Source organism: Corvus hawaiiensis, chromosome 1 (assembly GCF_020740725.1).
Source record: "Corvus hawaiiensis isolate bCorHaw1 chromosome 1, bCorHaw1.pri.cur, whole genome shotgun sequence".
NCBI lineage: Eukaryota > Metazoa > Chordata > Aves > Passeriformes > Corvidae > Corvus > Corvus hawaiiensis.
The window spans coordinates 80,014,853-80,136,748 of record NC_063213.1 but is presented as its reverse complement, the minus strand read 5'-3'; the positions used below and the strand labels follow the sequence as shown (position 1 = coordinate 80,136,748).

The following is a 121,896-nucleotide window of genomic DNA, read 5'->3' as shown; positions in this document are numbered from 1 at the left end:
GTACCTATTTATTTATCGTCTAGGCTGTCAGACCCCATTGTCAGATTACTAAATTTTAGCAGAACACGAATGTTATAATTTATCTTCTTATATGTTGAAAAGAACTGAAGAGCAATTTGACTGAAGGCCTACCATGTTTTCTGTCATTGGGCTTGTGAAAGGTTTGAAGTTATTATGTCAATCTCCCTGCAATGAGCATGGCTTACTACCTTTTGGATTAAGATTTCATGAATGTCAAGCTCCTTGCAGCACGTTTTTTCCATTGGAAGGAATTCAGGGTTCTAAAATGTCACCACCCATCTACAAATAGATCATACAGGGCCTGCATTGACTTGCTGCATTTCATCTTTATTTCATTATTTCATACGAAATCATACTGTCTAAAGTTAAATTTATCACTTCTTTGTTATCAAGGACAGTCCTTGAACATATTTCATGTATAAAAATCCAACACCACTTTTCCAAGAGCAAATATTTCCAAAGAAACATGGAATTTTCCCAGAGTTAACAGTGACTCAAGAGGTCTGAAACTTTGACTGACATAAATAAGCGGAGCAGCAATAAATGAGGTTATGTGATCTACATCAGCTGAAGATGTTTTACTACACAGCCCTGAGAAGTGTGCTGAAGACCTTACCCATTTTAAGACCTTACTAACGGATCGTGCAATTTATTACTCATGCACTTTTTTAGCCTTTCCTTTATGGGTTTACTTGAAAGCTGTAGCATCTGTGGGCTACAAGCAGAAGACCAAAAGACTGAAGCACTTCTCTGTTATCTGCTTTGTGAATGATTATAAGCCAGACCAAAACACTTTTCAAGAAAAGTGCATTAAAATCATGAGGGTTTTCCAATATGAAAACAACGACGTTCTCCACTAAGACTGTTTCCAGAAACTAAACATAAGTTACAGAATAGGCTGGTTCTCAAACATTTTGGAATAACAACAGTTCAAGATTCTTGTGGTGAAAGCATAACCTTTGAAACTTATTTCACAAACAAACGGCAAGCTCTGTCCTTCTTCACACAAACACAAGATTTGATTGCCTCTGTAAAAACTGTCCCTAAAGCATTTCCTTTGGCTGGTGTGGAATGCTGACTATTCATTAAATCAGGCACAGAAAGAAAATTTTTTTGGCTCTTATGAACTTTTGAAGCTTTGGGGGTTAGCATCTGCTTATCTCGTGAACAGAATTTCCTGTTAGTATCCTTCCAGCCCATTTGTTCACTAGAAGTGCAACAAGTGTCAACAAAAATAACACTCTATGTTCCAATTTTTAAATACAATTGAGAAATCTCAGATATTTTACACTTCTCAAATAGACTCATGTACTATTAATGGAAATACTATTATGACCTTGCTCAGATCTTGTTTAGTTCTGGTGGCTATTAATGATGTTGAGGGACTGACTATGAACACCATGTTCCTGTAACATAAAATGCACTTCCAATAGTAGTGCCAGCAATCATTTTAGGAAAGACTGAATAATTTTAACTGTTAAAAAATTGCCCATTTCTTGCTCCAACAGTCTGATTTTAATTAAATCTGCTGTTTCTGTAGAACTGAAGGGTAAATTAAACATTCTACTCCTTCAAAAGTTCATTCAAATTGTAAATAGTTGAAATGAGTCTTTCCCCTCTGATCAAAACTGGCCCTAAGGGGATTCTGCTTGATTTTTGGATTGGTAAATGTGCAGAAGCATGAAGCTTTCTGATAATTCCACTTCTAGAAATGCCTGCTGCATAGAATGGTACTGATCTACTCTCTCCAAGGGTACTTGTCACCAACATTAAATCAGCTGGGTAGATCTCCAGTATCTAATGGAGCAGAACACCCTAGTGCACCAAAGTGTGCTCCCTTGTTCCCAGGGAGGCAGTCTGAAAGCTATGCCTGATTTTTCAAAGCAGAGACCAGACACATGACAAATAATTAATTTTGCTTAAGACACTACTGGAGAGGGTTCACACACTGCAGAAAGCCAAGAGTCTAGGAAGACCACCCACTATCCTGGACTTAGAACTACATTGCCTTGTACTCCTTTGACAGCAGTGGGTGATATTTGTAGCACACAAGTTTGTGGTGCTCTGTGATCCCTTCTAAAAGGCAGGAGCCAATTGGGAAGCTATGAGAATTATGCACTATGGAGCTTCACAGCATTTGGAGGAAGTGATCCTCCTCCTGGCCTTGCTAGATTTAAAGTATCAAGAGAAACATCTTTGTGCAAGGCAACAAGGAACTCTGTGAGCAATTGAAGTTACTGTAACAAGTGGAAGATTGTTTTCCAGATCCCTGTGGCTGATGTCCAGCGTCTACCACACACACACACATGTTGTGCTGCATGTGCACACAGCAACTGCAAAGCACGTGTGCAGTAAAATCAGACCATCCAACATCTGCACAGCACATCTGGTCTAGTTTATGAGATGCTGACTTGCTATGTACATGTGCCTTAAGAGAAACGTTTTTAAATGTGCCTTTAATAACTTTTTGCCTCCTGACTCAATTCTCTGTCTAAAGAAGTGTCCAAACTTTTTCCTAAACCCAAGGCATTCAGGATGCTTTCTGATGTTCTTGAGGTGCAAGTTGACATTAAAACCTTTCCCTAAAGTGGAGCAAAACTGGAGTCCCTCCAGAAATGAACATATGCAAGCTTTTCATGTGAGATCTCTGTTGTCACTGTTGGATAACACTGCCCGATAGGTTCAAAGCTGTGAAGGGGAGGGGGTAAAGAAGTTTAGATTTTTCATTTTGTTTGCAAACATTTTATTTACCATACCTTCTTTCGTATAGAACATCAACAGTGGCACTGTCAACACTGTCCGCTAACCTGGAGTCCAGAAAGCTCTTTGTCTTGTCAGCAAATAGCAAAGGCAGAAAACATGAACTCTTCACAACTGGCATTCGCCCTAAGATTGAGACAACAAATCCAAAGTAATCTGAAACGCCTTTTCATTGACATTAGTGATTCTTAATGCTTCAGGGGGTATCTCCTTATTCACACATGTATTTGTACCTTTCCTATTAGGATGCTGCATTCCTATGTCCATTGATAAGGAAATTTGTTTGGCATCACAAATTCAAGAGGCGTATACAAGCCACATACAGTCTTACTTACAGCTTATTACATGGACTGCAAGTATAATTCTCCTTATTTGTAGCTGAAACACAGTTAAAAATAGCTGCTTTATAAATAATCAGGCATATAAAAAAATCCACATGGGTACTTGAAGGTGGCTCTGGATTCTCACTCAAAAGTTCTACAGACCAAACCTGTACAGTGTTTCCCATGTGAAGGGGGACAGACAGCCCCTAAGGATGCTTTCCTTTTATTGAGTACATGGCAATGTTTTGGGTTACAAAGAATTGTTTCACTGTGTTCATTAGCATTTCAAAAGCATTTAGCTTGGCTGGAGCTCTATAAAAGATTGCTGTGAACTGTATCACTGTATGTATATAGGCACTACTGAATACAATAGGAAATAGGATATATTTACATTTTTATGAGAGTTTCCTGAGTTAAAGGAATGTGCTGACTACTTTGAAGTTGAGAGCAATGTTCTCTTTCTTCTCTTCCTCAGCCTGAATGTTCTTCTGTGCAGCATAACTGTAGTATCACAGTGTAAGCAAAGTCATTGTTATTTTAACCATTCTTGCATTTTCAGGGGTGCAAATGCAGGTGTGGGTAGAAAACTGAATCTGGGTGCTGGGGCTTGTCTGGTGACTCATTTCACACCTTGTCTGAGCTTGTGAGACATGTCACAGGGAAGAACTGTGTTGTTCCCTTTTGGATCACAACTTCATCTACCCCAGATTGCAGAAGGGTAAGAGGGACAGGTCCTAGACCTCTATTCACTCCAAAATACAGAACATGTAACCCAGCAGGTTTTTCATAACTTGTGAAAGTAAACAATAAGCTAGGTAGAAACACACTTCAAGGCTAGACAACCTGAATGGAGATCCTATATTCTCCATTTGTATAGCATAAATCACTGCCGAACAGTAGTAACTGAAGGCCATGATCAGGCAGGAGTAAAGTCATACCTTGTTGGAAGGATGAGCAGGGGAAAAGAGGGGACAAGCAAGGAAGAAGAGAAGGGAGGCTTATTTAGAGTCAAACTGTCCAGTGTTTCAGCATAAAGCCGGAGGACACGCTCACTGAGCATGACCCTATGTCAGGAGCCCAGGAGGAGGGTACGCTGAGTCCGTAAGAACTACCTGACCAAGAGACATAGCAGATGAATCTTTCTAAAATGACTAGTAAAGTTTTCTTGGTTTTATGCTGTCATCCTCATGTTTTCCGACCCTCTAGATGCCAGCAACATGGCAACATTCCAGGAAAACCCTAAATTCCATTGGTGATAATTTCACAACACAGAAACGTTAGAGGCTCAACCACAGGTTGAGCTGTACCAGACCTATTGCTCACAGACTGTTTAGAGCTAGTGGAAAATGCAGTCATGGTTGGCAGCTTGGGCTGCAGTAGCCACAGGATGACTGAGCTCAGGATCTGAAGGAGAGCTGGGAAGGAAAGCAGCAGGGTTAGGATTTTGTATTTCAGGAGAGAAGACTGGGGCTTATTTTTAGGGAATTGCTAGGCAGAGTGCCCTGGGAAGCAGCCATGAAGAGGAAAGATGCCCAGGAAAGCTGGCTAATTTTTAAAGAAAACTTCTTGAGAGCTCAGGAACAAACCATCCTGTTGGACAGGAAGACTGGGACTTCTGGCAGAAGGCCTGTTTGGCTAAGTCAGGAGTTTCTCAATGAACTAAAACACACAAAAAAGGAGTGCACAAGAAGCAGGAACAAAGAAAGGCAATGAAATAAGTGTGTAATAATATTGCTGAGCAATGCATTAGGACAAATGTCATAGAGACAAAATCAGGATGGTCAAAACAGAAGGTATGTCTGGAGCCATGGGCAGAAAGGGTAACATGAAATGTTACAGGAACATTACCTGGAAAAGGAAGCTCAGAGAAAAGGTACATGAGTAGATAAATGAGGAGATGGTCTAGTGACAAACATGAAAATGACTGAAGTACTGAAGTAATAAAATTCTTTTTGCTTGACAGACAAAACCTGTTCCCAGAGCCCTGTGTGTACTCCATATATTTGGAAAGACGTGGTGAGTAGGGAGGCACAATGCATTAGAAGAAATATTCAGTTCGTGGAAAGAGGTGGATGCTGACAGAGACAGATGATGTGATTGTGGTGCCTCTGTCCATGGAAAATAATGACCATCAGGAGAGGTAGCTGAGGACTGTGTCCTCTGGACATTTCCAAACCCAAGGACAAGAAGGTAATGAGGGCTAGTCAACAGTTCCAAAGAGCAAATCATCCTTTGCTAGCATATTACCTTCAATGACAAAATGACTGACTATGAAGGCAGGGGGAGAGTGATGGGTACAATATATCTGACTTTAGTAAAGCATTCGACATCACCTCCTACAAGTGTCACCTAGCAGCTCAAGAAGTTTGGACTTGAGTAGAAATTTGGGCTCAAAGGATAGAAATCAATGGCTTGAGGTCTGAATGCTAACTAATGCAGTTCTTCAGAGGGTAACATGAGAACCCATATTATCCAGCGTTTCATCCACAGTCTTGATGATGCACACACCCCACACAAATTTGTGGATGATGCTAAATTAGGGGGGCAGCTACTGGCACCTCAAATGGCAGAACTTTACAGTTCTTCACAGGTTCACAGTGAGCTGAGAAAATGGGACTCAGTAACTACAAGTACACCTGGGGCAGAATAACACAATGTATCAGTACTAGCAGGGAACTGCCTGGAAGTACAGCAGCTTCACTGGAAAAACCTGGGATTACAGGCATTACTTGGTGTGACAGTGGATGCCAGGCTGAACATGTGACAACAACATATTGCCCTTGTGTGCTCCCATCATGAATAAAGCAAATGGCTAAGGATTAGCTTAGGGGAGCATGGCTAGCAGATCAAGGAGGGTTATTCCTTGCTTTAAGCTGCTGCTTGGGAGGGCACAGTTGGACACACTTCAAGAGGGAGATGGTCTTGCAGAAAGTTACCAAGGTGGCCAAGGACACAGAACACATAAGCTGTGAAGTAAAACTTAAGGAGCTGGGCTTGTTTAGTCTTGTAAGGAAGAGACAACAGGGAGATGGAACAGTCTATGACTACACAAAGTGAAGTTATGAAGATGACAAAGTCAGAGTTCTTTTTAGAGCAGCAAGCACAAAGCAGACAAGAGTAAGGGACACATTTTGTGACTTGGGAGGTTCAAAGAAGATTTTAGGAAAACATTATTCACCAAGATTGTAATGCAGCACTGGAAGAAGCTATGAGAGATGCTGTAAAGTCTTGAACTTTAGAGATGAAGCCATGACAGGCCTAATGAATGATTGCACTGATTTAAGCAGAAAACTGAATTATATAACTCCTCAAAACAGCTCTTGTAATATGCTGTGATGTGTCTGTAGTCTTGAAATCTGGCATTTCAAGGAGTTTATTTTGCTCCTGTGCTGTGTATCGGGGAATGATATACAATTCAGATCATCAGGGAAAACTTCTTGGTAAGGAAGTAATTTCAGTTTATGGCTTTCCCCCCACCTTTATCTCAAAGCAGGTATTTTTTAGAGTTGTTTGTTTGTTGAGAGAAGAGGATATATTATATTCAGGCACTTTATTTTGAAAGGTCTCAGTAATCAACAAAATTGGATTGCACATAAATCGAGAAACTGATAATTAAGCAATCAAATGGAAACCAACCTGTAGTCAAACTGCTGTAATTTTTGTTTACAATATTACAAAATTAACTTTAGCATACTGTGGTAAAAATGGTCTGGTTCAGCCTTTGTATCATAACAGTGCAGGAGCTTGCAGTATATTCTTCCCATGAATCCTTACTGGCCAACTACATTGTGGTGAGCGCAACATTCCTGCTATTTACTGAGTAACCAAAGTAAATCTTGTTCTGTCTTCAGCAGAAGGCTGAAAGTGGAGGCCAACCTTCAACATCTCTCATTCATTGCATGGTACTGGGAATGAGCTGTACCAGCTTCAAGTGCCTTTGCATTTTGAACTGAAAGGAACTTTACGAATGTCAGTGGTTACAGGGAACAGGAGGAGAAGACAGCCTTCCTTCAAGCTTCCTATTTCTTTGCCTGGTTGGGGCATCTTGCGGCTCTTGTGACTAAACTGCTTCATGGCTGTAAAATAAATTGCTGGCTACAGGCTTGTTCCTCCATAAGAAAGGCCTACTCTCTAACTGATAATTTTTGCAAATAATTTCAAAATGTCCAAAATACTATAGAAGAAGCTAGCAAGTATTTGCTTCTATAGATAGAAGAAAGCAATGGACACAGCAACATGGGAAAGCTTGTATTTTGTCCTCTAATACTGAATTTCATCTGTGCTCAGAGGCTTGATTAGTCAGGCCAGAATATACTTTTTCTTAAAAACAGGATTTTAAGAAAATACTATGCAAAGAAAGAAGGCAAGAGGATTTGCTTTAAGTTATGTGACCAACTACAGCAAAAAAAGAAACAGACATTGAGTAGAAGAGGCAGAACAAGAAAACCAGATGTAGATTGTAGACTGAAGAAGATTGGAGCTTCAGACCATGCACATGCCTACGCATTCCTTACAGATCACTGCAAATTCACCATGAAATCCTCAAAAGTAAGCCTGTTACATCTGTTCCAGAAAACCAGTATTCTCTCAGAATATGACTGGCCCAAAACGCCTTGGTCAGCTTTTCTTTCTACGTGTTAACAGTAATCATTTTTATTCTTAGTATTGGCGGCTTTCATACCAAAAATTGCGTGTAGGTTGGCTTCTTCCTGAACTATCTGATAACCCCTCCAATACCCTTCTTCTCTTCTGCAAGGAGGAAATCATCTGCTCTAGGTGCAGTTCTGGCAACAGTATTTCCTCCCTGGTGCATACTTTCAGTCATCTGGCTATGTTGGGACAAGCAGCAGGAGGTGACTGAGCCAACATCACCGCCTTTAGCTACCAATACAACAGAGGGATACAGCCCCCTAAATCTGGCCTTGCTGCCTCTTAGATTCTTTTATTCCCACTACAGGCGTATCACCCATTGTCACAGTGACCACTGCTGTCCACTGCCCAGGCTAGCTCCAGCGGTGTGCGGCAGGAGTGGGGAGCAGCTGGAGGCATGGAGCTTTAAGGCTGCTCCTCTGAAGCCTCTGCTCTACCCAGGGGAGCACCGGCTCCAGGCACTGGGGCAGTCAGCAGCCCTCGAGGAAGGGAAAGATAAAAAGCAGCGGGGAGGCTTGCCACGGGAGGTAACCCAAACTTATTGGAGAGTATCCACAGACAACAAGACCCAAGCAGCCCTGGGCAACACCTTATAAGAGGAGGCATTACCATGGGGATGGCTTAACAGGGAACCAATAGGGATCTTTAGGGGAGGGATATGGACAGGGATAGACATTCACATGGGCCAATAGCCTCGAGGGGTGGAGGGAAAGGGATCACATGCCCCAATGGGGCATCGAGGTTTAGGGGATTTCCAAGAGGGGAGGTATCCGAGGGGGCAGGGTCTCGGGGGATTGACGGGGACCATATAAGGGTAATTAGGGAGGGCTCAGGTGATGGACACTGAACTTTTGGGACCAACAGGAGGGGTTTGGGTGATTGATAGGGAAAGAGCCAGAACAAGGGGAGGGGATAATCATATTGGGAGTACCTGAGGAGCAGCTTGGGTCTCGGGCAAACCAAGTGGGAATAGAAGTGGGGAAGGTAGGGATGAACCATTGGGGTACAAAGAATACACGAAGAACATATAAAAACACAATAAAAACATCGCATCACCACAACCCATGTTTAGTCTTTTATGAGCCTCACACCGTAGACCAGCCTAGCCAGCATCACAGCCTTCCTGCTCGACTGGCCTTGGTTAGGACCTGCAGCATGCGGGTGTGTATGACCAGGGAAAACGGCCCCACGCTGCAACAGGACAGACTGCGCAGATGGAAGACTGAAAAGCAAGATTACTGGGACCTGATTTTCAATCAATTTTGACTTGATTTTACTTACATTATGAGTTCATGTAGCTCCCTTACATTCCCTTTGCATTGGTGAAAAATGGTATAAACCCCTGCCTCTGCCAAGGAGCCAAAGTGCTGGTTTGTAAGGGAAGGAAGGGGAGAGGGTGGAGAGGGAGAGTACAAAGAAGAGCTAAAACATCTCTTAATCTCTAAATAATTCATTGTTCGCTGGCCACTGTTTTGTTCTCTCATTTCCTAGTTCACTTTCTCAGTTCAAACAAATAGCTGCCTGAAAGACTTCCTGCTAATGCAGTGGCTACCATATTTGGAGCAAAATCCCTTTAAGTGATTTGACCAGTAACCTTTTCTTATTAACAGCTCAGCCTCAGGCTTAGGGAGCTCATGGAACCCAGAACACATTTACTAAACTGGCACTTACCTCCAGGTGTGGGACTAGCCTTGTTATCCTGACTGATGAATTAAAACACACTAGTTTGCTTGAGACCAAAGAGCAGATGGGGTCAATACAAGCCAGCATCTGTGAACTTGACTGACCAGAAGTAAAACCATATTAATCTTCAGAAAAATCCTGTGTTGAGGAAGTCTAGACTGGAAGGTCACAACACGGACTGCTGGTCACAGCTCTTCTGGAAGGCACTTGGGACTTCTGTCATCTTGGAAATGATGGTGTTCCAGGAACAACACTTGGAAAATACTTGCAGAAAGTTAAAACTTTCCATTCCAACAGGTGGCTTGTTGTCTGAGTTTTGTGTCAGACCTACCAGCAGTGAGGCCTCTTCTAGAGATTTTGATGAGAAAAGATGATGCCCTCCTTGTTCCATTGGAAAGTTATCAGCTTTTTAACTCACTAAATAGAAGCTGGAGATGCTGTTTGCATGGTCTGAATGGTTGTTACTGAACTTAACTGATCTTCAGTGAAGGACAGAATGGCAGTGTGGTGGCAACAGCAGCCGTGCCTGTCACCAAGGCTGTTACCAGGCCCTAAACAAAAGGAGCTGCTGGGGAAGCAAAAGCAGCATCTGCTTCTACTACATGAAGTTGTCCAGTTACACTGGTCAATGAAGTGTGGCTGATGAAGCAGGCAATGTCTGATATTGCTGTGCTCAGTACAGTCAGTTATCAGCTTCTGCATCTCCACAGATCCCACTGGCCTTTATCTTTTTCCTTCAGAAGTTTTTCAGTAAAGCTTGAACCATTTTGTGTGTGTAAGTAAGCGTTAGATTTATGTGCTGTGACAACCTTGATCCTACCATATGTCAGGAATCCCCATATGTTCTTTCATTTGTAGCATCCACAAGATTCACCCAATAAAGGCAAAAGGTACAGCCTGGCTACAGACCCTCTGTCATTCAGCTACAAACAGCTGGTAGTGCACAGCACAAGGCTTATTTAAAGCTCAAGTACTTTCACCCATCCTCTCTTATAACTAAACTTGGCACGTAAAAATGTGAAAATAAAAATATCAGTGTAGTGTAGCATTTCAAAGAAGCATTCAGGAAGCAGACAGCCTGTCTTGCTCCAACGTGGAGACTCCTGTGGCTGAATGTATGGCCCATGCTGCAAGAATCTACCCATCTCTGGCATGAAAAGACAAATCCTCTAGCTGTGAGGTGCATAACTTACCATGGGGCTGCTCACACTTGCTTTGGTAGTCTGAAGCACTGAGTCTTTTGTGTGACCATCTACTGCTGACATTTTGATTTCAGATAAATCTCCAGAACTGGCTCTTGATTGGAAGCAGCGGAGTGTTTTTGCACATAGGAGTGTTCTCAACAGCTCTACAGACATGTTGTTAGTTGAGGAATAATGGGTTTGAGGCATAAGTACAATCTGACTCTTTTTCTGGGGGAGCCACTTCAATCTCAGCATTTACAAGTATTTTTAGCTTTAGTCTCCTCAACTGTAGTTGTTTAATTTGACTCTTCACAGGTCATTTGCAGCTTGCTCTCAGTACAAACAGTGCAGTAAAGAAACAGTTTTAAATCTAGTGCCTCCAAGATGAAGGAATAAAGGGGACTGAGAAAGGTGGCTGTATAGGTACAGGACTAGGGCTCATGTCATTCATGCAGATTTAAACTCTTTTCCAAGCCCACTTCAATCACCATAGATCCTCAGAACACCTCATTTCAGTCAGTTCCTGGTCTAGAGATACCCTGCATTGTGAGAGGGTGGGAAAGGACAGGCAAGGTATACAAAAGTATGTTTATAAACAGTAGAAAGACAGTAGAAAGAAAACCAAATGATCCTGTAAATTTATCTCCTACAATGAGTCCCCAGGCTTTCCCACAGCCAGCTTCCAGGATGGGAGTAGTGCCAACAGTGGCAACAACAGCTAGGTCTCAGGAATATTTGCCCCTGTCATAAAAATTTGTCCACCTTGTCCTTTCTCTGCTTTGACTCTGGAGTAACACTGGCACTGTTAGGAGAGTTTTAAGACTGTGTTTGCGAAAGTACAGATGTAGGTGAGCCTCAAGTGGTCCCATGTGACCCAGCTTGAATCCAAAAGCTGAGCTGTAGTACCAATATCACAAGTGCCTTCACCAAGGAGCAGTGTGCCAGGTAAACCAAATGGCTTAAGCTGGAGCTACCCCAAGGAACTGCACATTGTGCTGTCTTTACACAGCCCCCGTGACAAACTGAATATTGCAGAGCAGCAAGCACAGGGCTAATCCACAAGGGAGGAGGAGCCAGGAGCTGAGGGAGGGGCAAGATAAGGAGATAAACCAGATCCAGGGTCCATCCGGAAATTTCAGTCAGAAGATTGGGTCAGAGACAGGGATGGGATCGAGGACAAGGGTGGTGTAGCTGGGACAGGGACTGTTGGCTTGGGCTGAGGTGGAATGGGGTACTGGGTCATGGGCAGGGGTGGGGGAAGTCCCAGGGGAGACTTAGCAGGGGCAGTCAGGGCTAACAGTGCCCTCAGGGTTGTGAACCTCAGGGGTTCACAACCAGAAGCTCTCTCTCAAGGTAGGAATCCAAAAACTTGTGTTTCAGACAGAATAATTTTTTAGTACAATAAGTAAAGTATATAAGCATCCTTCATTGCAGAGATCAGAACACCAAGCACTGGAGCAAAGAATTATGTTTTTCTTCTCTGAGGGCTAGACACTCTTCTTTGCACTCGCTTCTGCGGCCTTTTAGGAGGTACATCCTAGGTAGCTTGCAATAGTCACATCAGTTTGACCATCCAGTCAGGTGTGCATTTGATCCTGCATTACTGACATTCTTGTAGCTGAATGAGAACAGAATAAAATACTGCAAGAGAAGCCAATTCTGCTCACTATCAAGATGTTGATATGGTCGCTCCAGCTGTTAAGTGAAAGACATTTTTGTGGCCATAAAAGCCGAACAGTGAATACCTTATTCAGCTGTTGCTTCAGTGGAACTTGCCAGTGAAAATGGAGCAAAGAGTCCGAGATCTAACCTATAGATGGTCATGGAGAAGCCTGGCATGCATAAATCATAAGGGAAGCTTATGGTAGTTGAGCACATTTTCTTCTTTTGTACATAAGTAACTCTAACAGTATAGGGTAACTGGTGTAAGAGACAGAAATAACCCAGATAATTGTACTGTCAGAACAGCAAATATATCCATCTTTGGAAAAACTTGCATGCAGACTTCAGGGGAGTAGAGAAGCTTTTTAAAATCGATGGCTAGTGCAGGACCTCCTGGGAGGCACATATGCTTTGTGTTATAGATTGAGCTGAAGCCAGGAACGTTGGGGTAAGGCAGGGTTCACAACCCACATATCCCTACCTGGCTATAGGCATGAAGCACCACTTCTTCTGCTATAAAAAGAACCAGTCTAGTAAAACTAGACTCAGATATTCCTAGTATCATATGACTTTGGGTTGTCCAGATTTAAACTGTTATCAGAGGCTTGCATCTGTCTTCATGTCAGGACTTAAATTTGGATTGAGGTGTTCCAGTAGTGACTTATCGAAGTTGTTATTTTGGGATTTGATCAAAGCTCTTTATTTTATGCGCTTTGCCTGCAAATGAAATAATACCTTATGTCTGCCTATGCCATTGCAGCCAATTTTTGAAATTTATGTAGCTGTTATTTATATAGGTGAGGAGAATTATACCCACTGCAAATAGAAAGTTCCAGATATGTCTTACACTGGCATCTTGCATTTGCCCCAGAATAAATGAATCTATAACCAAGAGATCAACAAGGAATTAAACTGTAACTACAGTTTAGATATTCTTTGTAAAATTTACTTTATATGAACAATAATCTTACGAAATGCTTGAAATTTGCATAGCATGGTGAAAGAAAAAAAACCCCATTATTACGAAAGTGCTTATGGGGTAAACGGGCTTGGGAAAATCTCTACATACGGGAAACTGCGGTTATTCTCTCGCCTGGATACCGGGAAAACCAGGTTTTGCCAATAAACTGAACAAAACGCTCCCTCTTGTGGTGTAAACTCGGGAATAGGGGAGCACAGGGCAGCAGCTGGAGGCCGTGGGGGCCGGGCTGTTCCTGCAGCTGCAGCCGTAGCTGGCAGGTTTGGGAAGCCCTGAGCTGTGAGGAGCCTGGATTTGCTTCTATTCTGTTGTGATGGTAAGTGCGAGTAAGGCGGTCTTTCATTTGCAAGGCTGAAAGAGGGGCACAGGTGAGGGTTTTAACTTGATCTTTTATTCTTGTTTGCTGGTCATCTCTCTCTTCCTATGGAATAAAATGGAAAGCCCCCCTGCTACCCCGGCATAGGTACTCCTTACTGATCCTAGGGTTTTCTGAGGAAAAAGTTCAAACAGCAATCGGACACAAAAATGGAATTGTGGGTGACAGGGATTACAGGCAGAGTGGTGGAAGGAGAGGGGAGTTGGCCTTGTGAGTACTTTGGACTTGTGTTGTGGAAATGCTGGGCTACGAGTCGTGGCTTGTGGCTCTTGTCAGACCTAATATGATCAGAAAGCAAAGACTTATTAATCAGAAGAACTAACAGTAAAAATTAAAGATGAGCAAAGTGTATGTAGGATTGGATTAGTTTCCTCCTGGAGAAGATGGAAATATGACAGTGAGTGACACCTGGAAGACAGATAGGGCTGAACAAGGCTGGGCCTGAAATGTTGAAGCTGGAAGGAAGAACGCTGAGATACGGTAAGTGGCAAGAGGTGACAGGAAGAGCTGGCTAAGAAGATGAAGGTAGCTTGTGCATTTGTCAAAGCACAGTAGCAGTGTGGATTTCAGAAAAGCAGCTGTTAATTGTACAAAAGGGCCTACACCTGCCTGTGTTTCCACAACAGACCCGGTTGTTCATCTTTTTGCAGGTGTCCATGTTCTGCACTTTTTCTTCTTCCAGATACCGTTTTCTCATTTCAGAAGAAAAAGGTGAGGATACCTTACACACCCTTAGTTAAGACAAAGATATTCAAAGGCTGCTTAGAATACCCATTTGACTAAAAGTATCACTTTTATTAAATAAGGCATTCAGGTATGTATCATACCTTGTTGCAGCTGAGTAACTGAAGTGAGCATTTGACAAATTTTGAACTTGGCTGTTCTGAGATACATAATTTAGCATGTAGGTGTATTTAAAAGAATAAACTGTGGTTACCATCTCAGCCCTCTAGCTGCTGAAAACAGTAAAAGGATCAAAACCCCTCACAAAGTGATAGTAGCAATGACTATTTCTGTGCCGTTTTTGGTTGTACAGGCTTTTCCAAGCAAATGACTCAGAACACACTCAGGAATTTTATTTCTGAGATATATTGTGAACCCTCTGTAACTTGTAATTCAGCTACACCTGCTCGATTTCATGCAGGTAAGCATTCATTGCCTAAGCCCACATTTAAACACAAGGTTAAATAACAGCCTCTTTCTTTCCCTCTAATATTGCTTCACACTAATTCTGTAGTGGTTGAGCAATCTTACAAGACAATCTCGACAGTCTGAATGTCATGGCCACATGGGCATTGATTGTCCCTGCCCAGCCTAACCTGGGGCTCCCCCTGAGCCCTACCCATGGTCCAGGGCTGATTTCAGCCCAGCCCAGGCCCTCAGTCCCTCACTGAGCCATTCTGCGGATGTGCTGCTGTGTTCTGCCCGCCTCTGTCTTACTCCGTGGCTAAATTTTGGACCCACCTTGCCTCTCACTTCTCTCCAGCCCTGCCTCACAAGTACTCCTGGCTCAGAAATAAAACTGAGGAGAGGGGTTTTCTCCCTTGACCTTGCAGCAGGCCACCGCCGGGCAGGCGCCGGCGTTACTGCTCCCGCTACAGGGATGCTCCCGGGAAAGGGGGCGGGCGGACCCCTGCTCCCCCGGGCTACGCGGAGGCAGCGCGGGGGCGGGACGCGCCTCGCCCTCGTGGGGAGCAGCTATCCTCTTCTCCGACGGCCGAGGACGTGTCAGGGCGTGCCCCCCTCCCTTTCCTCTTTTTCCTCGATTACCCAATGTGACGCTGACTGCTGCCTGCCTCACCCGTGCGATGCAGCCGCCCCTCCAAGCCTGTTATCGTGAGCGCAGAGATATCGCGGCTGGGGGAGCGGGGGGAAGGGGTCCCTCCTGCCCTCCCTCCCTCCCCTCCCCCAGCTGCGGCAGGGCGCAGCCAGCCCCGCACCGCGCCTCAGGAGGGTGGGATGCTGCATCGGGGCAGGTGTGGCATGGAGAGCTCTGCGCCCCGGCGGCTGCAGAGCGAGGGTTAAACCACCGGGAAAACGAGGAGATACTAAGGAGAACTAGGAAAATAAAACTCTGTAAAATAAAAATATGAGGAAAAGACTGGCTTGCGAACGCTTTCACGAAAATACAGGGCATTATTCCTGCCCGGTGAACCCGTGCTCCTCCTTCCCTCCCTCCCTTCCTTCATGCCCGGGGCTTTTGTGTGACCGCGGGGGGACAACGGGGGCTCCCGCCTCGCTGTCCTGTCGTCCCCGAGCCTCTCCTGTGGCGTCTCGGACCAGCTCCCCGCCCCGGCAGCGGCTGGGTGGATGCTCGGCACAACTACAGGTTGCAGGGTGCGGTGTGTGAAACACAAACTCAAATGCATTTTATTGCCCGATAGTTTTCCTTCATGGGAAATGTCCGGGAAGCGTGACTCCTCTCACCGCACATCACACCGCACATCACGGCCCTCAGAAGAACACCCTGGCCGCCGCGCCTTCCCTCTCCACATGCCCTGCTCTCTTTTCGCTCCCATATACATCGAAAATGCAAACCGGACTTAACCTTATCACGAGCCTACTATGCGTCTCTCACTCGGTCCTTGTTCCCAGATAAATAGGAAATAGCTTCCATTGTTCTCGCTGAAAGATGGTGCTGCTGGCTTTGAAGCCCAGGCGTAGCCGGATCGCGCCCCTGAGCCAGAGGTTCCCCCAAGACGTGCCGCCACCGCGGTCCGCTCCCAGCGGCTCTGCTCACCGGCCTGCCCGGGCTGCAGGGCCCCGGGGCCGGTCACCCGGCGGAACCAGAGCCCGGCCCGGGCCAGCCCCGCCGCCCCTGCCCGGCCGCCTCTCGGGAGCAGAGGGCGCCCCAGCCCCGCGCATCGCCCGCCGCAGCCGGGCTCTTGCAGCGTGGAGCGGGCGCGGAGCGACGAGCAGGGCGCACCCGGCCCGCGCCGCAGCCAGCTTTTAAAAAGAGGGCGGTGGGAAAGTGCGGGCAGCACCCTCGGTTGTGCTGTGGCGGCCCCAGGGATGCTTTGGAACAGGGGGAGGGCTGGAGGGATACCAGTCCTGAAGCCCCAGCGACGTTCAGGCCAGCTCTTCACCTGCAGGAGCGCCCGGGGGAGATCCATTCTCCTGAGAAATGTGTTGCTTTCCTCTATTTTGCTGCCTTTGTGTTTAACGGGCAGACCCTCTCCTTAAGCGTGCCAACAGCATCCACGCCCGGGATTTTTTAGGCTCTTCCGCCCGTGCCGCCCCTCTCCGCCGTGCAAGCGTCTTTCCCGCTCCCCGAGAGGGCTGCAGGTGTAGGCAGGCTTGCCCGCTCCCTCCGCCGCGCAGCATCCCAGCTCCGCCGGGGACGGACCCTCCGCCCCATGGTGCACAGCCGCACCCGCCGCGGTTCGGGCGCGGAGGGTGGCGGAGAGCCCCGCGCCTCGGCGTGCGGCCCCGCGCCGTGCCCGCTCTCCTCGGGGCAGGGAGGTTGGCCGCTCCCTTCCCTTTTTTTGAGGGGTGGGGGAGTGAGGGGGTAATGCTGCAAGGTGCGTTCGCGGACCCGCGATCCAGCCCCCCCGCCGCCTGCACGGCTGATATTTAAACCTGGGGTCCGTGCGCCCCCTAAGCGCGAGCGCCGCGCAGCGCATCCCCCTCCCCGCGAGCCCGGAAAATAAATAAATAAGTGCGTGTGGCTTTTGAACTGCCCACAGACTGTCACAGGGAAGGGGGGAGGGAGGGAAAGAGGGAGGGGGAGAGAGTGAGAAATGCAGAGGCAGCAGCCGCGGTAGCGGCGGCAGTGCTCCAGCAGGCACTAGGCACTTCAGTCCCGGCGAGCGAGCGGGCGAGAGCCACCGCGCTCCGAGCGAGGCGAGGGGGCTCTGGGCTACCTGGGACTCTCTTTGTGACACCCCAGCACACAAACACACCGTCAGGGACAGAGGAAAAACATATAAAGGTAAGACGCGGTGTGTCTCATTTATGCCATTAACACAGCCGCCCGCGAGAGCTTTGCCATTTCTATAATTTTCCCTCTTTCCGTTGTGTCTCGATTGTGGGGAGAGGAGATGTGCGTGTGAATCGGTAACAGTCGAGAGAGAGGAGCAGCCCGGGAGGCGCCTGCCCGGGCACATTTTAGGGATATCACTGCGAGGAGCTCTATTCCTCGAGAGGGGACCACCTGGGAGCGGGATCGAGGCACACAACAGACCGAAGGCGATTTAAATGCCCGGGAAGGCTCTCTGGGGGAAGGGTGGGGGTAGCGGTGGGTGTGGTGGGAATAACAGCGGTTTATGCACAATTTCTTTTCGGTGCTTTTAGCCTGTTTCCAAAGAGAGTCTGCTTAAATAACAATAATAATTTTTTAAAAAAGAAAAAAAAAAGAACAAAAAAGAAAAAAAAAAAAGGAAGATGCCCCAAGCTCTCCATGAAAGGAAGCGCTGGGAGAAGAGCACGCACGGCGCCAGGAAGATGGCAGGGCGGCTGGGCGGGGGGCTCGTCGGGGCGGGGGGGGCGTCGGGGCGGGCGAGGCGCGGGGAAGCGGCGCGTGCCCATTGTGGCCGGCGAGAACGCGATTGTCCCCGGCGCGGGAGCGGCGCTGCCTCCGCGGTCACGCGTGCGCGTGGACGCGCCGGCGGGTTTGAAGCGCCGCTCCCGGCGGGGCAGCACACGCCGGGGCTCGGGGGGCTCGCCTGCCCGAGCAGGGGCTACGGACCCGCCGGCAAACACGAGAGGGACCGCCGCTGCCGCCCGCCGCGCTACGCCCCGATACGCCTATGCTATGAATATTCACCGACTGCCGCCCCCCGCTTCTCACAGGTCCCCATCAACCCTCCGGCTTTCCGTTTTCCCCCCACCAAAGCAAGCTACACCTCCCCTCGACCTTTCTTTTTCTTTCCCCTCTCGACCCGCCGTGTCGCCTCTCCCCCACGCACACGCGTGTCTTTCAAACGCGGCTCCCGCAGGGCGCTTTCCCCGCGCCTCAGCTGGGCGTGGCGGCTCACGCGGGAGAAGGGGGGGCGGACACACGCACACCCCCGGGACACCCCCGCCCTCCTGCCACGCCGGGTGGGCGCCGTGCGGGGGGATGCGGAGCAGAGGGGGGGATGCGAGACTGCGGGAGGATGCGGAGTGGAGGGAGGATGCAGAGCAAAGGGGGGATGCGGGGTGACGGGGGGTTGCGGAGTGGAGTGGGATGCGGAGCAAAGGGCGGATGCGGAGCGGAGGGGGATGCGGAGCGGAGGGGGATGAGGAGTGGAGGGGGATGCGGAGCAAAGGGCGGATGCGGAGCGGAGGGGGATGCGGAGCGGAGGGGGATGCAGGGAGCTCCGCCGCCCTGCCCGCGCCTTTGTCTGTGCCCGGCGCATGCGCGGAGGCGGCGGCGGGGTTGGGGCCGGCGGCGGAACAAAGGCTCCGCGCTGCGCTGCGACCCCCGGGCGCTTCCCCCCGCCCGCCCTCCGCCAGCCCCGGCTGCTTCATCGGGGTGACCCAGCAGTACCCCGGCACCCTTCCTGCCCCGCGCTGCGCCCGGCTTAGCTTTGGCGCCTGCTACTGTGCGCGATGGCGGAGCGGACCCGGTGCCCCCCCGCCCGCGCCCCCCCCTCACCTCACCGGGACAATATTTGGCATTTAGGAAGGGGAAAAGGCCGGCCCTGCTGCCCGCCCCCTCCCCGCCCGCAGCGGGTTTCGGTCGGCGGCAGGCGAGCGGCCGCGGATGCCCCCAGAGCTCCCCCGGCCCCGCTCCTCTGAGCGGCCTTGGGGGGGCAGGAGACGGGGGGCAGGGGGTCCGTCTGCAGCAGCGCGGGGTCGTTCGTGGGCCCCTTTGAGCAAAGAGGGCGAAGCGGGTGCGGCGTACGTGCCGCAGTAGGAGCCCCGCGGAGCAGCCACGCCGCAGGGACGTGCTCCCTGCCGGGCTCCGTCTGGGAGAAACACGCGTGCTCTGCCTGCCCGGGCGGGCGGTATCCTGGAGCATCTCCCTCTGTCGAGGGGAAACAATCTATCAAGAGGAAGATTGTGTGCGTGCGTGTTAGTGCGACATCTTGAAATCTCTTTTGTTCGAATTGTTGCGTCTCGATGCTGGCATTGGTGCCGGTTCCTTCTTCGCTACTTTTCTTTCCCGACTCTTGTCCAAAATTCGGATATCTATTTCTCTTTAGAGGGAGCATGCTTAAGCCTGTTTGAAATGGATAATTTTGTAAACTAATGGCAGTTTCTGAAGAGAAGACAACTGGTGTGTTTGTCAGGCTGGAGTTAAAGCTGACAAAAGAATATTGCCAGTGGGCTCCTAAACAGGCGATGGCAGTGGATTTTGTTGCTTCCCCTCGAGGGTGATGAACATTCACTAGAAAACATACACCCCAAGGCCCCTTGCATAGCAATTACTTGGTATTTCCAGTGTTTCCAATTAAGGTCTCTTCTGAAGAAGCCATCAGAACCCTAAAGTCTGTCTAAATGTCCCCTCTCTGCTTGCCAGATGCTTGCCAGGCACCACCTAGACTGGTGGCCAGGCTTCAAACACTGAGGGTTTTTTCCCTGTGTAGATGTTCCCCATTAAGAAGGGAGAATGTGGGGTGGGAGTGCCATACTGAGGGAGGATGCGGCATCTGCTGCTACTGCCCTCTCCAGGGGAGATACCTTGTCCCGCACAACCCTTTTGTATTCAGGGTGTTTCTGAGAATTTTGGGCAACCTTTAGGGGTGAGGGAAAAAGAAGAAGCAAGGACATGGCCAGAGATTTTTGCACTTGCTGTCTACTCATTGTCTCACAGAACTTCACGTGAGGGAGAAGCTTTGTTTTGTGATCTCCCTTGCTACTGGATTGTATGCAGTGAGTATTTTCTTTTTGTCTGGCTGTTTCAGTTTAGCCAGGGAGCACCAACTCTGATCTGTGGGCAGAATAAACGCAAAACGTTGGGAAATCCATGGTGGCTCTGTCTGTTCTTGTATATTTCATGTATGAAATAGCTGATTGTGTAATACAGGGAAATTGTATGTAGCTGCCAAAATGCAATCATGCAGCAGTTTCTTCTGTTGATTTGAATCTCTGAGTATATCATATCCAGTTAAAATTAACATTGAAAGGGTAAAACTGGTAAAATCACTGTTCAAGTTATTGCTTGAAGCAATGATCAGGTGAATTTTTTTTCTCTCCCCCCGCTACCGCTTCCATGCTTCTTTGCATTTGAAATGCAACGCCCTCTGAAGCAACATGGTGATACAAGGTTGATTTATTTCAGAAAGTGGCATACCTTTGGAGCATACCCTTACCCTGAGACTACAGCGTATGCAACCTCCATAATTTCTGAACCATATCTAGATCTGTTTCTAGTCCTTAAGTATTTGTGGTTTGATCTTTCAAAATTAAGTCTGTGGAATAAATTGTATTTTCCAAGTGAAGCTTCTTCTGTTCCTGCTGTGTTCCATGTGTGCCCCATGCAGTGAACCATGAAGTCCTTCAGCAGAACCTCCTGTGTACACAACGGCTTCTGTCTGAACAATGCTAAATTCTTACCTTGTGCCGGCACCCACCCATGGCCCGATGGCATGCACTGAGGGACAAAAGCGGGTTGCAGGGTAGAAACAGGCCTGCCCATGAAATCTTGGGAGAATTCTGTGGCTACATTTTCAGACACTCAGCTACCATTGAGCTAGTAATTATTTGGAGATCTGCCATGGACAGCTGATCTTGCACTTATTTTGAAAACAAGAATTTTGGAGGTTTTTTGTTTGTTTGTTTTTGTTTTTTTGTTTTTTTTTGGTGTGATCTGTATGAAGAGTATTCTGCAGTCATTTGTACAGATTTGCGCACAAATCCCAGGTCTTGATTTAGGTGAGTAGGTGTAAGCATAGTGTCCATGGGTGCAATGTAAATTTAATGGTTCAAATTGGAGTTCTTCAAGTAAGAAAAGTGGATACTCTTCAAATATCTAATGAAGAGTATAATAATCAACTAACATTCAAGGCCTTACCTTCATTCATGCAAGGGTAGTAAAGGCAGGCCATTTTGAGGTATACTACAGAAGTATGGAGACCGATTTTTAACTAAAGAAAGATACTTAGGAATGACTTGGGTTGCTGCTTCTGTGCCAATCAGGAATGAAGAGAATGAGGTAACAACTAGAGAAATCAAAGAAATTCCTGAAAGCGTTATAGACTTGATAATAGAAACCATATGCAGCATAATGGGGGTTTCATGCATTAGTAGGAAATGCTTTCAAGATTAAAAAAATATGCAGGGGGAAGAAGGGGGGAAACCTCATGCAGAATGGAAAGGACTTTGAAGTCTTCCTTACAATATCTTGTGTCTCACAGTTCTCTTCCCTAAAAGCGTGAAGCTTCTTACTTCAAGATGGAGAAATGTGGTTAATATAAAAATGTATCTATTGGTTATTTGGTATGAAAATTCATAAGTTTAAAATAAAAATAGATTGAGAGCAATGTGATTCCTCAAACATGAAAGATTCCTGACTTGCCAGAATATGAAAATAAATCCTTTGACTTTCTTCTGCACACCAGTAAATGTAAAGAGATACTGATTTGTAACACATGTGGAATGGTCAGGTTTTGCCTGGGAGCAAGATGTGTAGTAATTCCCTCTTAAGTACGGTTAATGAAATTTAACTCTGAGGAAACAGTTTTATTAATAAAAACCTTCTGTCTCAGGATATATATCATACACTGATCTCTTTTGATGTGTTTGCTATTGTCTTCTGCAGAATAAGAATGAAGTAGTCTGTATAGTTGCCTGACTTGTTGGGTGTAGACTGCCAAGTACCCCACCAGTGCAGTACTGTTGGGAAAGCCACATGCTTTTTAGTCACATGTTGCATAGTTTAGATTTTAGCCTGGTAAGTGGTGCCACATATGATTATGATCTGCTGATCCAGGGATTTTATTTTTTAACCTTTAGGAATTTGAACTTCTTTTCAAAAGATTTTATTTCATGTGCACTGCCCTAGCAGTTGTTCAGAGCAGCATGACCTGGTACTTCATGTGAACTGTAGGAATGATGGCAGGAGCTTCATTTTGATTAGAGACTTACTGTCCTTACAGAGGATACAACACCGAATCTGTAAAAAGACTGGGCCTTAGCCACCTACCTACCTTTTGCTACTTGATGGATAATGTCATGGTGGTGATTGTAATACTACTGATGCCTTGGCAGTGTTGGATGTGAATGCAGTGTTGAAGCATAACCTTTTCCTACAGGCAAAAACCTAGTAGTTATAATGACAAAGTTTCTCAAGGATTAATTTTAATGACAGAAATCTATGCCATCATGACTTTGCATGACAAATGCAAGCTAGATCTGTACAAGTAGTAAAATCAGGGGGCTGCTGGCTATCTCCTGTTTCAGTAGTCTTTAAATACTCAGTGGGATGTAGAACATATAACCCCTGCAGAAGGACAGAGCCTGGTTATAGTTTTTGAACTTATTTTCTGCTGTTACTGTTTTCCTTGTGTGATTGGTCGGTGATGGAGGGACTCGTATTCAAAATTAGGTCTTGACGTGATTAACTATTTTAGGATGAAGTAGATGGTCACATAGCGGGATCCTGTAGATGTGCATCTGCTAGAGAAATTTAAGATGATTGCTGAACTATGGAGAAGAAATAGAGCAAAGTTAGAAAAAACAGAGAATGGACCAACAATGATAGAACTGATGCAGGTTTCTCTCATCTTCCTACCTTAGAAAAACACATGCAAAACGTGCACAAATCGGGATGCAGAAAACAGTGAAAACCCAACTGCAAACATAAGCAACATGGAAGAGTTACACCATGAGAAATGCTTTGGTACGTGTTTGTCCGAGATAGACTGGAGCCAGAGAATTGCTACATCAGCTTCCTGTAATCATCCTTCCTCAAGGCAGTGAAGCGCGTCATTAGCGGAGAACAAAAACAAAAACAAAAACAGGCTAGAGGTGGTATAAAACTAAGAGTCTGGAAAAGGACAGGGTGAAACCTGTCACTACTAGATGAGGTGTTCAGATTATTTCTGCATTTCCCTTTCACACGCTAAGTTTCCAGTAACGCAAAGTTGCTGTATTTTGGCCAGTGCTGGTAAGTGCATGATTGACTTCTGCTGCTAATTGTGCTGAGCTGGTGAGAGGAGGCAAATTCAGTGAGGTCTGGCGTGGTGAAAACAGTTCTTCTGGGTTTCTTGCTGTCACCAGAAAAACTGAGGCAAATGGGGAGATGTGCTACCTGCTGTAACAAACGTGTTTCCTTACCAGATGTGCTGAGGGAGTGGGGCTCATTTTCCTCCAGCAGCATCACTCAGCCCTGCATGTAAACCCTGCACCAGTGAATATATAGTCCGCACTGGGAATAGCTGGTGTCACTGAAGAGAGGGTGAAAGATGTGTGTTGGCTATTGCTTTTCTTTTCAGATCTACAAGCCATGTGAAGCAAGGGAGACAGAAGTTCTCCAGAGCATAAAATTCAAAATCAGGCTAGATTTTCCAGGCTCTTCCATTCCACGCTTTGCTTGAGATGTAGGAGAGTACTGTTGGTTTTTAACTTTATTTCACTTGGAGCTTTCACTAGGAGCATGTGAGACGTCTGTAGGGTACCTGAGTGCTCAGAATAGCCCCTAGGCCTGTAATTCAAATGCTTAAATTAGCAGAATAAAGCAAATGTGGAAATATGGAAACCCTTTCCGTGTTTGCAGTCCACACCTGCTCTATGTAACTCCAGCAATCACAGCTAAGAGCTTTCTATGTAAGATGTAGGATGTGAGAGTTCAAGGAGAGTGACAAGTTGTCCTGGAAAATATTTTTTTTCTGAAGGATCTGGTATTACTCACAGGAAAGAATTTTAGTAAGAGGGATTTATCCATTCTCTGCTCCTGTATGCTGTTCCCTTTTCTCATTTCCTACCCTCTGAGATCTTCATCTGGAAAAAAGCCATCCTACGGTGAAGAGGTATCAGCAGAAACCTTTTAAGCTGCTTGTAGCCATCTGATGTTCCACCAGTATTGTGCATTTCAATGATTTATTCAGTGCTAGTTTCCCTAGTGTTATCTAGAGGAACATTTGGCTTTCTGCATAGTGGCCCATGCTTTCCATCCAGTCGTCTTGAACGGATGACATTACCTTAATGAATAATACTTTTAGAGCCAAGCAAAGTCAGAGCTGCCATGTGCGCTGAAATATGATAGTTCACCGGAGTGCACTCTTTTCCTGTTCGTGTAACAGTGAGTAGAAGCCTCAACAGAGCTCGAGAAAACTAGTATTACAGTATTTTTTTATAAGCACTAAAATGACTATCAGGTCACTGAAAGTTCAGCTGTCATCCTCTTCTGTGGATGAGTCAGTGACTGACAGATTCATGAAGAAATTATTGGTGCTGCTAGCAATAGGAATATGGCACTCCTTATGGTGTCTCATTCCTGACTGAACAACACACTGTAGTGACAATCCAGTAGGGCACAATGTATTGAAAGTGGCCTTCAGTGCTGAGGTACCTCCTGTTACCAAGGGTTCAAACTGGACTGCAAATCACCTACAGGTGTTCCTGCAAACATCTCTTGGAACGTCACTGGTACCAAGACATTATGGAGAAGAGCAAACATATCAGTTAATAGATGATAAGTGCTTGAAGCAGGGTGAATATTGTGTCTTTAAATACTTGCCTTGTCTGTTCTGAGATATATGGAGAATGGTGTTGAGGGAAATGAGCTGGCGTTTCATGCTCTCCCACAGCCATTGACCCTGTGAGGAACATCCGAGTGCTTCATCTAAAACACAGAGGTGATAGAGAATGAAGGAAATTCTGCACTGACAGATTTGTGGTTCAGGAAAAAAAGTCTGTCCAGGAGTTTTCTGTGGAACAATGACAGTAAATTTACAGGCTGAGAATAGAAATATTTATCTCAGCAGCTTTTATTTCCTTTCTACTTAAAAAAAAAGTTCTTTGGCACATTTTCTCCTGGCTGAAGAAACTATTTCAAATGCTTCTTGTTAGAAACTGTATTCTAACCTGTTGGGATATACCATATTTTCTTGGTCCATATTTGTACATGTGTCCCATTAAAAAAAATTTGTTGTTTTCAAACTAATTTTTCATCTAGCTTTGGCTCTATACCCTTCCTTGCCATGTTCCTGTAGCTTACTTATCTGTATTTAAATTAAATTATCATGGTAGCTATGTTGCCATTTCTCTTACTTGACCTTTCTAGAAGTCCATATTTTCAGCCATGAACTAACATAGCCTATGTCAGGGAACACCTTGATAATCACACAGTAACATGCAATGTGTGCATTAGCAGACATGCAGAACACAGGAAGATCTATGGCATCAGCTTGATTGCATGCTGGCATTCATATACTGAGTACAGAACCACTTCTTGTAAAACTTTAAACTCTATAACTAATGCTACTAGACCCCAATGGTTTGCATGCATATGGCTCCCAAATCTAGATGTTCACTGAAGTGAGATCATATCAACATGAGAACTTGGTCTTAAACAAAGTTTCGTGCAAATCCTGTAACAATATGGAAAGCTTGGAGCTCTGCTAGCTGAAAGCATTCAACAGTTTTAAACTTCTTACCAGTTGAAGAAATATTAATGTGATTTCATCTGCTGACTGAAAGCGGAGAGAATTTTTCCTTTTTACACATTGTTTTAGTTTTAAGCAAAAGTGGCTCTTGACTAAATGAAAAAAATCCACCAGCAAACCCAAACCTTCTGTGATAGCTTGAATTGTCAGTCTTATTTTCAAGAAGAACTAGATTTGTTTGATTCCTGTAGAAAATTAAATTGCTGCAAGCTCATAATTAAACTGCATTAGTGAGTTGAAAAACCATCCAGATCACAGTTTTAGGGGAAACATTTGCTATTATAAAAGACAAAGCTTGTCTGTCAAGCTGTGGCTGTGCTGGGTTGCATATTGCATAAAGGCCAGTAGCTGTCATAGTCATACTGGCCTGAGTTTCTTTTACAGAGAACCCTTCTTTGGATCCACTTCTAACTGCTCTAGATTTTAATTGTGTCTAACTAAAGCATAACATCCATAAATGATGGAGATGACAACATGATGGCTGTGGACATGGAGTATGATGCCGTCAAGGTGAGGACCGTGTTCAGGCCAAGTGAGTTCATGATGACAGATATATATGCCTTTTATTCTGAAGGACAAGTTTGTAGCTACAGAGTGAAGACACCAAATAGCCTTTGGTTGCTGTAGAGGGTCCCCAGGTAGGGGACGAGGGAATTGAAGAGTATTGATTTAGATCCTCTGCTGTACATTGTGCTCCCAAAAAAACCCTCAAAGGACATTATTTTCATTGGAATTACAGCTAGTCATCTCAGGTAATTGACTCCTTACACAGAGAAAACTTACAGTGCTGATAGAACCAAAATAATAGATAAATATAAGGTTGTTCACAGCCTGACCTCCCCCCACAAGCCCTTTCAAGTTCTGAATACTAATGTTGGTTCCATGAACGCAGAAGTTTTGTGCATTGGAATGGAAAACCACGGTCCTCCCTAGTCCCGAACTTCCTTTTCAACACCCTTAGAATTTGACTGTGGGTCTGCTGCCTGGTCCTCAGCATTTTAGGGGTTTTTTTTTTAAGCTTCAGGTTCCTGGCTTGAATCTCTTGCCTGTCTCACCCTGCTGTCTCTGGAAACCTCACCTCTGAGCAGTCTTAGGGATTCCTCCTGGGAAGGAGCTCCTCTGGTCTTCTTAAAGCAAACAAATAAAATCAGACTGTCCAAGAGAGCTTTCTGGGCTGTCTTGCAAAACCAGTGGCTTTGGTGAGTTTGCATCTGCGGTTGGAAGTGTCAGTCCATCCTCTGCTGCACTAGTGATGTTCCTTGACTCCCTTCTCTGGAAAGAAGACCAAATAGCTAATTTAATTATTACAAATGCCCTGTTTTATCTTAATTAACCTAGCCATATGATCCTGGTTCCCCGATCTAATTAGCTAGGGAGATAGTTAAATATAACTTCATGTAGCTAGGCACATTTAGCTATTTGTGGTTAAATCTGCTCACAGTTCCTAAGAGACTGTATTTCAAAGTTACAGAGTCACAGCCAGGAATACCTTCATATGAAATAAAAAATACAGAGAGTTCGTCTTAACTAACACAGTGGAATATTTTTTTATGCTAGCAATACACCTTGCAGCTTACAATCACATTAAAGCCTTTCATGGAAACAAGGAGTCATCTTTCTGTGTTCTGTCACTAAGGACTAGCAAGTAACTGAGTTGTACACAAGCAATGGGGTTTCCACTGTTGTTCAGGTGGATAACTTTGGACTGTATGAGGAAAATAGTTGCTCTTTGCTCTGTAACAGATGACAGGTGGTCAGTAAGCTGAGTTAAAATAATTTAAATAATTTTTAATGAATAAATCATAGTAAAAATTCTTTGTCTGTGGAATAATTTCTAATAAAGACAGTATGTGGTAGTTGTTGGGAATATGTGGTCAGAATTACCATAAAGAAGATCTTGTTGACGAGAAAGGGAAAACAAGGATAACAGAGGTCCATTCCATAGTTAAGTGTTTAGAACAAGAATAGAATAAATTGCCTTTTAACTATGCTAAAGTGGACATCGAAGAATTCCCTTTTATGTATTGTGCTTTGAACAGTTGAAGATACTACTTGCATGGGTCATATGCCACATAAAAGAGAGCCACCATTCAAGTGGATGCACATGTAAACAGTAAGAGTGATCAAACAGGACCTATGAAAGGGAGAAATGAACACATTGGTTTTGTGCAGTGTAAAGAAGCAAATGATTATTTTAAAACTAGGTAAGAAATAACCATTGGGAGATTACTTAAATGTGACTCATTTTGCCTTGGGGCAAGAAGAGGAAATATCTCAACTTCTCTTGAGGTATCTTTCAGTCTTGTGGTTTGTGTGATCAGGGACATGGGGAACATTTGGAGTGAGCTAGTTCTTGAGTGCAGAGAAGTAAGTTTAGTTGAAACAAAATCCTTCCTGATTTATTGTGTACTGATTTATTGGCAGTGTGTCTGAGCTCTGTTAATATTGAGATCCAAAGATGAACCCACTGCTAAGATGCTTTATGGACATGGTGTATGCTAGAAATAAATACACAAATAAGGCTTTTCTAGACCTGGCAAGAGGCTATTCAATTTATTGATGCTGAATAGCATAGGTTGTTAAATGGAGATTTCTCATAGTAATTTTGATGGAATTCTTTAAATGGGCTGTAAGTTTGAAGCTATTCTTCACATTGGGGCTGATGTGCAAGAAGGGGAGTAAAGCTTACAAAAATGATTGAGGCTTTTCAGTTCCTAAGTTTTATTTCAAGACAGTGATAAGTAATCCTGTGTGTATGTTTGAAAATTTTACTCTTCAAGCCAGAATGAAATTTTGTGACTGCATCTGAGAACAGTTTTGTACTTCTGATTGATACGACACTAGGATATCTTTTGTTACTTAATCTATAGGCTGCAAAAACATTTGCTGGGTTGTTCCACAGATGAGCGGAGAAGGCTATACTCATGTTTTTAACACATGGTGGCTGAAACTTAATGGTATAATAACAATAGCTTGGAAGGTGATATAAATTAGGCTAATTTCTAAAGAAATCCTTGGTGTATTCATAAATGGTTTTGAATAAACATAATGTTTAGCTCAACAAATGTCTTTGTGCAATCTATCTTTTGTGTGCAGGTGGGCCATTGAAATTCCTGGTTCAATACCAGGGGCTATCCATGCTACTTTGGACTATGCGCTTGAAATCAATCAATCAATCAATCAATGTTTTCCTACCTGAGGGCAACCTAAGAGGTATTTAGTTTCCATATGTGCTTACTGGAAATAGTGTTGTGCTTTCAAGAAGCACTTGCAGATTTTGCCTGTGTTTTTCTGTTTTAATGTACCAGATTCTTGGCTAGTTGCCCATATCTTGGTATTATTAGAGGTGAGGGAATGCTCACCTTCATTTAGCAGCTAATTGTTAGATTATTCAGAAACGTATGGATGTCAAGTTGTGCACAGCAGTGTGTTGGCATTTTTTAAAGTGATCCTTTCCAAGAGGGAGGCATGTTTATCAGCAGAAATAGAGTGGTGGGCTTGATTCTGGTTTTATTCATGTTGATCAGTGAGTATCAGGTTTGAATTTACTTGAGTTGCACTAATAAAGTCAGAGCTGTGAGCCACTAGAATTTCACTGTAATTTGAATGGTTGAGTGGGCAGCAATGATTGGGATTGCTGTTCAGGTATATATATATATAAATATATAAAACTCTGCTTGTGGTTGCAATCATAATACAAAAGCCTTTACCAGAACATTAAATCCCAGTGTTCTGTCATCTGTATGCTTTTCTTCCTGTGTTTCTCCTTGCTTCTTTGAGAAACCAGTGGTAGGTTAATTTGAATAGTATCGATGTTGAAGGCGAGTTTTTTACTGCCTGAAGAGGAAGAAGCATTATCTCTTTAGTCTGTGTAAGGTAAGTGTGTGCAGCAGTGCAGTTTTCACATTGAGAAGATAGGTCAGAAAACGATATGCCTTAGGTTAGGATTATTTTGGTTGAAAACAAAATCCCTGTCATTAAATCTTGTTAATATTAATAAGCTCATATAAACTGGAGCAAAGTAGTGCAAAATGGGATTTTTTACTTTTCACTTCCTGGGCCTGTACATGAGAAAGAGCACACCTAGTAATTATGGCAGTGAAGAAAAGGATGTGCCCTAGATACTCTGGGTTCTGCAAGTGTGTACTACCATGCAGTAGCATGTACTAGGGTAGGTAGGGAGTGTGTAGTAGTGTATGCACACAGGCAGGGCCCTCTTCTCTGCAGGAGATCTTTGCGTGGGATCTATTAAATGAGGGCTGTGGGTTAGAGTAGTTGTGGGGGTTTCACTGCTTGTCCTGGGTTTGAGTCAGCAGCCTGCTCAGAGCTGCCTCCAGCTGTGTTTTGGTGGTCAATCTGGTTTTGGTAAAAACTTTTCACAAGTAATTCAACCAAGCCTCTTTCATCAGGTGCCATATGGAGCCCTGCAGTGCAAGCAACAAGTAAGCAAGATGAAGGGCTAAAAATGACGTGTTGTAACTTCATTTACAGGCTGATAAATCTTAGAAAATAGTTTTCGTCTTTAAGTATTATGTGCATGCCGATGCTTAAACTCAGAGCTGGTCTGATTTGTCAGAGAAATATCTCACAGGTATCAGTCAGACATGGCTGACATAATTAGTCACTTTTACAGAAACCTTTTCTACCGAACAGACGGGCCGAGAAAAATAAACATGAATTTTAAAATCAACACTCAAGTTTCTATTTCAAGATTAGAGTATGTTTTTGAGACTACTATCTGCAACATCCTCTCCTATAAGGACAAGATGAGAGAGTTGGAGTTGTTCAGCCTGGAGAAGAGAAGGCTATGGGGACACCTTAGAGCACATTCCAGTACCTGAAGTGGCCTACAAGAAAGCAGGAGAGGGGGCTTTTTACAAGGGCTTGTAGGGATAGGACAAGGGGGAATGGCTTTAAACTAAAAGGGTTGATTTAGATTGGATATTAGGAAGAAATTCGTTGCTGTGAGGGTGGTGAGGCACTAGAACAGGTTGCCCAGAAAAGCAGTGGATGCCCCAGACCTGTAAATGTTTGAGGCCAGGTTGGTTGAGGCTTTGAGCAACTTTGTCTAGTGGAAGGTGTCCTTGCCCATGGCTGGGGCTTTGGAACTAGATCATCTTTAAGGTCTCTTCCAACTCAAACCATTCCATGATAGTAAAAACATTTCCATTTTCTACTTTAAGGTAAGCCACTTAATAAACAGTACAATTCATAAGAGTTTCTAGGTTTAAGACCTAAACCATGCAATATTTCACAAAGCCTATGGACTAATTAGTGTTAATTAAAGAAAAACATATATAACATGGACAGTCAGGATGCAAACCTTTGCTCTGGCTGACTTCAACTGGGGTGTTAGTCTTGTCTCCTGTAAAACATATTTATAGGAGACAAGACCATTTTCTTGTTTTGGTTGGGTCAGGCTCAGCCTCTACTGATGGAGCTGGATACTCCATGCTATACAAACTACCAACTGGCAAGAGAATGTCTCTGCTCTGAGCCCTCACCGAGGTGTTGAAAGCTCAGGCTCAAGTCTAAAATGGGCAGGGAAGAATTGGAACATGCTCTTTTATAGAAAAAGTGACCCTCTTTAAGCAAAGGGCAGATAATTTTTTGCCTGTTCACCAGTGAAAGCTTATATAAAAATGCCATAAATACCAGTCTTTTGGGGGACTGTACAGGTTTTTACCATGTAGTTCTAGTATAAAGAAAATTTCTTTGTTTGAATTCATAGTTAAATATGTACTCCTTATGCTGTTTTGCAGTATTTTATTTGTAGGAGTTACTGGGAAGATGTTCAAGTCCCCAAGTGCCAATTAACTGCCTGGCGTGAATTTTACCCACAGAGCTGGTCCCACTACTTTACATTAGAGACAAAAAACATAGTGTGAACATTTAAAATTTACATGACAATGTGTGTGTTTTCTTTCCTCATTTGAGAACTTATCCCATCTATGGCATCAGATACTTCGACCTCAAGGGTGCAGGTAGGACAGCTGAGCTGAATCAGCAGCTCCATAGGGTGGGCTGGCTTCATGCTTTCCCCTGCTTGTTTTGTTTTTCTTCTGGCTGGGCTCCTTTCCTCACAGCTCAGTGAACTGAATCACCTCACACAAGGCTCAGCTAAGAGCCAGACCAGCTGCAAGGGAAGAGGAGCTGGCAGTGGCTGTCCCACTTGACAGCAAGCTATTTCATTTGGCTTAGCTCTATCACCTATACACACCTTCATTCCAAGATTTTAAAGATTTTTAATGCTTTTCATCTAAGCATGTTTTTCATCTAAACCCACGTTTGTAAGATGATTCATCTTATGACTAGAATATGGAAACTTCACATTATGAAATTTAAAAAATAATTGCACTTTAAATCCAATTGTGAGGTCTTCCAATAAAATGCATTGGTTTTAAAATACAGTAAGTGAATTACTTCTGTCACGAAAGGCTAAACATGCCCAAAGACCACTGGATGTCTAGCAAGGGAATTCCAGTGTGGGAGATCAGAACTGAGTTAACTCAGACTGTGACCTTTAATGACCGTCTGCATCTCTTACATCCACATCTATTTTATGTAAATGAAGACTGACTCAAATCTTAAGCTTTCCTTTTTTCTTTTTTTTTTTTTTGTCTTTTAAAGTAATTTCCTGTTAAAGCAAGCTATAACCCTTATGGTTTATCATGCAATCCTTTTGTTTACATGGAGTGAAGATCAATGTGTAAAACTCAGGTGTGAGTAAATTGGTCTGGTGAGTAAAGGGATACCTCTGACCATCGGGCTCTTCAGTGTCTTGTCCAGGAGCCAGACCTTTAAGGGATATTGTGATCCTGGAACTGCAACAGAGTTGCAGAAGGCTCACTAAACTCTTATTTTATGTTGCCTTTTGATTTGAGTAATTAAAATAGTGAGTAGGTTGCTATTATATACCTATTATGTTGAACTGGAAACTTGGGTTCATACTTTCAAGTTTCTTAGTGTTTGCTTAATGCTGGTTAGAGGAAGTTTGTGGGGATTTCCATCAGTTTTAATCAAGGGGCCTATATTTTAATTACTAATACATATTTATGATCTCTTCAAAGGAGTTGTGGGATTTTTGTTTCTTTTTTTTTTTTTTAATAAAAGAGTCACTTATAGTTTGCTTCAAAAGATAAAGATAAAGCTTGATGGTTTCATCTGTAATTCTTGATTCCCACTACAAAACAGATAGTTCAGACTACAGGCTGTACTCCTTGATAGAATTAGTTCAGTAAAGCAGTAATCAAAATGTGTTGCACATAACAAATTGCTACACCAGTGCTGTTTAAGAAATCCTTTTTATCGTAAACAGGAACTTCGCACTTTTTCTGAAATGTCTTATCCTGTGGAAAGCTGCTCAGCATAATTTATGATTTCTCACTTAGCGTATTTATGAAACAGCTGTAAATCTGCACTTCATTTTGTACAGGGGTTTTGTATTTATGTCTACTGTGTCAGCCATTTGGCTGCAGGAAAACAGTACCACTTGCTCAAGGGAGGGGAAGTTAGCACTCTTAGCCAAAAATGAGACAGTTTCTCAGGACAGAAAGGTAAGTGTGCTATTCTTCTGTAAAGCTGTGTTTTATGAGGTGAGCCCAGCAATCATATTGTCTTTTCATGCAGTAACTCACTGGACACTTCCTGCCTACCGAAACTCCCAGAGAAATCTTTTTTACCATGTCCTGAGGCAATGCAGTAAAAAGAAAGGCCTATTGATGGGATTTTTGAGAAACCAATTGCAAGTAAATTTATTTTCTGATTTTATCTGGAAATGGATAATAGTTGAACCAGCCTCATCCATCAGATCTACAGCTTTCTGCTTGTTTATATTGGAGCCATAAAAGTGGGAGTCTGTCCATCATGCATTCGGTAGCTTTAGAAGTGCAGGAGTTGGCTCTGTTTACAGCAGCGCCATAGCCACATTCATGAGGAAGCTCTGTGGGAGCTAATTTTATCCTTCTGTGAATTTTAACCACCTCCTGTAGAATTTCACATGCATTTTGCCCTATTCCTTCCACTAGTGTGAACACAATATGTTATACTGCTCTGTGCCCCATGGTTCTGCCTTCCAACTGCATGTTTCAGTACCAATTTCAGTATTGCTTTGCCTGGAATAAGTTCCATTCTTTTCATTTGAATTAAATTGAATAAAAGCAACATATTAAAAAATCAGTGGTAATCATATCAGTTTTATCTTTCATTATAAAACTTTTTTTGCACACGCAGCTCTTCAGAAATGCTTGTAAAATCTAACAGGCCCTCTTCAGTCTTAGGAAGCTGAGTAATTACCAAATGGTGACATGGGAGATGACAGTAATGATGGAGATTCTGATGCCTTATGTTTGCACACTTCTACAAATGAAAGGCACTGCAGGGACTGAATTAATCCTACAAGTGTTAATGGATCCAGTGTCATTCCTTTAGCACTGATAGTCAGCATAAATGCAGGTTAAAGCAAACCAGTGTTCCCTCTGCTAAAGGGAGCAGGACACTGACCCCTGTTTTCTAGTGGTTTTGCTTCTGTAAAGCAAACTCACATTGAGTGAAAGAATGAAGCTTCTATAAAATGTGATGTAACTTAGATATCAAGGGTATGGCTAGCATATCATCCCTGATATAAATACTGAAATCTGTCAAGGACAACAGACTGAAAAAAAGCAGTTTTTGACTTGAAGTTGTGTTCTCACAAAGCTTTCTGACCTGACCACCCCTGGGTGATGCCACGTGGCTTCAAAGCTTCCCAGCATTGGGGGTGTGAGGAACTGTGCCTGAGAGCTTACTCACTGGTCCTGCTGGGCAAGCTGCACAACTGTGCTGCTGCATCAAAACCTGCTTCCTTCTCCTTCTGCCTGTGAATGTTTTTGCACATCTAAACTGCTGGTGCTGCTGGGATGTCTCTGTGATGCAACAGTAATTTTGAGTTAGCTCAAGGTACAGGCTAGAGCTGCATGGCAGCACAGAGCCCAGCAATCTGCAGAAACCGTGCAAGCAGGACTGCAAACAGTTAGTTACAAAAAGTTAGTTCACGCTGTGCTTTGGGTAGCCACATGACTACCACCACCTGGTGTAGCTGGTGTTAAAACCAGGCAGCATGATTAGCACGGTCTTGTATGAGCCTGTGCCTGATGAGGCCTTGGAGCACTCCAACTCCTTACCTGCATTAGCATGTCTGATTGAAAAGCTGTTTGTTAAAAAGACTTCAGTGGCTATAAAAGCTGAGAGGAAGAAAGGTGGCTCCTTGCAAAGAACTGCTTGAGACAGGGAAGAAACCATATGAATTTTGATCTGAAACTCAAGTGCTAATAATACAAAATCACTGCAAAAATCTAATCTGAATATTAACAGCTCCCTCTGCTCTTTTGCAAGGACAAACATTTCTTTCTAAATCTCAACAAAGCAAGTTTCTAATGTGGGTCAAATGGAAATCCTGTTTATTAAAAATCTGCTAAAGACAACTAGGTTTTTAATTTCAATGGAGGAAGCTTCTCTGTGACCCTTAAAGGCATGCCAGTGGACTCTTCCAGCACATGCCTCAGTAAACAACAAATGAATCACTGAGGTGCTCTAACAAGGATTGATGTGTCCACCCAATTAGAGGGATATAAAGAGTGCTCCCTTGAAATTCTGGGTTCATTTGGGTTGCTCTACTATTTCTGCAGTCTAGCGCTGAAGCATTGCTTCAGGGGTATTGTTGGCCTCAACAACTGGCTTGTGTGCATTGTCCTAGCTAACAAGTACAATTTTTGTACAGATATTTCTCCTATGAAGTACTCCAGCAGTGAAATAATAAAATAATGTTGAATGTCAAAGACAAATCACTCACTAACGTCTGTTTAAGCTAAGAGCAAGATCTTCTCCAAATTTAGCACTGCTGCAAGCGTGATTGATAAGACTCATTAATCACCTGTTTTCAGGGGCTTGCCATTTCTTAACTTTACGTGTTTGATTTTCTTTTGCCTAAATTATGCCCAGTTTTGGGAGGTGAGATGGTGCAGTGCATGTTATATGGTGTGAGTAATGCAACTGGTCAGATGGAGCAATGTGTGGAAAATTCATTAAGTATTTTGAGGCTGTTTCCTCTTTCTCTTGGAACAATGTTTCTATTTTCCATTCCAATTGTACATGTAACTTGTACTGCTTCAGAAATAATTTCCTCACATCATCTTAAAAGAAAATTAAAAATTAAACATTTTTTTGCTCTACAGAGTATTTCTGTTTCAGACAAATAGCCCAATTTTTTGCACAGAACAACACGTAAAGTAGCCTAAAGAAGGATATCATGCAGAATAAAGCAAAGATCAGAGTATGTTTTGTTTTTCATCTGGCTGCTACCTCAGCGATCGTGGAGCACTTCAAGACTGCACTGGGTGTCTCGCAGGTACTATCTAAGGATTCCCTCTGACAGTGTGGTGGCAATTTACAATTCCCTTACCATGCTTCCAGGAAAACTGTGTCATGTTATTACCTCTTAAGATAGCTACATATTTACACCTGAAATTTTGTTTCCTAGACCGCAAATGAAACCCCAACTTTTGTTGAATTACCTAGGCTAAGCAATAAATCATTAGAAACCATCTGATTCAGATATTCAGCTAACAGTTATAGAAGTTATAGAAGATGCTTTAACTCCGACCTTTTTGTTGCTTCTTTTTATCCCTTCAGTGTGACTTGGGCCTTGGTAGGGGATTGTAACTTAGTTGTAGTTAACATCTATTTGGATTCAGTTACAGTTACATGCCTGGGTCAGAGGGTATTTGAAACCTTGACTCATCATCTGTGAAGGTCCTTGCACCAAAGGCTTAGCAGTGCTCTGAAACACATCATTGTTGCATAAAAGATTTTGCTCTGTTCTGTAGGTTTTACAAATATTGAAAGTATAGTGTTGCAGTTCTTGCCAAGTATCTTAAGAAGCAAACTTAAATGCCTAAATTAGAAGCCTTGGCATCTACCATTGGTGGTGAAAGTCACGTTCGTCAGTGCTCCTAATTACCCACTGAAGATAATTAGCTGACTGTTCCTGGACATGTTTATCATAACTCAGATATGACAGCAATGAAAATGATGTGAGGATTTCTTTGAAGCAAAGTAAAAATGAGAAGTGTGAGTTAGAAACAAGTTCTCTAAGTTACTGCCTTTCCTCTTTGTATGGCCAGATACCATACTAAATACCAGGTGTTCAGTGAAGCTGGGCATATTTCAAAAAGCTGTAGATAATGAAAATTGATTTAAGCCAACTTTACTGGAGCCAGAAACTTCAAATCTGGGTTTGTGCTGTCTTTTAAGCCCAGAACCTTCCTAGATTATCTTTTGCCAATTCCTGATTTTTCATACACAACAAAACTTTATTTTATTAATAGATTGTCTGTGTTGGGAATTGTTTGATCTCTTATTTCCACTATTTATGTAATCAAGTCACTGACCCACTGTGAAAATTCAGTAGCAGGCAGTTGTGATACAGAGTGTATGTGCCTTATGTCATTGGCCTTTGTGTCCATAAACCTAAAAGCTGCTGCCTGGCCATTCCTCTGCTTGAAAAATCTGCCTGTTTGCCAAGTCCTTGAGGGCATAAAAGAATGGAAATGTTTTCTTAAAACTGAGACGTGTATGTGTATTTGTGTGTGTGTGTGTGGCTTTCCCATTAGAGTGAAAAAAAGCAAAAAAACAGTACAGTGAAAATATTCTGGAATTACTTCAAAAAATATCCCGCTATGGCAGTGAGTGATAGCTTTGTATTTAAAATAACCTTAATAGAATTAAATACTGGAGTGAATGGAAAAACAGATGAACTCTGTGCTTGTATTTAATCCATTGCTGTCTGCCAATATATGTGTTTTTTTGAAGTACTGGAGATTGTTTCACCTATGTTCCTCTTGGGCAACTGCTTTGGGACTGGACCAGTATAATAGACAATTCTTCATTAGCTCAGATAATGGGAAAGAAAAAAACCACAGATGAGAAAGGCTTGGTAGAGAGAAGTTCAATAGTACAAAACTCCATGGTTTTAACTCCTGTTCAGTACCAGACCCAGTCTAGCTGTTTCCAGGACCTCCCGAATGTTTGCAAGGCAGCAAGCAGTCACAAGCACTTATTCTTGTTCTCTATGGAGTTTGGAACACAGACAAAAATTTGTTTGTGTGACTCAAGAACTGCCTTGCTACTTTGAACAGTTTACTCCCTCTTTTATCTTCTTTCCCCTTGAGCCTCTTCAGCCCCCAGTTTCCAAACTAAAACAAGGTAGGTAAGACTGCTCTCACCCAGGGGCTCTCAGGCTGGAACTTCATCTCTTCTCATCTGTAACAGGGTGATTTTCCTGTCTGGGGCTTCTGTGTGTCTGCTCTGTGGTCATCGCCCTTTCAATTTGTCACAATTGTCCTATTCCTTATCACAGCAACAGCTTCTTTCAAATACATTGATTTATTGTGCTGAAGCCTCTCTGGTGAGCTGTTGGCACAGGAATCTCTACCATTAGGAATCCCTCTTGTGCCATTTCCTCAACCTTCTCCCAAATCCTGCATGTCTTTGGATCTTAGGGCTTTTCTTGCAGTCAGTTCCCATCCAAGTTCTTCTTGTCTCCCCACATGCTGCAAGGTAGTCCCAGAGCCCTGACTGACCATGGCCTTCCCTCTGTGCTCATCTGTTCTTCATCCCCTCTCCCTGTGTTCACTCCTGCCTGGACGCAGATGAGGTGAGAGACTGCCTGCTGCTGCCAAGGCTCCTGGGAAATATACTTCCAATAGACACTGCAAAGCTTGCCAAAGCCTTGCACCAGGGCACAGGATAGTTTATCCTGGCAGGCTGTATGGTCACCAGCCTGCCAGCTGGCAGTGATTCTTTGTGTATTTGCAGCATCTCAAAAAATAATGGTCCATCCTTACTTATGGTTTATTTTAAATCCTCTCTTACATGTCTTAAATTTTATGGCATCAGCTTTTCCATTGTGGGTTATAGGAATGGGTGGAGCCCAGGAGGCGCACTCTTAATGCCCAAGTGCAGCACATCCGTGAGGAAGGAGCTGCTTTAGCTCCTTGACCACATCTTCAGTCACACTGAGCTGAAATCCTCTCATGGGTTAAGAAATTCTGTGATAGTTTACACCCCCACAACCTCCCCCAACAAGTGGGAGGTGCAAATGTATACCTCAAAGCAGAAGTCTATCTCTGGATTACTTCCTTTGCTGGAGAAAATAATTAATTTTAGCTGGCAACTGCATTCGTTTGGATACAGAGAAAATATCCTGTGTGCTTGGTATGTTGGAAGTAGCGAATAACTGAGGCATATAAAATGGAAAGAACTTGTGTAACAGAGTTTCACAGACCTGTGGGGAGACCTGAATTTGCTCAGCCCTGCTCTGCTGCATGAAGCTCTCCAGTTTTTACCTTGCAAATACTGATTAAGCATAGAAAGTATATCACACCAGCCATCTCATGACAGCTTCTAGATCTGTTATGAACTTTTCCCACTGTCATTTCTTAGGATGTTTTTCACTCTCTATTGAACAATTTCAGCTATCACTTTTGCATCTTGCCTTTTGGAATACTTTCTTATACATGACTGACTTCACCCATATCAGCAAATCCTAATTCTTTTCCTTTCCATTCCTGGAACACCTCATGGCTACCACTGTCAACACTGAGTAATAATGAGTTTTCCTGCTGTCACTTCAGACCACTCACTGTAAACAGTTTCTATTTGCATCTATTTGACTCTTTAAAGACTTTCTATTCTAATCTGTTGGTGCACACAAAAAGAAGAATATATGAAATGGAGATGTCTGAATAAAGTTCTTTTTTTGTCATGACAACATGGCTGATTCCTTTAAAATAATGTTGATTAAATATTGTCCACATCAGTGTTGTACTTCTGAAATCTTACTTTTCTTTATTGAAGACACATGAAGGCTGAATCACTTAAAATTGCAAACTCTTTCAGAGCTACTGGGATGGTCTCTAGGATGCCCTTCCAAACTGCCTCTCTCACTTGTAGATTCCTCAATAATACTGATTAATTCTCTTGTTAGTTTTACTGGATGGGTGCAGATCACCTGCTGTTTATACTTGAATCTTCATTTCCATTTATGTAAACTTCACTTTTGGCACACTGATCAGAGGGTGACAGTTGCTTGCTTGAGAAGCTATGAAAATATTTATCGAATAATGCTGTGGCACTGAAGAGTTTGTGTGCAAAACACCTTTCTCCTACCACAGGTGGGCTAGAATAAGTTACTGCATTTCTTAAAATAAATTCAGGATGGAAGTCATAGGTTTGACTGGTCTGTGAGGTGTTCCTTCCTTTTTCATTCAGATCATTGTGCTGAGTCTCTGTTGCTGCAATAAAAGTCCACTGCACTCTTGTGAGAAAACCCTGCTTAATGCTGAACACACCAGAATGAGTAATTCAGATAGGTGGGACACTTTCAAACTATGCCAGGAATCAGTGTGTAAAATATAAGGAATAAATGTAAGGAATAAATTTAATGAAGAACAGAAGAAATGTAATCCTGGATCAGGTATTTTTATTGTGTACAGTGGAATAAACACCACAACTGCTTTTAATAATAAGACTGGTGCCTCTATGAGAGAGTGCCACTTTAAGTTCTCTTAATTTGGAGGATTTGTTTTTCTAAATTTATTTTATATTACACAAAACTAATATCTTGGTAGTGTTGAGTTTTGAGGAACTGACAGTTTACAATTTATTCCTTATTGTTAGTCTCCATACTGACATTCTGGCATTGAAATCCAGTTTAGTGAAGTTATTTCCATCTCTCCTTCAGAAAGAAGTGGCACTCCTTTCTTTTAGCATGTCCAGGGCAATCCCGCAGCAAATCATTTTGCAGCTTTGCACTTCACTTTTACAGGGTTTGTCACTATATTGAAAAGGTTATATTCATTTGGAGTTCCTGCCTATCCCTTTGCAGTGGCTGGTGTGCAGGAAGGAAACAGCTTTCTCTGGAACCGTGGCTTGCATTCTGTCATATAGGGATTCTTTGTGTCAAATTCTTTTTAATGCAATGAAGCAAGCCAAGTCCAGATAAGGTAGACCCAGTTTTTTATACTGTGCAGTTGTTGGTTTCATACAATAGACACAGCTTGAAGAAGTCCTGGTTGTCCAGATCATTCATCCTTAGAGAATCTGTTGTTAAAATTGAGGTGAAAACCTGTTTGTGTTTTAGGTCTGGAAGGAGCAGAATGCCCTCTGAATCCTCTTTTCTCCTTGCTTAGGCTTGTACCAGACATGTTTCACATTACCCTGGTATGCAGGTAGAATCTCAAATGTTGAAAGAAAATGTTGATGATCTCCTACTCTTCCCTTTTGGCCTCAGAACTGTTACTTTCAGGGTGGTGGCAAACATTTCTGTGCCTTAGGAAGCCTTTTCTGGTTCTGATTGAAATTCCAATCATGCCTAAGTGCCTGCTTGTATGCAGATCCTGTATGGAGCAGCCTGTTTCCAGTTCTGCTGTTAATTAGTTCAGAGCCTACAATCATCCTAAATTTGTAGATATTGAGAACTCTGTCAGTGCAACCTGATAGCTGGCCTTAGATGTTTAAATGAGTTTTGCTGCAGTACTTCAAAGGTATTACAGCACTAGGGTTAGTGATGACCTGGTGACCTACAAGGTTCTCATTTTGTTAGATTGCTCAAAGGTCATAGAGTTTGTTAGGGGGGAAAAGAAAAAAAAAAAAAGAAAAAGGAAAAAAAAAATATTTGTAAATTCACTTTACAGAATGTAATACACATGGAATATCAACCGGTTTGGCTACCTGTGAAGTGATTTAAAACCCTATAAATTCTTTGCTCTGAGTTTTTCTGTCTCTCCTTGCATTGCATGAACCCAATCAACTCTACTTTTCTTTTCTTTTCTTCCAGCTAGATGGTATCTATATTCAGCTGTATATAAGAAAACTTGTGAACTTGCAGTAGTTTCACTTCCTGCATCATTTCTGCCGTCCCGGGCCGGTGTGTGGTATGCCGGCGTCTGTTGTGAAAATTTCCTCTTTCAGAAGCTGTGCCCCGGGCTGTGGGAAAGATATGTTGTAATGGTGGGGAGGAGGGAAAAAGCACACCAGCCTCATCTACAAAATGGTCATTTCTAAGAACCTGCATGGTCATCTTCACCCCTGAAAATGCTGAAATTTGGGCTGTGTTTGTATTATTTTTTTCACTTATCTTTTTATGGAAAACTGTTGACTAATAACACCTGCTGAAGGAATAACTTTGCATACATGCTACCTGTGCTGTACTTTTTCAGACAAAAAAAAAAAGTTATTCTGACATTAACAGAGTGTCTCTGCAAGGCTTAACAATTCTGACCTGACAGAAAGACAGGGTATGGAATAAAATGCTCTGCAGTATTTACCTGAGCCTTCCTTCTGTCCACACAAACCAAAATTAGTAACGTCAGTGCAGATGTTGGGTAGTTATGCCACACATGGATTTATGAGCTTGCCTAAACATCTTGTTATTAAAAGTTTAAATATTTACACTGAGTGTCTGCTGCCTTATGGACTCTTGTGAGATTATTTCTGGCAGTGAGGATTTTTTTTTTTTTGTTGGGAATATTCTAAGGTTGACTTTAACATAAAACTGCTTTAGTGCTCTTCTAGTCAACAGTCACAGATTAATTTATGCTGTATCAGGGCTTAAGTGTTGCTTCATCCTTTTAGAGTTCCAGTAAAGACTGACCACTTGACTAAGATTATGTAGCTTAGAAAAAACCCAGTTTTAAATAGGACTTTGAAGCAAAATTAAGTAGAGCTCAGGTTGCTGGCTTTTGTTGGTATTTTCACATTGGTATTTTGCAATGACAAGGCATATTTTTTGTGGGATTCTTAGGAAATCAAGGCTTGTGCTGTCTATTCCACTTAAGGGCCCAATATAAATCCCTCTAGGTGAAACTCCTTGGTTTTGGTGAGGCTTGGAGTGTTGAAGCAGAAATCATTATACTGGGTTAAACTTTAAACTATTTTCTGTTTAGTTGTACATACACATAACAAGATATGCCCTTGGCTTGCCAAATGTTATCCAGTTGGCAATCACATGGCAAACAACATGCTGAAGATTAAAAGACTGGGCTTTAAACAACACTTTCTGTGCTTGATGTAATATTTCCCTTTTTATTATGTCAGGACCTAGCACTGTTAAGTGGAGGCAAATAATTGCTATGAAAAAGTGCAGATTTTCTGAGTAGAAGTATATCTTCATAACTGTAGTGGGTGGTGGGAGATAAGAAACAACCAAATATACCAAATGGAATGATTGGCTTATAAATGACTGTGTGCTGCACTTGAATGTAGTGGGACCTGGAGGAGCTGCAGACTGCCAAACATCAGCCATAGAGTAAGGCAGAGATAGCTCTCTTTTAGAAAAAAAGCAATGGTCTGCAGTCAGTGGGGAGAGGGGAATCATGGGATGAGGCAATTTGTGTCAGGGAAGCATGTTCTAGCACCACTTGTCTGCAGTGGATCTTTTAATTCTAATATTTTTAGCAAAGTTTTAATTCATTCAAAGAACAAGATAATCCTATTTTTTTTCCTCTTTTAGAAGTTTGCAGGGAGGTAAAAGAAGGATTAAGTAATGACTTAGGAATTTTACAGTGAACATGGATGTTGGCTCTGTTTCTGTAGCTACATCATCCATCTCAACATACAGTAGCTATGGGAACAGAGCTATTGGACCTTGCAAAAGGAATGCAAACATTTCATTGCTGGCTTGCCATTTGTCAGAGTCCTTTTCTCAGAAGTCTTAACATAATTTCCATTCTGGTCTTAGCTCATTCAAGCCTAAAATTCTAACTGTGGCATCTCCCTCCTACAGAGTCAGTCTCAATGCAAACAGGTCTCTTTTCTCTTTGTTACAAGTCTTTCTATCAAATACTGCTTTGTTGACTGAGCAAGGACACTGAGTATAACATAGCTGTAGACAACAGGGGAAAGCAAATGGGCATAGAATAACATCACAAATAGCTTCACTGCTCAGGACACACCTGCAGTTGGACAGTTCAGTCACAGAATCCCATGGGTATTGCGAGCTTAAATGTTCTGGTACGGCCGGATCTCAGGTAATATGGTGGTGGTGAGCATTTTAAAAATGCTCTATAGACAAGCTTGTCAAAATATACAGTAACAATGGACTTACTATGTCTCAGAAAATGTAGCAATCAGCTGCAAGGAGTTATAATGCTGTAATTTAAATAAAAATACAAATGGAAGTCGCAACCGTTCAGTGCTTTTTTTTTCTACACAGCATCCTGACATATCCAGCAAAATTCCTGCTCTTTCCTGGCTGAAGAATTGACAAAATTAGGTATATCTATATTAGGCTACTTTACCTGAGCTCTCTTAAATGTTGGTGGCCTTGGGAAGGAACAGAAGTACCATAAATATTGCTCTGTCAGAAGGCTACAGGAAAAGAAACAGCACAGTTAAAGTAAGATACTTATGTTGATGAAATTAATGTTCACAGCATGACTCTGTCAAAACTTGGCTTAGTACATTATAAGCAATTTACCAAAGAGAACTGGTATATTCAAGATAAAGACAGCCATAGTGTCCTGGTTTTTGAGAGCGGAATACAGCTGAGTTTGAACCTCAGGAACTTGATCCAGGCTTACAATTTTTGGCTTCATATCAAACCAGTAACATTCTACTTCCTAGGAGATGAACTAAAATAAATCATCCGTGAAGCCTGATTCTGTTTCTTGCTTCTATCTATTCTACTGCAAGTAAGATTTCTTATTAAAATCACCATGGATACATGATCCTTATAATCCTGTGAGTCTTTTTCTGATTGTCTGCTTAGCTGCAGAAAGTTAACTAATGCTGTGCCTAGAAGAAGTGAGCTGCTGCCTCTGTCCCAAAATCTCAAATCCAAGCAGCTCACTTTTAAATGAACTGCGGACATATTGACCTGGTTTCACCATGGCAGATGCATTTGACAGTGCCTCACATTCATCCAAGTAGGATCTGGGCTATGTGCCCTGCTCTGCATGGCCTTTTGCAGTAACAGAGAAATAAAACATGTGTGGGAAGTTGCTTAGGCATCTTTGGGAAGAGTGGAGTAGCAGTTCAGAAGCAATTGCCCTGACACAGAGCTCTTTCACAGAGGTATGTGCACACTGCAGACAGCAAATGGCCTTTATTCAACAACCAGTATGACTGCTATGGACCAGTTGGTTATTGCTGGTAAATGGTAAAATCAATATTCTGATTTGTATGTCCCTACTGTGAAAATATGAACAGGCAATCTCTGATCTTCTATCCTATTGCTTATATGCATGAATTTGAGTGCCTTAAACTTGGTGGTATACAGTGCATTGAGCAGCTTGGTGGTCACTGAGAGCATCTCCTGGCTGCCTGACAGGCAGTAGTCAGAAAGGGAGGGCAAGCACTGAAGGTCTTGATTTTAGCAACTGCATCAATATTTTGTACATAACCATTCTGCCATCATCACCTTCTGCTGGTATGGGCTTTAAGTACATGTAGCATGAATGGCTTACACTGTACATTGTTGTTCCTGGGCTCTTCCTTAGCAGTGTCATTATGTGCTTCTCAGAGAAAGAGGCTGAATTAAAAACAACTTCTGTTGCTGTTTAATGCACTGCAGCAAGTGCTCTGTAGATCTGTAAATCAAGACATTTGTTCTTCATTTTTAGCAATGCCCTTTCCCTGAACTCATTTAATGAGACAGTTGTAAGATGTTTGTATGTTCTCCAGCTGGACTGGGTGCACAATTCTTGAACTCTGTCTCTTACTACATTCTCATTTGAAAGTGTCCTGTGTCAATAGATAGTGGCAGCTATACTCTTAAGTCCTGTGGAACTGTTTTTCCACAGAATACCCCTCTGACATTGTAAGCAGTGTAATAGACAGGAAGATGCTTGAGAGTGAGAGAGTTTCAGAATTTTTTTGTTACCAAAGTTCTTGACAGCGGTGTTTTATAAAAGTGAAGGGGCATTGTAAGTAACAGGGGAGGGTAATTTACGAAAGGTACTGTACAGACCAAAATGTGACATGCAGCATAAGGTGATGGTGAAGAACAGAAGACTGTTGTTTATTATACCTGCTTGTCACAGAGGACATGCACAGAAATCACTTCCAGCATATAAATGAATTTTATACAACTATAGCAATGTAAAAAAATTTAAAAGTACTTTTAGAGATGTAGATTATTGCCTCTAATTTCAGCTCTCTTAAAATAAAAATACAAAGAATTATGTTGCTAAGTAACCCTACTATTTTCTATCCACTCTGGATCAAATTGGAAGTGAGGATTTTGTGAATCCATTTAACAGTTTTATGCCCCTTTTCTGCTGAATTCTGTGGAAAAGGTAGTTTGCTTAGGTTCCTAGGTCAGTCCTACATCTCAACCCAAGTGCACTGCACAGCTCTTTACCAAGAATGGGTTACATAGAGCACTTTTCTCTGTACACTTTGCTGTTAGATTTCACTTGATGCCTTGCTGGGCCTAGCCTTGTGCATTCAAACTGTGCCACTCCTCCAGTGACACCAAGCACTTGGGCAAGCCAGCCTTGTGTTCAAACAGATGCTGAGATCCATTGCTGGAGTTGCTACTACTGGTTTGAGAGAGCTTTCATTTTTTGCTGGTTTGCTTTTTTGTTTTGGTCTTTTGCTAATGCTGTACCTTTCTTACCTAGTCCAGGACATCATTTTACACCAGTGTACAACAGCTAGTGTATCTACCTTCCAGTTATGGGTGGGGAGTACTTTTTGTTTGAAAAGACCCCATGGAAAAACAGATGAAGGCTCATCTTGTGTTAGCATTCTTGCTCTTTTTGAACATGAGAAGGATAGGTTTCTTATATATCCTTTTGTCCAGCTTTCTATTCTCTCTTTTTTTCTTCTCCTCCCCTCCCTCTCAGAGTAAAAGTGTATGTTTTATTTCTGGCAATTCCAGCTTCTTTCATGGGGTCTTTTGTTATATGCCAGTGCAGAGGAAGCAAGAAGATAATGCTAAATGGCACCAGGAGAAGGAAAATGGGGCACATCCTGTGCTGAACATGCATAGGACAGCTTGGAGCTGAGGTCTTCTGTCATTGTAATAGAGACTGATACAAACCATAGTGACCCTGTATACAAATTGATTTGGGTTTTTGGTTAGAACAGAAGACGTCTTGCCTTCTCTGTGTGATGGCCCACACTATCTTGCACGCTAGAATAATTTGATGGATATTTCTGCAGTGAGGAACATGGTAAAAAATCAGAGAAAAGACAGTGAGAGGGAGGTGACCTGCCATTTTCCAATATCCACTTAAAAGCAGATAAAAGACATCCTTTCTTCAGAAATGTTCTGAGGGGAAAGGGTCATCCTTTTGTCCTTTCTCCTTCTTTTGCAAACTCTGTTGGATGTAAAAGCAATTTCACTCTTTAACATTTACACAGAGTGACCTCAAAAATAATCAGTGGCATCCTAAAATGACTGTTAATCCTGGGGGCTGCAGGGATGTCTGCCATTTGTCAAATTCTTACACAACATTTGAATGATCAGAAAACCATAAGGACCAGTTTAGTAACCTTTTCCTGACATTGTTTGCTACTGGCTAACATTTCCTATTAGACCATGCTCAGCATGGACAATAGCATTGAGTAACTTTTCTGAATTACAATAATAACTCATGCTTCAGTACCTTATGTTCTGGCTAGTAGTCTTAGTTTAAATCTGGGGTTTAACTTTCCCCTGTACCTTTAACTTGCAGATTCTACATAGGAGCTTTTCTTTGCAACTATGCTTGTAATGTCCAGATTAGTGCCCTAATGCCTTAATAATTTTGAGATCTAAAACACTGCCGTAGAAAAGAGTTAAAACATAGCCTGGAATGAAAGAACTATTTAACAATTGTTATATCCCATTTCTGTGGAATGCGTTAGCCAAGTATAGGTTGTTCACACTTCTAGGTCTCCTATGCAGTGTGACCCCATGATACCAAATACAGATGAGTTACAAAGCCCTGTGTCTCCTCAGGGGCAGAAATGTGGTAGGGTAGTGTATATTTAATTTTCTTTTTGCATTTAAAGTAGAGTTGAAACTTTAGGAGGATTTTGGTGGACAGGAATAGTAACCTCCATGAATATATAGTACCAAATTTATGCTAACATCTGAAAGAAATCTGTCTCCTTAGTGCTACAGAAACCTCCCAGCAATATCATGCTCCAAGAACAAAAGTATGGCTTGGAGGTGTTAATACAATAATTCTATGGAAGTGTCTTCACGTAGATATCATTGTTTCAGGCTGTGATTGTTTATTTATCCCGTAGGTGCCTGTAAATCTGCACCGTGCTCTGGAGTGCTGGTGGTCTCTCAAACCATAGCAAGACCAGCAGTGGAGCATGGACCCTTTGAGAGCTGCAAGATTTCCATGTGAGGTGTTAAAGGGAAAATAAACATTTTAGTGATGCATTCCCATTTTCTATGGGTAACCATGGATTCAAAATAAGTGCAGACTGATGAGCTCAATGAAGTCCCCACATCTGAATGGGAATGAAGAGGGGTAACATTTACTCTTTTTTTCTTTCTTTTTTTTTTTCCTCTGTACTTTTCCAGTACCAAGGGAAGGGGAAAGAACACTCTTTTCTCAGATCTTATTCCCTCTTCACAAACTCTAGACTTTGTTTCCTGGCAAATTTAATTGCAATCATGCTCTAATGTCTCTCTTTTTTTAACACAAAGAATGGGTATGTGCACAAAGTTGTTCTCCTGTTGCTCTCTTCTCCTGTCTACTTATTAACAGAGCTGTAAAGTGCTTGATCATGTCACATGAGGGACAACAGGGCTTCATATTTTCTTAGACATAAGTCCAAGGTAGAGTTACACAGGGCTAATGGAAACTCAGGCTTTTAATTTCATCCTTCTGCAGTTAAATATTTAATTAATTGTTGAATGTTTTTGCAGCTGAGCATTAAGCCTTTTGTTCCACATGTTTAATCCCATGTGACAAACCTTCATAGGCCGTGTGGTGCATTCTGCTCCTCAGCATTGTGCTGAGGTGCTAGTCAAGGGGAGGCTGAAAATCACAGCAATTTGCAGTGGAGAAATGGTGTTGTAGCTTGCAAACGTTAAACACTGTCTGAAAGTCCTTACAGTGATCTGAGGAGGGTGATGATCAGCTGAGAAGAGAGTTAATTGCTTTCAATCTGTATTGGCAGGTGGTCGTGTATAGCTGCAATATTTCTTTTCTCTGGTTATTAGCTCGCAGATACTGATATCCACCCAGATTTACCATTGAGACTAATGTTTTCCAGCTGCTGCTTGCTAGTATGAGCCTATTTCTGGCAACTGAGCATTGCATTTGAGTAACTGTAGATGTCATACAGTTGGGATGCATATAAAACACTTCATTTTTGAAAAAAAATGTTGAATGTGAGGTTCAACAAAGCCAACTGGCTTCAGAGCCTCTGGTTCAGTATTCTTTGCTCCAGCTTCTAACTTCGTTCATAGAACAAGCAAACAGTGCTGGAGTCTTTCTGTCTCTTACTGGTTTTTTTACTGAAAGAGAATTGTACTGGTAAATGCTGGAGATGTGATCAAAGATCCCAGCTAAATTCCACTTTCCTAGATATAAAACTTAATTTTTAATACCCATTTGAGTACTGAATTACAGTCCTTGCAGATTACTTTTGTTTGGCATTTCTAAGCATTATTTTGGCATTGAGTCAAACTGTAAAATTATTCTTAATGATGATGGTATTTTGTAAAGACTGAATTCTTGCTTTGCACTATTATCCATCTAAAAGATCATAAGGAAAAACTCTCAAGAGCACTCAACTGGATTTTGAAAATGTAACTCATGAAAATAAAATCTGAAACTTAAAAAGAAGTGAGGAAACCCCCATCTCTTCAGCAATAGAGAAATTGTATGCTGATTTATATCGGAATTACCACATTACTCTGAACAAGTTTTAGAACTCCTCTTTTAATCTTGTCTGATAGCAAATAGTTATTTTCCAGTTTCTAAAAATAGGAATGAGTTACAAAAAAAGATGGTCAAAAATATCCAGGCAAAACAGTTGAAATGGTCTAATAGGAAGCCAGTTAAAATTCCCATGTTTTCATTTGTGGATTAATTGAATTCTATAAATAATATAAATAAAATCCAATGATTTTTATAGTGCTCCAGCTGGAAAAGGACTCAAGAGCACCAAAAATAAAAACGTCAGTTATGTGCAAACGAGCAAAGGAACTTATGTCAGAACACTCAGTAGCTGGAGAGTTAATGGCATACAGATTGTCTTACAGTGATTGTCTTACACTCATTCACTGTATCTAGCTTGTAGATGACAAAATTGTTCACGACTTTATAAAGTTAATTTAAATTTTAGGACAATTTTGGATTTTACGTGTAGGTTTGAAATGGAAGAAATGTCAGAGATACTTCCTTTCTCTACCTGTGCTTTGACAGACTGCCATCTCTGTACTCCTGACATACTAGTCGCCAGAGACCCAGTTCTCTACTTTCCATCCAGAATTCTTCTGTCTTTTCTGTGGCCTTGTTATACAGTCCTTTATTAGGTTTATTTCAAATGGTGCTGCATATCTTGGCTTCTGAATATGTAGGGTTAACTTGTCAGAACAAAGCATGCTAAGAACACACACAAATTTAAAAATAAATTTGAAGGACTCTTGTGTTTCTTGAACTTATATGAATTCCAGCCTAACAGGTATGAAAGATTGAAATAAGTTGACATCCATTTTAAAATGAATGTTTCACTTACCTTTGTCTCCTTGCAAGCATGCAGTATTCCCAGGCATAAACATTTAAAATGAATGACGTAAGAAATCATGAGACAAAAATTGCCTTCTAGTTTAGGACTCTTTTGAGACTTTTTTGCCTAATCAAAGATTAGAAATGAAATCTAGATTGTTTTTGTAATCAGTACTAGAGCAGATGCTTTTAAAAAAATCCAAATGCTTTGAGTTTATGATAAATTATGAGCTGGCAACTTACAAATACAAGAGTTCATAGAAACTGAGTAAATTTGAAGCTGAGTGTCATATGGTTATGATCCCATATTATTTATTTACTTTAATCTCTCTTCTTTCTCAGGCTAGAATCTCTAATGTTTTTTGGCATACATAAATTTTTTCCTGTCTGGTCTCTGACAAATATGATAATGAAAGTAGTTTTCTTTTAGTTTTAAAGGAAAAAAAGCCTCCTAAACCTTTTCTTTCTTCCTCTGTAACTTTTGAACTTTTTACATGGAAAGTATGTTTTCAAAAGCCTTGTGTTCATGTAATGTAAATGTTCTGACATAACCTGCAGAAATATGGAATCATAGAAACATTTAGACTGGAACACACCTCTGAGATCATTGAGTCCAACCCTTAACCCATCACTGCAAAGTTCAGCACTAAACCATGTCCCTCTACATAATCTACTCATAACGAAAAACACCCAATGAAATAAAAATGTACAAAGTTAGCAGTTCACAAATTCGGTCTGTGACTCTGAGCCTGGCCTGCAGTCCTTTGTAGCTGTTTGTCCCTCAGTGCAGGTACTGAGAGCTGAGAGCTGTGGTGCTGTTCTTCATTCCCCTGACACTGACCTGGTCAAATTTGTACTGCTGATCTTAATTTACTTACCAAGACTTCTGAAATTCCAGAATAGAAACTAGTTTGAGTAGACAGTTCGAAAATGCCATGATTGAGGGGAATGTACCTAAATTTGTCACCCTCCAAATCCCTAATTCCTGCCATTTCTTTCAGATGATCCTTTCATATCCTGCTCTGTTGAATATCATCTCCAGCAGTGCTGTGTTGCTATGTCTACTTGATGCTTAATCACACTTTAAAGAAGACACTTCCAATTTTCATTACTTTCTATGACTGTAATAATGTAATCGCTACAGCTTAGCTCTGTAGGTAGGAAAGGAAGCTTCTGCAGAATGTGACAAATATAACTCAGAATTTTCAAACTTGTGTAATCTTTAAGAAGGTCTTGGAAAGTTAGTGAACCAGTTTAGAACTTCCTCTTGTGTCTGTTCAAATTTGAATAATCACTCCTAAAAGGGATGTCATTTTAACAGAGACATGCCTCTAATTGAAAAACATAGAGTAAATAGAGCAGTGACCAGAATGTGTCCAACACCCAGAAACCTGACAAAAGCAGGTTAAAAAGTCGTTTGTTTTTTAAGCATTCAAAGTTTTCTGTTTAAGAAAAAATGACATTGTTTTCTTACATCTGTCTTCAATAAAATGCTAAGATGGCTGCCAAGCAGTAGCTTCATCTTCATCCAGCTGGATACACCTGAGCTTTCTTAGCTTGAGAAAAAATCCTTCTCAGCAAGTCAACCAAAACTGAGTGAAATGTGCATATTTGGAATTATAAATCAAAATGTCCATGTACAGATGTTCTCAGCCTAGAGACATAAATGTGAAGGAGCTTGGTTCCAGAGGGATTTTTAGCAATACCTGAAATTGTTCAGAGATGCTTTACAACTGCCTGTTGCAGTATTGACACAGTACTGAAAAATCACCATGAGTGACTTGCTTGTTGTGCTGTTCTCATGTGTGGTGTGCAGTGGGAAACTTCAGAGAGAGCAATTCAGTACTGTGCCAATGTGCAGAAATACAGCCTTCTCTAACAGAGAACTGGGGTGAAGGAGTCATACGGGATGTGCTTGCTTTTAAAACAAGGAGTGATATCTCCAAGCCTTTATAGGACCTGTTGGCATCAGGCAGAACTTTTCTGAGGATGAAAAGTGATATTATCCCATTTTGCAAATGAGGAAGTTGGTCTGCAAATTAGACGGCCTTCCACACAACAGCAACTGGAAAAGATTCAGTAGGTTTTGGGCTCTTGCCTTCTCCGACCCTAGGCTGCTGTGGATCCCTAAAAATAGAGAGAGGTAGTCTCATGATTTTGTGATGTGCTGCAGTTTTAGTGCAGTGATTTTTGTCTGCTTTGAAAGGAAAGATCTCATCTGTCATTTTTACCGTGGTACACTTTTGTACTATGACAGGTCCCAGAGGCTTAAACTAAATAATATTGTCTCACTGCTCTACGATGGCTGTTGCGCTTTGAGAATCACATCCCTCCTACTCCAAATGAACGTGTTGTGATTTTAGGGAAAATGTGATGGTGTGGTTGTAGTTTTGTATTAGTTATCTAAGTTGTCCTGAGTAAGGAGGATAATTCCTTCTGTATCTGACTCCTGTTTTGGAATAAAGTGGCTTGTGTCAGATTCTGTGAGAAGTGTGTGACATGAGCAAAGTTTGCAGTCATTGGCAAACAACATAAAAGAATCCCACTTTTTAGACTTATATTTTCACACAGAACAGAATTTGAAATTTTTTTTTTAATCACTATGTTGCAAAAGCTAATAAATAATAAATAGAAGATTTTTCCACTTATAGTAAAGAATTGCTGAGCTGAGAGTGGACAGGGAAATTGGCCATTTCTAGAAAAAAAGACTTTATTCTGGTTTATGTGTAAATCACAGAATAAGCTTACCTGTGATATTGCTTACCAGTTACCTGTGATTAAAAATAAAACAAATACAGAAAGTAAGAGGTTGTGGTACATAGGAGACTTAAATTAATATTTGGGGTTGCAAATATTCTTGAAATAGTTAGGTGTTTCTTGTGATGTATTTCTTGAAACTGGCTCGCTTAGCATTTTCTGAGATAGCATGAGACCTTTGAAGGTAATATTTCCAAATATGGGTATGAGACTTTTATGCACTTGAATCATATTTCAACCCAACCTCCTTGTTTGGGATGTGTGAATTTAGTGCTCAGCTTGTGCGTATGGGGGGGATTACCCAGAAAACTGCACTGAGCAGAACTGTGAACATGATTTCTGCACAGCTAAATGCCTCCTGGCTCCTGACAGCCAACATCTTAAAGTTTATGAAGTGCAGCTCCCTCTCCCCAGCGCCCAAGCAAATGAATTGCCAAACTCTGCGAGCCAGAGCTGAGGCAGCAGGGCAGAGACACTCAGTTCACATTTCTTGATGACATCTCACAGGGGAACACAGGGGCCCTGTCCCACCAGCTCACCTGCTAGAGGAGAAAGGGAAAAAAACCCAAATTGAAGTGTTGGCCAGTCTGACCATTGCTACCTCACCAGCCAGGAGAACTGATGACAAAAAAAGCCTCTGGAAAAGCCAGTCACTGTTGGGAGTTGTAGCAGCTGTGTTCTGTTAATAGAATTAAAATGCATTTATATCCTCTTACTCCTACAACATGGGCTTCCTGGGGCACAGATGAGTTCCATTTATGTGCTAGTATGGGGGACAGCGAAATGGAACTCCAGTGCTGGTTTGAAACATGGACTATTACTAAAATATATTAGTGCTGAAAGAGCTAGCAGAACCTTTCTAGTGGTATTTTTCTTTTTATTTATAGCTCTGTCTTGAAAAATGAAAACCAATTTTCCATATTTCTTAAGTCTCCATTGCTTTGATAGACTTCTCTCATATAAATCCTGAAATAGCTCAGTTATACTTTATATTGATGTCTGCTTACCTTCTTTGGTTAGAATAAATAATTTTTCACATAGCCTTGGGCTGAAAGCTTCTTAAAATGAAGGAATGACTGTAAGAGTTCTCTATAAATAGCACATGGGCATTGGAAAGTAGGCTTTTTTCTGTTATATGGTATGAGGTGACCAAAACTGCACATTGGCATACATTCAGCCTTGATGGAAGTCTGTCTAAGAGCTATATCATCAAAGACAATTGGTAAGGGTTCTGAACTGCTAAAATTGAATTGTGGCCGTATTAGGTATTAACTAAATTCATTGACATAAAATGCAAGTTAGTGCTCAGGTGAGAGGTGGAAAAGGGACTACATCCATTTCCACAGCCATCTCTGCAAAGTTATTTTTGCTTTCATTTAGTGAGTTTAAATTTCATAGCTCTTATGGACGGATTTCCTACTGATACTTAAATGGAAAAGTAAACCAAGCTATTTTATTGAGGAGGTATGCATCTGATCATCTTTCCTGATTTCTAGCTTTCATTGCTGCTGCAATGTTTGGTCTTCTCCTTTTTGGGTAGCTGCTAGCTTGGAATGATTCTGGCTGAGTAATTATTAAATTGGATGTCTGCCTTTCCTGGTTTGAACATAAATCTCATAGTGCAATTCATGGATTGCACTAGCTGCTCACTTCATATCTTGCCAAATGGACTTGTTAGCCTCCAGTCTTACGTAACCTTCCCTCTAGCAGAGCTGATCAGACATCCCAATATAACCCAAATGAAAACAGGCAAAAAGAAAAGAGAAAGTACAGTCAGTGAAGATTTCAGAAAGAAATTTAGGCAATCACCCTAGGCCTGGCAGTTTCGAATCCAAGCTGACATCTAATGGCTTAAAACGTGGCATGGTACATCTTACTGCCTGGCATGGCTCTTACTTTGGGATGATTAGAAACACTTTATGTTTTCAAACAAAAATTTTTTAAAGCTGACCATTATCCTGTTGGATCAGGAGATGAAACTCTCTAACAGATGTTGGTTTTGTTCTGCAGTTCCTACTGTTGTCTTGCACAACTGAAATCGAAATGCAATCTGTGGTTCTTTCAACCCTCTGGCACCCTCAGAATACATGTTACCTTATTACCATCATGTGGCACCGAAGGAGTGTAAAAGGCTTCATTGACCTATGGTTCTCCAGCTGCATCAAGAAATACAGCTCTCATTTCTCAAGCTTTGGAGAATACTGCAAGTCTTAACAAAAGATTGCCTAAGGTGTCTTGGTATTTTGAACAGCCATTAGAGGGGTGCAAATGAGTAGTGATGGAAACAATGGAGAGAGATAGGATACAAATAAAAATTAGCTGGTTAATGCTCTTTTCTTTCAGTGATTTTTGAATACCTATTCCATGTTATTTTTTCCCCCAGTAGTGACTAAGGTGAAACTGGTAAACCAGTTTCAATGTAATGTTTTGTTTAAAAAAGGAGGGCGGAAAGGAAAAAAGTCAAAATGCAGTATTAGACATGCATTCTAAATAAGATCAAAAAAGAAAGTCTGGAATATGAGATTTTCTTTTGTCTTAATGTATGCTGGTTTAAAAAAAAAAACCATGCACATATTGTGCTAGTGTGAGAACCAGGAAGTGAGAAAGACCGAAGTGAAAAACTTAATATAATAGACCAAGCTGCAGTCTGGTAGAAGACGTATATGGCAAAAATAAGTGCTCAGGCACACAAACATAGAAAGTTTTCCAAGGTGTTGAGCATTCAGTCTTCCATTTCCCTGATTTCTTTTGAGCACGTTTTTACTAGAAGACATTATTACAACAGAGCCGTGAGAAGCTGAGAGCTGATAAGCTGCTGACACTGATACTGTGATCACGAGGAAGAATTTTTTCTTAGCAACATGAGAAATACTTGTAATTCAGCCCAAAGTCTCACAGGTTTAATTATAGGTAGTTTTGATGTTACACAAGTCATGACTTGAATACTTTGACTTCAGTACAACATTTTTTGTTTAAAATGAAAATTTGTACACAGGACTGAAAGTCAGAAGTTGTTACTCCAAGGAGAAATGCAGCAGCTCTTCAGGGAGCTGGTGTAAAATACCCTCTAACTGCTGCTGAGGTGGTGAGTAGGCTTTGTGCAGGTTGCTTGCAGGAGGTTAAATTCCACCAGAGGCATGATGTGTAACACTATCCTAAGGACGTAAGCATGCTCAGCTTTCTAATGCCATGTTAGACGTACAGGTATTTTTGGAATAATGTTTCAATTACTAATTTAACTGTCATTAGCAATTGTGTATTAGCTGCAGGATGAAATTGGTTTTATCCTGTGACTCTTGCATATGCCTTAACTTGTGAGGAATGTTGTTGCTGTGTTCAGGGCTGAGGCTGTCGGGAGGGTGGGCACATCACCAGTGACTGAAGTAGATGCATGTTCTTTGGGAGAAAAGAGCTGCCAGTGTTCTTTCAAAATCAGCCAACCTCTTCTAATGTATAAACCCAAAAATGTGGTACATCCAGGAGCATCAAGTAGATATGCAGTCATTTCCTTTTGAGGAAAAACAGAGGAAAGCTATTCCTGCAGCTTAATATAGAACTAAAACATGTAGAAGCAGATGTAGAAGCAGATAGAGAATTTTTTAACTAGATACTGTATCTTAAAATACTTAGTTATTTTATGGAAGAAAGGAGAAAACAACAAATACTTCATTTAAATTGCTTTTTTTTTTTTTTTTTTTTCTGGGTAAATTAAATACTGTGTATTTTGAAAGGAACAGCTTGCAGTGCTCTCATGAGCACCACGATATGCACAGCAGCATCAAGTGCTGCGTTAAGTCGATGGTGACTGGTCTTGGTTCCCTGTTTTCCTCCTTTCAGTGGTGCAATTGTGGAGTCACGTGCTGCAGTCAGAAGTTGTGTGTTGCAGTCCATGTGCCTTGTACTTAAAAATGAAAAACGAAACTGAGAACTAGATTTGGTTTATAATTGTAGATGGGGTTTCTTTCCTTTTGGTGAGGGTGTCATGCAAACAGAAGAAGGAAATTACATAGTCTAAAGATTGCCATGACCTATCCTAGGTCTGAGCTGTGTGTTAAAAGTTCTGTTCCTAGGTATAGGACGCTTTCTTACAGCCAGAATGTAAGAATGTAAGAATGTAAGAATGTAAGCCAGAATGTAAAATGCTCTTTTAGAGCCATTGCTGTTTTCAGCAAGCAACACCATGAGATGGAAAACAAAAATGAGGAAGAATTTAGCAATGATTTGGAGAATCCATTTTCAAAGCAAAACTGGTAGTTCCTAGATTTCAAAGCTAATGCATCTGTTTCTTATAGCATACTGTAATTTATATTCTAAGGACTCTTTCAAGTTTGATTAAAACTAGTTTAAATGGGCATTAAAGTAATAGAGGTGGTTTTGAATGTAGAATGTTAGACAATTAAAAAGTAAATATATATCCCCATAAATAACTGTCTCCAGTGACAGTTCCCTAGTTAAATACCCAAATGCCTCATTCCAAATGTGAATGTGGGTCTCCATGCCTATTATAAGAAATGACAGGTAAGTTTACTATTTATACAAACAGCAGCTGAGAACTTTTAATATTGAAGAAAACATGTAAATGAGGACCATATGATAATTTCTTTTTTTAGTATAGAAAGCATGAGTTTCAGCTATCTTCATGTTCTCTGTACTGTTTGTTCTTTGTTCAGGAGGAGGCTGGAGAAATACAGGCTATAAGTGTTAAGCTTGATTCCCTTTTCCAGTGTGCAGTCCCTCCAGGAATGAGGTCTTCCCACCTCTCCTCTTCTGCAGGACTGTAGTGTGGAGGAGGAGAATGTTTTCATTGCTTGCTAGCTTCTGACTGTTACATTTTTAATGTAGCCTTTGGAGGCACCCAAAGGAGGAACCGTTCATGGGTTTACAAGCCATGAACGTATTTGTGGTGTTAAGATCCATGGCAGGGATTGCACTGGAGAGACAGAATTCAAGCAAAATACGATTTGAAAGGAAATAATCCCATTATTTAGGCTTTTATCACCTTGTGTGTTTTTGTAATTAGACATGGTGGTGGTGTCTTAAGTATTTGAGGGAGGCAAAAAGTGGCTGGCCATAATTGGAATAATATGTGTGGAATCTCGCCTCTCCCTCAGTGGTGCACGTCCTGGGACCTAAACAGCCTCAAAGATGTGGGTAATAACCACCTCTGAAATTTGCATCATTTCCTACATAGGAACTTAATTCTAGGATACAGGTTAGAAAACTCTGGCTAGTATGAAATAGTTATTAAACTGGTTGTTGAGGAGACATGCACAAACCCCAAAATGATGTGGCAATTTAGAAACAAGAAGGAGAAGGCATATGCTTATATGTTTTGGCTTAGTCTTTCAGGTTATTTGAAGCCTGCAAGCTTTTTCTACAAAAGGTGCTCTTGTAAGGTTAGTCTCTGCAAAGCAGGTGTTTACAGCAGTTTCCTCTTCCAGCCATGTGCCTAACAATGGTGTGATTAAGATCTCACTCTGGGGCAGGCTGACTTTTGGCGGCATGTGTGTGCCTGCACGAGCATGTCGGCAAGCTGCTTTTATTATTCCACAAAAAGAACATATGCAGTTAATCTGAATATAGGAGAAATGCTTTGAATGTGAGCTGCATCTTGAGTCTGTAGGAAGACTGGTAAACAGAATGGAGCAGATGAGGCAAATAAGTAGAAATTGATGGCAGCATTTTTCATTTAAGCAATCAGAGCATCAGATGAACTGAATGCAAAGCCGAGCAATACATACACTGCACTGTAAAAATAATATATTTTATACTGCTTCTGTTTTGCTCAGTTTTTAATGTGACTTGTTTTTGTTATACACAATGCAAAACAGCTTTGAATTTCCTGCCAGGGATGAAGCTGAACATGCTCGCAGATGTATCTGCACTGCTGGGCAAAGTAGCACTGTGTTAGATTGGTGAAAAAACCCCACATGTGGCAAAACACTACAGTTCTGATTTGAAACCAGCAGTAAGAAAATAATGAAGAAAGCTAACACAAAAATGTGTTAGCTGTAGGCAATTGTCTAAGGAGAATAGGGGTGCTGTTATCTCCATCCCTATTAGGTGGTCTAATAAAAGATGTTATCTCTGCCTACAAAGCACAGCCCTGCTTGGGGTGAGTAGGGAATTCGCACATGGCAGAGCATTTCTTCCGTGCTGCTCATTGACTCAGGAAGGCAATAATGGCCTGTGTTCAGCTTATGTTTTCTGCAAGATGGCTCTGTAGCTGGAGAGGCTACTTGTGTGTTGTAGGAATGAGGTGTATTACATCTGGAACATGCTTCTACAAAGTGACTCTGCAGCACACGGGTCAGTGCTTCATTCAAGTGGATTTCACATGGAGTGACACACGCACAGACTGCATAAGGCAGTGCTGTCATGTACCTGTTTCTGCAGACCCTCCTACAGCAAAGGTAGTGCAGGTCTCTGCCCACAGTCAGGCTGAGTAGTGGATCTTCAGTCACTGTTATGCATCCAGGTTCTTCATCTGTAGAGTCCTCCAAGTCAGAAGGATGCAAGTCCAGAGTCTCCAACAGCAGCTTTCAATGTAACCCCTAAAATCTTCATCACTCTTTGATCAAATAATGGACAAATTTTACTTTTATTCAGGAATTCTGCCTAGCTAGCTACCTTTTTTACATACAGGGTGCAAAAATGAATTATATGTGTGAAGTACTTGCGGTTTCAGGTTGATGCTCTATGAATTGATAATTCTGGCAAAACCTTTACCTGTTATTAAACTGCTGACCACTGCCCTTCATCTGTTCTTCGAAAATTTGGTTCCTAATTGATTGATTAATTAATACACACCTCTGAGCTCAAGTATTTCACATAAATCTTAGCAATATCTCAGGTACAACTTTTTAATTTGCTCTCAAAAAGATTGCCAGGTGATTGTTAACTTTTCTGATAACTTGCTGTATTACTAGAAGTTATGCTTCTCAAATGAAGCAGTTTTTCATGGATAAGGTCTTAGAGATAATTTTATATCAGCCTGCTGTGTGCTTAAATTAATATAACTCTCATATTTGAAGTCTAATATCAACAATAATAATTTAGATATATTAATAACAAATGGCTTATATTAAAAATCATGCTTCCCATTTTTGTGTGGTGTACATGTCCCTGAGAAATTTAAGCATAATATAAAAATTGAAATTTTCCTTTTTTTAAAAAAAGAAATTTGTATTAAATGTATTCCACTTCTCACCAGAGAAAAGTAGAACTGAAATCTGGCTGAGAATTAAACACCTAAACTTGGTAATATTACTTCCTAGAATTCCTTTACTGTCTGGGTTTTAAAAGAAAACAGGTAGGTCTCAAAATTGGAATTGGCTCCTTTTAAAGATCAAGGTTAGGAAATCAAGTGAGGACAATTTCTGTGTTTCAAGCATTCACTGTTCTTTTACTCTATACCCTTTTTCTAAATATTGAGATTCACAAGGCTTTGGAAGAAGGAAAGGAGGTGCAGTAGCTACAGGACTGTGCACATGGTGAGGGAGAGATTCAAGATTCTCAGTGGTCCCTGAAGAAAACAGTACAGGTGCCAAGCTGAGATGTTCCCAGTTTGTTATTGTGTGTCTCACAGCACTAAACACACAAAATTGTATAGTGCTAAGGAACAGCCAGGTCATATTTTGTTGTGTGCAGCTCATGTCCGAGCACCTTGCTGCTCTGGGGTCCGTGCAGGTGTGCAGGTGACGCTCACTGCCCTGCAGGTGCAGATTTCCACAATGTGCTGGGCCTCTCCTGGCACAGCTTTGTGACAGCCCAGCATTTCCTCAGAAGGGAGAGGTGACCAAGGGTGTGTTTCCTCCTGCCTCCCTCATGCCAGCCTGCCTGACTGTAGAAGAGCTGGTTCCCATCACTGCTCTGAAGTGCAGAACAAGAGGATGGGGTAGGGAAGGGAAGGGAACTGCTAAGGGGAAAAGATTTAGGAGAAAGAGGGGAAGGGAAGGGAAGGGAAGGGAAGGGAAGGGAAGGGAAGGAGAAGAGAGAAAAGAGAAAAGAAAAGAAAAGAAAAGAAAAAAGAAAAGAAAAGAAAAGAAAAGAAAAGAAAAGAAAAGAAAAGAAAAGAAAAGAAAAGAAAAGAAAAGAAAAGAAAAGAAAAGAAAAGAAAAGAAAAGAAAAGAAAAGAAAAGAAAAAAGAAAAGAAAAAAGAAAAGAAAAGAAAAGAAAAGAAAAGAAAAGAAAAGAAAAGAAAAGGTCACTGATACTGAGGTTTGAAGAGGCTTGAACTTGAACAAGACCTAGCATTTCTGTTCTGTTAATTGCAAGTAAAATCAGACGAAAAGGAAGATATATGAAGATAATGGAGAAAGAACAGAAAAACATGGCTTTACTGCTAAAAGGCAATGCTAGGAAGTCTAATTCTATCTAAGGGTATGCTAACAGACATTTTCTAACATTAAGCTGGAAAACTGATTGACCTGGCCTGGTGAGGATAGGAATGTCTCTGAGTGCGTGCATGTGTGTATGCGTAGGTGTAATGGAGAGCATGAAATTCTACTGCATATTTTGAGAAGTAGTAAGTTTTGGGTGTTTTTCTTTCAGAAAAATTTCAGAAAATCTTTCAAAAACTGTGTTTGCATACCCCTTGTTTCTTTCAGTTCCCATATGTGTCCCTTAATAAAAAATTTTTGCGTTTTTTAAAAATTTATTTTTAGTGAAGGTGTAGGGTGAATCAATGAGGCATAGAGATGAAATGGTTTCTTCAAGATCTTTCTATTTCTTTTCAGCACCTAGGGGGTGGGGCAGTTTCTGAGATTGGTATTTCATTTGATTTGGAGTGTTGAAACCCTGCCTTGCAAGGGACGTACATTTTACAGCAGTTGTCTGCAGGCAGTGTGAGATAACTCATGCCTGGGAACAGGCTTGTGCAAGGGCTATTGTGGCCTGACCCACCACACGTGCCTACCCTGCGCTGGAGGCAGTGGAATTCCAGAAGGTACCTATTGTCTTCCTGAACTGGTTTTTCTGGAGATGGGCTGCTTTGCATGCAGTCGAACAGGAACTTTGGGAGTTTAGCTTTGGCAATCAGGCTGAGGTAACATAAGGGTGCTAGCTGTGTGTTTGTCCTTTCCTGTTGCCCTGCTCGCTGTACTGGGAGGGAGGGTGATAGCAAGTCCATTCTTGAAATAGTCAGACTCTGTAATGGCATGTGAAAGCCTATGCTAAAATAAATGTTTAGAAGTTTACAAGCACATAAGAAAACTAATTAGGCAGACAAATCTTTACTGACAAAAGAGATAGTAAGAGGCTAATTCTAGGAACTTTTTCAATATAGAAGTACAATTTGAAGTATAGAACATCCAAATAATAATTATTTTTACAAACTGTACAGATGTATGCTGCCCATGTTCCAGGCACTCATGTCTATGAGTCTTCAGATCGAAAATTTGAAGTGTTCTGTGAGTTCTCCTTCCTCTTGCATTATGGTTTTATGGACCTTGAATCTTTGAGTCCTGATTATCACAAATATGCAAATTTCAAAATGCTTAACATTCTCCGAGTGACCCGAACATATGATATTTTTTAATCCAAATAATCCACTCCGGAGGTTATTTCTACTATACACTAAGAAAGATAACTATGCAAGCTCTCTTGTTCTGTTCCTGCTTCCTGCAGGAGAATGGAAACTTCAGGATGAGCAAAGCATATAACTGCCTCTAGAAACTGAAGAAATCCTTGCTCTTGTTGCAAGGAGTAGCTCTTCGACAGTCAGTCACAGCGACCTCTGGATCTGTTTCTTTTTCTATAAGAAGAGCAATACAAAGAATACTGAGCGGCCTGGGAAGCAGATAAAGTCTACTGTAGCTCCCAAGTGTTATATTTTACTTTGCTCTTCTGAAGTATTGGTCTGCAAGCTTGTTCACCAAAGTTCCCTGAAAATTACTGATATATTTCATCTTCTTATATAAAATTGGCTTCTGGACTGTCCGTTTCTAGACCCTTTTCTCTCCAACAGTAAGAAGGCACAGCCATCAAATGCTGTGCCATTTTATAGGAATGGTGCTCAGCAGCAAAATTATTGAGGATCTTCCTTTGGGATATGCTTGCTACAAAGAGCATTATGCTCACTTGGCAGCTGCTGAAGCTAGTTCAAAACCTGTACCTGTCAATGGAAGTTCAAATAACTGAAGATATACTGGGGCTTAGCCCGTAAAAAATGGTTAATAGTCGTAGGCAAATTTTGGTTCTGGGTCTGTCATTCACAACATGAATGCAATGATTATGGGGTTAGGAAGAGGCAGGGTAGTGGAAGAGGCTGAGCAATGAATCCAGGACCCCCAGTCTCCCTGGGACAGAGAGTGCATCCCCTTTTTTTTTCTTCATAATTTAGTCCTTTGGTGGGGGGTGGGAAAGAGGTCTATGCCCTTTCAAGTGTTAACATGTAGGCAGTAACACAGAGTGGATTTAACACTGTATGAATTCACATCTCAATGACTTTTTTGCACTTTGCTTCACTTGGGAGACATTTCACTGACGCCTACTTTCGTTTAGTACCAGGCAGGATTAACCTTGCAGCAATATCCAGCACAGTCACAGAGATGTTTAGGTGTAGTGGTCCACATGTTGGTCTTCTCACGGGTATAGCTGGTTGTAATTTTAAAATACTTTTTAAGGCCTGCTTTGTGTCTGCCCCCCCCGGGACTCTGCACTGAATGGTTCAGAAGTGTGCTTCAGGCTGGGACAGGAACGAGACCAGCATCTGTTTGAAGCCGTGGAGCATATGGGGCTGTTCTTGGAAAAGGTGACAGAGGAGCCCAGATGTGTTACCAGAAGTCTGGGGAGAGGAGGAATGTTTGTAAATCAGATATGGGGGAAAGGGACATGGTATCATTGTTACCTGGGCAATGACCCTGATGATTGCTCTGCTTTTGCATCATAGCCTGGCACAGCTGCTATTGCAATGATTTAGGCAGCTTTTTACCAGGGAGATATGAGATTCAGTGTCACAAAGAGTGAATTTATTCTGTTATAAAGTAGTTGAAACTCTGCTGGAAGATGGCAGTCCCTTTGTAAATGTAAATATTTGCTAATAGACCATAATGATAGTCTCCAACCTCTTCCCCATCTTCTGCTCCCATATCTTGAGCCAGCTGGCTGTGATGCAAACTGAGACACAGAGATTTCACAGTGTACGTCCAAGCAAAGACAGAGCATGTTTCTTTTCTTCGTTTGGGAGCACATTTATCATATGCATGCTTCTCTACTTTTTAAAGGTCCTTTGGCATAGACATTCTGTATCCAACTATATCTGAGGTCAAAAGATTGTTGTGGAAGGAAATATAAATTGTAGTGAGTTACTACTATCCTTGAAATAGCAAAATCTTGAAAAATACAGAATATGCAACAAAGGAAATTAGGCTCACAGTACTTTATGCTTTGCTGGGAAATAAAGGCTTAATTAGGGATTACAAACTGGAATATGCACAAGGCTTCAATATAAATCTCCAATCCTGCTGACTTGCAAAAGCCCTTTCAAAGTATTTGGTTGTAGCTGTACATAAACAGTAATCAGGGAAATATTTATGGAGTAATCAGGAAGACTATACATTTGTCAGATAACAAACTAATGTCCATAGCCTGCCCTAAATACCTAAAAACCTGATAACTCTGTCATGAAGGTAGAGATTAGATTGCTCAGCTGTGACTCTGTGGAAGTTAATCCTTTTATTGCTGTTCCTGTAAAATTTCAGACAACAAAGCAGTGTTTCACTAACATCACATTTACAGGGCTGTGTGATAACATTTCAACAGTATTTGCAAATTACTGTTTTTGAAATTGCTGCAAATTACTCTTTTTGAAAGCTGAAGTCAGAAAGATCTCTGCTGACCATAATATCTCATTTTTGCCCAAGATGTGTGGATATCTGGTTGTTGGGCTCTGCCTGGGGCTTGTATCTGTGATAGCAGAAAATCTACTGAGAGGCAGCTAGTTCTTAGTTGTATGTAATATTACCTTATATTCAGCCTGCTATGAACAATCCTATGAATTTTTACTGATTTGTATTCACAGCTTTAGCAAGTGTGTGAAAAATATACAACCTAAAATTAAATCTACCTGTGCAAAACAGAAAATTAGAATGATTCATCTCCCTTGGAGAAGTCCTTACATTAAACATTTGTTTGACAGTTCTTTGAAAAAAGTCACCTTCTTCTATTTTCAAATAGTAGGAAACACAGAAATATTTTTTGTTAACCTTTCATTAAGCATGAATTAAATATTTGCTTTTATACTAGAATTGTAATTTTTTTCTCCATTCATAGAGGGTTTTGTTTTCATTAATGACCCAATATGTCTGTATCTCCTGTTTCTGTAGACAAAGTTGCTTTGAAGTACTGTGAAAGATTTTGTATAGTCTTAGTTAAGACTCCCACATAAAGGCTATGTAAATACTGATATGGTTACAAATGTGCTCAGCTTCTTTTAAATAACTGAACAGTGTACCTGATTGCTTGTCATGTTTGGAAACCAGGAGCAGAGGCCACAAATACGCCCCCTTCTTCTCCCATTTTTTGTTGTATCATGTCACATGCACATGTAAGCTTGTGGTCAGAAGTACCTGTATTTGTTTCTTTTGTCTTATGGAGTGGTCACAGTCTTGCTGTGCTTCAGGGCCCGTGTTTCCCATCCTGATGAGTTCCTGTCAGGCTTTGGGTGGGCAGTCCCTGTGGAAGCTGCAAAGCTGGGTGGGACTCTGTGCATGGGAGCTGTTCCTGCCTCTGGGGCAGCTGGATGTGGGTGCCCACATCCCTCTGGGTGAGAAAAGCACATGCTCCTGGCCTCTGGGTACCATCAGCCCTCTCCAAAGGCTGTATATACAAGCGAAACTGGCTGTGGGGTAACAGGCAGTGAGATGTGGGGAGTAGACGCAGTCTTCTGCATTAGCCTTCTCACTGACTCAAGGCTTCCTTTGGTTTCTCCAGACCTTAGTGACAAGGTGGTTCAGAGCCTTTGCTAAAGTGATAGTGGACTTTGTGTTAACCAGTGGTGGATGCCAAGATTGGCAGTCAAATTCAGTTCATTCCCAAACCAGAATATTCCCAAACCTGTGTTTTTTTTCTTCTTCCACTCTTTCTCAGGCCACAAAAGATTGTGGTTGTATGTAAGTGCTCCATCATCTTGCTACTTCTTGCTACTCCGTCCCCTTCCTCCCTGCTGAACTATAACCAGTGTAAGCGCTGCTCAGAGGACTGCTCATAAGGGACGTGGCAGAAGGGGGTTTGCTGACTGAAAGTCTGCAGGGCTGAGCAGGATGTAAGCTCAGTGGCGGTGGTGCTCTGCAGAATTGGTAATTCAGCTAAGAATATCTTATCAAACCTCATGTGGTCTCCTTTACAGGAGCTAGAATAAATTTTTCCTTTGCACTTCAGTTGATCTGAATTTGATTCTCTCAGTGATGAATGCTGGGCTTTGGGTAATCAACTCTTTCTCTTTTCTGTTACAGAACTCCAACATGGGAGGCAAACTGAGCAAGAAGAAGAAGGGATACAGTGTCAATGATGAAAAAGCTAAAGACAAAGACAAGAAGGCTGAAGGAGCAGCAACTGAGGAAGAGGAGACTCCAAAGGAGGCTGAGGATGCCCAGAAAACCACAGAGACTGCAGAAGTGAAGGACAACAACAAGGAGGAGAAGGGAGAAAAGGATACTCAGGTTGCTGCCAATAAGACGGAAGAAAAAGAAGGGGAGAAGGAGAAAACAGTGACCCAGGAAGAAACCCAGAAAACAGAACCTGAGAAGTCGGAGGCTGTTGTTGATGCAAAAGTAGAGCCACAGAAGAATACCGAACAGGCAGCCAAGCAAGAGGAGCCGACTGCTGCCTCTGCTCCCGCTGCCAGTAGCGAAGCACCCAAACCCTCTGAGCCTAGCACCGATGCAAAAGCTTCCCAGCCTTCAGAAGCCACAGCTCCCAGTAAAGCAGATGACAAGAGCAAAGAGGAAGGGGAAGCCAAAAAGACTGAGGCTCCCGCAACGCCTGCAGCCCAAGAAACTAAAAGTGAAGTGGCCCCAGCTTCAGACTCAAAACCTAGCAGCAACGAGGCTGCGCCTTCTTCCAAGGAGCCCGCGGCAACAGCAACACCTAGTTCGACTGCTAAGGCCTCGGACCCTGCAGCCCCTCCAGAGGAAGCGAAACCTTCTGAAGTTCCAGCGACTAATTCGGATCAAACCATAGCAGTGCAAGATTAAATTGGACAGCCTGTTGAAACAACCACTTAAACAACCTGTGTCTTTTTTTTATTTTTTCAGCTATACTAACTCGTTTCAGATCTGAAATAGCAAATATGTATTGCCCAGAAAAGAAGGAGAAAAAAAAAAAAGGAGAAAAAATGAAAAGGATGTCCCATCAAGTTGGGAGGGAGGGAGGGGGGAGAATCCAAATAGTATTTTTGTGGGGAAATATCTAATATACTTTCTGCCAACTTGACACAAGTCCTGGATTAAAAAAAAAATTAAATAAATGGATGTCTGAAAGTACAGCACATATTTTGTATCTGAACTGCTGTAAATGCACTCCACTAGTGTATCAAAATCTTCTTTTTGTTCTGTAATGGGGTTTGGGAGTGATGCGTTTGATTCTGCCCACTAGGTTTGTGCCAAGGCAATCAGATCTTTATGAAAGCAGTATTTTCTGTGGTTTTTTTTTTTTATTTACAGCCTTTCTTATTTTGATATTTTTTTTATTCAGTGGATGAATGCCAACTTTCAGACAAAACCCACTTAGCTGTCCACATATTTCTCAATGCCAATCCTCCAATTCTTCCTCTCCAAATATTTTTTGGGAGTAAAAAGCATTCTCATCCTACTTAGCCTACCTAGATTTCTCATGACGAGTTAATGCATGTCCGTGGTTGGGTGCACCTGTAGTTCTGTTTATTGGTCAGTGGAAATGAAAAAGTCTGCGTTCATTGCAGTTCCAGTTTCTCTTCCATTCTGTGTCACAGACACCAACACACACTCATTGGAAAACAAATGAAAAAACAAAATGTACAATGGATGCATTGAAATTATATGTAATTGTATAAATGGTGCAACAGTAATAAAAGTTAAATAATTTAAAAAATATATAAGTGTAAAGACTGATTAAATCTTTACTTATACCACTTGAGAACTAGGCAAAGGAGGTTCTTACACTTAGGGAAGAAGTATAATGTCTAGGGCTGTTTACTTTCCTATAAATAGTCACTATCCAACAGCCACAAGTGTTCCCAGGTGAGGTTGGAAGAAGCGGCCAACGAGCGACGCATCTCCTATATGTTTTATCCCAGGCAAAGTAGAAATGGCTTTTCCTGTCTTAACGTGAAAAAAAAATGCTCTCTTGCTATTTTAAAGAGCCACAGGCATGCTGACTCGGTTTTAACTGGGACTTAAGCAGTAGATTTGATAAACTGATCTTTTAAAATGAGGCAATTAAATTTAATCCTAGTCCTATTAAAATATTTCTAGTGCTGATACACTTTGTTCTTTTCCCCATTACTATTGTGTAGGAGATGAACCACAGCTGCCACAAAAGGCTGGTCCTGTGTATTTCAAATATGAATAACCTTGTGTAGCTGAGCAGGGTTTAGCCCAGCATTAACATTTTTCACTACTTTTGCCTATTTACCTCATTTTTATTCAACAGAACTGCTGAGTAATTGCAGTTTCTGCTGAGTGGTGTCATTGCTGGATATGGACAATGATTTCAGTGCAGAGACCAGGATTCACAAAACTGGTTAAAACAGCATATTTAGCCTGCCCATTAGTAAACTTTTAGGCAGAGCAGAAGTTCTGATAGAAGTGGGCAGTGGTAAATAGAAACACAGCTGGTACACATACCAAAAGGATGAGCAGGCTTGTATTTAGTAAATAAGGAAAATGGTGTTTTAAAATGGTATAAATTATTTCACATACTTTCTCTCCATGCAGTGAGGATGATTCACTCTACAGACTTGCATAATACTAATTCTATTTTTTTTCAGAAATAGAAGCTTCCTATACCATGCTGGCAATACTCTTATGCAGAGTGCACCCGGGAGAAGCTGACTGGAACAGGCAGGGGTAATTCTGTTGGGTTTAGATCAGGTCATTCACCTCCAGGCATCTCACACCACCATCAAGATTTTGCATCCTTAATGTGATGGAGTCAATTTCATGCATAACACGTTAAAACGAAGAGGATTTTTTGCACAGAGAAAAGTCAGCTAAACACTCTGGCTTAAAAACAAGGCAGGATTTTCTATATTACACAGCCGAAGCACTGTGCAGGGTTAGGCAGATAACACTTTTGCAGTAATTTACCAAGCTTTTTGCATCTCTAGGTGTCACAATTTACAGCATCCTTGCACAGCCAAGTTTGCAGCTTTCCTGCACACCTGTAACAGCCCTCTGCCCTGGTTTCCCAGTATAGATGTGTCCTGGAAAGGGAGAACCTCTGTCCACAACCACAGCATGAATTTGCATGAGATGAGTCCGGGATAGAAAGGAGGAGTGCAGGAATCCTGTGGTACTTTGTGGTGATGTGGCACTGAATCACCCTGAAGCTGATGGGACTAAATCTGTGTTCTCCTTTGGGCTGGAAGTTGCTGCCAGTGGAAAATAGGTATGTAAGTTGTTTACTGGGATGGTATGAAAATTTGCCTACTAACAATATCACACCGATTCACTTTCAATATAATGTTCAAAGTAGCATCTAATCTTTATTACCGAAGTAGTTTGACAATCAAAACACGCCTTTTTTTTTCCCCTGAGCATTTTTCATTTGGCATACTCAAAGTTGCTAAGATGCTGAATGCAGTCTTTCTTTAATTCTTTGAGGTAATTAAAAATACCCCTGTGTTCCACAGCTGTATCTAAACCCAGCAGCCTCTGCAGCTGTGGACAACAAACTCTTAACACACATGCTGAGGTTCTCACAACCTGGTTGCTGATGGCAGTTTCGTCCCAACAGTGTCAATGCTGCCAAGAAATGTTGTGCCTCACAAGGCTAGAAATCAATAACATGGTCAAAGAAATATGCACTTGTGTTTGGGAAACTGAGAGGCAGCACAGCCAAAGATCAGTGCACTTAAAAGTGTCCAGTATTCTCAAAAAATAAAAAAAGAAAGTTGCCATATGATGTTTTAAATATTTTTGTTAATAGAGAGGCCTGCACAATAGTTTTTTCATAGTTGCTAAAATTCTTAGTGTATAACTGCTGGCTAAAAGGCATTCTGGCCAAGGCCACTGCTCCAAAATGCTGCTCTTCTATACCTACATACTCAGGGAAAGAAATAATCTCTGTTCAAAGAGCTCATGAACTAAGCATGTATGGTTAATACGAATGTGATGCATGTTGCTTGCCTGAAGTGCCATGAGAAGAGGTGAGTGCCTAGAGGGCTGCTTTTCTGCAGTCCAGTGTCTCATCTCCAAGGTACTCTTTCTCTCTGAGTTATAATCATTCTTTAATGACAGTAAAAGTATGCTGAGGGTACAGAACTAACAGGCATGTTAATGCTCTGAGCATAAGCACATTGCAGATAACCTCAAAGGACCCAACCCTTTTGTGAAAGTTTGCCAAAGGAATAGAGAAATACAACCCTGGGAAAGAACCTTTGCTATTGTTTAGAGCCCCCACAGAGACATGTTTGCAAGGTCTCCCTTGTTTTGCCCTGGAGACTGTCAAGAATCTGTTGCTTTCTCTTCAACAATAGGAAGGTCAGTGCCATTGACTTTGCTCATACTTTGCTTGCACTTGGACAGCAAAGAGAAGTTCAGATGCTGTTAAATATACAGCAGCTTTACCTTTTCTTTTTTTCTTTTTTCTTTTCTTTTTTCTTTTCTTTTCTTTTCTTTTCTTTTCTTTTCTTTTCTTTTCTTTTCTTTTCTTTTCTTTTCTTTTCTTTTCTTTTCTTTTCTTTTCTTTTCTTTTCTTTTCTTTTCTTTTTCCTTTTCCTTTTTTTTTAAACTGTGGTTGAAATGTTCCTGCTACTATTTTTATAATGAATTTTGGAGGTGGAAAAAACCCTAAAGTTATGTTAAATTATTCATAATGAAATGGCTTCCTAGAAGCAATGCCTACCACTTGTCCTTGGTTCTGTACACTTAATTTCTGTGTCTGTACAGGATAGACACCTCCTTGAAGATATAGTACAATAAAACATTACAGGATGTGTTGGTGCCCTACGTGACAGCACTTCCAGGCACATGTCCGTGTGGCTGCCAGTACCGTAAAGTCAGTGACTTCTGAATTTTTGCTGGTGCTTCCTTTGTCCCAGAACTGAACTAGGAGGTCTGTCTGATCTCTGTCTCACCTGACCACTGCCTTTTCCAGATCAGCATGAACTTCATCCAGCTTGGTGCAAGTTTACTGAATCAGTGGGTGAATCAAGCCATTAGTCTTCCTTCAGCAGCTTCTTATCACTACATCACATTTCTGTGAATTTATCCTTATTTAACCAAACAGGGGAGTGTCTCAAAGAAATGCCTCAGATTTGTTGCCACTGCTGCAATAAAGCATTTTGCTACAATACATTTCTTCAGTACATCTTCTGCTATGCTTTCATTGTGTGTTGTTGCACGTAATTCATAGTCTTTAAAGCTCCTTTTCAAGATTTTTGAGATAGTAATCACATGGTTTGCTGGTTTTATTGAGGGATTTTTTTTTCTGCACTAAACTCTTGACACTTCTCTTGACTGCGATTCGGTTGAATTTCTTCCTTTCAAGTACTTATTTATATATATAAAATTTTTACATCCTCTTTTATATTTAACCTTCCCACCATAATTCATGCAACATGAATCCATATCAGCTGATAAGTGGTCAGATTTAGAAACCATGGCACTCCAGCCATTGGAAAAACACAGCAAGCAAAATGAACAGCAGTGTACCTGTGGTTTCCTTCACTGCTGTGAAAGAGTCTTCTCCAGGACTGAGAGAGCTTTGCTTGCTGCATTTATCATGGTGGGGTCAAGATCTGGCTACAGAGTTAGGTAAGCAGAAGGAGGTTTTTTTGCTTTCTGTTGTTGTTGTTGTTGGGGAAGAGAGGAAAGGAGTGGATGTTTTGAAACATGGCCACAGGAGTTAGGACACATATGACACAATCCTTTTGTTTCCTGGAGACAATACTATTGTATGTTAATTGGCCACCACAGGGCTATCAAGTCTTTCCAACTTGTCAGAATACTTGTTTCTCTTTTAACATATTTGCTTGTCTAGGCAATAAATATTAATTCCAGCTCTTACTCTCATGGCTGTTTAAGTGTATTGTCTCTAGCTTGTCTTCCCTCCACTATGTAAGTCTGACATCTCTTTGAGCCTCCTATTGCATCAGGAGGCTGACTGAATTTCCTGGTGTCTTGGCTAGATCAAGATGTTTTTTTTTGAGACTGTTCAGTCAAGTGAGATGCAGATTTGATGGAGTTACACATTTGTTTCACTTACTAAGCAAAAATTCAAAGGCTTTACAGGATATTCCTGCTGAGGTTACAGCGAAATCTTCCTACAAGTCTTATCAGTCTGTTTTTTGTAATGTCATCAGGTTGCTGCAAAATGCATAGCCTGCTAAACATCACTGCTGGTTCAGCTGGCCAGTAATTTTAGATTAACATTTGGTAAAGTCTGACATTCAGTCTCTCTTGAGAATTAAACAAATTGTACTGGGCTTAATTCAAGGACAGAAATAGAGCTGCTCACATTAGGAGATAGAAAGTAATAGAATTAATTTTTTAAACTTTATTCAGTTCCATCCTCTTCAGAAAACCGGTGTGAAACAAGTGTGCCCTTAGTTGGTCTTTTCACTTTGGGTATGGGGCAAACCTCATAGCAGCAAGACTGTAAGTTTTCCTAGCCACAAAATGGTCTTTAAAACTTTACAGTTAGTACTTTAAGCCTTAAAGCTGAATAGCACGTTTTAATCACTACACAGACTACATAGGCCCCTGAGAAGCTGGGCTACTAGAGGTACCCTGTGTGACAGGAAAACAGCTGCTGGTCTTTTGTTCTATCTGTTCCAGTGGCTCTCATTTTTAGCACCCATTTTCCCCATCCTCGTTTTATTGGCTTTCTACCAATGTTGGGCTTATTATGTCTTAATGAGAATAGCATGCAGTAATGACAGACCATACTGATGCTCCACTAACCACATTTTTCTGGCTTTGAATTTTTTTGTGGAGTTCTGGCATTACTTGCAGGATTCTGTACTGAGGTGGTAAAGCCTTCTACATTTACTAAGTAGAATATTCATTGATCTGGTGGAAAGGAGAAAATGAAAAAATAATTAAGTTACTGGAAATTGGCACATGTCTGAAAAAGCAAAGCCTTTATTCTGCAACAGTCCAGGATTCTGCAATGTCTCACTGTAAGCTAAAAGACCCTATGGACATTTCAAAAGATATCACATGTCAGTATGCTGAATACATTGTTGGTTTAAGCTCTGCTGCTCTGTCCAATTATCTGAACTTTGTCAGCTACACTTCATTTTTTTTTATTTTTAAATAAAAGACATCATTCCCAAGTTAGCATTTCTTTTTCAAAAGGCACACAACAGAATATCATGACTACATTGCAAAAGAAAATTTCAATCCCATTAAACCTTGAATAACATTTCCCAGTAAAAGAAGCTCTAAAACTACCTAGAAATCTGTCCCACCATTTTATTTAGCATAAATATTAAATAGTGTTCTGATAGCCAGTTTTTCAAGGGCATATTCATAAAATCATACTTCTACAGTATAACTGTTGATGGAGGGTAAATGGACAAACTAATGGTGTCTGGCCACACATTGCAGGCTGAGAAAACCTGGAACATAGGAGGGCAGATCATCAGCTGGCAATATTATTAATTTAGGTCCACTGAACTCTATGAAAATCATTTTATTTCAGTTACTACATACAGACTAAAAAAAAAGGATTAGCAACAGAATGTCACATTATATTATGTAGCATTGAATGGTCTGATACGAGTGAATTAAACTGTTAACCTAAGTGATAAGCTAATAACAGACAGATTTGGATTTCAATTGAAGCAGTGTGTGAATACTAATTGGGAAAGTAATACAAGTTTTGAAATGGCACATTTAAAGGATTTATTCAAGACTTTATGCAGTCAGTTTTTATGAATGATTCAGAGTGTTTCTGGAAGACATAGGAGACAACATAAGGTTTAGCACATTTCTACACATGCACATGGAAACTAAATGAAAATAAAAATTAATGCTAACAGGAAGAAGTGGTTTGTACTTCCTGGTAAGTGTTAAATTTAAACTGGTGTGTCATGCTGCACTTATCTTGGGCCTGCATTTTGCCTTTCACTGTATCTTGCGTTCTACCTTAGCTGAATCACACACATGTTGGACCAGACTTTTCACTGCATTGACACTTTTTCTAGCTATACCTACCCCAATTTTATATCAATTTTTCGTGTTTAATCTGCCAGGACCAAGATGCCTACAATAATGGAGATCTAAATAGCTGATGACCCAAACTATCAGATGAACCTTTAACATTCGGACTAGCTCTGTGCTACTGGGTTCCATCTGAGCTCATTACCTCTGGCTTTGGTGTGTCTGTACCAATGGCAGGGACAAGGAAAAGACGTCAGAGGGTTTTTATGTGTGTTGTTTCCTCTCTTCCAAATGCCCCAAAAGTAAACGTGGCTGATATATTCTAGCGTCCTGGGCTGGAGGGTGTTTCTCTCATCTGAAAGTCTGAAAACTTGGAAAAAAGCTATTCAGTTCCTTGATCAAGATAAGCAGAGAATGGAAGAGTTTGAAAGCCTGTGAGCTGGCATAAACATAAAAGTGATGTTTAACTTCATGGTAGAACTAAGTTGACAAAGATGCAGGCTGTTTCCTGAGAAGAGCAGCACCTTAGGAATGGGACCACAGATAGTACTGCAGAGGAGGAAGCTGAATACAATGTAGCTACTGCAAGAATAAATATCACTTTTAGGCAAAAGCAAAACTGGTAATGATCGGAGAAGCATCTAGTTTGCCAGAAAGGCACTTCCACTGTTGCAATCATATTTATAGAAGAGATCACATTTGAAATGTCTTTAAAGAGGCTTCTTGTGTGATATTTATATTCCTGAGACTGATTTTAGATTACAAATGCAACAAAATACATTTTGGTGTACTCCATGAAATTTTTCAGCATCGTAAAACCCATAAAACCTTTCTACAGCAGGATATAGGAGTGTAAAAAGAAATGAACTGTGATGTCAGTGAAGTTCAAGTTCCTCACTAGCACCCTGAATACATACAATGTTTCTAATAAAGATGAGAGGTTGGGATGGAAGCTGTGGGAACAGTGATCAGAGCTAATTTTCAGTGAGTTTCCTGTTTTAGTTACAGTATAATGAGATACTGTCAGATCCAATGCTACTATTAATCAGATCCCATTGCAGTCAATTTTAGTCATAATGCTTCACCATAGATATGGATTTTTGAAGGGAGCAACTTTTGTGTGAATGGCTGTTTCCATTGATTTTATACCTTGCTGTCCAGTTTTAAAATCCTAGAATTAGTTTGATGGCATTGCAAGTGAGAATCAATCTATCTGTTGCAAGTCAGTGACAGGGTATGTGTAGATAAGAGAAGCTGACTGAAAAGACATTACAAGGTCAGAGAATCATTTGGGAAGGAGTCAGGGGCTGGGGGATATCAGCAGAAGTTTGCAGACTGTGTGAAAGACAAAGACAATGATTTTCAGAGCAATTCTTTAAATGAATGTGGAGACAAGACACAAGCTGGCAGTCTGGTCTAGATAGCATGGGCTGCAGGTTAACCACACCATGCAAAAAGAAAGTAGAGGGGTTTTCCTGCATGAGAAGGCACAGAGAAAGTCACACACTACTCTTAATCTTCCTTTCACTCCAGCTCTGTCATGTTGATACTTACTTCCTCTTTCAGGCTAACCTTCCTCTCCAGGATCTCTTTCTTGTCCCCAGTACATGCTTTAGTTGACAGGCCAGATTTTCCTAAAGTGGCCAAAGCACCCATTTAAAAGGAACATGATACATACCATGTGCCTTCCAGAGAGCTCCTGTGCTTCTGAAAAGGGTTCATGTACAACCTTGCCCTTTGAACCGTGTACAAAACAAAAATGTACCAGCTCACCTGGTACCTGAAACCATCATATGCTTTACCCTGTTACCATGTAGATTTTCTCCACTGTTTTATCACTAGGAAGATACAGGCAAATTCACGGTGTTTTAGTATTTTTCTTAAAAAACAATGGTCCTGTTAGCCCAGTGAGGTCATTTTATGAGCAGCTTCTCTGGCAGTCTTGTGTGCTGCCAGGCCTGGACTGACCATGAGGGTGAGAAGGGCTGCCCACACTCAGCTCACCAGGACTCCTTGACTCTGTCTGCCCTCCAGCTGCTCCTTCTTCCACCTGGGAAGTAGCTGCACCAGTCTCCTGCTGAAGGGGCTTGGCTTGGAGGACAGTAAATTATCTGGGGAGGCCATGGAACTGCCTTGAGGGAGCTTAAGGATGGCAAGAAGAACTCTTTGACAGGATTTACATGGATATGGTTGCTTCTCCCTTAGGGCAGGGGAATGGAAAGCCCTAAAGGGCTTTGAAAGTCAAAGTCTTTCAAGTTTTCTATGGTTCTGTGATTACCAAAGGTTGTCCCAGTAACAACTGTTTTCCTTCATCTGAATAAGAGTTAGACTATATCTGCTTTCATGGAATAATAATTCATTCCACATTGCCTTCAGCAAGACTAAGGGCAGTACAGGGTACTTTTACATGGACTTTTGAAGTGTTGTCTGAGTGCCTGCAATTAAATATTTCTCAATTTTACTTCACTTTCCCCTCCTCCTCTTACACAGTTTCATTCCAGCCATTCTTTTGTCCACCAGGCCATCAATAGGCAAAACTGTTTACTTTTCTTCTGTGTACATCAATCACTCCACAAATGAGAAACAACAGCATGTGTTTTGTTCACAAGCTTCCTCACACATTCTTCACTTCATGTCTCAGCCTGCTATAGGCAAGGACCATATTGCTATTTCAACTGGGCAAAATCATCAGTTGTTATAAATCCCCTTGGGCATATGAATATGTCCAGCACGAGTGACAATTTTCTAATCTTTGTGTGTTTTATTTAAAAGTGCAATTCACAGTGGATCTCTGACAAAAAGTGCCAGTAACCCAGCGAACTCCTAGAGTGCTGCCTGTGCAGAACTGGGCGAGGCCTTCTTTCAAGAAGTACTTCTGCTGATTTGGCAGAATTGGATCATCAAATTGTAGTGATGAACTGGATAAAAAAGACCTGGAAAATCCCTGCCTCATGTACAGTGCTGACTGCTGAGCAATCATTGCTGTTCTGTGCTTTTTCCTTTGTGCTGGGCTGTGCATAGATATACCAGTACTGAGTTAATTCGGAGCTGGGATAGGCACAGAGGAAACCACAAAATTTTAAATTCCCTCTTTTTATCCTTAAGAGAAAATTATTTTCTGAGCCTTTCATTTTTGTTGTGGGGAGGGAGCAACAAGATTAGAAACTGAAGCTAGGTCAGACTCTCTTGAGCCCTCCTGCATCTCCACACAGCCACGTTTGGGCACAAGAAGCTGCTCATAAGTGACTCAGCCATATGCGTCAGAATAATTAGGTCCATTTAAAACACAGGAGCTAACAATTTTGAGAATTCTTTCAAACTCTTTCCAGTTGAAGGCTCCATGGGTTCTTCTCCCTCTGAACTTTGTCTTGACTTCTGGCATCCATCAACACCAAAGCTTCAGAGCAAAATATCTGCAGAAACTTCTGGGGCTTATATCAGGATTTTTGGAAACCACCATAGATTTCACGTGTCCCCCACCCCTCCCATCTTAGTTTGTCAAAATTCTCCCAAACTTCAGGGAGTTTAGGGACAAGACTACACATTCAACTTCCCATTATTTTAGTCAGGAAAATTATGCTGTTAAAATAATCATTAAAGCTATTAGAATGAAATAAAAAAAAGAAAATAAAAATTTTTCAACAGGCACACCTGCATGTAGGCAAGATGCATCTTTTCCATAAGAAAAACTGTAATTGCTGAATAATCAGCCATGCCCTTCCACAAAATCTGGACTGTTTGTACATGGGTGGTTCCCAAAGATTCCTCTCACCTGGTATCGGAAGCAGTGGATGGCTTACCCTGTTACCGTGTAGATTTTCTCCACTGTTTTATCACTTTGCAGATACACGTGGGCATGAAGTGTTTTCATACTTGCCTGTCCCTATTTATAATACTCCTACGAAGTACCTAATCTTTATTGAACAGCTTTATCTTTTACAAATAAGAAACATGAGTTTCTTACAGAGTGTACAATTGGAATCGTCGTGAGAAGTTACTGAATAACTAAGGGGAGAGCCATGTTCCTTGCGCCATTGTATCAAAGCTAAACATGGTTAATGAAAAGAAGACGGCTCCTTTTTCTCTTCCTGATGTGGTTAACAAAGATCTAAGAGAGATGAAATAGCACTGTGGTTTAACTATTTTTTTTTCCCCCTCTGGAAAATTTCAGTATTTCTAGTTCTCATAATTTTCTTTTAGGGAAGCATTCCAAACTTCTCCTATGTGTAAAGTATTTGGTATTAAAATGATTGCAATGGCTCATAACGCTCATTGTCTGTACTAACTGTTCAGAAGTGATGCTATTTCTATTCATTAAATGAATAGAATTATAGAACAGGTACTTCGTCGTTTTCCACTCACGGACTACGAGGTATCTTTGATATATTGATTTCCCTGTGGAAGAAAAATGGCAGTGAGTATATACCCATTACGTATAGCTGTTGCAGTGGGCCCAGTCATTTCATACAGTGAAGTATAGCCACATGCTATGGCTGGTAACCCAGACAGTCACAGATATCCCTGCTCTATCATGACTTTATATTTAATGACACATTTTTCTACCTTGGGACAAAGACAAAACAATTTTTCAAAACTTTGTACCCTCAATTTGCTTAGTTTTAAAGCAACTGCCTAAGAGTATAATCAGAACAGCTCCCTAGAGGTACTAGAGGCTTGAAGTAGGCAGTGGATGTCAGGGAAAGAAAATATTTTTATTATAATTGATTTCTTATTGTGCAGCACTTAGCAATTTCTTGACTAATACATATTATTTTTAGGAGATCAGCTCTGTTTTTAAGATTTTAGAGCCTGAAGCATTCTGAGATGTTTTGAAATGTATTCTCTACTCTTAATGAAGGGGAAAATAACACAGAAGGTTAAAAAAATGGTCTCACTCTGAAACAAAGCTTGAATCAGTGTAAAGCAGTCACACCTAGTTTGGGCTTCAAGTGCCTAAGCAGTAATGCAGCAGGTAAAGAAGTAGCATGCCTTACAGAATGACAGCCTAACTCATTTTGATTTTGGAAAGCCAAACCGAAAACAACACAGCCTTGTCCTGGAGAAGATATCTCTGCTTTTCCTTATTAACTGCTGGAATCAGGCATGTGCTAGTTAATCACGTAGCCCATTTTTCCTCTCACTTCTCTTTCCTCTCAGAGCCCAGGGGACTTGCAGCCAAACATTCTAGTCTGACCAAGCACCGTCAGGAAAATCTGAGGGGAAAAACGGTGATGGGGCTGCTCTGCTGTATCATTGGTATAGCTGCTGAGAAAACAGAGGGAGAAATAATGCTGGTGAGATGCAAAGCTGAACGGCTTATGGTTTCATGTATTTGTAATAATACCAGCTCTATTAAATTATCCAAAAGTATAGAGATTTATTAAACCTCTGTGTACAATGCTGTTCCAACTGGGTATTTTGGTAATCTGCCTTTATGTAGGTATCTGTACAACACAAACTAATGCTCCACTAAGAAAGAAAATGTTTCGGATTATCCTGGGACGATGAAGAGTCATTATGTGAATTATAGAAGTATAAATTACTGTCTCTTGGTTTAACTAGTCTATGAGAGGGGTAAGTTGCCAGAGAAGCACCAGGGAAACAGTCAGTGAGAGGATTTAAAAGCACTAGCTAAACTTAAGAGGTCAGGAAAGCGCAAAGGGTGGAGGCTTTCTCTGCTCTCTCCTATTCATTTTCTCTCTTTACTTACAGACTCGGCAGTTTTTGGCACTTTTCCCTTTGCAATAGTTCTATGATTCTCTGCAGGTGGACACTACTGACATATTGTAAGTATAGAGTCTCTGTTGTGGAGTTTTGCTTTACTCTGTAGCTCTCCTGACCATTGTTTCTTCTAAAGAATCTATCAAATATACTCTAAAAAATTATCGACATTTTTTCTCTTATGTACCAGCATCCCACTTTCCCCGTGTCTACAGCAGTGATCTGATTTATTTGCTTTAAAGGCTTTCTTATTTCTCTTTGGTTTTGGTTTTGGTTTTTTGTTTGTTTGGTTGGTTGTTTTTTAACTACTTTGAAATCTTGACAGAAAGAGCATGACTGCTTTCTCTTTGGGGAACAAAGCTCCCAATTAATCTGTAATTTTTGTTATTGAGTAAAAGAAGTCATTGTACTTGCTTGTTCCAATAACCTCTCTGCTTTATCTCTGTTTATCCTAGCAAGGACTGCTTCACATGTTAAAAGACGAAGAAAGAAAAGAGAATGTGTATCCTAATCTTGTTCTGAATGAAGCTGAGGGAAATTTTGCTTTGACTAGTAATGATTGAAGAACAAGGTCCTTGCAGAACAAGGTCTTTGCAAAACCAGCATTGGCTTGTGCAAAATGCTGCAAGAATTAATTACACCACCCCTGATTTTAGTGTGGGAAAGGACAGATTCAAAGTAGTATCAACTGCTGATTTTTCAAATTACCATTTTCTCTGATTTTCTCTTCAACTCGCAAGAGTCACTGCTATAAATAACAGGCAGGCAGAGAAGATGGAGGAGGAAAAATGTTTGAAGGAGATGACTGACAATGATTTTAATTTTTATCTTTACAGGAAAAACACACTTTGAATCATTGTTATGGTGAAAGGCCAATCCAAAGCCAGTACAGTGACTACCCAGGCACAGAAAGAGAGACTTGAATTCCCTTGAAAAAAATTCAGTCCTTTCATCTTTCGCATACTCTGTAAATAGAGTGTAAATAGAGATTTTCTTTCTTTCTTTCTTTCTTTCTTTCTTTCTTTCTTTCTTTCTTTCTTTCTTTCTTTCTTTCTTTCTTTCTTTCTTTCTTTCTTTCTTTCTTTCTTTCTTTCTTTCTTTCTTTCTTTCTTTCTTTCTTTCTTTCTTTCATCTGCTACTAAGTTAAGGTAGCGTTCCAGGTGTGGAAAGCATTTCATAACTCAGTTGTCACACAAAATAAACACAGTCCTTCACATCTGCATTTCTAAACATGTAGGAAAGACTTCTCATACAAACAACTGATAAATATTTGATTCCTTCCCCTGTGAGAGTGGTGGGGTAAGAACAGAATGCACTTTAGTAAGTCAAGGTGTTTCAAAGGAAGCAGCATTTGGCTGCCAAGGTTTGTACCAAGCCAGGACTGCCCTAGCAGCTAATAGTGGTTGCCATAGCCATGTGTCCTGCAAAGGCAGTGCAAGTGATAAATTTGAGTTTTTAAATTTTTTCCTGATCCCTCTAGCATGTATAACCTATGACTCAATGTATTTGAGGGCTTCTTGAAGGCAGGCTCCCCATCTCCACCATCAAGCACCCTTCCAACAACTTCAGTGAGAAGACAGCAAGAAATTAAAGAAGCTCTTTGAAAATTCAGGGACCACAAAAAAGAAATTGCATGTATTATCTTAATAAAGCAGAGGCTTCTTTTTATTAGATTCTTGTTATTCAATTTTATATTCAACTGACTGGTTCTGCAGCTGCATTGGACCAGTATAGCTTATTAGACTTCAGACATTCATTGGTCTTAAGACTTCTTAAGATTTTAGCCTCAATTTTTATATTTAATGAAGCTGCTACAAAATTAACACAGTTCCCAGAAACCAGAGCTCTCCTCTGCTGAATTTAGCTTAGCTTGTCACATTGTATACAAAGTATGTTTATTTGAGAGGCTATTTTAGAAGGAATTTATTAGTGCTTCTAAGTTGCTTCCAACAGGCAAGCCAAGGTGAAAGTGCCATGTGTACTTGTACTCACTAATTAACAGAATAGTCATAGTATAAATCTCCAAGTCTGAGCTACACTATGATTAACAGTGAGCCCCCATTTAAGATTAATGTCTGATGCATTGTGCTCTTGGAAGGTTCATTTGTGCAAGCTGAGTTCTGTGTTCTGGTACTGGTTGTATACATAACGAAGAAGTGTTTTTAATAAAGGAAGATGTTGAATAGTGGATTTCCATGTTTACTAGTAAAAGGCTACAGTGAGAAGTAAATATAGAAGCCTATATCATCTGAAATGCTCTAGAAGATATAAACAGAAAAAACCAAACTTTTCTTCTATGGAAAATTGAACAGTCAGAAATTTGATTTTAATTTGAACTGAAAATATTTCTATTTTAAAATTTCCAACAGAATATAAACTTAAAGTCGTAATTCTGAAAAAAAAAAAATTGTTAACTATTTAAACCATTAGAAGATTGTGATTATGTACAATAATCTATACATGTTTATACATGTATATAGTATTTGTAACGTGATATGGTATTCGTATAAAAATACTAATGTAACCTCAAAATTCTAAAGCTGCAATGACATTTATCAGACCTAAAATCATATATTAGACCTAAAATTATTTACTTTTATTGTTCCCATAGGATGAAAGGAATGTTTCTTAAATACCTCAGTTTTGACCAGAGTGCATTTAAAGTGGTGGTGAAAAACTCTTCTGACCTTTCAGGGAGGCCTTAACATTTTTACATTTTTCTGCTGAGAGGAGACAGTGTAAAAAAGCTAAAGAACACATGTCAGAGCAAGAACTGAAGTTTGGCAGAAGTGCTGAACTTCACACACACAATACCTCCCAGGAATCGGCTGGGAGCCCACTGAAGTCAATGGGAATTTTTGACTGGCTGCAATGTGCTTTGGATCTTATCCAAAAGGGCTCTGTTCAACAAAATACTTAGGTGGATTTTACTTCAGGCATGAGCTTAATGAGACTTTAGCAGGTACTTAAAAGTCATGCACACTTGCAATTTTTTTGATTGCATGCTTAAATTTTTTTAATTCATTAAGATCTCTAACATGTGACTTGCTGCAATGTAATAATAAGAAAAATCTTGAAGCAGTGGTCTTCAGTTGTCTAAATAACAGGGAAAAAATGTTCAAGAGGAGATGCTGGGCTACACTTCTCAAAGGAACCACAAAAAAGACAACTGTTTCAGAATGGGAAGTGAGAAAAAGCAGACATTATAACCATGGGATTTTCCAAGTATGAGGCCAAATTTGCTCTGTGGTAGGACTGAAAGATCAAAGCAAAGACATAAACTGGCATATCAATCACTCAGATTAAAGGTTTGATTCACAGTGTAACTGCTCCAGAAGTGGGAAAAAAATGTAAAACAACATTTAATAAAAATGTTGGTCTCTGGATTGTAGTCACCTCCATGCCAAAGCCTGCTTCACCCAATATAGGTCTATTTGAAAGTGAGAAGTGGATTACAGATCTTATTTTAAAAATAGGGGTAGGAGAACTGCTTAAATACCTACAGAAATTAAAATGAAACTTAAAATGCAGCCCTGTCGATTTCAGCAGCTAGAAGCTATTGAAATAAGATTGAAATTTTCAAAGAGAACATTTCCTTTCTGACATTAAAGAAAATATAGTCTTGGGGTCTATGGGGAGAAAAGTAGGTAGGAAACTGGTAATAAGTCGAGATGGATTAGAATTGAATTCCCAAATCTGGATTTAGGCAGGCTACAGAGTTCAAACCTCATGGTGCAGGCCGAAATCTGAAGTCTAATGACCCAGCAATTGAGTAAGTTAGGATTTGACTTCAGTGGTAGAACTGATATTCTGAAGGGATATTTTTTGTTAGTTATAACAAGTGTGATCTTTTCATGTCTCTCAGTAAATTGGGACTCTTAAGTTAGTATATTGTTTTTCTGGTTTTAGTTTAGCCATTTTACAGTGATTTGGTTCTGTGGACCTCTTTTACTGTTCTGATGCAGACATGTTTAACATGTAGTGAATACATGATCACGAGTATATACTAGTTTTCTTAATACCACATTAGAGGTCTCTGTAAGTGTAATCACTGCATTAGCATCCTGCTCAACTAGTAACCAAAATATTCATGCAATTTTATCACAGCACTCAAAATGAATCACTAGTCACCCTCGGGAGATGCTTCCATCAGATCCATTGTCATTTTCTGGAATGACAGTCCTGCAGTGTGAAACCTGAGAAACAATAAAAACCCAATAATGGTATTCGGAAAGCCCAGCCCTTGCAGGACCACATTCTGAGGTCGGGTGACTCATGTAAAAGCAATCCAGGCGGTCATGAGACAAAGTTTTTGTAGCCACATCAGCTTTCCAGCATTTGCTGCAGTTCCCAAGTCTGACTTGTGCTCATTGTGTTCTTTGTCAGATTTATTAATGCATTGTTCTAGGTTTTAAATTACAGCCCTTAGCAATCATGTTCATACAGATCTCCTGTGACGGGCAACAGAGAAATCTTAGAAGCAGAAATAAGCACACACACAGTCTCTGCTCTCTGCAGGATACTGCTTGCTTAAAACAACTCTATTTTAAGATTGAAACTTTCTATGAAGTTATCTGGTTTCTCCCTTCCATTTTCCATTTCACAAGCCTGTACTGCAGTTCTGGCTTATGTCTTCTACCCCCAGGAAGCAACCTGCCAGACCACTGTGAGGATGAGACATTCCTCCAGGCTGGGTTTACTGCTTTGCTTTCTTTTACCTCAAACCATTTCCTAAACTAGAATGTTCTTGTTGAAAGTTTAGCTCTAATGCATGAGCTGAGCTATTTACCTCAGGGATTCAAATCAGGAATTTTAATCTAGCTGATTAAATCAGATTTCATTTAGGAAGAGCACTGGATCTTCATACTCCTGAATTTAACCATGACAGCTTAAGACACGACTGGCTTCATGCACCCATACTTTCTCTCTGCTCTGTCCTTTGTCCTTTTCTCATGCCTCTGGTAGCAAGGGAAGCATGACTATGTTACTCTAAATCACAGTTCTGTCTTTTTAAATTGTCGAGGAAGTTTTGTGTACAGTATGAGACTGGGAAAGCCTAGGAATGGATGCATAACTCCCCTGCTGTTCCCTTTCTGGGGAACCACAGTGACTTACAATGCTGCAGATGAATCACCACTGCTTGATGCTCAGAAACATTTGAATTATATTCATTTAAAGAGGCTGAATAAAACTAAGGATATCAGTAGTTCTCTCAGGAAAAAATCTATAAGTACTAATAAATAACTGATACAATAAAAAATAAATATATAATAAATATCATTAAGACATATACATAAAGCCACACACGGTTAGTGGAAGCTCAGTACCAGACCAAGGGTAAGTGACTTGAGGACATTTATACAGAAAACAAAATAATTTGCAGATGTCTGTGGGTGATAGATGGTGGTTTGGACGCAACTAGGGCAGCTACTTCTGTGTCCTTCATGCACAAGAGAGTATGGCAACCACCATCTCAATGTGCAGTGCCTGAAGCTACTGAAACAACTTCTCAGCTGTATCTGGGCTTTACAGAACCACTTCAGTGCACGAGGAGACAGACACCAGGTTTCCTACCCAGTGTGAAAGGAGAAAGGGGATTTTCATCTCTGGAACTATGGAGTAGCAAATTCTGAAGGCACAGCAGTTGCTAATACTACTTACTAATGCTTTCTTTGCTGAATAAATGAATAGTGGTCAAAGAAAAGCAGGAGAGGAAGCAGCATTCATAGCTCAATGGATGTGCTGTGTCTGTTTCTGACAGTCATTATGCTGGACTTCCTCATCCCACAGAAATTTGACTTGGAAACTTTACCAAACCTCCTAATTGCAGCACTTTTTGGAAATGATGCTTGAACTGGGCACAGCGAATAAAGAAGGAATGAGGAAGCTCTCAATGGCAGCTCTTTAGCTGAGATAGCTTTTACTGGGTTTCACCAGTTTCACTGACTCAGAAACGTGAGGTACAGTTTTCCATCTGCTAGAAGCAGACTTTTTGTGATCAAGTAATTTTCATTTCACATGCTAAGTTTAAGGCGCAAGAGATGCAGGTTACAGGTGGTTGTAACAGTGTATACTGTATAAAGGGGAATACTTTTGATATGTTTTTAGTTTAGGGACCAAACTGCATCTGTTCTTACTTAATCCATGTGTAGATTAAACACTTTTCTAAATATCTGTGAATGGTAGCTTTTAGGACTTAGGGTTTGCGCATGAAAATAATATTTGGACATGGAATGGAGGACTAAAGTCTGGCTTAGGTACCACTAAACCAAACACAAAAATCGTAGCATAAGCATAGTTAAAATGTCCAAGACATTCATTATTTTGGCTGCTGTATGACATCTGAAGGCACTATTAACCCTGACTGTCCCTACCTAGCCTGCCTTGGGGCATGATTCTGATTGCCCAGGACCTCATTTAAGCTCTTTCCTGAGCTATTTCACAGGGGGTTATTTTGAATTTTTATGATTTCATGGGGTGATCCCTGACCTGTCTGAAGTCATCCACCAGAATTTATTAGATGATCACTAGACCATCTCTGTCATAGCCCAGTCCTGTTGGGGTCTCCTCCCCCTGCCATGTAGCCCCGGGAGAGGGGCCCTGGGGGGAGACGGGGTTTCCCTGCCCCTGGTCAGCCTCGTTCCCCTTTGGTTGTGTTTCCCTGCGCAGGCAAGGACCCTCGGGTTCCGTGACTAGAGGAGTTCCTTGGCAGAGCGCCGGCCATGCGGCTGGAGAAATAAACATCTCTGAAACATCTATCAAGAATCTGTCCATATATATTTCTTTCTACGGGCCTCCTAGTTTGGTACATCGTGTTACAGTATCCCCACTGTAACGTAATGGTGGAGAATTGCGAGCAGAACGATCCCCAATCCCTAAACGACTGATTTGTGTGAGTAAACCCTGGAAACTTTGGATTCCTCTTCTTGTTTTTGTTTTGCCATTCCATATCTAAACTATGGAGGAACCGTGGGAAGACTCTTGGCTCTCCGAGCCGCATATGGACATTTATCTTAAACTTAAAAAGATTCTTGAACAACAATTTGTAAATTTTAGCTTAATTCAAGCTCAAAAAGAACTGAAACACTTCCTGGCATGGTTGTTTAAGAACTTTTTCTATGTTTCTTGGAATTTAATTCATACCAAAGACTTTTGGAACACTGTTTGGACACAGTTAATTTTTGAGTCAAAATATATGCCAATGGAAGAATATTTTTGTGAATATTATTTAATTACCGAGACTATTGAGCAATGTCAGATGTGTCCTGGCAAAGGAAAGCCTGGCTCAGGGACTGTGCGACCAAGCACTCTGCGAGCAGCAGCAAGGCAGTTCCCGCACGCAGGCGGAGCGACGTGAGCTGCAGTGTTGGCAGCGGAGTGAGGCGCAGCGGGAGCGGCGGGACCCGGCAGTGCCCGCCCGGCGCCGCACAGCGCATGGTGGAGCGAGCCCTGTGACCACCCGACCGAGAGGGGCGGCGCGCGGGCGGCGGCTGGCAGCAGCGGCAGTGGAGCGGAACCGTGCCCAGCCGAAACGCGCGCTGGAGCGGGGCGCGGGGGAGTCGTCGCTCGGGGGCCCGGCCGAGACGTGGGTGCGGACCCAGGCAGCGGCAGCGAAGCTGCGACCAGAGGAGGCGACACACGGAGAACTGAGCGGCACGGCCCGGCCCGGCCCGCGCAGCCCCGAACGCGACCCCGGGAAGAGCGTGCAGGCATGAGCAGCTCCTGTGGCCCCGGCAGCACTAGCAGCCCTGGCAATTCCAACATGGGAGCAAGCAAAAGAGAAAGCAAGAACGCAGCGAGACAGAAAACAGCAGCCACTTGGAAAAAGAAAAAGATCATGGTAGCTAAGGTTTTAGGAATAGTAAAGTGGTATAATCTTAAACAAAATTATGGATTTATAACAAGATGTGACAACCAGGAAGACATATTCGCTCATAGAACTGCTATTAAAAAGAATAACCCTGAAAAATACATCCCAAGTTTAGGAGATGGAGAGGTGGTGGAATTCAAAATTGTGCAAGGTAGAAAGGGGTTGCAGGCAGCGGAGGTCACTGGGCCTGATGGTGTTCCTGTAAAAGGCAGTATATATGCTAAAAATCGTAGTCATGTTAGACAATATCTCCATTGTAAACCCCCCCTACAGTTTCCCTTTCCTAATCCCACCTTTCCCTTTTACCCTATGTCCTATTACCCCCAGTGTATTCCCAATCCGTTTTTTCACCCATGGTTTCCCTCACAAAACCATGCTTTTGCCAATTGTTTCCCCAAAAATCCCTTTCCAATGCCGAATGGGGGATGAAAACGGGAAGAGAAGAAATTAAACCCTTTCCTGCCTCAGTTTCCCCACAAAGCATGCTCAGAGAGTCCTGTCTCCCTTCTGTCAGCCTTAAGATGTTCCAGAGAATCTGTTTGGACATTTAAAGACTCAGGAAGGTGGCTTGTTTTGTTTTGAAACTGTCCTTGTTGTTTTCAATGTTAAGTTTTACATCTCTTTTGTTAAAAATAAATGGGTGAAATGTCGGGGTCTCCTCCCCCTGCCGTGTAGCCCTCGGAGAGGGGCCCTGAGGGCACAGACACGGGGTTTCCTGTCCCTGCTCAGCCTCGTTCCCATTGGTTGGTTTGTGTTCCCTGCGCGGGCAGAAGGACCCTTGGTCCCGTGACTGGAACAGTTCCTCGGCAGAGCTCCGGCCATGCGGCTGGAGAAATAAACATCTCTGAAACATCTAGCAAGAATCTGTCCATAGATATTTCTTTTCCACGGGACTCCTGGTTTGGTACGCGTGTTACAGTATCCCCACTGTAACACAGTCCTTCTCAGGTGCTACAGGCTGGTTCCTCCTCATCAAGGGCATGGCTGGTAATGGGATCACCTGCAGGTCTTGCCTTGTCCCCCATTCTCTGCTCCAAAGAGGTGTCTCTTTTTACTGACCCAAAGCCAGATGGCTTCACAGAGTTTTCTGTGTTTGCTGATATTCTCCATCAGTGTATTGGGTTTGCACGGTCAGGTTTTGGTGGGGGGGGCCACAGCGGTGTTTTCTGTGAGAAGCTGCCAGAAAGTTCCTCCATGTCTGACAAAGTCAATGCCAGCCAGCTCCAGGCCAGACCAGCTGCTGGCCAAGGCTGAGCCCATCAACAACAGCAGTAGCACCTTGGTGATAGCATATTTAAGAATGAAAGAAAAAGGTTGTTGTGAAGAAGAAATTGTAGCGAGGGAAGAGTGAGAATATGTGAGAGGGACAACTCTACAGGCACCAAGGCCAGTGGAGAAGGAGGGGAGGAGGTGCTCCAGGCACTGGAGCTGAGATTGCCCTGCTGCCCGTGGTGCAGACCATGGTGAAGCAGCTGTGCCCCTGCTGCCCTTGGAGGTAAACAGTGCAGAGATCCACCTGCAGCCCAAGGAGGGCACTCATGCTCGAGTAGGTGGATGCTTGAGAGGAGGCTGTGAACCTGTGGGAGGCCTGTGCTGGAGCAGGGTCCTGGCAGGGACCTGCAGACCCATGGAAAGGGACCCATGCTGAGCTGGTTCATGAAGAACTTTCTCCCTTGTGATGGACCCCACACAGGAACAGGGGAAGGACTGCCTTCCCTGAGCAGCATCAGAAACAACCTATGATAAACTGACCATAACTCCCATTCTCTGTCTCCCTGTGCAGCTGGGGTGGTGGAGGCAGAGCCTGGAAAGAAAGGAGGGGTTGGAGGGAAGGTATTTTAAGATTTGTTGTACTTCTTATCCTGCACTGAATTTGATTGGTAATAAATTAAATTAATTTCCCCAGGTGAAGTCTGTTTTACCCATGACAGTAACTGGTGAGTGATCTCTCCTTCTCCTTATCCCTGCTTATGAGTCTTTTGCTATATTTTCCTTCCCCTGTTCAGTTGCGGAGGCAGCTGATGGAGTGGCTTTGGTGGGTACCTGGAATCCAGCACACCACAATCAGTCTCCAGTAAAAGGAGTTGGCATCGTGTTGAGATTTCGGTAAGATCGTTGCTACGGTTATGAATGGAAAAACATAAATTTTTATTTTGATTCTACATGGCTCATTAATACTTGTATCTTTTTAATTCAAGATGAAAACAGACATTAATGCAGAGTGGGATCACACATAATTTCATATTAAACACAGAGTCTGCATCTATAGAACTATATTTGAGCATGTTTTCCAAGTACAGGATTATGTTTCCTTGTTATGACTGTACTGCAGTACCCTTTATAAATCTGAAACCAGCTTCAAAGTATTTCAGGCTTAGAAATTCTGCACACACTTGGTGTGCAACTTTTGAAGACCCTTCCCTGCTCTCAGCTAAGGTTAAAATGCAACCAAGAAACAGCTCTTGTGTAAGAAAAGAGACCAAATAACAAGTGTACTTCAAAGGAAATTTGAAAAATAATCATTTCGTAATCTCTCTAGCAACACTCACATGAACACTGAGAAAAACCCTTTCAGATTTTTCTTTCAGCACACTCAACAACATGGTTAAATATGGGATTGCCAAAACCAAATGAAGGAATCTTGATAGTACTTATCACACAAGGAACAGCTTGAAATTCACAGCACCTGGAGGCTGTTGTTTTCATGCTGTTTTGTAAATGACACCATGGGAAAGTGGTAAGCAATCTTTTAAAAATGGAACTGTAGTAACAAACTATTTGGAATTAATTTGAAAAAATGTTATCAGCAGTAGGTGACTGGTCAATCAATGGTTTTATTTCATAGTCATATAACTTGAGGTATACCTGTGCTGCAGTTACAACACAAAATGCTCTCCAACAGCTTAATACACTAGGTAGTGCTTGAAATTTAGAGCTGGGGTCAACCTACCAATAACCCAACTGCAGGGTAACTGTAGCTGCTTTTTTTGACAGGTCAGTTACACAGCCTGGTGTTGCCTTGATCTGCTTATTACCTGCCCCTAAACTGCTGAATTTAAATTCTACTTCTCTGTCACAATCATTTTGTCACTGCAGTCCTTACTGTCCTTGGCCTAAATTTGGCCCCCAAACGTACAAGTGCAACTCTACAATACATTAGCTGAAATCAATTAAGTCTCTCTCAATTTATAGCAACTGAAAGCTGAATTTGACCAATAAAGTCTGCTGACCCTCTAAATGTCTGTATCAAATGCAGTGCTGCTGTTTTAGTTTGAGCTAGAAGAGAATTTAGCTATGTATCAGAAAATCAGTTAAGTGAAGCCTTTGAATAATCAGAGCTAGCCTCTTATCTTGAAAAGCACATGGAAACGTATCAACACTATTATAATAATGAGAAAGAATAAAAGTGGGTATGAAGCTACATTTGTTTTATGTGTACACTATTACTTTCGGAATAGAGAGGAATATCCACATAAGCTCACATTCTTCTAAACAAGTTAACTTATCTCCAGGAACTATCATATGAAAAAGTTCTACATTATGATGTGTCTCTCTGATATGGTAGCTTTGATAGATATTCTGGATCAATTAGACCACTTTGAGTCCTTTTTGCTGAATGATTAGTATACAGCAGAGGAATATTTAGATGTCTGAAATTAAACAGGTAACAATAGGTATATGTAGGCCTGAGAAGGAGGGATATGGATATTTCCATTTTGAAGGTGTCAAACACCTTGTCAGAGGCAAATGTCTCAGGGTAAGGGGAAAGTTAGGGAGTATACAGGTCTGCTCACATTTAAATTAGGAGTATCTGTACGGAAGTGTATAGTTATTAAATGCAATATCAACATCAGAACCTCCAAATATCCCACGCCATCACTCAAAAGCTGTTGCCTTATTCACTAAAGCCCATTGCAATATTTGTTCATCTTTCAGCTAGCAGCTTCCATCTTTAACTCAAATGCTAATTGTTTCATAATGAAGCTCACATACTTTCTTACTGAGAGTAAAAGAGGAAGTGTTTTTACTTTGAAGGGTAAGTCACAATAATGCTTTATTTGATTGAATAGTGTTTCAGGAAGGGGTTGAGAAAGCTTTGAGAGGCTTTTGCTACAGTGCTTCCTGATATTAGATTTATTGTGTTCTTCTGACTGCAGTGATATAATTAGATAGGTCTTTATTATAGTTAGATAGGTCTCTATTACACAGAGATAAGAGCAGACTCCAAAATAATCAAATAAAGTTTTTTCCTTTAGCTGGAGCATTTTGCTTAAGTCAGTGCCCTTTTTATACGCTACCTGCCTGGAGTTCTGCTTCTCCAAACAGCTGTTTACAACAAAATAACTGACTGTGGGGGTCCAGAGAATGAGGTTGGTGTAGGACAAAGAGGTTCACTTGTATGGCTTAGGTTCTGGGCAAAGGTCCTTTGGTGGAAGCTAGAGATAGTGTCATTTCTGTAGGGAAAGGTGCCAGAGGTGAAGCATTGATATCCAGTGATTTATTCTTTTCCTCTTCCCTCCTGCAAGGATTACAGTCTCAGCTGATGAACTGATGATTATATACATAACTATTTCTTCATATTCACCCTTCTTCTAGGGCCTATTTATGTATGTGATTAAGTCACAGGGAAATTTCCAGTTCAGGTGGGTTTTTTGGGGGGTTTTTTTGGTTGTTTTTTTAAATTATATATAGCATAAAGGTCAGCAGTTAGATATGCCAAGTCAGAGCAAGGTTCCCCTCTTTTTATTTTTTCTTTTAACTGAAGTGATACAACAAAGCTGACAAGTAGAGGAAGAATACTTTCTTCTAGCATATCCAGTCACATCAGATTGTAAAGCATGTGAAATAGAAAATTGTTATAAAAATGAGTAAACTGATACTGTGATTATAGGATACATTTCTCAAATTAAAACAGCTGGTGAATTTTGTACAATGTGCCTTCCATACTGTGAAATAGCAAAACAACACATTCCAACAGTAAGGACTTTCAGGGTGGTAGCCTGTATAATGTATTCAAAGGATCTCACTGCTGATTCAGAAAACCTTGTGTGATCAAGATCTTCATCTCTCCCTTCTGGTTGTGTTTTAACACTTCCTAAGAACAAATTACTTACTAACAAGATTTGTGAAAAAGATGGAGAAGAATATGCAGCATACCTGGAGACCAGTCCTAGATATAAAGTCTGGGCCATTTGACAGATGGAACTGGGGGCGATTTCTTATTTTTTTGGAACAACAACAACAACAAAAAACCCCCCCAACAAATCCACAAAAATGATGCTTAGATTCTCAGTTCCCAGAAAAACAAAGTTGTGGAAGTTAGGCATCTGCTCTCCTGAAAGCAGATCTTCTGCTCAGAACATAGCTCTCATGGCCCTCAGTAGTTATAAAGCACTTTGCACTTCTTCAGATCAGAGCCTGGGAGTGGAGAAAGTCAGTTTGCAAACAGATATTTAAAAGACTCTGTGCATTGATCATCTTTATTGGGAAAAATATTTGGCTCAGTGGGATATTGAGTGTCACAGAGCATATTCAGTGCAGAGGCATAATCTTGCTTTTATCTCTCAGCTCTTCAACTCCTTGCTGCTTGTTTACTTTCTTATCACATTGTCCCATACACCTCCAGCATCTGTTCTGGTTTTGCATCTCAGTTTCTGCTTTTCCTATTTGCTCTAAAATAAAATGCTTCTTTTGCCATCTCTTTGTTTCCTGGGTCTTTTTAGAGAAGTCACCGAGTTGTTCTGCCACTGCAGCAGATATTATGCCATGGCAGATGCAATTCCAGGGAAAGTCCTGTTTGTCCCTCAGGTTTTGTAGAGATCTGAGCAGAGAAGATAGAGTTTTATAGGTTTAGCTATCAAACCACTGAGCAGATACAAATGGAAACATTCAGGGCCTATCAACTAGTTTGAGTGGATATTCAGAACAAAAGAAACCTCATTATTGGAGGTGATCCATATGAAGCTCCTGCTCAAAAGCACAGAGGAGCCCTAACAAATATCCTTAAAGAGCTCTACCATGGTGGTTCCTCCATATTGTTTATTCTGAGGGAATCACTCATTTACTTCTGAAAAACAAGAATGAGAAATGCTTCAACCTAAACAGGTAAAAGTTGGAAGATGTAATTGTAAGAAAATCTTATTGTAGAAAGGATAGAAAAAATACTTCAGTCCTGGCTTTGTAGAGAGGAAAATCTGCAGAATAATACATTTTTACATTTTCACATTTTCAGATTTCCGTAAGTTCATCTGGTTTTTTTCCCTCTGTATTATTTTATTATTTGTTGCATGTTAAAAAAACAGAATGGGAGGAATAACTGCCACACAGCCCATATGTGAACACATGCATTTCATATATAAGTAAATATATCTGTGCTGACGTACATATGTGCACATATCTATATATTCAGTGAAATTTCTGTAGCAAGGTACAGGTGGGAGAGGGTTCTACATTCAACAGCCTTACCAGACGTAAATTCATTTTTATTAGCCATGTCTACAGGCAGCAGTCTTTTTAATGAAGTAAGTGTATCTCTTGCAACAGACAAAAGTCAAATATGATACTCAAGAGTCTCCTTCTCTGCTAACCATTAAGCATTCCAACGTGAAGCAATTTCCAAAACACTGTCATATGCAGTAGTCTCCTTCTTTGAAGCTAGCTTAGATGTTTTACTCCTAATTGGATATTAGAACATTAAGAATATTTTGGGTTTTAAATATTCTCATCAATATGTTCTCTCTCTGATAGGAAAATAATGCTGGTAAATTCAGAATATTGTATCAGCCTGAAAAGTGCTTAAGTACTTGCTTTTGACAAAGAGAAGAGAAACACCTGAAATGTCCAGATAATGATCTTTTTTATTTTTTTCCATCTTTTGGCAACAGTTCCAGCAGTTCTGTTGCTGTTGTTTTTTTAGAGGATATCGATAAACAGAACAAGAAATTTAATTGTGTTTGTGGTGTTTAGTGCAGTTCTACATAGTCATATTTTCTAGTTTTTTCTGTGATAATGTATTTTCCTGTGAATTCAAAGCAGGTCTCAATTTCATGGTTGCCTGTGATTCGCAAGAACTCTCTTTGGATTAATGGTCAGTTTAAAAGCTTATCTCATCTCTTACTCAGCCTAAGCCAGAAAATGTCACCTGGTGCAAAGTACCATGTTCCAAGATGAAAACCACAACCTTCTGTGCCAAATTTGATTTAAATTAAGTAAAAAACTGCTTATATGTTAATGCTGACCAATCATGGCTTTTTAAAGTGTGTGTATGGGTCAACAGCTTTTCATTTCTGCCAGGTTCCCATTAAAACTTCTGAAAGGTAGTTCTGCCTTCTCTGATGAGCCCTCAGAAAACTTGATTGATGAAAATACAGATGTTTTGAAACTTATGGTTAAAATAAAGCCACGATTTCATTCAAAGATTTGTTTGAGAATTTGTTTTGTTTTACAATGTATTTATCCTCCTTGTAAAATTACATCAGCTGGATTCTGATTCCTATGTTAAGTTTCAATATGTGGAATTGCAGTGCAAATTTTGTTTTCCAAATATCTTGGAGTTAATTAACTGTTATTAGCTTTTCCCAGTGGAAAATAGTTTTTTTAAAAAAATAATAAAAGTATTTCTAGCGGTCTTCAGTTACTCAAGCAGACAGCCAAAGTTCTCTGTGTTCCATTAGTTGAGATTTAATTATTTTTGTCCTTCTGTAAGTCAGTATTTCTTTGATTTTTAAGTGAATAACAAGGTGGCTTGTGCTTGGCTTATGCTCTCCCCCAATACCTTTGCAGATGTACCATGTGAACCAGCAGGACAGCACCTCACTTCTATACTGAAAATGAAGGAAATTTGCAAATTCTGTCTTTTTTCTGAAGTAATACTCAGACAATGTTCCTAGATAGATAGAAGGAAAATTTTTTGTCTTGATTTTTTACTACATAATAGAAATATTTTGGGGAAAACTAGTACTTTTTACATTTTCTATCTCTTTTTAATATCAAACATTATAAAACTGTTTTGGTCCACCACCTCCTTTAAAAACCACAAATTTTGGTTACTAATATTCTCTATTTAGTCACTGGCTTTGTTTCTGGATGACAGAGGTGGTCTGAAAAGATTGAAGTAATTTCTCCGAGCAGAAGAATCATTACTCTACTGATCTAAGTCACACACATTTGCTACGGGACATGAAGAGCAGTTGAAAACAAACTTTGACCTACTCATGGCAGGAAATCAAAAGAATATAGAAAAGAGTTTGAATTTCATATTTTGAGAGCATGAGCTTGCACAATCAAAACACCAAGGGCATCTTGTTTTTGATAGGCAGGTAATAATCCATATTCTCTAAACCTCATGTTCTGGTTTATTATGTCTCAGCTTGGAAGAAATAGGAGACACTTAAGAGTTTGTGGTGGTACCTTGGGAAGAGTGGGGGAAAAGGAGAGAAAACAGTTCTATAAGGAATTAAACTCTCGTTCACCATGAACAGTTCTTCAAGCAGCTGGAATCTCAGGTGAAACGTTGCTTCTTTGCTAGTGCTTCCTCCCTCTATGTAAGAAATATTTTGTACATTGTTACTGTACTTCATATTAGAATGTGGTTTTGCTGGATTTTTTCTGCAGGAACTTCTCTCAAAAGGCCACCAGACCATCCAAAACCATCTGAGGTAAAATAATTTAATATGGGAGGAAGCAGTAAATTTTAGGGTCTGTGGATTCCAATGAGGAGCCCAGCCCACATGATTATAAAAGCTGCATCAAGACAGTAACAAACAATGCACAATATAGTCTGATATCTTAGAAATGCAGATATGTAATGTGAAATCTCTTTAATTGTAACGACAGCAATTTTTGTTTGTTTTACAAATGGCTGTTACTGTTCCTTGTAAATGCCATACTGGAGCTGAAAATGTGTGTGTTTTAACATAGTGTAGCAGTCACAGGATCACTTAAATTTGGAAAGTGAAAAAATTTCTGCATTATCAATAGAATATTAAACTTCTTTTTGTGGGGGGTGGGGGGGAGCGCTATAATAACTGCTTAACTGCTGGTGAAGTGTCTAAATAGCATATTTAGTAATTTTCCTTTCTCCATTTGCATTAGTTACTTGATAGATTTTGGTAGGCTTTTTGATGTTCCTAAATCAGTTTTAGAAATGCCAATAAAATAAACTAATACTGAACTCCCAAACTTCTAATCAAGGTATATTCAATTTTAAAGAATAAAAAATGATTTTAATATGTGTAATGTTTGGGCTTTTATCAAAACACCTATATTTTTACTTCTTGACTTGCTTATAAGTTAAAATATCTATTGGTGAAAGAATATTTATTAGTAGCAGCCACAGCTATGCAGTAAATACAGACAAAATTATGCAAAGGAGAATAATCTTAAGACTCTTCTTCTAACAGCGATTTTAAACCCCTGTAGTCATGACAAGAAGTAAAATCAGTGTCATTTAATTTAAAGAACACCTGCATCCCTCTTCAGTTATCTGAATTTTCTTTGTGAGTAATACTTTTTTTGACCTATTGGATAGAGAGAATCACTAATTTGGATGAAAGACATGGGTTTTAGAAGTCAAAGACTTTAACATTGTATTGTCACTGTAAATATGAGGTTTTGATTTGCACTGCAGAGACAATAATCACACTCTTTATAGTGCTGCTAATAAAGAGATACCTATATAGTATAGAGAAATCCATTTCAAGCCAGGAAATTTATGGACCATGATGGGGAGACATACAACCAAACTAAGTCTATTTCAAAATTAAGTGGTCATGCTGAATGAGCAAAAGGTTTTCTTTCCAGGCTGGATTCACATCTTAAAACTTTTGCTTTTGTCATGAAGTACAAGTTTTAGTTGATCTCAGGGTTTGTTTTGTTTTCTCATTGATTTTGCCTTTTATTGACTTTGGTATGTGAAGCACCCAATCAATCATGAGCATCTGTCCAGCTGAGTTATCTGCTCTGAGATGGCACGTTGGCTACATGTGTCAGCCCTGGTCAGGTCTGTTTTTTGGCAGACTCTTCAGTTAGGTGGAAGTGAGTGGGCTACCTCACCTTATCATGGTTCCTACAGGAGGAAAGGGAAGGTGCTGTGATCATTGAGGCATGCAGGTGGAAGGCAAATTCCATAAATGACAGAGAAGCTGGCTGTAGTCTACTTGTGTTTAAATGTGATGGCCTCACATTTGTTCTTTGCTGACCCCTGCAGATTGCCTCCAGTTTTGAATCACTGGATTTCTGATGTTGCACACCTCCTCTCCAGCATATATGAGCTCATCTAATCTTGAGAGAAAATATTTAAGTTCTTTTTTTACCAGAAACAATAACCTTGATATTTTCCCTTTTACCCTTCAAGTTGAATAGTGGTGTTGATTGGTGTTGCAAAAGTATATTAGATTGTTATGAACTTAAACCAGAACTGCACCAGCCTGTAACTGATAACAGTTCATATCAATTACTGGGAATTCTGGTATGAAGGGAAAGTGCAGTGTAGAAAGGTGGGGAAAGGTGGGAAAACTCACTTATCCCATCTCTAATTAAATAATGACTACAGGAAAAAAATGAAAGCAATGCATTAAAACCAGTTCTATCAGTTTTAGCATTTCTGTGTCAACACCTTGATTGTACACATAGAGATCCAGGGGGATCCAATTTTCTTTAACTGAGGTGATCATAGGGTTGTTTCTATGCTATTGTTATTTGAATTTGCTCACTTGTGCTTCTTTGAAGCTGTGGAATTGGCTTATCCCTGCTATTTGAACAAATATTGGGTTGTCATGCAGCAATGAAAAGCAAAATGCTGTGACTGTAAACATTTTAATTGACATTTTCATCTCCATTAAAAGCTGTTTTCTCATTACACTAGTCTAAATCATCAGCATCTCCAAGCTTTGCTTCCACTTTGATCATTTAACTGAGGATGAGATTTTCCCACAGATATCTTCTGTCCTACTGCATACATATTTTATTTTATTTTATTTTAGTTTTGCTTCTACATTTGGAAAAATTTCAGGAAGTGTTGAGCTGAAAGGGACAGATTCCTTTTATTAGAATTCTATGACAAAACTCTCTTGTCCAACTAGATTAAGATTTAAGCTCAACCTTGTGCCACTCCACAGAATACATGGTGTTCTTGACCCTGGGACCAATTAATCCAGCTCACAAGGGTGAGTGGTCAGGGTAGTGCCAGATTCTGCATGGTGATCTCGTGTGTGAATTGTTCACCTCTCTTGTACACTCTGTTATTAATACTGTTGTTGTTACTGTTCATCTCTTATCTTGTTCTTTATACTAAATTTTTTCTACCTCAACCAGCGACATTTAACTTTTGTGCCTCCAACTCTCCACTCCAGCCCTTTGCAGAGGGAGAGGGAGGGGGAAGAGGAAGTTAATGAGTAGCGTGTGGTTTGGAGTGTTTTCAGGGGAACATTAAATTGGGGAAGAACACTACATTGGGGAATACCATTCCTAAACCATGACAGTTTAATAGTTTGTTTTGGGAATATCTTCTGTGTCTTGGTACAAAGCCTTTATTTATTTAGTAAGATGCTGCAAAAAACATCAAGTCTTTCTTTTGAGCACCGGCTATTGCTTTGTACTTGCTTCGTACTTGCTTCATCTAGTGCTGGGGTATGTTAAATTTACTTTGTCATCTATTGCTTTTTGTCTCATGTTCTATTCACATCAGACTGGTGGATTTTCTGAAGAATGATTATTTTAGAATATAATAGAACATAATAGAATATTTTAAGTTGTGAGTGATCTATAATGCTCATCTAGTCCAACTGCCTGAACAGTTCAGGCCTGATCAAAAGTTTAAGCATATTATTAAGGGCATTGTCCAAATGACTCTTCAACACTGACAGGCTTGGGGCATCAACCACTTATCTAGGAAGTGTGCTCCTGTGGTTGAGCACCCTCTCAGTAAAATAAAAATGCTTCCTTATGTCCAGTATAAACCTCCCCTGGCACAGCTTTGAACCTTTCCCTTCTATCACTGGATACCAGGGAGAAGAGCTCAGCACCTTCCTCTCCCCTTGCCCTGTTCAGGAACCTGCTGAGAGCAACATGTTCGCCACTCAGCCTCCTCCTCCTCAAACTACACAAACCCAAAGTCCTTAGCTGCTCCTCAGAAGACATTCCTTCCATCCCTCTCATCAGTTTTGTTGTCCTCCTTAAATTGTGGGGCCATTTTCTGTTGTTAAGAGTTCTTTGATATCCAGTTTTTGGGCTTAGATGTTTGGGGCTTTTTTATGAAGTTATAAGCTAACACCTACCAGCTGCTTTTTGACAAAGGGCTTCATAAACAGCAAAGGAAGAGCTGTCCCTGTACTGATCTGATCTCTATCTGAGTATCACTCAAGCTGACCATTACAACCACATGCTAAGCCATGTGCTTCTACTTTGTAGGTTGTCAAAATGGACCTGTAAGGCAGAAGTGTTTCAGGAGTGTATCTGTGCTCTCCTCAAAGCAGAGTTATTTGCTAGGGGAAAAAATGTCATATCTGGAATTTGCGAGCCCATTTTAAGAACTATCTCATTCCTACACAAGATTAAGGGAAAGTATTCCATCAAGCCTTTGAAACTTGGCAACTTGTTCGGAAATGTATTTTCTGAAAAGTTAGTCCTACTGAGAAGACAGTTTCTGAGGTATTGTGGGGTTTTTTATTAGTTTACAGTTCTGGATCCCTTTCTTAATCATGACTTTCTGAAAAAGTTCCTTCTTATTGCTGAAGACTAAATGGAAATGAATGTCAGAAAAACAACTTAAATCCTACTATTTTCTTTTCCTGCTATTCTTCTCAGTCACGTTGCGGTCTTGCTTGCCAGTGAAAATACAAATGTAATGCTGGGTTGTCCCATATAGGAGACCTTGTGAATATAAATGTACTGATTTTCCTGTTCAAGTGATCTTGCCATCAAATTCATTCTCTTACAGAGCATGTACAGTAAATGTGGTTTCTTTCCTTTCACTGAGAGTTTGCTCTGGGTTTTATTTGTTGTCTTTAATCAGGCCATTTGTCCTGTTTTACTCAACCTCTTCTTGCTCAGTGCAAAATTTCTTTCATAATCATTCTTATGAATTACTGTGGCATGAACTCCCCATGAACCCCACAAGTTGCCTCAAGCATTTCAAACAATCAGCTGTGATACATTGGTGCAGTAGGCAGTGAAGAAAAAGAATTGAGGCTTGATCAAATACTACCCTGTGTCATCAAGGCCATTATTTGTCATAGGGAGTTTACCATAAATGTGTTGGCCCATGATTTTTTATGATTAGCTCTTGGAACACAAGAAAGATGCCATATGATGTTCCCACCTGAATGTCAGGAAATACTATTTTGCTGTGAGGGTGACTGAGCAGTGGCTCTGGTTTCCCAGAGAGGAGGCAGAGTCTCTATCCCTGGAGATATTACACAGCCACATGGTCCTGGGCAACCTGCTTGAGCAAGGGTCTGGACCAAATGGCCTCCAGAGGTCCCTTCCAACCTTGACCATTCTGTGATCTTGTAAATTTTTACTTTTCCACTTTTCATTTGGAAGTAGATAATAAATTTTAATTGGCTTGTTCTTCTGACTGGCATTGGGAAAATTGAATTTTGCTTCTTCTTTATTTTGAAAAAAGGCCAGTCTGTACTCTAAACTAGCTATAAGGTTCTCTCTGAAATCACTAGGAAGAAACAGGGGCCTCCAGGACAGTTACCTCATCCAGAGACAGCTGTCTATAACTCTAAGACCAGAATAAGCAAGTAGTTTAGAGGACGTGTGTAACTTCTGTTTGCCTACAATTAGGGAAAATGAATTCCGCTGTTGGCTTCTTTATGGTCCTTCTCTCTTGCCTTTTTTCAGAGTGGCTCTGATCTCTTAGGAGATTTTCTGCTTTCATTAGTGTGGATATTACACTATGAGAATATAGGAAAAAAAATACTACACATCTGGCTTGTGTGAAGTCTGCTGTTTGGAGAGACAGGCGAAGTCACTGCAAAGTGCCCAACAAACAAATGTGAACGTGTATTCATGTTTGTTCTGGAGGATTTGTTACTAGACTCTTTCCATCCCCTTTCCCTGGCAGCATGGTAAAACAGTCCCTTAGCCTTATATTTTATATTTCTGTGTTATAGAAGGACAGAAGGAGTACTATCTGGCTGAAGATCTCATGCTCTGACTTAGTTGCTATTTATTTAGTGGTGTGACGCTGCTTTGCATAACCTGGTAGGCACATTACCTGTGTTGTGTACCATGCATCAAATACCTAACACTGCAGATTGAGTAACACGCACCAGCCCTTAAAAATGGTCTGTAGTCATGGGTATTTAAACTTTGCCTGAATAGTTCCCTCTCCTTGAACACACAGCTTGAACTTTTCCCACCTGAGTGGCACAAAATGGGCTTTCACAGGTAGTGGTAAATAAACCAGGCCTTACAGTGCACCTACATATAGTTAAAATTGTCCTTCTGATGTTCCCACCCCTCATAAATGGGGTTGTCGAGGATGGCAGCTCAAGAGTTGGGCTCCTGTGTGCAAGGGCTCCAGGCTGTCCCCTTACTCTGCTTAACTTGCCGGTATGGAGAGCCTGGTGGGTGCCTGGATGCAGGACCTATAACATTTTCTTTTGCCTGAATGGTGGCCCAAGCACATTACCAGTGGCGGCTCCCTGGAGATCAGTGTTGGGAGTGGCAGGGCCTCCCCAGGTGGGTGATAGCAGAGAAGCAGGCAGGGCCTGTCCCACCTCTCCAGATAGGAACCGGGCTACTGAGGGCATTGGGGCAGCCACAGCCCTGGCATTGGGCACCTCCCCGAGGATTGGGATGGGCCAAGACCAGCCTGGGACATGGGTCCAAGAGTGGTCTGGCTCATCAAGGCCATGGATCATGGCTGGGCAAAGTAAACCCTATATATGCATATATATATATTTATTTATAAACACCAACCATTCAGTGGCATTTCACTCTCATCTGCCCCAAGGAATCTATTAACAAGAACCTGGGTTGCCCTCGCCTTCAGGGGCAGGTCATAACAGGAACCATGCTCCCCTCTAAGCTCCCACTGCTGGTGGGTTTGCCACAGCACCCCTCACAGGGATGGTTCTAGGTGGCTGCTGTTGTTCCCTGGGCCATGACTTTTCCATGTCCCTCCACTGCAAATGTGGATCCAAACACTGCTGTCTGGGTGTGTAATCACAGATTGTCATGCAGGAGAAAAAGATACAAGGCATGATTTACTGTTTCATGTTAAAAATGAATTATTTTGATCTCTTTCTCTGCCTGTTTTCTGCACTTTTTTCCTCCAAGTATCCCCACCACCAGGTTTGGAGGCTGTGTGTTCCCCAAACTCTCCTCATACTGGCTCAATTCCTTCACTCAGAGACTGAGATTCTCAGAAACAGAGACTCCTCTGGTCTAGCATGATCTTTTTGCCCTATGGTCCATCACTGATTCGTGCTCATTCCTGCACGCTTTCCGAGCTTCCAGGTGAAACAGCAGAACTTATGCACTGTATAACATGCACTAGTCAATTTCTATGGTGGCAACTGCAAAATAGATGGCTGTTCTCACTCGGTAACTTGTGCTGATTTTATTATGAAGAGTTTTACTTTAGCATATCATGTAACAGTTCTTTAATTGTGAGCAATTATTCTTTTAATTATTCTTTTTCCTTTAATTTTTAGTGTATTTGTTTGGCTTTCTGATATCTATCATATGCTGTCTTCTGAAATGTTGCTATTTAATGTGGGATATTGAAACAAATAAAAAGAGATAATTTTTTTTTTATTGTCTTAAGAGCGGTTACTTGATAATTTATTGTCTCTAAGAATCTCAGTTCATGTCTTGCCTCAAAAGTCAAGTCCTTCATTGCATGGATGCAATAGTGCATTGGCCACATGGAGTATGTTTTTTATTGGTGTGTCTCTCATAGGAATCAACTGTAATTTAGCTTTAATGTTTTGGGGTAATAACTCTCTTATTTTTGCTAAATGTGTTCCTAATATATGTTCTACCTGAACTTTCACTTTATCTACTTCTATCATGATATTCTATCTTAATTTACTTGGCCTCATGGTATTGTGATTATGTTATCAGAGAGCTAAAAATTTGGTTCTGCTATTTTTCTGTCTCTTTATGTACACTTCTGAAGAGGTATTTGTTCCTTTCACACACATTGATGCCCTGTGTTCATTTGCATTCTCTTTCTTACTCTCTTCTTTCTGTTCTGCTGTCCTGCCCTGTCTTTGCATCTGGTGCTAGTCTGCACTTCACAGTCCATTTATTTTTTTTTCCTCTTTTGCACTTTATTGATGTCACATACATACAAAGATCTCTGAGTCACTGATTTCTTTCTCACTATGGGGGCATTTTTTCTTGTCTGCTGTCCTTTGCATAATGACTTATCAGAAATTTTGAATGTGGTCCCATGTAAAGGGAATTTCATGATTATCATTTTTCCCTCTGCAATAACCATAGGTCTTTGGATTTTCTTAATCTCTTCTGCTTTGAATTCGTATGTCTTTCTTTGCTGAATTTTCAGTAAATTTTCATGTTTTCCTTGCTCTGCCTTCTTAAATACCTTTGTAACTGCTTTGTTTGTGTTCTCTATTTGGATGTGAGTTTTTTCACTAGCCATGCACGTCTCTGGTTCTCTGTAGAGTTAATGGGATCTCTAAGCATTCACATTTGAGTGCCTGGATTTTTGTCCTGTCATTATTCTATCACCAATTAGTTCAGCCTGTACAGCTTGGTAATTGCATGAATCAGTCATCTTTGTATTGTTTGCCAAATCTCTGACCCATTGTTCTGCATTGATGGTTCTTGATTTATGCAAAAAGGAGTCTTTCATGTAAGGATTTTTTAATGAATTGAAAAGCTCAGGAGCATTAAGATTTATCCCTGCCTGCTGTTGATGCAGTGGGATGTCACCAAAGTATAAGACACCCTTCACCTGTAACAACTGTACCAATCTGCTCCTCTTGTGTTTTTTTCCTTTCCCTACTTTCTAGAATCATGACAAAATCTGTTGTTTTCCTTCTTTATTTGAGTAGTCCTATGTGTTCTCTCTTTAAATGCCTGTGTGCTGAGGCACTAGACTATATTGTCGTTTAGCTTATTATTTTTGTTTTCTGTAAGATCATTTTGAATTTCCTGTAATTGTCCATAAGCACAAGCAAAGATAGTCAAAACAGGTCCACATTCACTTTTTTTTTCCTTCCTTCACGTGTAAGGTCTTCAACACTCTCACAAAGTTGAGCATTTTATCCTTAGGAAGAACTCTACACTGTTCTGACGATATTGCTCTCACCTTTTTGTCCTCTCCATCTCTTCAGTCTGTGTCTGGCCTCTAGTCACTTGTTCCTTATCCCCCTGGCTCTGTTCTGAATCTCTCACCATTTTATATTGTGGTATCTTTGCCCTGTCAGCTCCATGCCCAATGCTTCACCAAATCTGTCTCACCTGTCCCTTAGGACATCTTTCCACTGGTTTGCAGGTTTGCTGCTTTTAGCTGCCTTTTTGCTCTTCCTCCTGACACCTCTTCTTGCCATATCATACTACTTATCCTGTTTTGTTCTTTTGTGTAAGACTCAGATAGATTCCTGTTCCTTACTTGGGATCTGGCACATGTGATGAAGTTGGTGCGGCAAAGAAGGTGTTGCTTTATCCCTGGAAAAAGTGGGGCACCAGTTTTACTTGTTTAACCCTCTCTAGAAGGTAACCTCTACTGTACATATGGGAAATGGGATGATTCCCCCAGCATTGGAAGGCTTGTAGCACAATCCATTTTAAATGCAAATTTGCAAAGCACATTTTGCTGGTACAAAGGCCATTGCCTTGTTCTTTCCTAGTTTCTGCTCCTAAATGGAACTTTAAAAGAAAAGATCACTGTTTTAAAACAGAACACCTATGCTTTTCTGTCCCTAGTCTTTCAAAAGCGACTCATACAAGGTTAAAGGAAAACTCTTTGGAAAAACTCAGACTGAGCCAGTAGCAAGAAAGAAAATTTTATCCCCAAAACTTAATTGTGGATACAATATGCTGCTAGCAAGAATTTCTCTTGCTTCTTTCCAGTCCCGTGAGATACTTTTCTCTCTCACAGAAGATATTTGTAGCGTTCTATAAGCTATGAACACCTGCGACCTTGCAAAGCCTTGTTTATGGTACAGTAGGAAAATATTTTGACAATGGATGTTTTAGGATACTAGCCAAAGGGTGGCTGATCCTTTGACCAATTAGACTATGAAGAAAAAGGTCTATAAAAGAGTTGTAAAATAATTAAATAAATGAATCTTGCTGCACAATTCCTGCCTGCGGGATTTCTCTTCTCCTCCCTACCACTGCGGGATACCGTGGTACTTAATTCATCAAAGTTACATATAAAACAGGGCAGATTATTACAGAAGAGTGAATAAGGCAATTATAATAAAAATTGATGACAATAAATTTATTAAAAGAAATATTTGGATTGATTTTAGTATAAAGTATAGGATCTGTTGCTTTAGCTAGTGTTGAAAAATCAGTTGGAGGGCAGTCATTCCTTAAGGAAAGAATCTTTCCCTATTACTGAAGGAAACTACGTGAGCTGGTTGTGCACATGAAAAAAGCAAAGAAGCTCTGTCGGCATCTGTATGGTCAAACTTAAGATGCTGAATCAAAGGAGTGATAAAACTTGCCATGTCTCAAGAACCTTTTGTTCTGTTTCTCTTCACTTAAACTAATTTTTTCCAAATAAAATCAATATAACTCATAGGTACAAATCTTTCTTATGAGTTCATAATATATTTGGGTGTAGATATACTACAGCAGTCTAAATATGATTTGACAGAGGCCAAAAACCCTCAAGAGGAAGGGCATTTTTATGATACCTGATCATGCACCTTTGGATAAAACAAAGCCTTCTTCTAAATATAATAGCACTTTAATAACTTTTATTTCCAATATATGCACTCCTGCTTATTTGTTTGCCTTCACTGTAATTGTAGACCAGGTCCAGATGCTGTTTCACAAATGCAATAAGCTATTGGGTCCTAGGGCTACTGTTTTGTTTAGTAACACCACTGCCTAAACCTAAGAGAGGATTGCAGCCAGGTTCACTGTGTATGAAATGGAATGAGAACATGGGAACATTTTCTGAGCACTGACTCTGACTGAGAAGTTGCAGATAAAAAGGTGTTGCCTAAACCAGGTACAATCTTGAAACTTTGTCCCCTGCACTATTCCCTCTCTTCTGTTCCCCTTGAAATCTTCAGCTGTTTAAAGCAAACAGTTTACCTCTTAGATAACCCCATTAGCTAGATTACCCGGGTTTTGCACTAGTGTGCAGGCTTTACAAGTTCATTCCAGACTTATCCCAGGGTGGTTTGTTCTCCTTGATGTAGGGCCCATTTGATATAATCACAGAATAGAATCATAGAATGGTTTGGATTGTGTTGTTCCCACTTCCCTGTCGTGGACAGGGACACCTTCCACCAGACCTGGTTGCTTAGAGCCCCATTCACTGTGTTCTTAAATACTTCCAGAGATGGGACATCCACAACTTCAAACTTTCATCAGATGAAATTAATGGGGAATGTTTTGGGAATTGTTGCTTTCAACACCTAAAAGCCCCACGCTATGTGAAAGTAAGTGGCCTACTGCTTGCAGGTATTCAATGACAAATAAGCCCTTTACTTTGGACTTCTACAAAGTCTGAAGGACAAATGACCTGAATAGGTTTTCGTATTATTTTTGTTTGCTCGTTTCTCCCCTTTGGCCTCATTTTACTTTCATGGAATGCATTTGACAGGGGAAAGGCAACAGAAGCCCTTTGAGGAAAGAAGTTAGTTACACAAGGCAAAATAATTTTTATAGGAAAAGTGAACTCAATCCAAGGTATGTGATGCTTTTAGCATTTATGATTTTTTTTTTTATTTTGGAAACTTGGTACATGTGGTAGGATGATGACAGCAGCCCATCACAGGAAAAAATGGAAATAACATCCCCTCTCTCACAGCTGTTTTTTTTAAATTGAGCTAAATCAATTTCTGCCAATTCTTGTATTGCCTCCCTTGTGTCACATTTCATCTGGGCTCCTGTTCCTCTTCTGTAAAAGGAGTGCCAGGCTACATGCTCGTCCCCTAGACAGGGCTGAGGCTCAGGCACTGGCCTTTGGTAATGCATAACCATGTCCATGTCCCTGTTTGACCCACAGCAGGGTTTGGGGGGGACCACAGGCTGAGGTCTTTTCCTGAAAAGGGGTATGGATGAGGCTATTCAGCTGTGTGTTGGGAAGGGAAAGCTTAGCCATTTGAAGGTGAGTCACATTGTGCCACTTGCCATCTCGGTTCCAGAGGCCAAGCACTGGTCTGAGTTACTTATATAGGTGAAGTCTAAATGGATCAGCTGACTAACCTGGGCAGGGGACTGTCCCTCTTGTCAGTCTGTTGGCTTCTGTGGAGAAATGAAGTTGGTTTCAATAGAATTGAAGCTGGACCACTATTTTCTTTAAGCTGTGACATGGATGTGGACATTCTACTTTTATGTTAGTAAACCACAGGCAGTGTTGCAGAAGTTCAGGAACTATCAATAGAAAAAAGCCAACAGCTGTTCAAAAGGTGCATGTCCTTCTCACGCATCTCTTTGTTTCATAAATTTTTCCCATAAAACTCTCTAGTTTTAGCTTGTGTGCTTTGGACTTGCTTGTGTTTGTGCTTTTAATTCTGCAAAAGCCTTTAGATTCCATACCGCAATACGTGATAACTTGTACCAGGGATGTTGCAATTAATGACAAAACTGAAAAAAATGAAAAGCTGATGAATGTATTTAAAGACAGCAAAAATAAAATAAAAAATTCAAATGTATCATTTTATTGCAACTCTCCTCTCCCTTTTCCCACCTAATTAATGTTTGAAAGGGGTTCTTGATAAAATACCAGTGCTGACTGACTATTGTTATACTGTTGGTATGTTATCGCAGGGTATGCTGTGATAAGCCATGACAGATATGTTAAGGTATATTTTTGCACTGAAAAGTCACAGACAGGTATAAAGCAGTCAGTTTGAATTCCTGATATGTTGCCAGGACTCACCCGCTGCTCAGGCTGGCTGGCAGGAGAGGGCATGGCCCTTTCAGAATCTACTTTCCAGCAGTCAGCAAAAACCCACTGTGATTTTGATAGTACCACTAGAAGGTCAGGTTTCCATGGCTAGTGTTTATGTTGTCACTTCTGGTCTGTATCTGTGCTGACAACCACTCAGCACAAACCTGTGGAATTTGCCAGAGAGCATCTTGTATTCTCATCCAGGCTCACTGCCTGATTTCTCTATTCCCAGTCCTGCATGTTCTGTTTGCTCTATATGCTTCACAAAGTCGTTCTGATAATTACTTCTGTAGATCAACAACCTGCTTGCCTCTCTCAGCCTGTCTTTGCCTTGTCTTTGCTCACAGCCTGTCTCTCTTTCAGACTTTTGTCATTCAGAACAAAACTGATCACCAGTGGTCTCACAACCCTCTGTCTCTCTTCTAAGCACAGGGCTGCCTTCATGTCTCTTCCTGCACAGAAAACCTGCACATATTCAAAATGGAAAAACTGGGACAGCATTTGTAACAAGCAAAAAGCATGGATCAGAGATGTCTATCCACTTCCACATGGGCAGAAAGGAGAATGGAAGATGAAGAGCAAATAGTTCTTTCTCACCGTATTCAACCAAGCAGAATTGCCACTTTCATGCCTGATAGATGGAAATTAAAGACTGTAATGATAGTTGTTAAAATCGGAGAAAATACATGAATACAGGACTTACTGAAATGTGGGCTGAAAATGAGAAGGATCAGCATGTAGTTTAGCTGAGGAATGATGCAAGTGGAAGAATAGAAGGATGAAACTGGGTGAGTGGTAGTGGGGATGCAGGAAAGAGAAATACTCTAAGGAGCAATAACTCACAAACATCTATTTGGCTAAAAATGCTCTATTTGATTTTCTCCAACTATTTTAAGGATCCCTTATATTTGAATGGAGTAGGACTTGTGCAGAAACAGCTTCAACATTTTCCTTGAGATCTTGCAGGTGATTTTGAAAACTTCCAAAAAAGAGATAGCCTAGAATATTAGGTCAGGCACTAGATACAAACTAGATTTCAATGTCTCTGAGATTTGTTTTCTAAGCTTCCAAGAATTTTATAGGTTTTGGGTCAGGTCTTCAAAATGGTCTACTACAGTGTTCAACATCTTTTGAAAACCTGGCCATAAACCAATGTGGAAGAAGCAATTGGGAAGCAGGTAAAGTCCAGATCCACATAAAACATAAGATGCCTGTTGTAATTTTTGTTGAAAAATATGGCACTTGAGAAGCTTCTGACTTCTTGTTCACTCCAGAATGGCTTGTGGTCTACATCAGTAAAACAGCAGAGAAGTCACTATGTAGGAAGTCATAAAACTTTCTGTAATATATTATACACAGATGTATCTCCCACCCAATGTCCTCCTTAATTTACTGGCTGTTATGTAGGACAAATGTTTCTTGTGCAAAAGATAATTTTAAAACCAAAAGGAGAATTGTTTACTTACAATAGTCTGCAAAAGCACAGGAAGGGCTTATTGTTTTTAGGAAGAAGCAGCAGCAAATAAAGATGTCACAGATATAAAAATAAACCTATGCAAGGCTGCATAAAAGGTAAATAGCCAGAATAAATTATTTTTTGGGCATTCACAGTCAAATTATGTCATGCATGTAAGTCCCCTTTTCCTCACTTGGAATCAAAGCAAAAATTCAAGATGTCAAAGTAGAACTACTTTTTGAGGCCCTAATTCAAGGCAACCCTATGACAATGGATCTGCTTTTGTACTTTCAGTCTAGATGCTTATGCCATCTTATTTCTACAAACCAGTACAACTTTCTTCCTTCACACTTAATATAAAGCAAAGTGAGTTGAGTATCTTCTGTAACACCAAAATCCCCAAATGTGTTATTGGTCAGAGTCATAACCTATAAATACAACCAGCTGTGAACATCACAAACATTTTCTGTTCCTGATTCAGTGTGGGAAATCCCAGCAAACTTGCTGAAGTTCTCTGTGGGTGGACTCTGCACACTCTCATCGGGCCCTATCTGAAGCCAAGGTTTGCTAATTGTAAAATTAGGTAAGAATAGTGACACATAAATATAGGGCAGTACAGAGGAACAAGCTGTGAAAATGTAGTTAATTCCTCTTTTGTAGCTATTCTGGCAGAATACAACCATACACACAAAACCAACCTGCTTGTAAGAGATCTAGAGCAGTGATTTTCAAACTTCTTCAGTGAGTGGTAAAAATCCTGATTAGCTTTTCCTAGTAATCTTTTGGCCCCTGCAGACCAGGGATGCTTCAGATCACAGAGGGAAGAAATTTCTTAAGCAGAGACTTTTCTTTTCTGTATTTTTGCAACCTGTTCCACAGAGCATCAATCCACTGGCCCTTCTCATATGATCAGTCACAAGATAGAAACAAGCCTTCCTGAAATAAAGCAGGGGCAATTTGCATGACAGCAATTATGTCTAAATTATAATTTTCCTCACAGAATTTACTTGTCTTTGCTGGAGAATGACAGAGAGATGTGTAAGTCAAGTAGATCTTGTACATCCTCATGAAATTCTCTTCTGCCACATTACCTTAAGGACAAAATTTCCCATTGGTTTCACAGTGGGCTTGTGTCATGCCATTCCTTTAGAAACATTAAGAATGTGGATGCAACAGGAGAGAAACAGAAGCAGGTCCTGAAAAGTGGATTTCTCTGTGGATTGTTGCAGTTGGATGAAGGTATATAGATGTAAGGATCACAGCTTTTTAGTTGTCAGCTCAGTTTTCTCTGTGGTTAAAAGCTCTGTCTTGTATTCTGGCAGGGTAAATCCTTAGTAACCTGGGCAGTCTTCTAAGGTAGCCCCTTGTAAGAGTAGTTGATGGTTTCAATGTAAAGCAGTCTTTGTAGTACATCTGGAGCTGCTGTGGCATCTCAGTGGTCATGATGTTCTCTGTTGGGTCATCATAAAATGCCTAGGCATTTTCTGCTCACCTTCTAAAGGATTTCATATAGGGAGGACAATGTGGAGGTATTTATTTTACGAAGCAGCTATGTTCCATTAGTTTTGTTGTGTGTGTCAGACTGTTCTGAGATGTAAAAAATTGAAAATATTGGAAGATAATTGGTAATTTCCCATGTCTCTTTAAATAGCCGAGCCAGAAATTCACCAGAATTTTCTGCAAAATTTCTGGGCCTGGGAAAATACCCAAATATTTCTTTCATTTTGCAATGCATGAAAAAATAATTAACTGAAATATAAAGAAAATATACATCTCATTTAAATGACACATCCTTTATCTACACCACTGTTTTCAAGGTTATATGTGTGCTAGGTGAGAGATGAAACTGAAATGTATTGTCATATAAGGCTTATAGCCTACCACGTTTTTTGCTGTATTTGTACAGATTTGTCATAAAGTCGGCAGGTTCAGGAAGCTTTGGGCCCTGGCACAGCTGCTGATGGGGAGAAGCAAGACAGAGCAAGGGAGGGAAGGACTTGGGATGGTTGAAGCTGGGGAAGGAGAAAGGATTATGACAGTCTGGAAAGACAAGGGCAAGTGAGAAGGCAGTGGCAGAGGCTGTAATGGGAGAAGGAAGGAGATGGAGGAGGACTGAGAAAGGAGTGTAATAATTTGTGAGGGGTGTCAGGAAATGAAGCAAGAACAGATGGGAGAATGCAAATGAGAGAGAGAAGACAGCAGCATCACTTGGGCTCAGCTGCAAAGAGGTTGAAACTGACACGTATATTTAATATAATCCTCTATTTGTCTCTGGCTTTGAGATCAGGGGTATCTGGAATGTGGGTTATGGAATGATTTGGAGTGTGTCTTTCTATGTGGCAATTGCCATCTCTTGTGTAGCAGCTGGTTTGAACCCTGCAGCCCAGACAGAATGAGCTATGCAAATCGATGAGAAATGAAGGAACTACTCCTCCTCTCTATCTGTCTCACACCCTCACTGGATCATCTAGCCAAAGTACTGACATCCTGTTGGGGGCTTCAGCATCTTGCCAAGAATACCTAGGAAGCAGAAGGGCACTGGAACCATAAATCTAAAAGTCTTGCAAAGCAAAACCTGTGGTGTTACAGATAAAATCGACATTCTGCAGAGAGCTCTATAAACTGAAATTCACCATTTTGTTTCCTATTAGAGAAAGTACATCTGGCTTAAAAAATTCTGGAGAAAGGATGTCATTATTTATTAAATTCAGTGAGATTAATGCCTAATGAACCCTATTAACTTAATCACCATCTCTTTGCATCAAATTTTTTTCGTAGGTAGTTTTTGTATAGATTGGAGCCACAGGTACACAAATTCCATTTTCAGAGTGTTGTTATAGTTCTTGTCATGGAAAACTTACAGACTACTGAAGCTGATTTCAGTACAGTAAAAACTGGCTTACTGTGCAAAGAACTGAGCACTTTGTTCTCCTTCACTAAAAGGTTACAGTTCTTTGGCACCGGTGTCAAAAGTTGCATGAGGTATAGCATCTTAAAGTACACAGCATGCCTGTCCCTCAAACTGTTGTAAAAGAAATACTGTGCTTGCTCAAAGTGATTATGCAAAGTGAATCTTGCCTTGTTTTGAACTTTGAGTCAAAGGACATAAATATTTTGAAAGGAGCTATTGGCTTACAAATGTGACTCCAGCTGAGATATTAAACATCAAAGAGACATGTTGATGGAGATCAGTAAGAATTTATAAAGCCATATGACTTGGAACATGTCAGCCAGAGATGAAAAAGAGACTGAAGTCCTGTGATCTTTAATTTGCCATAGTAGGTTGCCTTTTCCTGGGGATGCTCAATTGCTATTAATGCCAAAACAGTACCATAAACGTGCATCCTCATTTTTGTATAATATCAAATTATGCTCAGACAGACATGACTCATTGACAATTTCTTTCCTCATTATATAAGGTTCAGAAAACACTATTTAACCCATTTCAGTCATTGCCAGAATTTCTGGGGTGGTACAGTTATTAATCATTGGAATAATGCTTCTCAGGACAGCAAGCTCAGGTAAAACAGATCAGGATGAGACACCTGCATGTAAACGAGCGAACTTTGTCAGAGGTGTTGGAGAAAGTTTAGTACATTCTTCCTCTTGCTGAGGAGAAGTAGGGGAAGAGATGTAGAGTGCAAGGAGTGGTTCATGTAGAGACACAATTCAGCCTTTCACTGGATGGTGGTAGCAGCAACCACTGTGTGCCCTTTCTGGGAAAAGAACCTTCCAGAGTGTTTTTATTTTAACTTTTCTATGTGCTTACAAAAGATTTAAGATTATTTTTTTTTTGTTTAGAGTGGAAAATCTCTATCCCATGTTTGTTCTACATGATGTATGAATATATGTTACTTCTTACTGACAAAAAAGCAAATGTAGAAAGTGCATCATATTCTGATTTCATTTTTTGGTGCCTGTATGAAGGGAGAGGCAGCAGAAAAGGAAACTGGTCTTTTCCACCGCATAATGTTTGTTCCACCTGTAATTAAACTTGGCAGTCAGTGGATCTATAACTCATTTTTAGGGTTTTAAGGTCAATTATTCCTTGCATTAATAGACAAAAGAGCTTGTACTCCTTTTTTTTTTTTTTCCAGGAAAGGATTGCATGCTTTTATCTTTTGCCTTAAAAACTGCCAGGCTTGGAGCTTTACTGGGGCATGGTTTATGTTTGCAATGCAGCCATTCAAGCGGTGCCAGAGTCAACCTTCTCAAATCACAGAAATGCATCATGCTAGGAAACCTATGGTGAGCCCCAATCTGCTTTCTTCACTGAGAAAATCTGTAAGTAACCAAGCTTGAACATGCCCACATGCTGTCTGAGCTTCACAGTAGAATTTTCTGAGCAATTTCTTGTTAACTCCGTCTTTTCTTTCAAAAGTAAAAGCAACCATCTATACAGTCTTCTTCATTGGCCTTGACATGAATTTTTAAAAAAGGGCAAGCAAGCAGAATAGTTTCAAAAACTAAAAGGGATTGTTAGGTTAAAAAGCCCCCCAAATCTACCTGCAGTAATTTCAGGGAGAAAATAAAAAACAAACAAACAACAAAAAAGAAATCCTTTCAGATTATTCTTGTCATTATTTGTTTCTTGGAAGCCTCAAGTCCTGATTTAACCATCTCCTGGGTTCCTAGTTCTTGGGCAATTTCTAAGCCTATACTTGTAAAGAAAATAATAAATATGTAAATTCCTATTCAAGAAAACATAGTGTTTTTTCCACTTACATTTAAAATGTTTTGAAATGAACATGTTTCAGCTTCCTGACAGATATTCTTCCAGCTGTCAGAAAGAGCTCCTAATTTAGGTCAATGTGTAGATATCCCAAATGTTCATCTCAGGCTGGCAACCTCCTTCTTCAGTTCTGAAGGTAGTGTGAAAAGTCATCCTTATTTTCTAAATCTTTTGATACCATTTGGAAACCCAGTGGATCACTGCAAGGAAACCATTTGGATCACATGGTGAAATGGCAACTAAGGGAACAAAAAGCTATACTATACATACTCCAATGTAAGAATGATGAAACTCTAGGCATACTGAGTGAAGGCCTTAACATTCACTGTTAATCCAAAGAGTTCACTGTCGAGACTCTATTCCTCAAATTAGACTTCAAAATGATTTAGGTAGTCTGGTTCAATATCAACCATGGTTACTGATAAGCAACATAAACTGGCATTATATAATTCATGATGATATTTGTTGATTATGGTTTGAATGAACCATGAATGAGAAGGATTTTCCAATAAGCTTCAGCTTCTGAGCTGTGCTGAAAGCTAAACTCTGAAATAAAGTCTAAAAGGCAGACCTAGTACAAGAGATCTTCTGCCTCCATTTAGATCTTGTTTCTAGTACTTCCCATTTAACTCTTTTCCATATTTAGATTTTGCCTCAGCATGCCAGCAGCTATATATTGGGCAAGGATGCAGAATCAGAAAGATACATTGAGCACAGCACTCCCACACTAGCACTCCACATGAATTTCTGTGGATGATGTTTCGGTACAACATACATACCCTGATCTTGTAGAAACGGCTGTTTCCATGTGTCTTGTTTATTAGTGAGGGCAGCACCAGAGCCACCATTGTCACATGATATATACTCACTTTAGAGTTACTAATTTCTCTTTCTCTCACCTTGCAGTAAGGCTTCATTTTTCTGGTCATGGGAAAATAAAAGTTTCTTATGATAGATGATGCTATCATTTTTGATGCTTAGTTTCTTTCCTGGCATCTGACAAATTCTGTATGCAAAAGAGTTCAGAACTGGAAAATTTTAAGCAAAGTTTTAAAAGGAACCCAGGAAATTAATGAATCTACTGCACTCTCTGGCTCTCTGACACCTGAGAGGCTTCACACTGTGTGCTTCCTTCTAATATTATTTATGTTCCTTTAAAAATAATTCTCCTACTTGCATTAATTCCTGCCTTTGGCAGTCGTTTCATTTTCTTTAGTCTTCATTACTTTTAGTGAAAATGGAAAAAAGAGTATTTGTTAGTGTTTCTTCCTCCTTCTTTGTTCTAATATTTTGGTCAACTATTTTCATCTGGGAACTGAAAGATAAAAAGATTACAAAATTTTAATCTGGGAGTGTTCTCCATCTGACTACTTCTTACTCTGAATATTCTTCTTCCTGTGCCTTGTGTTTTAGTTATCATATTACACTTTTGCTCTTTCAGCTAATGTTTGCAATTTGTTATTCATATCTACCAGCTCTGCTATGATTCTGGGTTTTATTTTTACAGGTGGAAAGAATAAATTTTGGGAGCAAAACTCTTATTCAAAGTTCTTGTTCCTTTCGCTCTCTTTTTCCCTCTTTCACACACGATTTTGTTTGATCAGAGAATTGATTTTTAGCACTCCGTGTAAGATCTCCCTGCTTTCTGTTCTCCACCTTGACATTTACACAGATCTGAAACTGCATTTTGGCTGTTACTCAAGCTATTCCCTGTGATTTCCTTCCTGTCTCTGTTTCTTACTTTTGTTTTGTACAAGGAAACCTTCTGTTGGTGTGTGTACAAACACCTTGCTTTCTGTAGTCTCTGCAAATGCCCATTTCCATTTCTTTAGCTAAGATCTCCTGTAGTACGTGCCTACTGGAGAATTCCACCTCATTTTCATCCAACGCCTTTATTATTTTCTTTTATTGCTCTATGCTTGGGTATATAGGTTTTACAATAAGATCCCGATGCACCATTTCTTAGGCTGTATTGTGCTCAGTTTTTGTCTGGTTGCCTCTCTGTCACAGTCCATGAGAAGCCATCTACTAAAGAAAATTGCTGCTGAGTGTAGTTAAAATGCTAGCTCATGTCTCCTAGTTACAGCTTGAAAACTGGGATCATGCAGAGTTCCAAACTCTTGTTTAAGGAAACAATTCTACCTTACTTGTTCTTTGCTATACATACTGAGCAACCTAGCCAGGGTAATTTGGATTCCTCCTAAAGAATATACAAGTTGGTTCCCTTTTTTTATTGGGGTTTTCTCTATTTACATATGAGTACAATGCAAAGGTCCAGTGGTTTGTTTTATGCTGGGTTGAAAAAAAAAGGGAGAAGAGAACATAATCATGTTTCTCTGAATTAGAATAATATCCTCTCCAGCTATCCCCGGTAGGAAATACTTTCATAGTTCCCTATTTCCAACGTTTTGTTAACTCTTTCATTTGAATGCACATTTTTTCATCTGTGAACTATTTTTTCCTTTCATTCCCCAGTTTCTTAACTTTAACAGATGGACATTTTTATCCCATAGTATTTTTCCACTTCCACCTCAGTGACCTGTATCATCTCTGGTTCTCTTAATTTTACACCTCCTTTATACAAAATTAATGTATTTCAAGCAAAGTTACTTCTTCTTCTGGTCTGGCTCTATCCTCATGATGACAACACCTGTTTAAAGTCCTTCTTTTAAGAGGGCACCTGGTGGCCTCAAACCTAGTCAAGGAATCTATGTGATGAGAGTCTGTGGGGAGAAGCTCCTACTTTTTTTTGCCTCATTAGCACAGCACAGTGAAGAGAGTTCATGCCATATACTGGTTGAATTTTAATGGTGTTAAAAAATTAAAATTATCTTAGGATGTGTCTGAGAATCCAGCTAGCTAGCAGTTACTAGTGACATGGGGGATTTTCCATCCAATTTGAGTCTGCTCTCCTGCTCATGTCTTCCTGCTGAAGGCAGTTTAGCTTTATAAAGAAACTGAAACTTAATCTTTGTTTCCTGTCAACAGAGAATGAATTCTGGTGCAAGGTAAGATCTAGCTAAAATAATTTCCTTTTGCATCTAAAGTTAGGTCCTCAGAGGAGCTGCCTCTGCAGAGCAGTTCTCTGCTGCTTGCTGTTTTCTAAATACGGTGTTCTTACACAACATTAAGTAAGGCCGTCAATGGGGTATTTTTGTGTGGGGAAGTATGTACTGAAGCTGTTTATTTTTGTTTCCATTAGTAGTGTAGCACTGCTCTTACAGTGCATGTACATTCCTGAATACATTTTATAAACTGTATTGAAGTGTTATCATTGTCACTTAATTTTTCTCTGCTCATTAATTCTGAAACATGCCTGCACATGCATAAGTGTGTTTCCAATGCCTCCAAATAGATTCACAGGAGTATTTGTGTATTGAGGGTAAAACACAGTGTCATAGGCTGAAAATATAGGTCTTTGGAAGTACAGCAATGCTTTATGAGTTCTCATTCGTGGGAATGTAATTGCAAAGGATTTGAGTTTTACTCTCACAACAAAAAAATCCTTTTGTTTCAGTTGTTTGTTTCCTTGTAATAACCCCATAGTAGGTATGTCAAGCATCTTGTAAAAATGCCCCAAAATACAGACATATGGTTTGGTTTCTCTCTTGTGGTGTGTGTCTGCATGCTTCATTGATTCTTCAGAGATGAAAGTGCTTGTTTAATTATGGTTTGGTTCAAGTCACAGGTGACGTGGAGAGACATCCATTTAGACTTCTTGTTCTTGGTAATGAAAATGTCACTACAGGCATTAGCAAAGGGTAACACCTGCAAACCCTCCTATGTTTATGCTACATAAAGTTTTGCACTTATTCCTAGTATTTTCAGTAACTCACTGGTAATAATGTGATTGCTGACAATTTATTAACCAGACAGAGCAAGTTAACAAGTATCTAAGATTAACACATCCAACCCCAGCCTTTCTATGATTCCTGAGTGTCACTGCCACTTGTTTGAGTTTCAAACACCAGTGGACCACAAACATCATTACTGGTGGTGTGTGGACCACAGTTGTAGTAAGAACAGAAGGATGAATGGAGAAGGAATCAGGAAATCATTCCTTGAGTTTTGCAGTTGAGTATCTCTTTGGTTGTGGTCTTCCTCTGCTCAGCATTTTTACTTCAGTACAAGGAAAAAACAAAGAGGATTGCTCTATAATGATATTGGAAAGACTGAAGAGAAATGTTAATTTTTTCTGGTAAAAATAATATTTTAATGATCTTACTTTTAAATTTTAAGAAACTTCAGATGATTCATTATGAAGTGCTTTAAATTACAATAAAAGGGTGTATATATATATATATATATATATATATATACTCAAGAGTATTCTGCTATGAATGTAAAGACAAAATATTTTCAAGAACTTTCCTTCCAACCACAAACTCTTGTTCAGTCTTTTTCTTGGATCTCTGCATCTCAAGCATGTGACCTTTGTAACTGAGCATGAATGTGCAGCTACATAGTCTTTGAACAATTTATTTGACTTCAGGCTACAGTACTCAAAAGCCAAGAGTTGCCAGCTCTGTGTAGCTGGGAACTCTGATTTCAAATTCAAAGGTCCTGTGTACACACAAACATCCGCCAGCTTGGAAAATACGTGCACTGATACAGCTGACTTTGTGCAAGTTTGCTCAATGGTCTTTGCTATGTGCTACTGAGCCTCAGCAGTGACCTTGAATTTTGGGTTAGTGTTGAACATATTTGTACCACAGTAAATTGTCTAAATACTTGGTGGAAAAAATCAGTGCTCACTTGCTTTATTGAGAATAAATCTGTATGTTCTTTTACATTGCAGCGTAATATGTTTGGATTTAAATAGCGATATTGTTTTCTGCATGTTAAGATAAATTATGTGCTCTTTGATAAAACAGTTGCATTGCAGATATGTCTTCTTTTCTCATACCAAGAATTTTCATGTGATTTTGTTTATGTTTAGTATTACATTGTGTGGACATAAACACAATGTTCCAATTTAGTCTAAACAATCGGAGCCTTCATTTATGAGGAACTGTGAGAAAGTCTGACAAGAGAGGTTCAAGGGAAAGTGCATAAAATCAGCCCTGGAATCTCCCAGCATATCTAAACTTGTCAGTAATTAAATTCAGAAACTGCTGGAATCCTTTAGAAGTTGAGTAGCTGGGGGAATATTTAATTTTTCTCCCTTAGTGGATTGATTACTATGGTATTTCTGTTGCATGTGAAGAAATCAACCCCTATGTAAGCCAGCCAAAATGCTCCAGGGCTTCTTTGGAAAGAAACTTTTAGTTTTGTTAATATGTGGTTTAAAAGATAGTGAGTGAGAGAGACAATATGAGAGTATAATGTTTAGGTTTTGGCATTGTAAATGGAAAATCAGGTACCTGAATTTCTCCTTGCAGGGTAATGACAAGGAAACCTTAGCTGCTGAACACCTTTCACAGTTATGCTCATGAGAGGTTGAGTCTACCTTTCTCATTTGAACTCAAGAGGCAGGATGAAGGAAAGAGGCAAATATCACTTAGCAACAGAAGACAAAAGGCAAAGAACAGAAAGTTGCTGCTACAGGTGAACTCGTATCTAAATGTAACTGGAAAGGAACCTGTGTTCCTCATCTGAGTTAGCAGCAGCAGCTTTTCCTGAGACCAGACACATCTTAGTTCTGACCTGCAGTAAAGCCTGAAGGAGAGCAAGGTTTACTAATAAAAACCTTTGTTTTTCCTTTTGTGCAATTTATCATAATTACATACATAACTCTATTTCAGAAAGCTTTACCTGAAATCTCATTCTGGTTTTGATAGGATTCAACTGGAATTAATTCTAATGATAGCAGGTATTAAAATGAAGCCTATTCTGAACTTTGTCTTTTACTCTGATTCTCTTCCTAATAGTCAGTCATTTTTTTTTCTTTCTTGAACACAAAAGAGATTTTTGGGTGAAGAGGAAACTGTTCATGTCTATTTTTAATTTCTAATCTTTTTAATATATGCAGACCTGACTTCATAGAATTAATACTTTAAATTGTCTTTAAAGGGAAAATCTTCTTGAACTCTAGACTCACAGGCTGAATGCTAGCAACATGTTTTACCAAGGCATGAAAAAACTTAATGGTAACA

General features: G+C 40.7%; 1 protein-coding gene across 1 annotated transcript; it reads left to right on the top strand.

Annotated features, from left to right (window-relative positions):
* Nucleotides 1-17,343: 17,343 nt before the first annotated feature.
* On the top strand, nt 17,344-68,721 carry BASP1 (brain abundant membrane attached signal protein 1). Its single transcript, XM_048311486.1, has 2 exons — nt 17,344-17,569; nt 67,105-68,721. The coding sequence occupies exon 2, from the start codon at nt 67,114-67,116 to the stop codon at nt 67,843-67,845; it is 732 nt and encodes a 243-aa protein (XP_048167443.1). The 5' UTR covers nt 17,344-17,569; nt 67,105-67,113; the 3' UTR covers nt 67,846-68,721.
* Nucleotides 68,722-121,896: the final 53,175 nt, after the last annotated feature.

Bases quoted from the DNA above. Each gene is read 5' to 3' on its own strand.
- BASP1 (XM_048311486.1), top strand. From the start codon at position 67,114: ATGGGAGGCAAACTGAGCAAGAAGAAGAAGGGATACAGTGTCAATGAT.